This window comes from Canis lupus, chromosome 23, assembly GCF_048164855.1.
Source record: "Canis lupus baileyi chromosome 23, mCanLup2.hap1, whole genome shotgun sequence".
NCBI classification, from domain to species: Eukaryota; Metazoa; Chordata; class Mammalia; order Carnivora; family Canidae; genus Canis; species Canis lupus.
Window position 1 is genome coordinate 7,114,021 of NC_132860.1, and position 144,179 is coordinate 7,258,199.

The following is a 144,179-nucleotide window of genomic DNA, read 5'->3' on the forward strand; positions in this document are numbered from 1 at the left end:
CATTATTGAAAACAATGCAGATTCTGTTGCCAAGCAATTAAGAAGCAGCTGGTAGCTTCATGATCCTCCTACAGCATGTGAAAAATGGAAGACCAGCCAAAAGTTTAAGAGGCAAAGAGCCAAGAAGAGCCTCCTGGAGATCACACTCATCGCTGAGAGTCTGAGAGAGTACCTGCATGAATGAGGCTGCTTCCACTCAGGAACAGTCAGAATGGAAGGGGGGAAGACTGGAAAATTCCCTCAGCAACACACAGAACCATCAGCAAAGGGGGGAAGACTTTCTGGCTCAAGGAGCTAAACCCAATATCTGACCAAACACTGGCTGAACATTATGATACTCTGAACCAGGGCAATGCCTGGGAAGCCAGGCTTAAAAATAGCCACCCTCAACCCTAGTATCTGGAAGACCCAGGCTGAGTCCTCTTAGGAGTGACTGGAGAGAAAACTTTTGAGCTTTTCGTCCCTGGTTGAATATGGGGCAAAATTGTAATTTTTTTTTTTTAAATAGGTGCCATACTCAGTGTGGAGCACCCTGTGGAACTCACAACCCTGAGAGCAAGACCTGAGCTGATATGGAGAGGCAGATGCTTAACTGATTGAGCCACCCATACACCCCAAAATTGTAAATGTTCTAAATTGTGAAAGTGATCTCCAAGCTGCATCCATATCCAATGGTAATGAGCAAAAATTTAACTGGCCAATAGGGCTTCAGCATAACCTTGGCCAATATGCAGCTTATGCCGACCCAGGAGCAAACCCAGAAAGCCAGTCTAAGGAGTACAAACAAGGAAAACATTTCTGAACATGAACATCGGAGGCTTTACTGAATTAATTCAGTTGAGTCACTAAATAATAGACAAATGAACAAACCAACAAGAAGTCATAAAGGCAAAGAAGTCATAGAGGCACAGGCAAATGTCTGTATATAATGCAAAGTGCCTAGTCCATTGCCTGGCTTCTATCAACCCCTAGTTTGGTGTCAGACTGAATCCTAACATTGCTCTGTCCTTGACATGCTGTGTGATCCATGCATGTTGTTTTGCTTCTCTGTGCCTCAGTTTCCCATAATTCAATGATAATAATGTCACCTACTTCACAGGATAGTTGTGAGAATTAAATGAACTGTGGGTGTAAAGTGCTGGCACATAGTCTATACTCAATCACTATGAACTATTACCATCAGTGGGTGGGGTTGCCCATTTTCCGTTGTGCGACTTCTATTACGTGCTAGTTGCTGAGATTCCTGGAATAGCTTGCCATCCTTTTTGGATCACGTATTGGTGCTTTTCAAATGTCAAAAGTCCTGGAAAGGTTTGGTGATGAAGTTATGAGCACCTTGTAATGAATATGCTTATCACTTTATCATTGCCATAGACCAAAAGGTCCAAGAAAGCGCAAGTTTGGCTAAAAAAGGGCTACATCAAGGTGGAAAGACCATAGACCAAAAGGTCCAAGAAAGCATAAGTTTGGCCAAAAAAGGGCTACATCAACGTGGAAAGATGGGAACCAAGAATATTAGTGCATACTCAAGACAAATTGCCCTGACTGCAATTTCAGTTAGGGCCTTGCTCATCCTAGAGGGTTGTAACAGGACTGCAGAGATGACTGGCATTCAAGTGCACAGGTGGTCTTTCCAATTTCTTTGACACTCACCACCCTATTGCTTGTTGTTAGGGAAGCTAATCCTGTGATTTATTTTTGATGGTGAATAGACAGACACACTACACAGCCAGACTTCTCTAGAATGCCATGGGATTTTTGGCTCAGCCTTTCGTGCAAGCCAAATGCAAGATCAGCTTCACCGTCCATGATTCCATTTGCTAACATTAAATGCCCAAATCTCCAAAGAGCTTTCTTGAACGCAGACCAGGCCTTGCTAACAAATAAACTTAAATGCTTTATTACAAAAGGAAAAATGCAAGGAAAAGAAAAGCTACCAATCTCTCGTATGTTAGGCTCAGGAAATGCAAATTTTTTTTCCCCCACTGGAGTTTGGTTTCCTTGGTTTTAGCCACAAACATGATAATAAATATAAATTGCCTCAGGGCACATTTAAAGAAAAGTCCCATTTACAAAGGTTAGCAGTTGCAATACAATTTGAGTAAGGTTCATAAAAAACGGCTTGATGTGCTATGTACCTGTTTTATTTTTGAAAACAAATTAGCCACCGTTTTATGTTCCTAATTGGATCTTTATGTTTCCAGATAAGTTTTACCTCTCTTCTTATTCTCATATTTTATTAAACAAATGAGCACTTCTTCCTTTGGGTGAGTTCCTTTGATTTTGTAAGAATTATTCAAAAATTTTTTTCAGATATTCACAAAATAGAGCTAACAGTATGAGAAGCCCACCAATGTATTTCCCAAACCCACCAATTCATCAAGGTTTTGTCACATTTGATCCATCTGTCTCTTTCCATTCTCTTTTCTTCTTGGAGAGTTTTAAAATGGATCCCAGACATTAAGTAATTTCAACCTACAGACTTCAATATGTATCTCTAAAACCCATGGGTATTTTCTTTCTTTTTTTTTTTATTGGTGTTCAATTTGCCAACATATAGAATAACACCCAGTGCTCATCCCATCAAGTGCCCCCCTCAGTGCCCATCACCCAGTCACCCCCACCCCCCGTCCACTTACCTTTCTACCATCCCTTGTTCGTTTCCCAGAGTTAGGAACATGAGAGACTCCTAACTATAGGTATTTTCTTACACAAGCATAGTGCTATTATCACACTAACAAAGTTAATGTTTCTCCTTGGTACCCTTTAGAACTTAATCAAACTTTCTTTCTTGTTTCCTTACTGATGGGTTGTTTAAAATACAGTCCAACTCCAGTCCACCAGGACATATGACTGATAGGAGTCTGAGCTTCTTTAATGCTGGAATAGTAGGTCTCCTTTTTATTTTATTTGTTTTTTTCATGCCATTGATTTGTTTAAAAACAAACAAGCAAGAAAACAAAATCCAGGTCAGTTGATCTGAAGAATGTCCCACACTTGGCTGTGTCTCATTGCTTCTTCTCTCATTACTCCTTGTAAGCGGAAAGTAAGCTCTAGAGAATGACCCTCAATTGGAATCAGGCTCAACCATTTCGGTAAGATTATTTCATACGTAGCGTCATATGTCTTATATTCATCACATCAAGAGACCCAAGATATTGGACCATCTCCCTTCCAGTGATGCTGATTTACCCATGTGTTTGGGTTGTGATAGCCTCATCCTTCTGTTCTTTTCTCCAACACCATTTCATGTCATGGCTCCTGCGAGAACCAATGATTGCATTAGAGGTTGCATTTTTTTTTTAAACAAAGAAAAGCATTCTTTCATATATAATGAAGTGATTTGGGTAGCCTAAAGTGCAATTCTTAGGAAAAGCATAATTGTTAACTTTTTAGGGAAGGCATGTGAGGCCTGTTACTTCTATTATAACCAATTAACTGGGAGAAGTGTGAGCCTCTTTCTCTCTTTCTCTCATATTTCATCTGAACTTGTGGATTTTTATATGCACAGTGATTTTGAGTCCAATTATCTTTTCTGATGCTTAAATCGTGTCTCTTTGCATCTTTAGTCCCTTCTTGTTGGACACTGTATCCTTTGATAGAACCCTTAAGTTTTTGATCATTTCCTTGCTTGCTGGCACAACAAATATCCCAGACTTAACAAGTATCTATATGCTTCACCAAATCTGAAATCCACCATTATCCCTGGAGTACAAGGTTTCACAATGTGGACATGAGATGATTTCATTGTCCTGAACTTTAGTTTTAAACCTTTCCTGTTGTGAGAGCTAGAAATATGGATTTTGGTGAAAATAATAATTAAAATGTATTCTAATAGTCTAATTCAAATTTGCTGCTTAGCACATAAGTAATTATTTTACCTTTATTTTTGGTCATAACCTTTAGATTATAAAGCATCATTGTTGGGTTAAGTTCTGATACTATTATTATCTCATATTAAAATTATAACTTTTTTTCTTTTCATTTGCATCTGCTTGGTGTCTTTTTGCATATCCCTTTAACTTTCATGGATCACTTTGCATTGGGTGTGTCTCTTATATTCAGTAACAGTTGAATATGGATTTCTTAGCCAGTCTAAACATCTTTTTTTCCCTCATAATAAAGTACATATATTTAATGGTACACTGGAAATTCTAAATTCTGTCATATGGCTTTATGATATATTTATTAATATACATGCACACACTAAACATTTCACTACATTGTCATTTTCAAAAAGGTTTTTGTTGGTATTATTTTGTTTTTCAGGACAGTTTATCCTTTTGTTCTAGTGATTTCTATTAGATCAATACCTTTCATTATATACTATCTTTAGTACCATCTCTTTTAGAAAATATCTGTCAGGTACCTACAACAAATAATAAGGAAGATTTTCTGCTCTCTTCCCCTTCCTCTCTTCCATTACTCAATTTTAGGAACAACATATTATGTTAAAGTCATCCTTGTACTCTTACATATGCTTAACTGTGTGCTATTTCGTTTGTCTTCAAGTTAATACCAATGAGACAGTCAGCAAACATACTACTTTGCACTTTCATCTTCTTACATTGTTATTAATGACGTCTTATTGTCAGAATACATGACATTTACAAACTATTTTACCACTCTTATCACCTCTGCTTACTCTTATTTGAAAGCTCACTCCTGGACCTTACACAGTTGATCCAATTGTTCTTGGTTGTCTGAAGCGCGTTCTCTAGTTTGTTTCTTTTAAGAGAGTTCATGGGACAAATATTTCCTAAGTTGTCAGGAGGAGTCACTGTGGAGATTGAGAAACTATATTGTTCTAGGAAGTCCTAGAATCAGTGTATATTATTAAGTGCCAATCATGTGTCAGACTGACATGCCAAGCAACTGAGAGATTTCTAAACTGAGGCTCTTGCCTTCATGACGTTGACAACCTTTAGAATGCAATAGTGCTACCTGGCATCAAAATCTAAGTTCTGCTATGGCATTACCTTGTTCAGATAAATTTTTACCTTTATTTCTGAACACCAGATTTTAGATCCTTCACAATCACTCTGTTCTTTTGCACATAAGCTACTCTATAGGCCACCATATAAGTAAGAGTTCCATTAACATACATGGAATTGATGATGGGCTGGAGAAAATTCATTGTCTTTATAAGAAATTACTAAACCATACTAAACCATTTGAAAAAAATTCCAAATTCGTTACGGGTTTCTCTCCCCTCTTCTAACCAAGCAGCTTCCTTTGGGAAGCTGCCTAGTGCCATGAGGGTACCCGCTCTTTTCCTAGAGTACACTCCGTATTCTCAATCTTCCTTAGTGTATGAATCTCCCTCCATCATCAAAGTTAACTTTAACTTTGTTTCATTTATTAAGGGCACTACTCTGATCTAACCAACCCACTGTACAAATTAATGGATAAATAATAAAATTTCTTATGCTAACTCTGATACTGACTGCCTAAAAAAACCTATGTTACAAAAAGCTTGTGAGGCCACATCCAGTCTCAGTAAGACAGCTGTGATTAACTAAGGACATTTGCCAAAAGATAAGAGTAAGGCAAGTGGAAACCCTAATATTTGTGATTGCTACACTAACGCATAATGATGCTATGCTGTTTTATATAACCTTACTCACATTGCAAGTGCTTTTAAGATTGGAGGGTTCCATTAAGTATCTGAATTTTTAATCAGATAGCAATGAGAAAATCAAGGAGGATTTCAACATAGACATTTCCATTTGTGGAAGATGTTTAGGGAGGAAACATTTTTGGTTGATTAAGAAACATGGCCGTCATCAGGATACCATAGATACCATTTATTCATTTAATACCACTAATTAAATGTCATGAGCTAGGTTCTGGTTATTCAGAGATAAAAAGCGCATTTACTTTATAGCTTAATGTTAATGATTCAAACAAGTTAATAAACAAATTCAATTTAACATGAAAATTATTTATTAGCGGTTTGTACAGTTTGCTTCGGAGGCACTGAGAAACTCTAGTTCAGAAAGGAGGATAATCTTAAAGGATAATTAGGAGGTAGCATAACACAGGATGTTGATGAGGGGAAGTTTTTACAAGTATGGAGAACACATGTGGTGAAGGCACCAAGGCAGGAAACAGTGTGCTGTACTTGTAGAACTATCTGTTCACTGCGGTGTAGGTGTCAGATGCAAGCAGGTGTCAGACAACTGAGACTAGAGAAGCAGCTGAGGCCAGCCATGATGTGGCCTTGTGCCAATTTCAAGGTTTCTTTTTCTTTTTTTTTTTTTTTTTTACATTTTTTTAACTTACTTATTTGAGAGAGAGAGAGAGCATGGGAGCAAGGGGAGGGGCAGAGGGAGAGAAAGAATCTCCAAGCAGACTCCCTCTTAAACATGGAGCCCAACACAGGGCTCGATTCCAGGACCCCAAGATTTTGACCTGAGCCAAAATCAAGAGTTGGATGCTCAACTGACTGAGCCACCCAGGCGCCCCCTCTTTTTTTTATTAAGAGATTGTTGGCACCTTCAAAGTATTTTATTTATTTATTTATTTTTACCTTCAAAGTATTTTAAATAGGGAACGTGATGACCTTAAAGATTTTTGGAATAGAGTATGCTAAATCTGAACATAACATTCATCAATTCACTCATCTGTTTAACAAATAATTTTTTAAGGATCTTATTTATTTATTAATGAGAGACACACATACACAGAGGCAGAGACATAGGCAGAGGGAGAAGCACACTCCCTGCAAGGACCCTGATGTGGTACTTGATCCCAGGACCTCAGGATCATGCCCTGAGCCAAAGGCAGATGCTCAATCACTGAGCCACCCAGGTGTTCCATTAACAAATAATTATTAAGCACCCACTATGTTTTGGGGACTATTCTAGTCACTAAGAATTCAATAGTTAGCAATGATAGAGATGATCCTGCCTGCCCTCATGGATTTAAGGCCAACTTGACCTTACGTGTCTCCCTCTCCCCCTAAAATATTCTTTTTTAAAAAGATTTTAATTTGTTCATTCACGAGAGACATACACACACACAGAGAGAGGCAGAGACACAGGCAGAGGGAGAAGCAGGCTCCGTGCAGGGAGCCGGATGTGGGACTCCAACCCGGGACTCCAGGATCACGCCCTGAGCCAAAGGCCAACACTCAACCACTGAGCCACCCAGGTGTCCCCTCTTTATCATATTCTAAGCTGCCTTCACTGCATCATTGGATGGATTATTCCAATTGGCCTAGAGGCAACATTTTAAAAAATATCCCCCATCTTAAAAAATACAAAAATCATCCCCCAAAAAAACAAACAAACAAAAAAGACAATTCTCCCTTTATAATCTATATCTCTCTTTCTACTGTGGAATTTCCTTGCCCTTCTTCACAAAAGACCTATCCCTTCCTCCAGACAAACACCCCCCTCCACCCCAGTTCTCCACTCCAAGAAGGTTTTTGGTCCCATGGCTTCACTAGAATAGCTTTTACTGAGGTTCTGAACTCCATCTTGCCAAACCTAGGATGAATGATCTTTTTCCTTCTATTTAACCTCCTAGCAACATTTGATAGCCTTTCTTCCCTAACCCCATGATTCAGCTTCCTTCTGGTTTCCTTCCTATACCTGATGGTATCCTCAGGTTTCTCTGTTAGCTTCCTTCGCTCTGCTTGGACTCTACAAGACCACGCTCTGCTACATGGTCTAAAATCTGCTGCCCCTCTCAATGTGTACTCTTTCCTTAATTGATTTCATCTAGACTGATAGCCTAAATACCACCTGTATATTAAGAACTCCCTGATTTATATTTCTGGCCTCATTTTACTCTCCAGATTCATATGTTCAAATATATTTTCAACATCCCCATTTGGATGTCTAATAGACACACCACACTTAACATGCACATCAAAGCAGAATTTTGGTCCTTTCTTCAGACCGGCTTTGTTCCCAGTCTTTATTGTTTCAGTAAATGGCACCACAATTCACCCAGTTGGCCCAGCCAGCAATTCAGAAGTTACCCTTAATGCATCTCTTTCTCATTTACTACTCTCCACATCTTGTTGGCTTCTCTTCAAAAAGATATTCAAAATATGACCACTTTTACCATCTCCTCTGCATCTGTTCTACTTACCATCATCCTGTCATTGAATGATTGTAATAGCATCCTAACCAGTTACCCTGCTTCCAAACTGTTCCCCACGGTCCATTCTCCAGAGAGCAACTAGTGTTGTTTTCAAGTGCAAATCTGGGCAGATTATCAGACTTCCCTCCACCCCACTCACCAACATCTTTCCATTGCAATTACAACAAAATCTAGAATAGGATGGAGGAAGCTGAAAAGAAGGGCTCATCCCCACCCTTTTAAGAACTTCCAATAGTCACACAGGGCGCATCTTAGCTCTCAGTGGCTGCAACTTGGTCATATAGTGACACCTAGCTGTAGGAGACTATAGGAGATGTGTTACTTTTCCTTGGTGGCCACATACCCACTAAAAACTGGAACAAAGAGGAGAGAATGGATATTGAGCTAAGTATTCTCTGTCTCATTACTCAAGTGACTTCCCCTCAGAAGGGCTTTTATTGATCACTGTGTATAAGATATACTTGTCACTATCTTATTACTTTATTTTACTGTCTTTATAACATCACCATCTGAACTTTTCATATTGGTCAATCTCTATTCTTCTATTACTTAATCTAACCATATATATTATCTATTTGAAATATGTTCATATATTTGTTCTCTGTCTTTTGCTTTAGTTCCTAAGACTAAGAAACCAGGGATATTATATGTCTATTGAATCACTATATTCCCAGTACCTAGAACAATGCCTGGTGTTTAATAGGTAAGCACCCTCCACTTACAGTGAAAAAAATTACTCTGGATCATGAAAAGGCAGTTATCTGCATGGTTGGATGGTTTCAGTGGGGATAGCAGAGTTTTGGGAGAATTGGTAATGTTTAAAATGTTTGGGGAGAAATGTTGAGTTTGGGATGTGGTATTAAGACCCAACTGAGAGTGATGATTATGCATTTTATGACTGAAATCTATTTTGTTACATGGACTTCGCCAGCTGTGTTTGGTTACTGGGATTCAGGCATGAGAGATAAGCAGTGGAGTAGTTTATCTAGTGTTCAGAGTCTGGGATATTGGCAGTGTTATTGGAAATGATGGGCAATTTTAACTTTTTTTGGTCATTATACAGAAGAGAAGGAAATGATTATGATAAGTGTTTTTGCATGAAAATGACATGAACTAAGTGGTTGGAAGAGCATACAAACAATACTGAGCATTTCCAGTGTCCTTTTTGGTATATAATGGTAGTTTTTATTGTTTTTTTTTTATTTATGTAATCTCATTTAATTTTCATGAATGTATAAATAAAAAATAACCTTTGAGGCTTGCAAAGCATATATTACTATCCTTATCTTCATTTTGAAGATATTACAACTTAAAAAGTTTAATGACTTTCCCAAACACATAAAGAAAACTGGAGGAAAAAAGAACAGGAATCCAAATCTCCCGACTCTTCATCTAATGCTGTCAAAGAGAAAGAAGACATCTTGATGTCCTCTACCCTAGTAATTAGCATGGTTTGAGCTACTTTAATAATATTGGAGAATATTAGATTTCATCATATTTGTATTAACTCAAAAGAAGACATGCGTAGATATCTAGTTTTTGTGGAAAAATAAGTAACACTGCTTTAAACTTATGCCACTTATACTAATAAAACCATAACTTTAGGTGGCGTGATGTCAAGTATTTTCACATGAATGATGGATGCAAAAATAGATTCATTAAGGAATAACATTTCATTTTGGAAAATGATGGGTGCATCTTAGTATAACATGAGTACCAACTTCAGGCAGCAAGGTGGGGTAGTAAAAGCATGGGATTTGCAATACACAAATTAGAATCCTGTCCTAGCCTTCTCTGAAAATTAGTTTTGTCATTCACAGTATAGGAATGATAATGACTTCTTCATTGCATGGTTGGGAGCACTCTGGATAGACTCACACCAGGAATTAAATGCTTCTGCCTGAAAATGACACACTTCTGACCACATTTCACAAATATTAGCAGTCATATGGCCATGCCTAAATTAAAAGGGAAGGGGAAGTAAAATCCCCACGTGGATCTGACTTGAGAATAGGTATTGGTGAGCAGCCTTCATGTATACCATAGTGATTTAAAAATTAGACAGATAAAACGTAAATAATAATAGATATAACAACACTTTCTAAAGCATATTTTCTAGAAATCTAGATCTAGAAGGATATTAGTGTGTATTCTTCAAAATAAAGAGATTTCTTAGTTGAATGATTTTGGAAAATACGGGGTATTTAAAGTTCAAGGTTTTTCTATTGTAGAATTTCAATTAATTCCAGTAGGCAAAAATGCATTAAGGATTTCCAAAGTGGGAGGTGGGAACTATAATATGTAACTTTGTTTACAGTTTTTTTAATTTAAATTAAATTTGCAACATAGTATAACACCCAATGCTCAGATACTATAACACCAAGTGCCCTCCTCAGTGCTCGTCACCCAGTTATCTCATCCCCCCACCCACCTCCCCTTCTGCAACCCTTTCTTCATTTCCCAGAGTTGGGAGTAGCTCATGGTTTGTCTCCCTCTCTAATTTTCCCCACTCGGTTTTCCTCTCCTTTCCCTTATAATCCTTTTCACTATTTCTTATATTTTATGTATGAGTGAAACCATATAATGTTTGTCCTTCTCCAATTGACTTATTTCACTCAGCATAAGACCCTCCAGTTCCATCCATGTTGAAGCAAATGGTGGGTATTCCTCATTTCTAATGGCTGAGGAATATTCCATTGTATACATAGACCACATCTTCCTTATCCATTCATCTTTTGATGAACACCGGAGGCTCCTTCCACAGTCTGGCTATCGTGGCCATTGCTGCTATAAACATTGAGGGCAGGTGTCCCGGCATTTTACTGCATCTGTATCTTTGGGGTAAATCCCCAGCAGGGCAATTGCTGGGTCATAGGGCAGGTCTATTTTTAACTCTTTGAGGAACCTCCACACAGTTTTCCAGAGTGGCTGCACCAGTTCACATTCCCACCAACAGTGCAAGAGGGTTCCCCTTTCTCCACATCCTCTCCAACATTTGTTGTTTCCTGCCTTGTTAATTTTCCCCATTCTCACTGGTGTGAGGTGGGATCTCATTGTGGTTTTGATCTGTATTTCCCTGATGGCAAGTGATGCAGAGCATTTTCTCATATGCATGTTGGCCATGTCTATGTCTTCGTCTGTGAGATTTCTGTTCATGTCTTTTGCCCATTTCATGATTGGATTGCTCGTTTCTTGGGTGTTGAGTTTAATAAGTTATTTATGGATCCTGGATACTAGCCCTTTATCTGATATGCCATTTGCCAATATCTTCTCCCATCTGTAGGTTGTCTTTTAGTTTTATTGACTGTTTCTTTTGCTGTGCAGAAGCTTTTTATCTTGATGAAGTCCCAGTAGTTCATTTTTGCTTTTGTTTCCCTTGCCTTCATGGATGTATCTTGCAAGGAGTTGCTGTGGCCAAGTTCAAAAAGGGTGTTGCCTGTGTTCTCCTCTAGGATTTTGATGGATTCTTGTCTCACGTTTAGATCTTTCATCCATTTGAGTTTATCTTTGTGTCTGGTGTAAGAGGATGGTCCAGCTTCATTCTTCTGCATGTGGATGTCCAATTTTCCCAGCACCATTTATTGAAGAGACTGTCCTTTTTCCAGTGGATAGTCTTTCCTGCTTTGTCGAATATTAATTGACCATAGAGTTGAGGGTCCATTTCTGGGTTCTCTATTCTGTTCCATTGATCTATGTGTCTGTCTTTGTGCCAGTACCACACTGTCTTGATCACAGCTTTGTAGTATAGCTTGAAATCCAGCATTGTGATGCCCCTGGCTCTGGTTTTCTTTTTCAATATTCCCCTGGCTATTTGGGGTCTTTTCTGATTCCATATAAATTTTAAGATTATTTGTTCCAGCCATGTGAAGAAAGTCCTAGATATTTTGATAGGGATTGCATTGAACATGTATATTGCCCTGGGTAGCATAGACATTTTCACAATATTTATTCTTCCAATCCATGAGCATGGAATGTTTTTCCATCTTTGTGACTTCCTCAATTTCTTTCATAAGTGTTCTGTAGTTTTTAGGGTATAGGTCCTTTACCTCTTTGGTTAGGTTTATTCCTAGGTATCTTATGCTTTTGGGTGCAATTGTAAATGGGATTTGTTCCTTAATTTCTCTTTCTTGTTTGTCATTGTTAGTGTACAGAAATGCCACTCATTTCTGGGCATTGATTTTGTACCCTGCCACATTGCTGAATTGCTGTATGAGTCCTAGCAATCTTGGGGTAGAGTCTTTTGGGTTTTCTATGTACAGTTTCATGTCATTTACAAATAGGGATCATGTTTTAATCTTATGGAATTCTAGAACCCTTTTTGTTTGTTTGTTTGCTTGCTTTCTAAAGACCATTGTTTGAGATTATGCTGTGCACCTCCCCTCATGCTTTGAGAAATGATGGTTAGAATTATCTGGAGGCTGATAAGAAGGGAGTTTCTGGAGCCTGAATGGAAATACAAAAACTTCTAAGTTCTCAGGACAATTGCTTCTATAGGCAGCCCTCAGGTGCCCCATCCTCGAGAACAGAGTGCTTGTGATTACAAGGTTTAGAAATAAAATCACTTATTTGATAGATGCTCATAGTGATATTTTCTAAGAAGAAACTGAGGGCATTGAATGCAGATTGATGTATGCAGTGTAAGAAGGTTGAGTGGGCTAGACATCATGGTTTTATCCTAGAGACTAAGGTCTAAGTCATACCATAGCTGAGGGCAGAGCAAACGGTTGATCATTCTCTTTGTGCAATGATTATTCTCCTTTATTTATTAATATTGCATTGTTAGTGGCATTGATAAATATTTCGCTCTGAATGCTGGGTCACAGGACTGATCTTATAAATGTGTGAATGGAGATGCAAAAGTAGCGACTCAAATCTGGTGTCTTTATGGACCTGTACATGGTAGGAAGGTGACAAAGGGGTCTGTGTGGTGACCCTCAACAAGTTGGTTGCTTGATTGCCATCAAAAGGGATGCAAATGTCATCTACTCAGAATTTCTAGGAAAAGAAAAATAATTGAAGAGTTATACCTGACTCTGTCTACATCAGTGGATGAACAACAAAACACAAAGACTCAGCCCATTGTGTGGAGCATGTCTGAATCTGAAAATAAGATCAAATTTTACTTGTCCTTGCATGATATCAATGGTTTGGGGTTTACACTTTCAGAAAGTGTGTATCTTAAAAATATGTTACAAGTAAAATTCAAATTATGGCAAGCTTCAGTATTAACTAGTTGTGGATTTTAACAAGCTATTCCCAAATTACTTGGATTCACTGCTCAACAAGTCTATGCTTTTAAATTAAGTTCCATGTTTATCTAATTTGTACAAATAATGCCTGGTTAATATGATTTTATGAGTGCATTATGACCGATGCTTTCCCCAATATTGATTAATATTTATTTTGGTCATAAATATATTAATTTTAGCTTGGTATTATTCAGAGCAACATGGTCTATTTCTTAAGATTTACTTATTTAAAAAAAGTTTACTTATTTATTATATATAGAGAGTGGAAAGAGAGGCAGAGGGAGAGGGAAAGAGAATCCTCAAGAAGACTCTCTGCTGAGTGCAGAGCCTGAGGTGATGAGCTTGATCCCAGGACCATGAGATCATGACCTGAGTGGAAATCAAGAATCAGACACTTAACTGACTGAGCCACCCAGATGCCCCAGGCATGCTCAGTATCTCTGTACTACATCTTCTCATTTGGAAATCTGAGGGAAAAAAAAATTCTCTTTTATTAGATTTCTCATAGATATGTGTTTGAGGCACACATTTTATTTGAGATCATAGATATAAAAATATGTAAAACCAAAAGGAATTCATAACTTTATAAAGCATGGATGTTTAAAATTATTGGAAATTTTCAAACTCCAAAATTTAAATTTTAAGAAATGGTCACCATGATTATTTGTGTTTCAATTTTATGGTTCCAATAAAAATACAAAGTCTACAATACTGGCCAGTGTATATAAGCTGCATTTATAATCTGGCTGTGATTTTCAACAGTCAGTTTCATTTTACTGATGTGTCTCTTTTCACAATTGCTTTCAGGATTTCTATTAATAACCAGATGGGACACTTCTAATTCTTAACTAGTGCAAGTCTAATCTTTTCTTCATTTTCTCATGTCCTCAGAGTTTAATGGCTTTAGATAAGTCCACTCTCTGGCTTCTAATTTTGTTTACCCAGCCTACCCATTTTGCTTATAAAAACACCTATTTCCATTGTGCAATCTAAAATTATCTCTCATGCTATATCTTGGACATTCTGGTATTTTAAGAGAATCTGTTGAATGTACCAATTTCTCTAGACTAAATCATGACAAAAGCTATGTCTCCATAACAAATCCATTGTAAGAATTGATATAACTATTTAGAGTATTTGGCACCAATCCCTCCTGAAATAATATTTAAGCATGAAGTAACTCTATTGAAAATTGCTTTATAGGTGTTTTTTTTCATAATTAGCATAATAAATTTATTAATACTATTTTCACATCATATATGTGACCACAAACATAAAACGTCTGACAAACTCTTATAATTCAACTAAAAGCATATAATTAATTGAAATTGCATAGCTTTGAGCTAAGATGACAAATGGACATCCTAGCAAAACTGGTTGAGCTTCCTTTATCTTCTCTCCCCAGGTCAGCCCATCATCATCTGTTGACTTTATTTCCCAAATATCTCAAATCTTTCCATTTCTCTCAATCAGCTTTGCCACCCCTGCTGAATATTATACACTAGAAATACTACAGAACACTATTATCTCTTATTTGGACTAGAGTCTTTTAGCTGGTCTCCCTAATTTCACTCTTTACCTCACTCCTACTGACCTAGTCTTCTCTTAGCACCCAGATCAGTCAGTGTATTGACGCACCAGTGACTTCCCATTGTGTTTAGGACCCAATTTAAAGTATTGTATAATCTGGCCCTGTCTTCCTCTTTCCCTGTTCTCTTCTTTCCAGCCTGTCCTGTTTTGTTCCAGTGGTCTGAACAGTCTACATTCTTATGTAGCACAAGGACTGTGCAAAGATTATTTTCTCTTCTTGGAATTTCCCTTTCTCCTCTTTGAAAATCTAGCATGTTTTCTATGTTTGATAAGTCTTAGCTTAAATGCCACATAGAAATACTTTACTCTCCTTTCTAAGGCAGGTAACACTAATTTCTTCCTTTTTTCTTTCCTTTATAACGCTTATCATAACTATACTGCTATAGGTTTCATTAAGATTAAATTTTCTTCTGTATTTCTCACTAGAATCTGAATGATAATGAGCACAATGAGGCACCATGACCAAGTATGATGCTTGTCTCATATTTTACTTAACCCCAGCACCTAGGTGGAAAGAAAGGTTTATATCAGAGGGATGAATATAAGAAAGGAAATAGGGAGGAAGGAAGGGAGGAAGGAAGGAAGGAAGGAAGGAAGGAAGGAAGGAAGGAAGGAAGGAAGGGAGGGAGGGAGGGAGGAAGGAAGGAAGGAAGGAAGGAAGGAAGGAAGGAAGGAAGGAAAGCAAATTTATCAGAATAAAGCTGCCACCTGGGGAGGTTTGTGGACTGCATACCAAGAGGCTGGTGACATATCTCCCTCTTTGTTCACCTAACAGTTCCTCCTTTAAAAATTCTGCCCTCCTTCCCATACTCACTTCACATTATTCTACTAATGGGTTGTTCAGCATAGTCCTACAAAACTACTTCAAGTACTCCATTCTTCTTTGTATTCTGCTCCTGCTGTATTCTCCTGTATTCTCTATACTTTTTTTGTTGTTCATGATGAGCCAAATAAGTTTTTCAATAAATGTTCTGTTCAAAATGCCATGTTTCCTATGAAACCTAATCAGTCTTGATTCTAAACTACCGTACTATTTTATTTTAACCTTTCTTATAAAAAATCACTTTCTGGTGAATAGTTTATAGCCTTTCAGGTTTATATCTTACATTTTCTATACTCTGGGCTCCCAGAGCAAGAAGAATCTATCGTTAATTTTTTTTCTTAATCCCTTATAGTATCTGATGCACTACCTTACCATAGTATGTCATCCATAACTTCTGTTTTAACTGAATTCTTCATCCGTGTACTAATGAGTCAATAAATGTCACATAGCTATAGTTTTCACTAATTTCTGTTAGACCTTGGCTTTGAACATGGCTCTTTATTTTTTTCAGATGGGAAATTAATTGCATCATGATTTTATAAGTGCTACTTTGTGCTGATAACATAAAATATTACAGCAGGCGATTCCAATCCACTTATTTGCAGAGCATCAAATATACAGGTATTTAGCATCTACTCCACACATAAACATTAGGAAAATAAATTGCTTTTTTACTTCTTACTTTTTTCTCCAAGTACCAGTACTGTAACAATTCTGTCAAAACAAGATGCTTAATTATGGCAGCTATGCTTTGGAGATTATTAATGTAGACAAAACTGTTGACATATTATAGCTAAGATACAGCAGAGTGGAAAGTTTAATCAGCTGTAAAAACACCACTGAATTAGATCCCAAATATAATGGGCCATCATAGAAAAATGATTATTGATATAATTCAGAAAATAAGGTCTTGGGTGGGGAATCTTGCTGAATAAGGAAACGAAGGCTTATAGCATTCTGTCCTAAAGGAGAAAGATTGACTATAAAAAGAAGAGATTGATGTTCATCTTTCTAATAGAAATCGTTTGGTATCACGCCATGAATGGTGAGCTTGCAAAATGCATAGTTTGAACTAACATCTTCCCTTGCCTATGAGTAGGTTCATAGCCAGAATTCAAAGCTTGAGGAAAAAAAATACCTAAACCTTATATATCCATGAAGTGTAATCATTGTCATCTTTGACTTTTTCCTTATCATTATACCAATGATGCTGACCTCAACATTTTTCCTGCCTCCAGGTTTTGTTCCCTCCTTCTGAGCCACTATTTCCTTATGTTCTTGCATGTATATATCCATCTCATCATTCAGGTTCAAAGTCACCTTCCCAGAAAGGGCTTCCATGATCACCATATTGTGTTTACCCTATCCTCTCTAGTCACACAAGGTCACATTGCCTTGTTTCTCTTCCTTATTATTGTTGTCAATATCAGAAATTCTTCTCCTCCTCATTATTTAGTAATTGGTTTTTTTGCCTACTAAAACACTAACTTAATACCTATGGGATGTTTGTTTGTCTCATTCACTGCTATGTTTCCAGTTGGAATGATGTCTGGTATTACTTCCTCCATCAGCATTATAGAACAAATGGATGGACCTCATTTGGCATGCCATTTTTCCCCAGCATTGTAGAATTAGTCCTTCAGCTTATTAAGAAAGGTCAATAATGCTATTTTCCTGCTGAGAAAATGATGTGGAAATATTGAGTGTAAGTCACTCACAAATTAACTGTGAAAACCTGCTGGAGTTCTCAAATTTTAGAAGGAAAGGGAACATTTTTTAGGAAGAAAGCAGAAGAAGATGGGGAATTGCCATTCAGGGAGGATCTATCATGTGTCAAGTAGTATGTTAGGTGGTTTTCTCATATTACACAGTTATTAACCATAATAATAATAACAAAAGTATTGAAGACCTACTATGTGCCCAACACAACTCTGAAATCTTTCATTTTATTCTATTTTCTCATTAAATCCTCACCATTAAATTTATGAGGAAGGTACTATTATATCATCATTGCACAGTGATGGAAATCTTCTTGGGAGGTATTATTTTCTCATTTAAGACAGGAAAACCAAAGTTAATAGTAATTTTTTCAAGCCTACAAATCTAGTAAATGACAGAATGTAGATTTGAACATAGACATTCTATAACCTATGCTTTGCTCTTCTTGTGGCAAATTTCTGTAGGTATATAGTACATTTGTATTCATGTGAGGTCTATCTCTGGTCAAAGATAGTTATTGATCCTTCACAGGGGAGTGATGGAAGATTCTCCAATCCCAGTGAAAAATCAATCATTTTCTGAGAGCCTACCCATGTGCTGAAATGAAATTTTTCTTAGAGTACACAAACAGCATAAAGGACAGGATAATCCGCAGCAGATTTGCTATGGAAGGATATAGTATAGGACATAGTAAGAATGATAAAAGAACAGGATTGGCTTGATTATTCTGTTGATTGTTGGATATGAATGGAAATTCAGGACAAAGTTTTAGGGAGGGAGTACAAGATGCAGGCTATAGTCATTGGAAGAGGCTCCACATCATGGTAAAGCTTGGGAAGGTTCTTGAAGGATGGGTAGGAATGAAGAGAATAGAGAACATCAGAGAGAGAGAGAGAGAGAGAGAGAGGAGAGAGAATAGTGTTACCAAGTGTGCAGAGCAAGAAGCTAAGCATAATTGTGAAGGTATAAAGGAGTAAGAAGAGGTTAACTAGATTGGAACTGAGAGTGAGGGTGAGAGGTAGTAAGTGGCAGGTCCCACATAAGAATATGCTATTAAATGTGTATCTCCTTTTCCTGCTCTCCTTCTCTGCTGGCATCTTCCTGGCATGGGTGCTGGAGGCAGTGCAGGAAAAAGGGGAAGGGGAAGCTGTCTCCTGTTGTAAGTACAGTGATTGACCACAGGAGTCTTTAGGAAACATGCTGTAAGAGTAGTTTGACAAAAATGAGCCCCTCTTCATGATGCCCATTACAGCCAGGAATGAAATGAGTTACTGCAGTGTAGAAAGGCATTCTGACAATACAGTTCATTGTGCTTCTGATCAGTTTTCTATTTTTATGGTTAATTGCTTAACTACGGGCTCCTGCTTTTCTTATGAGCCTAGACGTCTTTATGAGGACGCCATATTTTCATGGACTAAAGAGACTTAAAAAAATGTCTCACCTCTTAAAATTAATTCTGGCAGGAAAAGTCAGTGTATAACATTAGCTGTTTGGGAGGCATTCTATCAACGAGAAAATCTGCTCTTGCTATTGCTTTAGCAGTACAAAGATAGATTGATGTTTACAAGAAAATTATCTTGCAACACAGAAATTCAAAAGTCAGAGTTTTTGCCAAGCATGCTTTATTTTGTTCTGAATTTTAAAAGGTTAATTAGTCTATACTTTATTCAACCAATATTCAATAATTAAATCTTTGAGGAACTACCATGTGTCCTGTGCTTTCACGTATATTATTTCATTTAATCTTAACACCCTTGTAAATTTATTAAAAGACTGAGGGTTAACTTTTTGCCCAAGGTCAGACAGTGAGTGGGAAAATTGGAATTTAAGCCCATGTGCTCTGACTCTATGTCTTAAGCTCTTCTTCCTTCCCCATAATGTTTTTATATTCTAGCACTATGCAGTTCCCTTACCTTGCTGGGTAATTATGATCCCCCCCTCCCTCTCTCCTCTCTTTCCACAGACAATTCATGATATCTAAGTTCCAGGAGTTATTCTAGGAATTGTAGATTTAAAAAAGGCCATTCCCTCACACGAGGAAGGAGTTACTCATCTACCAGGGGGACTAGGTATATAAATAATAAATGCAGTGGAGTACCAACTATGCCATGATTACGCCACAGTTGCCCCATTTTGCAAAGACAGTCATAAAAGGCTTCACAGTAACAGTGACAATTGAGCTGAGTCATAAAAGATAAGTAAGCATTTTCAAGACAATCTAGAGCCCAGGGCAAGTGACACCCCCCCACCCCCAGGGAATAGCATGTATGAAGGCACAGAGACTTAAGAAATACTGCAAGCAAAAGTCTCACATTTGCAAAAACACATGAAGAACAACAATCTATGCAGTCTTTCATAAATTCTCTCTGGGGTAATTAGCTTTGTGGAATATTACCAAGCCGCAGTAAATTTTCCTTTCTCAGCATTCTTGGGAATATCTGAAATACAGGACAAATATTCTTGCCACCAAACAGTGCTAACGTACTTAATTTCCATGGAACTTATGTAACGACACCTGTATTAAATGTTAAGTGGGTTGACTGCTTCCACACAGTTTCTGGGCAACTTTGTTCTGTAAGCCTTGTTAACCTCACCCTCAGAACTGATGTTATTCCCTTTACTGAGAGGGTACTCTGGCCTAGGAGTGCAATACCTGTGTTTACCTTGAAGCATGAACAGAACCACAAGTTCCTTCAATTCAAATATTCTTTCTCATGCATCATAACACCACCTCTTACGAATGCATTGTGCCCTTATCTCTTCCACTCTTGTGCCTCAAGGAGAGCCAGACTTTCTAATTTTTATGTTCATTGCTTTGTCAACTCTCTCCTAGGAAAAAGTCTAGAGTTATAAACACAACAGTCATAATGACCCAACATCATTGGGGGAGGAAGACCCTTGCCTTCAATATGTTGGTCGCCATTTTTTTTCTCCATTGACATTTTCTCCCTTGGTTAGAATGTCACTGGCTCATCCAGGGGTCACTCTGTTCCTCCCTGCATTACAGCCTTTGTACAGACACATCACACACAAATTCTGCTGAGCCGGTACAGGTGTGTTCAGCAGGTGCCTCAGCTGTGTCACACCTGCTGTCAAAAACAGCCTTTTATAGGACGTCAGTGTGGGCTTTACCACAGTGGGAGGCATGAAGGGAAAATTCTGCACTGGATTAGTCACCTCTAACTGCCTCATTAGGTTTGATGCCCATAATGAACAAATTGGTCTCAATTTAGACAAGACTAAGGTTTTTAAACCATATTTATTGAGCTGCTATATTTGGTACCCTCTTTGAGAGTGCAAAGTGGGTAAGAAAACTAAACCGTGGGTTTAGCTCCTCTCTTCTCAAAACATTTTCACTGACTGGGATGGTTGGGACAGGCTTCTAACCATGTCTTCCGAAGTTGCAGGGAAGTGCAGGCGATGTCTGCTGAACTGGGCTTGTGAGCTCCTCTGACTCTCTGTGAGTGGCTTGTACGCCTGCTAAATCTCCTCGCAAACACTCTTCACCAATTCCATTCTAACAAAATACCAATGTGCAGAGAGATAAGAATTTGAAAGAGCAGAGTCTTGGGCTATGGAGGTTGATAGATCTAGATTCGAGTTCTTGTTCCAGTCATTTACTAATTGTGTGACTTTGGACAAATTACAGTTGGAAACATAAGCAATGGAAGGATTGGTGTCTGGCTTCTTCAGGTTGTTTTCTTTATTTTATCCTAGAGAAAGAAGTTAACTATTGAAGGGCTGGTGATAATTATCACTCGATAGTTCATTTTGTGATAGTCAAGTATTTTATTAGTAATCCTTAACGTGTAGCACTTTACTACTTACTTGGCATATACTAGCTCATTTAATTGTCATAATGTATACAATAGGATATTCCTCAGCCATTAGAAACGACAAATACCCACCATTTGCTTCCACGTGGATGGAACTGGAGGGTATTATGCTGAGTGAAATGAGTCAATCGGAGAAGGACAAACATTATATGGTCTCATTCATTTGGAGAATATAAAAAATAGTGAAAGGGAATAAAGGGGAAAGGAGAAAAAATGAGTGGGAAATATCAGGGAGGGAGACAGAACATGAGAGACTCCTAACTCTGGAAAACGAACTAGGGGTGGTGGAAGGGGAGGTGAGCGGGGGGTGGGGGTGACTGGGTGACGGGCACTGAGGGGGGCACTTGACGGGATGAGCATCGGGTGTTATTCTGTATGTTGGCAAATTGAACACCAATAAAAAATAAATTTATAAAAAAATTGTCATAATGCACCTAAGTGGAAGACACTATCATTATCCCCATTTTATAATTAAAGAAGACTCAAAGCTCATGAAGGTCAGAAAATGAATTTTCTTTGCTGCCATGAAAGACATATTCTGTTTCCTTCCTTACCTGGATCCAGTAGAGCACTGTGCTCTCATCCTGCTCCTCCGCCACTCCAAGTCTGGACTGACCATGTGAAATGTGAAATCATCAACTCCCTGCGCCTCCCTGCTCTTTGGAGTTGTTCTCAGAGCAGCTGTGTTTGTGGTCCTGTGGACTCCCTGAATGTGGAAGAGGCACCTCCATGGATACCGATCAGGCCCCACAGCCTTCCCCAAATTTCAGAGCCAGCCAGGGCAGAGCCAGGCAGGGCTCAATAAGGGTTGTACGCCACATGTAATAAAAAATGCTTAAAATGGGATGTGCTTTTCAAGTCAGGAAATGAGAGAATTCCATTTTAAATCTCCGCATAGTACAAGGAGGAACATGTTATGTTCCCGTATTAAAGTTCACAAAGATTCACTATGAAAGATCTCATGTGAAGGGAGAGTGTGTATTCTCTGTAATTTTTATAAGTGGATTTTTTTTTCTGAGTAAATGTTCTACTCTTGCTGATTGTGTTCTTGAAAGCACATATGACTTCTCTGATCCCTTATGATTCATTCAGGGCACATTTTAACTTTAGACACAGCATAAACATATGCGCTCACTGGTTTGTTGTGTTTTTACAAATGTGTACAAACTTTACTAAAAAATGATCAGTGAGTCCTGTCCAACTATGAAATCATATTTAGGACTACTCAAAATATTTTTGCTGATTCCAGATTATCAAGATTACAAACAAACAAACAAAAAGAATAAAACAACAAAAAGACACTAGGGCTTTCACAAATCCATTCTGATTTTTTTCTTTTCCAAACCATAAATTAAATTCTCTAAGCCCAAATATCTCAAACTTAGCTTTTGGGAGATTCACTGTTTTTTTTTGGCGGGGGGAGGGGGGGTTCCCTCTTTTAACTTATAAGTCATGCATCACATATGTGTTGACAATACATTACATTTGTGGTGACAATAGACTCACTTGAAAGCATGCTAATGATTCAAGGTCACTTTGGAATGGCTTGGAGCTCAAATTGAATTAAATTCTCTTCTTGCTAACATCCTGGCATCTCCCTTTACACTGCCCAAGGCTCACCTCAATTATATTGTGTTCCTTCCCAGTCACCGTGGTGAAAGGTTATAGCTCTATTTGCCTGATCTTTGTCACTATTTCCAACTTCTTAGACTGGTGACATAACATTTCATTTCAGCCTTAACTTGGTCAATCAAAGTAAATGCCTAAATTACAAAATTTCAGAGCTTCTATAAAGCTGCCAGCCAACCCAAAGACCCTATCCAAATAGGATAATGCCAAGTTACACCTGAAAAACTTTGGCAAAGATATAAATGCATGATGCATCAGAGCTGTCCTTTTCTATTGCTTTTCTCTTAGATACTAAGGGGGAGGTGGGTTTTTATTTTCTTTCATCTGTTGGATATCAGAGGAATAATACTCTTTCAGTTCATACAATTAAGTGTTAATTATAATTGCTTTGTGTCATAATCCTGTGTGCCTATCAGAGAGTGGGAGGGCAAGTAGAAATGGGAGTAGAGATTGTTTTACATCTTACTGCTACCCTAGTCTTTGGGATTCCTTTCTAGCTATTACATTAAGATTCCATCATTCCATATTTTCATTTTGGGGTCCGGGCCATGAATTAATTCTGACAAAAGAGGGGCTGATAGTTATTAAATTTAAGTGAAGTCAAGCTCAGCATAGTCAGACAAGGCAAAACAAAAAAACAAAAAAACAAAACAACAACAACAAAAAAAAACACATCAAATACCATAGGTTGAAAAAGAAGGAGAAGAAGAACCCAGGCTATAAAAAAAGGAACAGGTAAGACTAAAGTTCTGGCCCATAAACATTCAGAAACTAAACAGGGGTATTTCATGCACAGGCTATTAGCAGCCAAACTTCTTCCTGTTATCTGCTATTGTCTTCATTGCCACGAGAACTCACCACGAGAACTCCTGAATCACTTCTCCAGAGATTTGATTCTGTTTTCTAAGGTGACAGCCAATTGGACAAATTATGTTCATATGATCCCAAGAACAATGGCTCTAGGCCCTGGCTGCACAGTATCATCATGTTATCATCACCTGTAAGCTCTGTAAACATAAGAAAAGCCCAGGTCTACCATATACCAGTAAAATCTGAATTACCAGACCCTTGCTACTCAACATGTGGTCCCTGGGTAAGTAGCATCAGCATCATCTAGTAGCTTGTTAAGAATGCAGACCCCTAGGACACCTGGGTAGGTCATTCATAAGAGACACACAGAGAGAGACAGAGACACAGGCAGGGGGAGAAGCAGGCTCCTCGCGGTGGAACCCGATGCAAGACTCCATCCCAGCACCCCGTATCACACTCTGAACTAAAGGCAGATACTCAACCACTGAGCCACCCAGGCGTCCCAGGAATGTTTTTTAATGAACTTCCTAGGTGCCAAATCAAGGCTGATAAGCAACATATTAGAAACTTTGTGTCTTCATTTCAAGTGTTGAAAAATGTAGGCAAAATCTAGATTATAATTCTAGAAAACAAAGAGAAAGTCCCCACGTTTCAGAACATTCAGAAGCATCTGTAAATCCAATCAAGCCCCGCTTAGACCCTGACACACTGCCTAAACTTAGCCCATTGGGGGGTTGGAGGAGGAGGAGAGCAGATTCCACCCCCTTGTCATCTACTTATTGGATATTGACTGGCTATGGGCACATTGTTTGGATCCACACAGTTACCATCTGCTTCCTGAAGCCTTAGCATGTGCCTTGCTCATGGTGTGTGCTCTCACCATGGCTCACCATCTGGACTATGGGGCACTGAAGTGGTTTATTTTGTCTAGATCAAAAACCACAGAATCTCATCTTCTATTCCTTTTCCGATAGCCAGTAAGCCTGACTTTTGTAAACAAACACTGCCAGGCAGTGCCCTCATTTCTATGGGTCCAACAGCTAGCCTGGTCTACTGAAACTTTGCAGTACTGAGTACTGCTCCAGCACCTTCCAATGTTCTGACCAAAGTAAGTTGCAGCAGCTAATCATTCTGCACCTGGATCTGAAGTAGCATTCTTACTTTCCCTTCATTATCCAATAGTTTTCCAGACTCTCTCCCACTCTCCTGAGGATAAGCTTTATTCTCACTTCCTCCCTGAGGCTCTTTCATACGGCAAGAGCCTACAAACCATGGGCCTTCCAGCCCCCACTTACTGTTCCATGATGCCAAGTTGTTGGCCAGGAAATTTATAGAGCAGTTGGTTAAAAACTCTTAAATCAATCTGGCTGTTTAAAACTGGAGACTGCCTTTGGCAGAAACATCCTTAAGCATCTTGCTTGGCTGGTATTTTTAATTAACACAGCTAAATGCCTTGTAGTATTAGTCCAGGCCAGCAGGACAAAATTAGCAGAGAGACAAAGGCAGAGATGTTGACAGGGCTCAGAACTGACTTGGGAGAGCTTGGTTTTCATCTCATTGTAAGGCTAAGTGAAATCTCCCTAAATCCTTTGACACATTGCTCCTCTCAGACCTTAAGAAGGAGGTCACTAGCCTTTGGCAGCAGAGTTCATTAGACTGGTTCAGGCTCTGAGGACTTGAAAAGTGAGGGACTAGATTTAATTTATGCCTGATGCCTCACAGTCGAAAATAGCTATTCAACATGCAGTACCTATTCATGAATAGTGAATAGCAGGATTTTAGGCTGAGTAAGTATGATTAATCCACGAGCTTATCTCATTCTCCAACCAACCGCAGAGGTAAATATTATTATCCCAGTTTTTGGATAGGGAAACTGAGATGCAAAAGCTTTAACTGACTCTTCGAGGAAGAAAGATGTAGTAAGTAAACAGTGGGTTCAAAACTTAAGTCAGTCCTTTCTAATTTCAAGTAATGACACTGTGGTCACACTATAACTGATTTAATGAAGATTCTGACCAGTGAGCAAACTGCCAGTTGATACTTTGGGAAGTGCGTCCTGCTCCAGGAGAGACGTGCTCAGCATAGCACACCTGATCAACCCATCCAAGACGGAAAGTGCTGGAGACAGTCATCTGCAGTGGCCTAACTGAAGCTTGTGCTAACATGGGGAGCGCAGCTCATTGTGTTCCCTCTTGGTGAGAATTAGCTTGGCTTATGATCCAACTGCCTTGAGAAGGCATATTGGTATTTTTTTTAAGTAACAAAATAGGGAAGGAAGAGGAGGAAAAAAGAGACAAAGCTCCAGATTGAGGATGGAGAAGCTCCCTATTTTAACCAGTGTTTGAGTTACAAATGCAGTGAAGATTCAGGCTGGTTAACCTGTTCCTCCCTAGCGTGTCTCTCTGCCTTAGAGTCCATGTTTATAAAAGTTTCTAATATGAAGGTTTAATTAGCAAGTAAAATCTTAGTTAGCTAGAGCTTAATTAACTAGATGATTTGCTTAGCAGATTTTTTTTTCTTTTTGAACTGTTCTCATCAAGAGAAAGATATATTTCAAGATAACAAGCTGACAGTTTAGATAAAGACAAAATAAAGATGTCTCCATATCCAAAGTGTGTCCTGAGTTTGGCACATATAGACCCACCATTCTGCACCTAAATTAACTGTGTGATCATGGACACAGCCACTTAGTCTGTGAAGTCTTCATTCCCATTGTGGCTAGTTGAAGGTGGTAGCTTGAGGGGGAGACGGGGGAGAGGGGCTCCCACCTCCTGAATACTGTCACACTCTGTTTCCCTTTGCTCATCTATAAAATGAAGATATAATCATCAATTTTTGAAAAGTTATTTTAAAGGTTAATTATGATAATTTTTTTCAAAACTTTTATGACCTGTATAGTACTGTGCATTTAATAATGAGTGACATGATTGGAGTCCTTGCTATCTACGGAGCACTATGCTAAGAATATATGTGTATTTGCACACATACACATATGTTAATTGTTGGATAGCAATTCACTTCATCTTCACCACATGTAAGAGAATTTATCCATTTTAATTATGGTAAGAGAATATTATCCATTTTAATTATGAGGAAACTAAAGCACAAAGAGTTTATTTGCATATAAGAAATATTATCATTCATTCAAAAGTATTTGTTAAGCACATTCTTCGGGCCAAGTACTTCTCTCCTTTTATCTTTTCTTCTCTTAACTCCTCCTCCCCTCTCCCCTTTCTCCTTTGCTTCCTCTTTTTCCCTCTCCCCCTTCATCCTCTTCAGATACTAGAGGTAGAATGCTGGACTCAGAGGCAAAAGATCAGTGCCAAATCCTGGTGCTGTGTGATCTTGAGCAAATCACTGTGTTTCCCTGTGTTTATTTTCTGCCAATCACACAGACTGGTCGAAACAATGAGAACATACTTCCTAATTTCAGAGGCTTATGCCAAGATAATGTAGTGAAAGTCTTAACCATTGGTATTACAACTATTCTATTACTAGAAACCTCTAAGATCCTCTCGCTCCCGATCTCCTATGAGTCATGATTCCCAATCTCTGATACAGTGCAGAACCCATGCGATAGGATGAGGACTCAGGAAGCCATCCAGTGTCAAAGGTGGGCCAGCAGATTGGAGTGCAACCTTTAGTTACAGAAAAGGAAAGCAGCTAATCCATGCTTTGAACAGTCTGGTTCATAGATGTATTTAGTCTGCATGGAATAAGGGCTGATCTGCCCGGGAACCTGATAGAGTATGAGACAAGACGAACTACTGAATATGAAAAGATATATAAGTTATGGTAGCAATTTGTCACATTCTAGTAACTGAATTAAGTTATGTACTCTTATGAGGAAAAGAAATGGAGACTGTCTGCTCTCAAAGGGCAGGGAATAAGTCACTTAAACTTGCCCTGTGAAGCACTCATGTGGTTGCTGAACAAATGCTTATTGATGATGAACATGAGCAATTAGGAATTGGGAGAACAGTGATAAGCCTTGAAAACACTGGTCAGAAAGTCTTTGGCCACTATTCTAGACAACTGAATGAATCTGTGAAGAGTCTGGTGATTTTCACTTAATTTAGCCTCAGTCAGTAAGCGTTGACCTCATGAAGGGTGCTGAGCTTGATACAGCAATGACTGCTTCTCTCAAGAAGGTTTGCACGTGTCGTATTAGTTGGCCTGGTTGTGATGATAGGTGGGGGAGAGAAAATGCCTCAGCTGCAGTGGAGTTTGGAAATTAATTGGATACAATGAGCTTTGCTGGGGTAGAATAAGAAGAGAAATCCAACAAAGCCAAAGGAGTCCAGCAAAGTCTCCAGACTGGTGTTCAGAGGAAGAATGCACAGCAAAAGGGTTCTTAGGGGGCCATAGTTCTCCAACTTTGGAGCATCTCAGTTTGGTCAGTAGGAAAGCTATGGGCAACAGCCTTACTTCTATTGGATCATGAAAATTCCCCATGTGGGTTTATGTGTATAAGGGAGCAGGAGGATTAAGATCTTGTTTCCAAACTAATATTCATTAAATGCTGGTATGCAAAATGTTGATTAGCGATTTGAAAAGAAAGGGTTCAATGCACAAATAATTTTGAGAAACGTTGTGTCCATGGATTACAGTGCTTCATGGAGACTATACCATGCCAATGCAGCTCATAAATCTCTAAGAAAGGCCACATCCTGTGACTGTGCATGGGGCCAGGACCCACATTAGCATTCAAACCAGTGACCGACTGACCAGTTCCCACTGGGAATGTACAGGCGGCAGGAATTGTGCAAATATTTTAGTGAGGTTTTTGCATATGTCCTTCCCCATCTGGAGGAGTGCAACAGGACTGCCAAGGCTGCTTTAAGCCCTTCAAATTCCCTGGCCAGTGCTTTCTATCAGAATTTCCCTTCTTATATCCTGAATCACACGTGGACACCCTACACTTATAAAATTCCATTTAGTTGCCATGATATATTTGGTGGCCATCAGCAAGTGACTATTATGGGTTTAGGGTGTGCATGCATGCACCCGTGTGTGTGTGTGTTCTCTTTTCAGAAGACAGAGCAGCAGCAAGTTCCCCGCTATTGTGTGAATGCCAAATACCACAGTGCAAGTCATTTATTTTACCCTGAATTGTTAGTGGCATTAATAACTGTGGAACTATGGCAGTATTTGTTGTGTCAGGCAGACATATTCCCACTATTAACTTTTGGATAAGAGCAGCAGCTTGCCTAATGAAAAATAATGACCTTAAAGCAAAGAATTCCAAAAAATTTGATTCCACAGGGAAGCCAATAACAGAAAAAGCAGGGCCTCCTCTTCAAGTTCCCATAATTCCTGCAGCACTCGTTCTGAATGACTTTATTAACTGTGTCTTCGTAGCAGTGTGGGAGACGTAAAAATTAGTATGAACGTTTTTCCCCTTCGCTCCTTAGGTCTCTGGGGATCTGAGCAATGCCACTGAAGTGGTTGATTGTAATATTCTATTGGTTAAATTAACCTCCTAGTGTGTGGTGCTTCAAATCAGAAACAGATCGCAATATATGCAGATCTAATAAGCTAAAGAGCCTGGGTTTTGTTTTGTTTTGTTTTTTTTTCTTTCTTTCTTTTTTTTTTTTTTGGTAGAGGAGGTAGGATTTATCCATTCCTCTTAGTAAGTTGCAAGGTTATAAAACATAGGAAACAATCAAATTCTCAGCCCAATAAAAGATTTTTTTTTTTTGCATATTGCTGTGCCAATTCTAAATGTGCAATTGCAAAATGGCATCTTGGCCTATAAGGCACACTAGTTTGATTGTGTGGATTATAAAGTCATTTATTTATGCACCCATTTGTATACAGTCTTCATCGCTACAGCATCTGGGAGTCTGACATTACTTAAAAAACACAATTAAATTTGAATACCTCATACTGGAACCTTATTATAAACTTGTTATTTCCCTCTCCTTAATTTCATCCCATTACTCCTAATTATAGTTTTCTATCATAAACAGTTCTTCAATTATTTCTCCCCTGGGGAATTTACAACCCAACACGCAACCTTCTTTCTTCCTCCCACCCCTATTTTAGTCTCCTGAACAGTGGCAACGGGGTCCACGCAGCCCACACTTTCTATTTCTAGAACATTTCTGTGAGAGGCTCCTTAAAGAACAAAGGTCTTGCTCAGGTGAGTGCAATTTATCTGTAACTAAATTACCTGTAACTAAACGCAGCGTCAAAAACAGATGAAGCCGACAGTCAGCTTGGCCTTTAATTTTTGCTAGAATCCAGTTAAAGGTGCTCATTTTCTTGAAGACCGTATTTCTTTATTTGTAAAATATGCATAAAAATTTGTCCTCCCTATTTCATGGGGTGTTTTGGGCTTGTAAGTCCAGGAGAGTGTCTTCAAACCATGGAGTCTTATTCAAATGTTAGGAAAGAGTGCAGCATAGCTAATGCTAATGGAGCTCTTTTTGTGCTCCAGGTACTGTGCTAAGGAATGTATGGATGTTCTTTTATTTATCCCCTCAACAACTCTTGAGGTATTATTTTGTTCCCATTTACAGATGAGCAAAATGAGGCACAGGGGGATAAAATAGCCCAAGGTGAAGCAAACAAACAGATAAATAAATACTGAGAAGGAGAAGGCCTGGAATTCAAATACATCTCTTTCTGATCCTCTAATCTGACTCAAAGTAGCAGAATTGGAACACGGATCGTAAGTATTGCCATCTCCATTTTGGAGGCCGAACCTCTTGGGAGCCTGAAAGGTGGTCAGGGTAGGAATATTATCGATACTTGAATAATGAGAAATGTAATACTAAGTTGCACTTTTTTTTTAAGAGTTTATTTGAGAAAGAGAGAGACAGAGATAGTGAGAGAGCATGAGTGGGGAGGAGAAGGAAAAGCAGGCTCCTCTCTGAGAAGAATCTGAGGCAGGGCTCCAGCCCAGGACCCCGGGATCATGACCTGAGCTGAAGGCAGACACTTAACTGACTGAGCACCCGGGTGCCCCTAAATTGAACTTTCAAGAGTGGATTGGGTTTGAACTATGGAACCGGGGTTGTGATGGTTAATTTACGTGCCAATCTGAGTAGCTAGAGGTTCTCAAATTAAACATCGTGGGTGGGTCTGTCTGTGAGGGTGTTTCTGGATGAGATTAGCATTTGAATTGGTGGACACCCCCAAAGTAGATTGCCCTCCCCAACACAAGAGGCCCATCCTATCCATTGAGGGTCTCAATAAAACAAAAAGTGGAGGAAAAGGGATTTACCCTCCTCTCTTTTTTTCCTACCTCACTAATTGAGGCAGGAAATCACATCTTCTCAAATGGAATGTATGTCACAGGCTCCTCTGGTTCTCCAGCCTTCAACTCTGAATTACACCACCAACTTTCAGAGGTCTCCAGCTTGCAGACGGCAGATCGTGGGACTTCTCAGCCTCCATAATGGCATGAGCCCATTTATCTATCTATCATCTATCTATCATCTATCATCATCTATCTAATCACCTCTGTGATGTGTGTGTGTATGTGTGTATTCTCTCTCAATCTCTTTCTCTCTCTCCCTCCTACTGGTTCTGTTTCTCTAGAGATGCTGACTTATGTAGGTATAAATAGACCAAGCAAGGCCTCCACTGCAGGGAGAGGTCAGGGATCTGTAAATGGTGCCATTTTGCTAAAACACATGCTACACAAAGGGGTTAACTGGGAAGTAAGGCAGGCTAGGCCTTCTTACAGAGAACTCTGAAGATCAGAGATTCTGGGTTTTCTTTAGTAAAATAAATTGTTCAGTTTTGGAATGATTTTGTCAAAACTTAATACAACAAGAAGAGGAAGTATACAAGAGGAGTAGAAGGAAGGCGGTAAAGAAGAAAGGAAGGATAGGAGGAGGAAGAGATGCAAGGGAAAGAGGAGGTGAGGAAGAGAATGAAAGCGGTGACAGCAAGAACAAAAAGACCCTGTATTTCTGGGGTCTGCTCAGAGACAGAAGAGAGTTTTATATCCTCCACACTCCCACTCTCTACCCACGTTCCCCACACTCAACACACAGGCCAGGTAAACTTGTGCCCATGAACCTAATCCTAAAGCATGTCCTGAATACTCAACCTCCATGCTGCTGGTTGCTTTGTGCGGAGGCTCAAGCCTCCTTTAGATGGCCCTTCAGTTTGAGAAAAGTCATTGCCTGAGCATGCGTTTGATGTAATGGCTGCTCTTGCACATGCAGTTTTGGTTAGAGGAGTCAAATGGCTCTCTACAATGAACTACTAGGATTTTTAAGTTTCTCTTTCATGAACAAAGAAAATAGAAGCAATGTTTCTGGACTTTCACAGAAGAAGGCATTCAAGGATGGGTTTTCCGAGAGGGTGAAGTGAGGCCTCGGCAACATGGTGAGAAGCCATAGCCCACAGAGGTTGGTCACTGCCAACTTCCACCTCACAGATGGCTGATGTTCAGTTTTAAGGTGTTTTCTGATTGAGTCTGTGATTGTGCTTTGCCTTCCCTCCGTCTTCCATTAACTTGGCTTAGACATCTTATGTAACTAATATGGAGAAAGTATGGTGTGGGAGAGGGGCAATATGCTTAAGTTTTGAAGCAAAGCAGATCAAATTGAGAGTTGGAACAGCTCCAGATCTTGGCAGGGTATCAGGGTCCATCTGAGAGAGGTCAAAACTGAGCCGGGAGCTGGACCAATCCTTGGGGCAGTAGACAACCTGCCTCCTCTCCCAATTCCAGGAATTCTCAGGCACCCGGTAGGGCATTTAACTTCTCACATTTGGGGAGACTGGAGTATGGGGCTCTTTTATTTAGATATTAAAGTGAGGTAGATTCAAAATGTTGGGGGATCTGCTGATGCCTGGACAATGCAAATAACAACTGTGAGTGTCTACAGTCTTCCCTGTTTGTTGCTGTATTTATTTACTCTTCTAAAAATAAGGGGTTTAAATGGTTTCCTGTAGCATCAAAGGTGTCCTAACTGTTGACACTTGACTATTGATGATAGCACTTTGCTTCAAATTACTGCCAATATCGCACTCCGTACCAAAGTGTAGGTTAGGCCCTCAGTTCCTGGCTAAAGGCAGGAAGCATTCTATTCTCACTTATCATTGGAAAACATTTAACCTAAAACTATTCTAAGTGTTTTTTTTTTTTTTAATGTTTTGCTGTTTTTCACATGCTACTTGGACGATTCTTATCAGAGATTTTTCTCCTCAATAAGGTAGTTCTGTTGAACTAATAATTCGTGAGGGGAAAACCTATTTATGGTTTGTATACCTGGCTGTGCCATCCTGGTTGACTAGCAGTACATGGGGGGAAAAGCTGTTTGCTTTCCCTGGCTTGTTTTAGGGCAAAGGGCCCTGTCCAAAAGATGCCACAAAGGAGATGCTTACTATGGATAGAAGCAATGTAATTGGATACAAAATATAATATTTTCATGTTAATCTATATCTTTTGAATGTCCTATAGCTACACTTCACCTCCTTGTAAAAAAATCTAATTATTTGGCAAGCACAGTGTTTTAGACAGTTACTGAGATTCATAGCAATTAGGACTAATTTGCTTTTCAGGAGTCCTCTTTGGTTTTTGTAGTTTTCTGAAGATAAATCATTTGACCTCAGGCTCACAGAAAAGATAGGCCCAAGGGAAATGTGACTGGGAAATAGCACAGCCTCAGCAAATGCTGAGCCACGAGGGCTTGAGTTCACCAGTGGGGACCCTAAACCATATACACACCAGTGGGGACCCTAAACCATATACACTAGGGGCTTGCTCAAAGTGGTAACGAGGGGCTGACACAGCCGGAGAAGAAAGAAACTTTTTCTCTGAACTACCAGCCTGGGTATGTTTCCACTACATTCTACCTCTATAATAAACCATTAAAGTTGGCCAGCATGCTTGAGCAATGTGTGCCTTTTTCCTATACTAATGTGAAGATCAACCTCTATCCTTGAAATTTTCCCTTAAATGGATAGTTTTCCTGTCTTTTGTCTTTGCCATATTAATTTACCACAGGAGTCTTTTTGTGTTTTTGAGTTCCCTGTTCAAGATCTTCTGGTGGTCATGTGATCAATGTCTTAGAAATAAAGCTTCCTAATCTCACTCTGGTATTCAGTTTTTTTTAAATAATCTAATGTAGTAGCAATTCACCTTTGTCTTCTATTCATAAAAAAGAAATAGCACTTTCCATTATGGAGCACTATTCAGTACTAGACACTATATCTACAATCTCATTTAACCCAATGAAATAGGCAATACTGTTATTTTTATGTTTACAGATAACATCGTAATGCTAGAGAAGTTAAATAACTGGACCAAGGGTACGATTCAAATGCAAGCTATCAAGCCTGTCCAAGGCTTAACTCTTGAGCTGTGTCCCTTCTGGTCAGGAGCCTATCCCACCTCTTCAAACTGGTCAGGATCATACTTCCCATGGTAGGCTTGGTTCATTCTCACATATTAGCCTGCTTATCATCTACTACTCACTCAAATTGTCCCTCTTTTATTGTCTATCCAAGCACTTCTTTAAAGGCCTGTATTAATTTCCGATTGCTGTTAAATTTAATGGCTTACCAGGGTTTGAGATATAGACAGCTGTGTGGGCTTTTAATTCTGCTACCACAATGACCCATTCCAAGCTCATCTCCACTCTCAGGGTTTCCTGAAAGCCTCCATCAGCAGCCTATCCCATTCTACAGCTTATTGCTTGTATCTTCTAAGCTTGCAAAAATTTGCTTTCCACTCAGTTGTGTGATTTTGAAAATTGGGTTCCATTTGTTACGGGTTTGGATTGTCTCAGCTACAACCTTAGAGATTATCCAGTCAAGGGATAACAAATAGGTTTTGTCTTAAATGTCACATCCATGCAGCTGGTAGAAGTAGCTCAAGGTTTTGCGTTGGGAGGATTTTGAGGCTCCTTCTGTTCTCAAAACAAAGAAGGCTGTGATCAAATAGAATGTTTGCCGTGAAGGCAAGAAGTGAAAATGGCAGCTTGGGTGCCACATGCTGGCCACTTCTGCTCTTCTCCCCTATCTCTCCATCTTCAAAATGAGGAAAAACAGTTGGAAAAGGGCAACTGGCTTTTACACAGGGCCTACTATGCATCTGACGCTGTTCTGGTATATTACCTAACTTAGCTTTTTTGACCTTCATAGTGACCTGCTCAATAGAAGCAGAAATTAGGGTTGAAAAGTTTATAACTTTACATTTTGTCCCAAATGTCCACTGAAAGAATTTGGGACAAAAAACAGAGAGCTATCATGCTCACTTCTGCAGCACAGATGCTAAATTCTGAAATTGGAAACACTATAGAGAAGATTAGCATGGCTCCTGCACAAGGATGACATGCAAACTCATGAAGCATTCCATATTTTTGACAAACAAACAAAAAACCAGTCTCTTAACTATAGAGAATAAACTGGTTGTTACCACAGGGGAAGTGGGTGGGGGGAAGGGTGAAATAGTGAAGGGGATTAAGAATACACTTATGGTGAGGAGCACTGACGCACAGAATGGTTGAATCACTACATTTACGCCTGAAACTAATAAAATGCTGTATGTTAATTACACTAGGATTTAAAAAAATACAGACCTATGTAATTGCAAATCCAATTCTGTCCACTATAATAAACTCGAGACTTAAAGGATTTACACAAGGCCAGATGAAACTAGAAACAAAGTTGGGATTAGAATTATGGTAAATACATTTCCAAAAAACAAAACAACACAAAAAAACCCCACAGGATATAGAGATGGGCACATGGCCACGAAGCTGAATACTTACAACGGGGACTTTTATAAGAAATCCAAAGCTTTACAGTTAACTACAGCCAATTATCGACACATATAACAGAGGTTTTCTGTTTGACTATATTCAATGATCATAGGACATTATTCGTTTTCCCTGAGTGAAAACCTGGCTGATTTTTTGGCATTGAGAGCTTGCTTTCTTTTACTTACCCTGGGTATTTGTCTTCAGTTCTCTTTAATATTGTCCTGTAAAACAGACTTACTGCTTCCTCTTTCCCTGTCTTTATTAATTTGAATGGATTAACATGCTCTAGAAACTGAATTTCTTCTTCTTTTTTTTTTTTAAAGAAAGATTTATTTGAGAGAGAGAGCAGAGGGAGAGGCAGAGGAAGGGAAAGAGAAAATCCTCAAGCAGAGTCCCTGCTGAGCATGGACTCCAGGGACTCAGGGTTCAATCCCAGGCGTGGGAGATCATGACCTCAGCCGAAATCAAGGGTCAGCTGCTTCACCACCTGGGCTGCGCAGGTGCTCCAAGGAACTGGAGTTCTCACAGAGATGTCAGGGACCAGCTATTCCAGCTCTCTGCCTCTGCCCGAGGGGCCTTGTGCTAAAGAAACCTTTGCCTCAAGCTGAGAACTGAAGCTAAGGTGCTGCTCATTGAAGAAACTCCCTGCAATCAGGTCAAAATCACTCTCCAAACAGTGGATCATGCCACTGTCTTGCTTAAAATGCTCCAGGGCTCCCCATCTCTTTCTGGAGAAAAGTCACATTCTTATTCTTGGCCACAGGTCTTTCCTTGTCTTACAGGCTGTTGGACCACTAACCTCATCTCCTACTCCTCTCCCTCTCCCCCTCTGTCAGCCCACTTAGCACCCTCCTGCCAGCTGCTTTGCTGCTCTCAATCCTCTTATCTGGCTCCCAGGTTTTTGTCTTGCCCTGAATTCTATCCCCTAGGTTGGACTGCTGCTCTCCTGCTGTGCCCAACACAGCTGCGTGAGTCATTCTTTAAAATGCAATTCTGATCATGTCATTATCTGGCTCAAATCCCTCTAGTGGCTTCCTTTCATCCAGGTCAGTGGTTCTGAAACCTAACTGATATCAGGGTTGTATAGATGTAGCTCTGAGTCTCATCGCCCACTCCATCCCTTAGCCAAGATTCCCATTCAGAAGGTCTGGGATTGAGGCCAGCGATAACTTCCAAAAAATTCCAGTGATGAACTAGGTCTACAGAGGATACCGACATCCCTGATGAGCACATAAATGAATCCTCTTGTTTGATCCCATTCAAATTCACACTTCCTCACAATCTACATTAAACCTCTTCCCCATTCAGACCTCACCTCCAATCCCTGCAACTGTTAGGTTTCCGCTACTCTAACTTGTTCCCTGCACATAACATGCTCCTGGCTATCTCCATGCTTTGTTTTTTTTTAATAATAAATTTATTTTTATTGGTGTTCAATTTGCCAACATACAGAATAATACCCAGTGTTCATCCCGTCAAGTGCCCCCCTCAGTGCCTGTCACCCATTCACCCCCACCCCCCGCCCTCCTCCCCTTCCACCACCCCTAGTTCATTTCCCAGAACTATTTTATGTTCTGTTTCCCTTTCTGATATTTCCTACCCATTTCTTCTCCCTTCCCTTCTATTCCCTTTCACTATTATTTATATTCCCCAAATGAATGAGAACATATAATGTTTCTCCATGCTTTTATACAGGGCATCCTATTCTCTAGATGAGGAAACGTTAACGCTATGAAAGGAGACTTCCAAATCCAGCTCAGGCATTGTTCTTGAATTCTCTACCATCTGCTCAGACTGAGTCTATCCCTCCCTCTACATCACTTCTGATTACTCTATTTTGCTTATTTCATATGCACTGCTCTATTTTATAAAATAGACAACGCATTTGTTTTATGTGTTAAATGTTTCTTATATTTCAGCCAAACCTGCCATTGCGCTTGAGTTACAACTCCTTTTTCATGTATATAACTTACAAAATATTTTTATTCCCACAATATTGTATATGATCCTTACAACAGTTTCCTCTTGAGATGAGAGAAATGACATTCACAGAAGCTGTCTTGCCCCATATCACACACAAAAAATGATGAGAACTCAGATCTCTTACTCTAGTGATGTACCACATGTGATCTATGATATACCATATAACATCTCATGATGTGCATCTTATGGCGTGCCATTTAACTTTTCAAATTGATAGAAGACTCACATAGTAAGTACAATATATAGGTCATTAAATTTTGGTTAAGCAATGTAATAAACTATCCTGGAAAAAGGCTAAATTCTATTTTTTATCAATCATTTTTTTCTATTAAAAAGAAAATGAAATGATCTGTTAGAAACTAGAATTGAAAACATATAAACCTCCCAATCTCCAACCACTGCCACTTTTTCATTTTGATCCTGAGGGTGATTAAAATGCCCTCATTTCTATTTTGGTAAGGAGGTTTTCAGCAGGGTTCCCCTGAGGTCTAGCAAGCTCAGACAGATATAAGGGAAGCTGCATCCAGAAAGTGTTAGACACCAAGGAATTGATCTAAATTCTCTTTTTCACAGCCACTCTTCAGTTTATTCAACAACTCTTGGAGACCTAATCTATTAATAAAATGTCATGACTTCCTTTTTTTTTTTTTAATACTGACTGGTATTTTCAAAACCAGAAACAAGTGAAACTAGGTATAATTCTTTAGTGTATATGATAAAGGTTCTGTTTGATAGCACTTCTTTATTTAAAATCTAAAGATTTACACTTGTACTTTCAGAAGAATATAACTATTACCATCACAGGAAGAAGCTACATGAGGCCCAGGAACATAAGGAATTTATTTTAGAGACTAAACACTTCATAAATGGGGAGAAAGAAAACCTACTCTTCCTACTGATGCTTTTTCTATTAAGATATCTACTAGAAGCCATAGACTTCATCATGAAATGACCCTTCATCATGGGCACAGTCATTAACTGAAACACTATCATATGTCAGTTAGAATATTTTTGTCACCATCAAGAATAATCCTCTTTTGAGCACCTGGGTGGTTCAGTGGATGAGCATCTGCCTTTGGCTCAGATCGTGATCCCGGGATCCTGGGATCGAGTCCCACATCAGGCTCCCCGAGAGGAGCCTGCTTCTCCCTCTGCCTGTGTCTCTGCCTCTCTCTCTCTCTCTCTCTCTCTCTCTCTCTTTCTTTGTGTGTGTGTGTTTCTCATGAATAAATAAATAAAATCTTTAAGAAAAAGAATCATCCTTTTTTAAAATGCAATAAAACAATAAAGAAATGTATCACCTTATAATTGGAATACCAGAAATCGTGTGGGTTTCTAGAATGATATTATCAGTGGATCAACAGGATCGTTAAAGATCCATATTCTTGGGTGGTACGGTTGGTTAAGTATCTGACTCTTGGTTTCTGCTCAGGTTGCGATCTCAGAGTGATGAGATCAAGCCCCACATTGGGCTCCATGCTCAGTGTGGAGTCTGCTTAAGACTCTCCTTCTCTATCTGCCCCTCCTCCCCACATGAATGCTCTTTCTCTCTCTTTATAAAATAATAGATAAATCTTTCAAAAAAAAGTCCATATTCTTTCTACATTTTTAGTCTTCCTTCTGTGGGAGGTCTTCTCCTGAGCCTGTACATAAGATAACCTCAGCACTTACTGAAATACATTCAGAGACAACATCATCTAGATGAAAGAGTGAAATAGTCTCTGCCTATGGCCTTCTCTTAGGATTGGGGAGACTTTCCTCACACTAACTCCCACCTCATGCTTCATTAGTCATAAATGTGTCACATGGACAACCTTCTCCATAGGCCAATTCTAGCAAAGAGTATAATGGATGTTGGGAGGCAATCACAATATTCATTAGATGCTATAGTTTACAGTTTTTCTCTGAACAAGAGATGCACAATTCTGTACTCATAGCAAGATGGAACAGATTAAAGGACCAAGCCTAGCCTAAAACAGGGTAGATAAATAGGGTCTCTAAGTGTATGGCCATCAAAAATCATTTTAGACCCAAAATAATGTTGTGGTATCTCACAATGGTAGAGTCAAAGTGAGCTAAATGCATAAATCTACCTGGTCCATGAGCACTCGTTTCCTGAAGAATGTCCCTCTGTTAGCAGCAGCATATAAAGCCATTTTAATGTATTAGAATGTGAGAAGCTCTTAGTCTTTTACTTTCTTTAGGGTGAGAGATTCACCTCTTTCAAACCATTAAATCTATGGGGAGTGAGAAGTGGTATTAAAAGTTCCTTTTCTTTGATCTTAACTCTGTGCTTTTCGTATAAAGTCCTACTCATTTAGGCAAAACAAAGTATCCTTAATTCAACCATAGAACAAGAAGGTCTTTAGTCAGGCTAATACAGACATAAGCTCCTTTTGATACCAATAGGCAAAGCAATTTAATAATTAGTCTGCCAACCCCATCCACCACAAATACACAATGAGGAAAAAGAACTAAAGCTACCCCTACTCTTCATTCAAATATAAATTAAATTGGAAACCATGAGATTGAGAATGATGGTGATTAGTGGGTACAGGTGTGGAGGAGATAATCAGGAAAAATAATGTCTGAGTTAGGAGGGCTGACACTTCAGTTAACTAGCTCTATGCTCCATAATGCTGGCCACATAAATAAAGAAAATATTTCCACGAGCCATCTGGATGCCCATATCCCATCACTAAATCATGTAAAACCAATTCATCTTATGACAACTATCTTTAACTCCTTAACAGTTTTAGATCTAGCCTGGAATTATCATATCTAGTCTGAATTCTGCTTCATGTTCTTTAAGTTGCACTATTTTGAATGAACGTTTCTTTTTTCTCAGTTTAAATGCACTGAATGATATACAGTAGTCATTGCTATTTTAGGATATTTTCATTCCTAACAAACATTTAAGAGAAACTATTGTATGAAGATTTAATGAGAATATTCTGAAGAATTTAAGGTGAGATCATCTATTCTAGAATGATAGAATGTGATGGCTGGTGTAGATGTGATGGAAATGCACAATGTAGAATGTAATAATTAGGGGCACCGGGGTGGCTCAGTTGGTTAAGTGTCCGACTCTTGATTTTGACTCAGGTCATGATCTCATGGTTCTGGGATTGAGCCCTGCAATGGGCTTTGCACTCAGGGAGGAATCTGCTTGAATTCTCTCTTTCTTCTTCCTCTCCGTCTGCCCCTCCCTCCTCAGATAAATAAATAAATCTTTTAAAAAGAATGTAATAATTATTACTGCTATTATTAATATTTGACTATCAAATCTGTCACAGCACTGGGCAATAACAAATTCTCCTTACGGTTTTCCAGAATCTTCTCAGATCCTTCAATTACTAAGCTCTTATTTCCAACTTATTAAGTATCTAATAAAATAGAAAAAGGTAGTAAAGAAGAAATCCACCCATGAATTGCTCAGTTTTGTCAAGGTGAATACAATTTTTACAGTTTCAGAGCTACTTAGGAATAAAAGCCAAGTAACACTGTGAAACCTCATTCACAGAGGAGATGCTGATTATTTCTATCTTTGTTTCTGGCATTCCAATGGATTTCCTTAAGGAAATCAAGTTTTCCCTCTTATAGCAAAGCCTCACTTCAGACCCTGGGGCTTTGGTGGAAATGGTTGTATAGTTTTATTATCTGAAAAGAATAATGCTGACTATATAATTCCTTCAAAGAGCCAAAGAGCTTTTTTTTTTTTTTTTTTTTTTTTCCAAGGAGGCAATATGAACAAAATGGGACTTGTCTTACAGAGTGAAAGTACCAAGGACTGCATAATGAATAGCAAAAAGGAATACGGTGGAGGATTACAGTGTGTCCTGCTTCAGGAGACCAAATCCCAGTGTCAACTTCTAAGAATAAAGATAGATAGTAGAAAGAAGAGGTAATCAGAAACAGCTTAGTGTATGAGGAGAGTTTTCGCTGCTACAACATAACATTAATTTGAAGAAGCTATCCTTTGATTGTAAGAGGCTACCCGAATTTCCACCTGTATGTCTGATAGTCATTTCAAATTAAGCATGTCCAAAATGAAACTCTTGATTTACTCTGTCACAAATGTACCTTCTTCCCTAAACTTCATTCGAATAAATGTCACTGTTGCTAGAGCTTAAAACCCAGGAGTTGCTTTGCATCATCTATTTGCCTCATTCCTAACTTCTAAACCATTAGAAATTCTGTAAAATATCTTCTGAATCTGACCACTACTTAGCACTTCCACTGCTAACACTCTAATCAAATCCATTGTCTCTTTCATTTGGATTATTATAATTTTTTAATCTCTTGCCTATTCCTACTCTTGCCTCCTAGAATTAATTCCTTAAACAGCACTTAAGGTGATCTTTTAAAAATGTGTGTATAATCCAATCATTCCTCTGATCAGAACCATAATATGGCAAGATGATCAGAAAACTATTCAACGTTCTGGAGGGTCTGAATCACCAATCTCCTTCTCACTTATGTAAAATTATCCATTACTACTTTCCCTTCATTGACTGTTTCAGCAACACCAGCTTTCTTGATATTCCCTTACACGCAGAAACTTATTTGTAGCCCAGTCTTCCCTCTTTCTGGAAGATTTTTTTTCTTTCTTTATTCAAGTCTCTACTTTCTCTTAATAAGAATCTTGGCAGTCATTTAATGTAACAATGATCAACAGGGTAAAAAAAATTCCATTTCTGGCCAACGTGGAGTAATAGGGACTAGCTTTACCCTCTTCCTGGAAACAATTTAAAAACTGAAAATAATATATGAAAAGTTGGCTCTCCAGTTACTGGACATCAGGCAACAAAGGACAGTGATCCCTGAGATATAGGAAACAAATGAGGAAACTGTAATTTTATAGCTCAATGCCTGGAGATAGTTTATAGGTTGCAGTGCAGGGAGGTGGACCTTAAGCAGAGTCCATAGTGCTTGGTGAGCTAAGAAGATGGAATAAGAGTATATGGAAGCCAAGGTGGCAAGAAGTCACAGGACATAGTGCCACAGAGAAGAGAATTCCAGAGAACTCTACAGGTCTTCCTCAGCTATTCAATTAAGCACTGATTACACAAACCTAAAATTAATACTTCTAGAAGAAAGATAGAAGAACATTTTGTGATATTGGGTGAGGCAAAATTGTCTTTCTTTTGACGTCAAAAGCAATATATATAATATATATTAAATAGCAAATTGAAACTTTGACTTCAAAAATTAATAACTTCTGATTTCAAAATCAGTCTTAAGAAAATTAAAATGTAAGCCACATTTTAGGAGAAAATATTTACAAATCATATATATGATAAAAAAAAAACCTTGTATCCAGAATATACAAAGAATTCTCAAAACTCAATAATAAAAAGACCCATTAAAAATGGGCAAGATTAAGTGTCAACAGATACTTCATCAAAGAAGATATGTAGGTGGACACATAAAATAAAAATCATTACTCAATAGGGAAATACAAGTTAAAACCACAATGAGATATAGCTGTATATTTGTAAAATGGTTAAAATTAAAGACTGGTCATACCAAGCACAGGCTAGGATATAGAGCATGTAGGGTTATTCTGAGGTTGCCTACTGTATCTTTAATTTCACATTCCAATATTTCAATTGCTAAGATAGGGAAATATATTTGATTTTTGTATATTGATTTTTGTATTCTACAGCTTTGCTAAATTTGCTTATTATTTCTAGGAATTTTTTTTGTAGATTCCATAAGATTACTTATATCCACTTGCTATTTTGGAAAGGATTTGGGGGCTTTATCTAGGCTTATCTGTAAAGAGTGGTATACTTAACTAGTGATATCTATCAGGGAAACAGAAGGGATAGTGGTAGCAACCATGCATCTATTTTTGGTACCAATTTACCCTCATTCCCCCTCCATATAAATAAGAAAAATAACATCAGAAAAGTTATATACCCACATGTGGTAGGATTAAACCAAAGCTCATGCATTGCACTCCATTTAAGCACAGTATTTACTATGCTTCCCACTATCTTCTCATCAAAGCCCAGCTGAATTCTAATTTCCTTCAGAAATCACTCAGTTCTAATCTTCCCAAATAGAATTACTTTATTTTTCCTAATGGATAAATGGACCTTAGATCATGTCTATACTATGACATATATTTTAGTATCCTTTTCCAATTACTACAAGGCAATCCTTTTAGATGGATTTGAAAGTGAATTTACAAACTACATTGTCAATGACTCCTAACTCTGAAATGATATCATAGAGATATCTAAGTGGTTTTTAAAAAAGAAGATTAAAAAGGTATTAATCACACGCTACCTTATAATACATTCATTTTCATGTCTTATCTCCATGTTCATTATAATCTCCGCTCCTTTACATGAACTGAAATACTTTAATATATTAAGAGCTCCCTGAATACAAAAGTATTCTTAAATCTTCAGAGTGTAAATTCTTAATGAACTAAAGGACCAAACCTCTAGAAAACCTTTGGGTTTTCTAGACATTAAAAATGTCTAGACATTAAAAATGAGGTTGTGAAGGTGGACATCTGTCCCTCTACTCACAAGTCTTCCTGCATTGCATCTTCTTTGCAACTGTGTACTGTGGGCTAGAATTTTCACTACTTAGTGGAAATTATGTAATAATGATAATTAGTATGACTATGTAAATGATAAATAATTTTAAATAAAAGTATTAGATAAAACAAATGATAATTGTTATATTAATAAAACAACAACAATAATTTATTTAATATTTATTTATTTGAAGTTGAATTTAAAGTAAGGGAATCATACATATCATATGTAGGAATAGTAAAACGGTTTATATCATTGTCCTACATGATCAGTTGATCATTATTTTATGAAAGTATAGCTTGACATAAACCAAATCAGACATTTGAAACCAACACCAACATTGAAAATACAAAGGACTGAACAAAAAGAGATCTTGGTTTATTGTGTGAATAAAAAGAAATTCTGAAAGTGACTAAGGACCAGTTTGTTCTGCAAGACCACACAAGTATGAGTAAATAGAATACTCATTCAGACAAATGGCAAAAATATACTCCCAGGGCATTCCTGAATACATGTGGTGGTGAACTAATCTTTGTTGCTGGCTATCTATGCATTTATTCTCACCAAAGCCAGGCATTGGCTTTTGTCATTGTCCTAACAACATCCTCAGAGAAATTTAGCTGACAAGTACCAGTGAAAGGAGTTAGAAGGTGTGTAGGCCATGACTTTATTGGGATTAGCCACTCTTCCCTGTCTGCCAAACTCTGCTTGTGCAGTCCTCCCACATAAAACATATGACAATCAATTTCTTCACAGATAAGTCCGGTAGAAGAAGGATGAGCTTTGCTAATAATGAACCTAGGGTCAATTCTTGGTGCCCTGATACTTAAAATCTATGACATAGGCAAATTACTTAACCTCTCCGCTTTCCTTATTTGCAAAGGATGGATGAAAATATCTGGTTTTGCATGTATTGTGAGATTTATAAATAATGCAGGGAGAAATCCTGTAAAATTGGTGATTATACATAATAATAGTAGCATGTTTTTGCATATATAGGAACTAATGGAATGTTTTTAAAATTTACATGGAGAATCAGTCTTTCATTGTGATCGCTATTTTGCTTTCCTTCCTGAGCTCTCAAATACTATAGCATTTGCTTTTATTGGCCTTTGAATGGATGTACGATATATGGTATTGACCTATTTCAATGTTTGTGAGCTTTCAGTTATAGAGTAAATTTACTCCTTTATAATGCAGGTGCCAATGTACAAGGTCAATGACCACATTACAGACTTGCCATGTGAGAGCTATTGAACTATAATATCCATCACTAAGTACAGTGGGAAATGATTTGACCTTTCCTTGAATAGTAGTTACTGGATCAGATTATTTTTCATCTTGAAAATAATTGCAGATCTGAGATGCCCATTTAAGCTACTGCCTTCTGAATTCACATCAATGCTTCATGTTCCCACTGCTGTTACTGGTAATCTCAAGGAGCAGTACACGAAATGTGCATGAGCAGCATGCCAGAATGGGATGACAGGTTTTGGATTTACATTATCTGAATTTAAATCCTGGCTCCTCTTCTGTCTTACAGATAGTAACTGTCAAATTACTTCTCTATACACTGTATGTTAACTATACTGGAATTAAAATAAAGTAAAATTAGTTCCCTATGTCCTAGTCTTGATGTGAAGTTTAAATGAAATAATACATTTTAAAAAATACTATTGTCCAGCTTTAGCTTCAATATGTAAAGAGCTTATGGGATGCCTGGGTGGCTCAGTGGTTGAGCAACTGCCTTTGGCTCAGGGAGTGATCCTGGAGTCCAGGGATGGAGTCCCACATCGAGCTCCCTGCATGGAGCCTGCTTCTCCCTCTGCCTCTCTCTCTCTCTCTCTCTTATGATAAATAAATAAAATCTTTAAAAAAAAAAAAGCATGTAAAGTGCTTGAAAGTCATAACCCCAAATCTTTAAACAAGAAAAAGTTGTATAAACTGAAAATCAGTGACTTTTCTTGTACTGTTAGAGAACTGAGGTTGCTAGACAAAAGTTTCATTACAAAATCTGGAGAGATAGGCAGATCCAGAGAGATACAGCTGAGATCTTACACAAAGCAGAAATGTGAATTTTGATGAATTGTAGACTAGTCTGTGAGTGAGAATTTCCTGGTGACTCCAGCCTTAGGGAAGCCCCTACACCTTCACAGCCTTTAAGTCCATAAATCCCATTAGGTTCCCATGCTGATGATCTGAGAAAGCAAGAGAGGTCCCCAAGTAGCTCTGTTAGAGGGAAAAGAAGAGTAATCATTGTGAAATACATCCAGAGCTTTTTCCACAGTAAAGCCCTACTTTCTAGCACAAAGACTTTACCAGAGCCTTATCTTAGCCAGGGGGGAAGGGAATTCCTCTCACTGTAGTCCCTTCCAGCCTTCCTGTTTCATCTGAGAGAGGGAAAACTATATTTTCAACAAGGGTAAGGCTGCATAGAAATAAGCAGCAATACTGCAGCCAGGGAAGAGAGTAGCAAGCAGAAGAAAAAAGATGTGTTGCTGAAAGGACATTTGTGAAGGTCACAATACCAAAATATAGGCCCACTAAAAGACCGGGACTTTAACTGCAAGATTGTAGAAAGTCCTTTCTATTCCATACTTTAGCACCATGTGAAGAAATCTCTAGTAAAGAAGAGTGGATTTTAGCTGAAAAGATGCAGGGCATGGAATGCCTTCAAGAAGGAATACTTAGCAAAAAAAAAAAAAAGGGAAGGAATACTTAGCGAAACTGGAAGTCAGAAGGAAAGACAATAAATGAACGAATGAATGAATGATACTAGAGGACTTTGAAGCCTTTGGCACCTATAGCTGCAGAACACATTAAACACAGCCTCACATCTAGCCAGATTAAATAAATCCTCACACTGAAAGTCTGCTTGCCTTAGTTGGTTCTATTACCCAGGACAAAATGTCTGGCTTTTCACAAAAAATTATAAGGCATGTCAAATAGGGAAGGAAAAGAAGCAGCAGTAGGGGGAGCAGAAAGGGGAAGGGAAGGAAGAGGAAGAGGAAGAGAAAGAAGAAGAGGAAGGAGAGAAAAAGGAAAGGGGAGAGGAAGAATAAGGAGGAGGAGAGGGAGGGAGTAGGGGGAGGAGAAAGAAGAAGAAGAAACAGTTTGAAGAGACAAAGCAATCATTATTTTGTGTCCCACCTCCAGATTCTTTTTTGTATTCATATATGACTGAGATATTGGAATCATCAGAGAGGGAATTTTAAAGAATTATGATTAATACGGTAACAGTGTTAATGATAAAAGCAAGCAAAAAGTAAGAATAGATGAGTAATGTAAGCAGAGGGTGAAAACTCAAAGAATCAGTAGGTAATACAAAAATAAAAATATAACAGAAATGAAGCATGCCTTTGATGGGCTCTTCAGTGGACTGGACACAGCCAAGAAAGAATCATTCAGCTTGAAGAAAGGACAAAAGAAACTTCCCAGATTGGAATGTAAACAGAAAAAAATAAACATGAAAATAGAGCAGAGCATCTAAGAAATGTGGACAATATCAAAAGGTAGAGCATCTGCGTAATTGGGATACCAGAAGGAGAGGACAGAAAAAGTGAGAAGAAATATTTGAAGTAATAATAGATGAGAACTTTAGAAAATTGATTACAGAACCAATTTACAAATTCAGGAAGTTTGGAGAACGTCAAACAAGGGGAACGCAAGGGAGTTTTAGGACAATGAAAGTATTCTGTGTGATTCTGTAATGATGAGCGCATGACATTAGACCCTTATCGAAGCCCAGAGAACTGTACAACAGACAAACTCTAATGCAAACCCTGGACCCTACTGATAGGAATTGATTAACTGTGACCAATGACCCATACTAATATAAGATGTTACATAAGATGTTAATAATAGCAGAAACTGGACGGGGGGGTATATGGTAACTCTGTGTAGTATATTCACAACCTTTCTGTAAATCTAAAACTATTCTACATTATAATATGTATTTTTTAAAACACTGGGTTTCCAAATATAGTAGGTTTTCAAGACACATTAGTTCCTCTTTACCATATAGACTGTGTATAGACTATAGACTTGACCATAAAAACAGCCCAAATTTAATCCACTGTACTTGCTATTGTATGGGATGATCATGGAAAGAAATTTCCTAGTACATTAAATATAAAATGCAATTAAGTATAATTATACAGTGTAAAGAGATAACAGATTAAAAGTTTAAAAGTTAGGTGCATCTCTACTGAACATAATTTAATTTTAATTTTTTTGATGATTCAGATGATACTTGGGAATCTTTTGAAAGCCCCAAGTCATCATTGTGAACATCAATTATTTCTGTGACAAGCAGAATTTCACTAATAAAGACCTCTTATTATGGCAATGCCAATCTTAATTTGTTTAGGAATATGGATTCATCAAGAGCATTCCAGCTTTTTGAAATTATACACATAAAAATCAATCAGCATACAAATAAAGGTCACCACTAGGCCACTCTAGTTTGGGAAGAGAACTGCGTTGGCATTTCCCTGTGTTAATAGCCTGAACTGTGAGAGCTGAGCAAGGGGTTTGAGAACTAGAGACAGAAATAAACAGAAAAACCGTTCTTGTCATCTTGGATAAACAAGGACACATGGCTTGCAGATTTTTCCCCAGAGTCTAGGCTGAAACATGCTAAGTCATGAGGATGTTCTTTCCATTGCAAATAACAGAGCAGGATTCCTCTGAATAGCTCAGTGGGTCGGGTGAGAAATCTCTTGGGTCTCAGGTCTCCTTAGGAATGTCTTGCTACTGTGTGTGATAACCTAACAAGTGTTTATCCCTGCGTAATATAGGAATGCAGATCTTTTTCCAAAGAAGATTTTATTTTATTTTTTTTCCTTTCTGAATGCGGCAAGAGTCAAAAAAGAATCTGGAGGTGGGACACAAAATAAACTGGATAAGCAAGAGTCATTAGGCCCATGTGAGAACTAAGGGGAGTACATCTGCTGCCATCTTTGAGACTTCCCAAATCCACAGAGGTTTTCTTTGTTGATTTGGAAGTAAGATTTCAGTCGAGAGCAAAACTGTTAGAGAATTCTGCAAGTCTGGGGGCGGGTAGACACTAACTCAAGAGAGGAATCTAGTAATATTGTGATGTGCTGACTTAACAGGACATTTGTCAATTATAAAGAACCATAATCCAGGTGACCAAACTCAGTGCATTTGATCGAATACATGATCCTACAGCCTTTATGAAATGATGCTAGGCTTCTCTGGCCTGGTCCAAAGAAATCAGAGATTTAATTTAATGGAAACAGGTTATTTCATCTCTCCAACACAAATATCTTTAGTCCTTTAAGATGCCCATGTAAGTGTGAGAGAATCACAGTAGGTAGCCAGGGATAGAGTCTTTTCTAAAATGTCCAGCTATGGAAGGACGGCTACGTTTCTTTCAATAACAAACAAATAAACAAAACTAAAGATCATCTTCTCCTTCAGCTAAGCAGAAAATCCGTAATGGTTAATGTTCCTTTTTCGCTCTAGACCATGCTCATCCTTATCCTTGGCCATCAGGAGCAAGAAAATAACTTGCAGACATTTTGATGGGAGATCATTTCACCATAAAATGTATTTGGACACACAATTAAAAATATGTGGTCTTTTGAGCTCAAAGGCAGATAAACTACTAACCATAAAACCAATGCTCTATGAACTCACAGACACAAAAAATAATTATACTCTAGTCACTAAGCCAATATTTAAAACTATTAATAGATCTTTCTTAGACTCCCGTGTGCTTTAGATAACGTCTGTATCTTCAACCAACTTAATGTTGAAAGCTAGGTAAATCAACAAATTACCAAGACCCTTTTCTTACTGCTCTAGTTAATGTTTTGACACTGTTTCTATTTTAAACCTATTTGAATTAATGAAAAAAAATAATCTTACCATACTGACAAAATCAATTTTTGCTTATCTCTTTCCAATTTTTTTTTTGATTAGAGCTTAAAAAGCCCTTGAAATTCAGTATCAGTGGATATATTTGGCAACCACTTTTTCCCTGAACACTATATAATTGTTCACTTTATTTTATTTTAATTTGTTTCAGGGCTTTTTGACTGTGAGATATCTACTGTGAGAAAATATGGTTTAATGAGATCAAAGAATTTGGAGTATTAAATATTAAATTCTAGCACTGTCACATCATAGCTATAAGACTTTGGGGAAGGATCTAACTAGAGTTTCCTCATCTATAAAATGGTGATAATATCCATACTTTCTTCATAAGGTGACTATGAGGATACCCTGAGTTCACCTCTGTATCGTATTAGCACAATGCCTGCTATAGCATATGTACTCAGCATATGACAGTCATTAATCCACCATTGGCTGGAACAACATTCAAAATATTTAAAATTGGGATCCCTAGGTGGCTCAGTGGTTTAGCGCCTGCCTTCAGTCCAGGGTGTGATCCTGGAGACCCGGGATCGAGTCCCACATCAGGATCCCTGCATAGAGCCTGCTTCTCCCTCTGCCTATGTCTCTACCCCCCTCTCTCTCTCTCTGTGAATGTCTCATGAATAAATAAATAAAATATTTAAAAAATATATTTAAAATCAGTATGACACAGGCACCTGCAGTCAGTCTGAGTGCCAACTTTAAACAACTGAGACAGTTGGTTAGGTTGCAGTAGCTAAATGTCAGCCCCAAGCAGTAGTAAGTGGAAGGGTTAGAATTAGAAGAAGCAATTGTGGGAAATTTGATGGAGGCCTCATTTTATGTCTCAGGGAACACTTCAGAGTGCCTCTGGACCCTTTAGCACAAGCCAAGGTGAAGAAATTCTCATCCCAGCGAGCAGCTTCTCTGCCGATGTTGCTCAGGTTGACAACTTGACTTCCTTCCTTCCTTCCTTCCTTCCTTCCTTCCTTCCTTCCTTCCTTCCTTCCTTCCTTCCTTCCTTCCTTCTTCCCTTCCTTCCTCCTTCTCTCCCTCCCTCTCTTCCCTTCTTTCTCACTTAACTTTAAAACTATGTCTATCTGACTCTAGAACCCTTGCTCTCTCGGCCACACTGTAGGTATTGACTTTATTTCTTTTCGAGTTCCCAATTCTGAAATGGTACCTTTGCCTTCCTGGTCCAGTGGGTTTCCAAACTGTATTTCTTGATGTGGAAATGATCCAAGTTCTCCTGGAAAAGGTATAGTGGAAGCTGAAAGGGCAGAGCTGATGTGTCTCTTGGAACATGGCCCTCACTTCAACTAGAACACTCATTTCTCTCTCATGCTGAGATTTCATCTTAGATTAAAAAAAAAAAAAGTTTTATTGCTTTAAAAAAGGAATGTTAAAAAGTCACTGCTCTATCCCCAACTCTATTCTTCGTTCCTGCTCATATTTTGGTAGAGCCTCATCCTAGGTCCTTGTCCATACATTCGGAGTTTCCAGCTCTCTGCAGCCTGGATTTCTGGTCAGTACACAGCTGATTCTAATGCTGGAGTTTGTATTTGACCTTGAGTTCAGAAAACTCCCCTCAGCTTTACTACCCAAATTCTGAATCTCATTTGACCCTGTCTTGTCTGTGATTCTAAGAAAACTCACTCTAACTCTGGTTTTCTTCTCAGGACAAAGGGTCTATTTCCTCAACTATCACAGCCTCTGCCTTGATCATTAGTTGCTCCACTCTGGCCAAGACCCTAGCTTTGCATTTAGTTTTTTCTTGACTTATTGATATCTAAGAAAAGCACATAGTTTATAATTTCAAGTGGGATCTGGAGGCCAACAGGTCTCGTAGTTTAAAAGTGTCCTAGAGGCCAAGACATCATCTGCTAGAATTAAAGTTTTCAACATCATTGGATTTTTTTTTCTTTCCCTCCAGATTATTTTGGGCCTCATTTTGACCCCTGCCTATGACATTGTCTATTAGACTACAGTCTGATAAGAGGGGAGGGTGTGGACACTGTGTTTGTGGTGGCAGCTGGGACTGTTGAGGGGCTAATGTAGACACATGAGAAGCCATAAACATGCCAACTGTCATGGAGCAATGTCTGCTGCAGAGACCACCCAGCCTGTGGCCCACTCCCACTCCAGCTACCACATCAACAGGTTCAATTAAGTTCAGAAGAATCTATGATTAGAGAATAAATCAGTACGTGGCTATTTAACCTTAGAACCATGAACTATAGTCACAGAAATGGGTGGGAGCTACCCTGGTCATGGAGGCCAGCCATGGGCCCAGAGCAGTGAACTGGGGCCCCTCTCACTCTGTGCCACCCTATCCATTGGTCTCCCATATGTGGAGTGTATAGCATACAATATTTACATCAGTAGCTTAGCTAAAAGAGTTGGTTTTTTTAATTATCATTTTTTTACTTTCTGTGCTATAATTTGGATGATTCCTTTTGACATGTGTTCATATTTACTGATCTTTTCTTTTATAGTGTCCAATCTGCTAAAGAGCACCTTCAGTGGTTTTTTTTCATTTCATTTGTTCTATTTTTCAGTTCTGGAAATTCCATTTGTTTCTTTTCTATAGTTTTCATTTCTTAGCTAAGAAATCCCATTTCTTCCTTTGATAGGAATATATTTAAGTACTTAAATATATATAATAGATATCTTAGTGTCCTTATAGATAAATATATATAATAGATATCTTAATGTCCCTTTCCTGTTAATTCCAACAATTGTGCCATTGATACATATCTCTATTTTTTAATTTATTTTTTATTGGTATTCAATTTGCCAACATATAGAATAACACCCAGTGCTCATCCCATCAACTGCCCCCCTCAGTGCCCATCACCCAGTCACCCTCACCCCCCGCCCACCTCCCCTCCCACCACCCCTAGTTCGTTTCCCAGAGTTAGGAGTCTCTCATGTTCTGTCTCCCTTTCTGATATTTCCCACTCATTTTTTCTCCTTTCCCCTTATTCCCTTTCACTATTTTTTATATTCCCCAAATGAATGAGACCATATAATGTTTGTCCTTCTCCGATTGACTTATTTCACTCAGCATAATACCCTCCAGTTCCATCCACGTCGAAGCAAATGGTGGGTATACATATTTCTATTGATTGTTCTCCTGGTATCTATTGTTTGTTCTCCTGTTTCTTAGCATGTCTGGTAAATTTTAAATTTGTAAATGGACATAATGAGTACTACCATTTTGAAAGAGGAGATATTTTTTTCCTTGAGAGAATGCTGAGTTTTGCTCTGGCAACCTATAAATGTAATGGAGAATTAGCTTTATAAAACTGTTGAGGCCTGGTTTGAATCTTTGTTAGGATTGATACAGAAGAGCCCTTATTCCAATGCTAGAATAGCATTACTTCTAAGGTGTGGCCTTTCTAGGGTATATACAGAATGTCTGGGGTCTCAGATTAGCTCTTTCCACTCTCTCTGCTCTCGCTGATTCCAGCACTATGCCACTTCCATAGGCTGTTGTCAATCCATAGACTCCCAATGGCTGTTCTCTGCCATACTACACAGAGTTTCACTCTATCAATACACAGCTTAATATTTGGCTCAAATATTGGCTCAAAGTCACTGCCATGCAGATTTATAGACATTATTTTATTTACAAAATTATCTTTTATGTTACCACACTTGCAAATTCTGGTTGCTTGAGTATTTGCCTCCCCCCCACACCCATGATGATCTCTGTTTATACAATTAAATGAGACTGTCATGCTATTTATACTCATTTGCCCTCTTCAGCAATTTGGAAAGTAGATCTAACCTTGAGTTTTTCCTTCTCCCAAGTATCTCTGTGCTGTTGTCCAATACTTAAAACTCTTATTTCATATATTTTTCCACTTTTTAAAAATTGTTTTTGATGACAGGGTATCTACTTAGAAACTTTCCTTTTGCACTTACCTTTAGTCTAGCTAATTTTTTTAAGGGAATTCTAGATGATTTTCTATGATCTTCTAGCCTATAGTTGCTTACGGGCTGGATAGGGATCTATATCTTATTGAAAATTTTAAGTAACTCATTTTTACATTTAAAATTTTAGTAGTCCAATTTCAGATCCACAAAAGTAAGATCTTGTTTTGTGCTCCAGAAAATCAAGACACTGATAAATGTCTAAGGATGCTATTTTCCACAAATATAATAAGAATATGATTCAGGAAAGTAAACTCATTTAAACCTGTCCATCTTGCTGGACAGTGATGAAACAGAATTTCCGTGATCTATATTAAACTCCATCAAAAAGAACAAGTTTGAAAAGAGCTTGATAAAGTCTCCGTTCTTTTCTTTTGATGTCAGATGTATAAAAACAGTTTCCAAGTGTCAATGAACAGACACTGACTTGGATTTTTGTTTGGGTTGTTATTGCTGTTACCTCAGGATACTCAGGGGTTCACAACTTCTAGGTCCCATATTATTGCCCTCAACAACCTTCTTGCAATTATTTGTTTACAAGTTGCCTCTCTGGATTGTGAGATGCCCAATAAACATTACTTGAGCAGAACCAAGTGTTCATGGCCTAAAGGATTTTAATGCATTTTAAGAACCTTTATACAGCTCTAAAACCATTGCCAAGGTACTGACCAGGAAATCTAGCTTACCAAGTCTTCAACAGAAGTGTTCCAAGAATAGAGAGATGTCAACAAGATGTTATGCTTTTAAACAAGATAGTCCTCTGTCACATACTCTATAAAGTACTTATCAAGGAATAGTGTAATTGTTAAGAAAACACAGCCCTGCCTCTGAATAACACTATTTTTGTGATGCAGATTCTGCAAAAGTCAACCCTAGCTTTTGAAAGTAATGTGTGTAATTTAAGCAATCAGCAGGCCAGACACTTCCCAAAAGTGGAGAATGGAATTGCTTCTTGCAATTCTAATAGCGATTCTGCAGAACTTCACCATAGAAAATGATTATTCCAATCATTGTGAATCTTGTTCTTCTCTGTTTAAACCAGGAGTAGAGTTTGATATAACTGTGACTCACAAGATGAAATAAATACTTGATGCAGCCTTTCAAGTGTTGGTAAGATTAATTCAGAAGATTGAGGAATCAGACAGCTGGATCATGCCTGCCTTCCTTCTCTTCTTCCCTTTTTTGTCCTTCCTCCTCAATCTTTCTATAATATAGAAACTTGGGTACTCATGTAACTTTCCTATTCAGCTTACTTATTTGCCAGCTAGACAAAGGAAACAATATTGCATGGTTTTGTTTTGTTTTTTATTCTGATGACTATGGGTGCTCAAAATAATGAGTACAGTTTCAAAGCAGCTTATGAAATCATTTAGTGGGGAGGCTAACCCTATCTCAGGGGCAAGTCAGAAGGAAATAAATAAAAAATAATTTTAGTATAAGAGGTCACCCTTACTTTACATTTATTACTATTTTATTATTTTATATTAGAGTATCAATCAGAATCCCATCAGACAAAAAGACCAGCAGGAATATATATTAAAAAATATGTTGCAAGATTCTGGTTTAAGGAACTATGTAGACAGTCAAGGCAAGTGTGAAATCTATAGGGCAGGCTGTCAGGAAGGGCATGAGGATGAGCTCTAGTTGGAATTTCTAGGTGGAATTTCCTCTTGCTTAGATAAAATTTTAGTTCTGCTCTCAACGCCTGTCCACTGATTGAATCAGGAGCCCCCATATTATATAAATACTCTCCCTTACATAAAGTTAACTGAGGGATCCCTGGGTGGCGCAGCGGTTTGGCGCCTGCCTTTGGCCCAGGGCACGATCCTGGAGACCCAGGATCGAATCCCACGTCGGGCTCCCGGTGCATGGAGCCTGCTTCTCCCTCTGCCTATGTCTCTGCCTCTCTCTCTCTCTCTCTGTGACTATCATAAATAATAAATAAAAAAATAAATAAATAAAGTTAACTGATTGTAGACCGTAAGCCTGTCTACAAAGTACCACTACTACAACAGCTTAATTGCATAATCAATAACTTGATTTCTAATCAAGTTGACACAGAAAACTCACCGTCACCATTTGTGTTACAACATTCTTTATTTTTTCATACTAGTTTCATAATAATAGAGAATTATATACTTTCTTAGTAAAATAAGTATTTGAAAATTATAAATTGGTCTGAAAAATAATTTTCTCAAGTTTTTACTGGTCCATAAAAGCCAAAAGTCTAGCAGCCAATGCTGAAGCATAATATTCTTTCTCACATTCCTATTTCACAGATGGGAAGTTACTGAACCCCAAAGAGATATTTTATTAATAAATCATGGGTGATATGTATTTGTCATTTTTGTAGAGTTTAATTTCCAAGTATTTTAGCTTACCTTGTTACCTTAGGTTATATTAGATTGTATCAGTTTTCTATCCTTGCAACAATGAATGAGGACAATGAATAGTCATAATGAATTATTATTTCACAGTTTTTGTGGGTCAGGAATCTGGGTAAAGAACCTCTGCTCGGAGTCTCACTAGGCTGAAATCAAGGTGTTGTCTGGGACCATGATATTGCCTGGATTTTGGTATTCCCTTATAAATTCACTGGTCGTTGGCAGAATTGAGTTCACGGTGGTTGTAGAACTGAGATCTTTGGTTCCTGTGCTTATCTACCATTCCCTGAAATGTGGTTTTCTCCACAACATGAAATCGTTTCTTCAGGACTGGCAAGAGAGAATCTTTAATGGCTCTTATCATTTTCATTTCTATCTCTGACCTCACAACCATTCTTTAATGGACTCACCTATTAGGTCAGGCCGACTCAGTATAATCTCTCTTCATTAATTTCGTATTAATAAATGAAGGGCCTTAAATGCATCTACAAAATCACTTCGCCATTGCCACATAACAGCCTACTCAAGGGAGTGACATCCTCTCATGACTCATAGGTCCTGCCTACATTCAAAGAGAGGGGGTTATATATTGAATGGACACCAGGGGATAGATATCTTAAAAGTCTCTTTAGAATTCTGGGTACCACACAGTGTCAATTACCTTTTCAAATGCCATCTTATTCTTTATTTAACTTGGGACGAGGTGAAAGTAAGAGGAGAAAATTTAATTCATTCCATTCAGTAGATTTGGGAAGGTGCTAACCTGAATAAAATAGGTTAAAATTAGGTTTATAAAAGCAATAATCACCAAGCATTATTATGTAATAGATTTTGTTCAAATAAATCAATACATAATGGAACCTAGATAGGATTAAACTGGAAAAAGTACAGAGATTTTTACAAGCTCTAAGAAAATGGGATATAGATCATGGGCTGACATTTTTGAATCATCTCAGGCTATGAAACTGGGCAGATAGATTTGCAAAAGGATGAGGTTTCTTCTCATTTGGCTGCCATACAAATACACAATTGTTCATTACGAAAAATTTCAAATACAATGAGATTGGATGTCATGAGGGTAGAGCAACACTCAATTAGAATATGAGTGAGCTATTCTTGTCTCCAAAGTTCAGAGATCAGCAGTCCATGGCTATATCATATCTGCCTGGGCTTTCATTCTTCTCCCCAGAAGTGGAATTATTATAAAGCTAAAGAAGCCAAACATCATGGCCTCCCACATGCCCCTTTCAAGGCCTAAAGGTTTTTGTTTTGTTTTGTTTTGTTTTGTTTTTATTTTTTAATTTATTTATGATAGTCACAGAGAGAGAGAGAGAGAGAGAGAGAGAGAAAGGCAGAGACACAGGCAGAGGGAAAAGTAGGCTCCATGCACTGGGAGCCCGACGTGGGATTCGATCCCGGGTCTCCAGGATCGCGCCCTGGGCCAAAGGCAGGTGTCAAACCGCTGCGCCACCCAGGAATCCCCCTAAAGGCTTTTGTGATATGTCCAGACAGGTTATAAATTTTCATAAAATTTTAAAAAATAAGTCTTTTAGTGCAACAGGTTAAGACTGTTGTCTCTTTTTACTCTAACTTTCCCTTGCTTATGCTGGGAGGAATAGGAGGAGCTATGAGCATTTTCTGGGTACAGTAAAGTTGAAGCTGAATTGAGGATCCATTTATTTGGGACTCAGTATGATATATGGACTGGATTGCAATCATGTCTGGGCATAGTTTTTACACATCATCCCAGGATAAAAATAGCTTTCAGGCATATTCTTTACCATCCATTCTGCTAGCTCACCCAGGAGTATGACAAAGACTTTTACCACGAACTTTCTAATGAGAATCAACAACTAAAGGAATATTTAAGACCAGTTGCTTTAAGTAAAAAAAAAACAAAAACAAAAACAAAACTTGATATGCTTTGAAATATGTCAGCTCATTTATAAAAGATACTTGAAAAAAAAATACTTGACCACTAATTCTCCAATTTGACAAAGATTTGCAAATATTTATACAACACAGCCAAAAACAAATCATAAGGCTGAAGGGAACATTTTTAAACTATGATTAATTTTTTTCTGCTCAATCATGCTTAAGACCAAACTCTTTAGCAATTTTCTACTTGGTTCTATCTGTAGAAAATTATGTTATAAAATCACTGTTACATCAAAAGATGATCAGTGAGTATAGAAGGAAATACTAAATGAAAAAACTTTAGAGGTATGTGAGATAATAAATATATTGCTAAATAAAACAAAATATTGTTATTTTTCTGTTTTACGATCCTTGTGACATCTGTCATATTTTTGCAAAATTAATTTCTTCTCTTACTTAAATATTTGCTTTCATATTTAACTTTATATCTATAATTTTATATTATTTTTCTTAGACAGGGACTCTAAATCTTATTAGCCTTACCTCCCTAAATCTGAATTTATCCCAAGATGTTCGACTTTGTTATACCAAAGAACACCTTTTATGGAAGGTCATAACCATTCTCTAACATTCTGTGCTATTTTATGACAACTATATATTTTATATTGACATGGAGTGTTTGCTTTCATTTGTTCTCTCTCTTTTTAAAAGATTTTATTTATTTATTCATGAGAGATACAGAGAGAGGCAGAGAAAGGCAGAGACACAGGCAGAGGGAGAAGCAGTCTCTCTGCAGGAGCCTGATGTGGGACTTGATCCCAGGACCCTGAGATCACGACTTGAGCCAAAGGCAGATGTTCAAACACTGAGCCACCCAGGTGCCCCTCTTTTGTTTTCCTATACAGTTAAACACTAAGCAGTGTCTAAATTTTGCTATGGTTTAACTTCTTTAAGCCTCAATTCGCTTATTATAAAATTGGCCTCCGATTGCTTATATCACATAGCAGGCTACAAATAAAAGTAACTTTGCTTGCTTTTCTCGCTATCACTATTGTCATTATTATTCTTGTAAATGGTAGCATTTTAAATAGTCGAAGGAGGTTAACCAAGCAAACATTCAAAAAATAAACTAGCAAATAAAGGCAAATTTAGAATAATTTCCTGAATGAGGCAGACTTCTAAATAAAAGAAAATGTTCAAGATAACTTGATTTTAATCATGGATTACAGTTAGTCCCTCCAATAACTTTTCCTAAAGTGGCACCTCTTAAGCAGTGCTAGATGCACATTGGGTTTAAGCATGTTGACTGAATTTATCTCAACACTGTTAAATACTTCGCCTGTTTATACAAATGCAGAAATCTACTTGATACTACAGTGGAGCGGGTAAAGATGGTAACTGAAGAATGGGATAATACCCAGGAGGTTTGCTCCAAACTTTGAAAGGAAGATGGGCTTAGAAATTTGATCTATGTCTTCAGAGTGGAAATGGCTGAAAACTGCTATAAAATGCGCCTATAAAGAAATATCATTTGGAATCTAAGTCTATAGCTGAAAACATAATTATAACTAATAATTTATGTGGGAATTTGTACATTCTAAGTTGTTTTCACAAACGTGATGCCATGTCATTCATTCAGAGACATGAACTAGGGATGATACAGAGATTATGTGATGTATCTGGTGATTGTTCAACATCTCACAGATGGAAACCCATGCCTTCTATCAGTAAATGGCCATGCACAATGACTGGGCACTGTACAGTTTCATAATAAAAAATGAAAAAGCATGGGCTGCCTGAGAGGCTCAGTTGGTTAAGCATCCAACTCTTGATAGGCTCAGGTCATGATCTCAGGATCCTGGATGGAGCACCGAGTTAGCTCTCTGCTCAGCAGGGAGTCTGCTTCTCTCTCTGCCTCTGCCTCTCCCCCTGTTCATGCTCTCTCTCTCATTCTGTCTCTCTTTCAAATAAATAAATAAAATCTTAAAAAAAATGAAAAAGCAGAAAAGCAGAAAGGAGGGGATCAGAGAAGAGTAAATTCTAGTAAGGATCAAATAGAAAATTGGCATTTCAGCACATCCTACCTGCTTCAGAGTGACTCTTTATGGCCATTCTCCATGAAGCTCTTGCTCTGGGCAAGGTGGAAGTACCTTCTCTGGGAGTTACACCAGGATCAGACAGGTCATACCCCTAAACTGAAAGAATAAAAGCATTTAGAAGAGGTGATCCAATGCAGTAGGACTTGGAGAAAAGCAGAATTGCTGTGAAGAGTCAAAGTAAAGGTTATAGCTCAGAAAATGGTGAAAAATACAGAGTCAAAGGGCAAGACAAGATAGAGATGAGACATTAAATGTTCTGGTTGTATCACAAAAGTCGGTAACAGGTTGGAATGACATGTAAAGAAAGGTAAAGGAACAAGGTTCAGAAGGAAGACTTTAAGGTGAGTACGTGCTTGCCCTGGCGGTGTAGAATGGGTCCAGGAGAAGCATGTAGTAGGTGGTAAAGTGGCTTGAAGAAACATTATAGTTTAGGCAGTCACTAAATATTTTTTTAGATCAATAGTTTTCTAACTTCTGTTGGTAGTGAAGCCCTTCTTCAAATGATTCTTATGCAGAAATCGCATATATAAATGAATAAAAGGAGAATCAGTCTTACTTAGGTAGAAGCAAAATTCAGGGTTGTGCCACCTGGCCATCCAGCTGGATCCACAGCACTTTGGGACCCTGAGTACCTTCCCTGAGTATTAGGGCTTGCCTGACTTGAAAGCTACACTTTGAGATTTTCCAGGACTTATCTTTAGATAGGGTCAGATAAACAGAAAGCTGTATATTTGGGCTTTATTAAATTGATTTCTGGCATATCACCGAACAGTAATTTAATATGCCTTGAGTTTTAATTAAGGATCAGCGTAAGAAGCAACTATGACAAGCATTTATCTTCAGTGGAACTGCAGTTGAGAACATTATCCACCTTCTTACTTAATTTCTCAGAAAGATTTCATGGGATATTTCTTTTTTTTTTTAATTTATTTATTTATGATAGTCACAGAGAGAGAAAGAGAGAGGCAGAGACACAGGCAGAGGGAGAAGCAGGCTCCATGCACCGGGAGCCCGATGTGGGATTCGATCCTGGGTCTCCAGGATCACGCCCTGGGCCAAAGGCAGGCGCCAAACCGCTGCGCCACCCAGGGATCTCATGGGATATTTCTCTTAGAATATAAGACTCAGGGTCTGGCTAGACCTGATTTTTCCCCTTTGTGATGAATGGTCTGATTTGATAGATTGCAAGCCCCCCATTGTTTCTTAAGTTATGTTATTCTAAACAATTTAGCGGATTACAATTTAATTTTCAATACAATATTTATTCAGGAAATTACTTTTGATTAATTCTTCTGTTCATCAGGCTCAGCATAGAGTCTACAAAAGCAACGTGAATTTGGTTCATGCTACTATTTTCCTTGTGCCTTGTTCTGCCCCTGTCTCTTTGGCCTCCTGTTCTCAAACCTGCCAACTTTTCTTCTGTATCAAACCATCTCCCCATCTCTTTCGTCTCACAGGGCCTCCCTGGCTGGGTTCTTCTCATTCCTCAGATCTTGTTTCAAGGATCATCGTCTCAGAGATATCTTCCCTGCTCTAATATTGCTTCTTCCCATCTACATCACTCTATCAATTCATGGCATGCCACACCATAGACAATCTGCAAATATTTCTTGAATAAACAAAAACACAAAAAAACCCTGAAGAATGAAGACTCAGTTCCTAACACTAGCATCTCACTATATTAGGTGGAGACAAATGTATAAACAACAATGAAATAAAATGATAGGTCCTCTAATGAAAAAGTGGGAACAAGTGCTGTAGATACACCAAAGTAAGGACTACGCTGGAGAATTCGAGGCAAAGGTAAAGACATTTGAGTTGCGGTTTGATGGTTGAATACAAGGTCACCAAACAGGGAGATAAGAGAATGCTATTCTAGGTAAGGAGAAAATGTGACCCAAAATACAGAGCTGAGAAAGGTAAGAGGACAAGTTTCAGGGATGTAAGGAAATTATGAAGTTTCTGATTTTGGAAACAATGCTAAAAAACATGGACTTTCGTCTATAACTGCTGAGGAATTTTGAAGGATTTTAACTGAGCAAGCAGCATGATTGCATCTTTAGATGAAGACCATTTTGGGCTTGTGCAACAGCTGAGAGAATAAGAGAATGGGTCTCTCTCAGCCCCTTAGGGGAGGGAACAGAATTTCAATCAAAAGGGAAAACATCCAGGCCACCTGAGTGGCTCAGTGGGTTGAATGTCCTGACTCATGATTTCAGCTTAGGTCATGATCTCAGGATTGTAAGACTGAGCTTCACATCAGGCTCCACACTCAGCGTAGAGTCATCTTGAGGTTCTCTCTTTCCCTGTGTCTCTGCATCCGACCCCCCAAAGAGAAATAAAAATATTTTTAGAAAGGTGAAAATATCCCTTTGAAGCAGAGTTGAGAGCCATTTGTACAAATTTTTTAAGTAATTGTATATACAATGAACTTAAAAACATGAGCCACATAAAAAGTCTAGATGACATAATTATTATCAGTACAAAAAAAAAAGATAAGGAAAATGATGTATCTAATCACAAAGGCTTTTCTACCTTAATGGCAAGTGGGAGCTGTTTTTATTTTTTAAAGTTTACCCAAAACAGCTCAGTGTTCATGTCTAGTTAGTCAAACCTTTTCTTCCACATTCATTGCATGCCAAGTTCTAGCCTGAAGTCTGCGGCTTCGGATGGATAAGGCCTCATCTATACACTAACAAATTCTTACTCCATTTCCATATCCTATGGCCATTTTACTATTTATCCTGGAGAGAATGATCCTTTTCCCTTCCTGCCACTACTCAAGAGACTCTCTCAACTTCCAATTATTCTCGATATTTGCTCAATGGATAATCATCGTTACATTAACTTTCTGTCATGTCATGTGTAATTAAAATGTAAGTCAATAAAATGCAATCGTGGCTCGCCACATTAACACTTAAAAACAGTTTAATAGCAATTGAAGGAAAAGAGTCAGTTTTCGTGTTTACATTTAACACAATTGTGAGTGAGGGTTCTCAGAAAATTTATAATAATTTACAATTGATTTGAGGTATCTGATGACAGACTTGTGCAATTATTGACACGTGAACATTACAGAGGTTGGGATCACTGACTCCTCTACAGTTGAAAATTCACACACAACTTTGGGCTCCCCTGAAGCTTCACTACTAAGAGCCTATGAGCAGAAGCCTTACCAACAACATACACAGCACTTATTGGTATATGTATCACATACGGTATTCTTGCAAAAAAGTAAGCTGGAGAAAAGAAAACACGTAGAACATCACAAGGAAGAGAAAATAAATTCACAGTACTGTGCTCTATTTATGGAGAAAACCATCAGTGTGTAAATGGAGCCGCACAGTTCAAACCCATGTTGTTCAAGGGTTAACTGTACTTTTATATAAAAGAAACGTTTTCTAAAATAGCCCATAATACTGAACTAACTTCCCTAGGATTTGTGGTGGTTTTTCTTTGCAACGTGGGACCTGAAAATAGGTTAGGACTTTTCTGAAGGCTATTTCTGGAGAAATCACCTATTTCTTCTTCCCTGAAATGTGGAAGAGTCGCCTGTTTCTTCTGGAAACAGGAATGTTGAGTCCCTCGTGGTTTAGGTCAAGACTTCAGAGATTTACTGAAGTAGCTACTTCTGGTCTCCCTGCGTCTCTCTGCTCCTGCCTCTCCTGTGCTCTACTTGCTGTATGAACCCAGAGTGGTATCTTTGAAGCGTAAATCAGATCATATGTCTGCCTTGCTTAAATATTCTGCATTGGTTTCCCATGGTACTTGGAATAACCTCTGACATCCTTAAAATAACCAATTCTAATATCCTGGTTTTTTTTTTTAAATATGAATGGGGTGGGGTTTCTCAAAAGGTTTTTCAACATCTGTCAATGGAATCATATCAGTTTTCTGCTTAGATCTATTACTATCATATATCATATTAATAGGTTTCCAAATAGTGAACAAATACGACATTCTTCTAATAAATCTTACTTGATCATGGGATATTTTTTTCTTCTTGACATGCTGAGTGCTGTTAAAAAAATGTTTTGTTTTTATTTAAGTGATGTCAGTAAATAATTTTCTTTCTGCAATTTTTATCAGGTTTAGGTATTGCTTAAAAATTTGAATTTGGAAGTGTCCTTCATTTTCCAGGTTCTGGTGCAATTTATGTAACATCGGAACCATCCACTATTTGATAATTGGTACAATCCATCTGTGACAACATCTAGGCCTGAGTTTATTTTTGTTCTTTAAAACACACTATTTCTTCACTGGGAATTGATGTGGTAAAGCTTTTCCACCTCTACTGTGGTCTCAATGATCCATACGGTCTCATGATTTTATACATTCCTTTTGTTTCAATCTTTCTTTTCCCCTTGTCTCCTCTTATTTTGTATATTTGGGCTTTCTTTTTCCTTGGATTGACTAGTAGTTTGTCTACTTTGTTAATCAAAACACAGGATTTTGATTTATTAAATTACATCTATTGTTTTTTCTATGTTCTGCCTTAAGAGTTCATGCTTTTAATTTAATCATGTCCTTATTTCTCCTTTTGTTGAACTGCATTGTTCTCTTTTTTTCCCCTAGCATTTTAGTTGGGGGCTAATTCACTGTTTTCACTTACTTCCTGGTTATTGAGTTTATTTATCTTAAATTTTCTTTGGCCATTCTTTAAACTATGTCCCATTGATTCCAATAGGTGGCATATTCTCATCGTTCACTTTTAGAAATTCTGTAATTTTAGAAATTCTGTAATTCTCATTGTTCACTTATAGAAATTCTGTAATTTTGTTTTTTTTTCTGCTTTTAGCCATGAGTTATTACATGCCTTTTAAATTTTTTGAGGTTGCAAGGTTTTGTGTTTATATAGCTATGAATTTCTAGTTTTAATTACATTGTCACTAATGTGTATTATTTCTGCTTTACAGAACTTACTAATTCATTCTGTGCCCTACAAATGACTAATTTTTGTTCTAAGTGTTCTCCAGATGAAGTGTGTTCTCTATTATCAGGATGCCCCGTTCAACATACAGCCATAAGACTGCCCTAATTGACCATATTATTTAGGTCCTTTGTATTCTTATCTACTTTCTGGCCACTTGACTTGTTTTGTACAGAGAGTGGCATCTAAAACTATTTTATTATTGGGGCATCCGGATGGCTCAGTTGGTTAAGTCTCTGACTCTTGATTTTTGGCTCAGGTCCTAATCTCCGCGTTGGGCTCCATGCTCAGTGGGGAGTCTGCTTAAAGATTCTCTCTCTCCTTTTCCCTCTCCCCTCCCCCTGCTCATGCACTCTCTAAATAAATAAAATCTTTAAAAAATAAAAATTTTATTATTAGTATATTTTTATCTATGTATCCTTGTATCTTCTACAGATTTTACCTTTACAGAGAGTTGCTGTCATCTTTTTGTATAGCTAATCATAAGTGCTGTTTTATTGTTTCCATTTGCCTAGTATACCTTTGTCTGCCCTTTTGCTTTTTAGCCTTTCAGAAAATAATTATGCAGATTATAGTTGGGTCTTTGTTTCCTATCCAAGTTGAAAACTTTTAAATAGCTTAAGCTATTCACTTTTATTGATATAATTGATTTATTAAGTCATATTATTTTTAAAATCTCCGGATTAGGCCAGACCTCAATGATCATATGGCTGAAATATTTGCTGGAAGATTTAATCTGTTAAATCCATCCAGAGACTGAATCAGACTTTCTTCTAGACTCTCCAAGTCCTTAATAATCACGGTAGAGTACCTTACATGGTGGCAAATAAGTAGTTTGTAGTTTGTATACGTATGATACTTTCATGTGCATCTTTTGAGCTATTCTTCACTTCCGTTTCCCCCAAAATATGAGATACTTGAGAACAAGCATCTTTGTGTACATTCTCCTCCCTTCAATTCCTCATTCTGTTACCATGCTTATACAAACCTCTAGAGTGCCAGGCACGTGGTAGGTGATCAGTAAATATTTGTTAAATAATTAATACATGAATAACTCACAGGAAGGAGCCTCTTGAAAGTTAATTATATTTATTAAATTATGTGAATTCATTGTTCCATTTGCCTGTGGAATAAAATTATAGCTATATACAAGTCATTCATCTTTCTGATTTAGGCAGAAAATGGTCTAATTGTTCTAATGCATCCTGTTTTCATGTAAATGGTTTCTGTCTATAACAGTTTCTAAGGTCATACAACTCTTAAGCATACAGATGTGAACCCACATTTGTTAAACTGTTGCTGCCTGTGCTTTTAACCTTACTACAAAATCACATCTCATTTGAAAAAAATTATACTGCTGCCCTGGATTCTCAATACATATATTCCCATCACATTTGGCATATGATTCAGATCTAAGCCTCAACCTTATTATTTTGACTAACATAATTGCTCTTTTCAATGAACCCTGGGAATTTGAAATTATGTTGATTTATTGGCTCCTTAGGAAAGCACTGGTACCTCTGACTTGATAGTGAGAACTTCCTGGCATGCTTCTCCTCAGTTCTTTGTGAGCTGATTTTGTTTCCAGAAAGGACTATAGAGGTTTTAACTTTCATTTTGGATCATTAATTTCACTAAGTCATTTGGGCAGCAGGATACTTAAAGCTTCCTCAGCAATTTGAATAAAAGAAGACTTTGAAAGTGCCTCAGTTGGATGCTTCTTATCCTAAGCTGAAGTCTTTCATTAGAAATAGACTACACTGTCCATGGAAGATTTATGAGAATGTGATTGAACCAGGAAATGACAGATATGGTAATAGGTGAGGCTTTCACAAATGCATAGGGGAAAAGACAATCTTTTCCAAAATGCCATGAAATGATATTGGAAATTGAATTAACAGAAACAAGCTATTGGAGGAATGTCTGTAGTATCCAAGGGATATTCCTCTGAGCAGGTGGAATAATGAAAAATTATAAAAATACAAAGCAATGATTAAATATTGCTTTAGCAATCAAAAAAGCCACTAAAAATAATTAAGATAATTTTCTATTTAAAATGCGATTTCATTGTATAAAATATTTATAAAATGCTGATTGGTAGAAGGGGGAAAAACAATGCCTCAGCTAATAAGAGTTTGGTATAACCTTCTGAACTTTTTAATGAATATATATGTGTGTGTGCATGTGTATGTATGTTTTTGATTTGAGATCTTATGTTTTACTCAATATAGCCTAGTATAGCTATGCATTTCCTTCTAAGCATGGTTGCTTTCATTGTACCTCATGCGTTTTGATATGCTATGTCTTAATTGCATTCATCTTGAAGTATTTTTTTGACTTGTGATTTCGTATTTGATCCATTGTATTTGTGTACTTCTTGGACTTATTTCCATCATTTCTAATTTCATTCCATTGTGGTTAGAGAAAATCCTTTGTATGATTTCAACCTTTCTTTTTAATTCTACTGAAGTTTGTCCTGTGGCCTGGGAAATGACATAATCTAGAGAATGTTTCATATGTTCTTGAGAAGAATGTGTATTCCGTTGTTCTTGACTGGAATGTTCCACATATGTATGTTAGGTCTAGTAGGTTTATAATGTTGAAACCACCTATTTCCTTGTTAGTCTTCTGCATACTTTTATAACCATTATTAAAATTAATAAAGTCTGGTTTTCTCATCTTACCTTTTCCTGCATGAAACCCCAGCCCTACAAGTGAGATAGAGTATGTTGAATTGGTGAATCAGTATTCTCAGTCTATGAATGAGGTTTATGAGGAAAGGAAGTTCCTGATTTCTCAGCTGCATAAACCTGGAATTTGGCCTTTGTGACATGGAGTTTGGGGAAATGGGAAAAGATGGCAACTTATCTTTCTGAAGGAGGTACCAAGGTCCTTGAATGGAAACTCTGGGGAGTGGGAGGCCCCTTTCTTGGCCTCACCTATCTCGAGTGGACTTCTATCATGCTGAATTGGGGTGAGAAAGTGAATCATAGCTCAGGACTCATAGACTCTGTGGACTCTTACTATTTTGTAAGACTGTATAGATTTTCTTGAATAAATGTTTTATTCATTTGTTGTGTAATCACAGGAAATTTTTAAAATATTAACTAGCTGTTAATATTATGGTTGTTTTATTATTTTAACCAATTATAGATTTTGGTTTTTTATTTTGTTTTCTTCTGTTTTCCAGCACAGTGATTTCATATTATTTATACTGTCATTCTGGAGACTGTCATCTAGCTCATTTCATTTAATAATTGCCTATTCTGCCTTCATGAGCTAGAGTTGGTTTCTACTGATTACAGCTAAGAAATTTAAATCACACACACACACGCACACACAGAAACATGGAAAACTGCCAAACTGACAACTTAGCATTACTTTATGTATAAAATATTTTTTAAAGCTATTTTTTAAATATTTTATTTATTTATTTATGACCAACAGAGAGAGAGAGAGAGGCAGAGACACAGGCCGAGGGAGAAGCAGGCTCCATGCAGGGAGCCCGATGTGGGACTCGATCTCAGGTCTTCAGGATCAGGCCCTGGGCTGAAGGTGGCGCTAAACCACTGAGCCACACGGGCTGCCCTATGTATAAAATACTTCTGTTAAAAAAAAAAAAAAATAAATAAATAAATAAATAAATAAATAAATAATTAAAATAAAATAAAATAAAATATTTCTGTTGAAATATATGCTTTTAGTCAAATGTAATAAAGGGTTTTTTGGGGTTTAATTCAAAGGTAGTTGGACTTTTATTTTTATTTGTTTAAACAAACTAATAAAAATGGAAAATTGAACTTTTGAGGAAATGAGTCAAATATTAAGATGTGATTTCTGTCCCTTAATGGTGGGCTAAAAGCCTATGCTGTTGAATAGGTTTGCTTTAGGAATTCTAAAAATATAATATTCATGTATAGACATATATACTTAAAAAGGAATCATACTACCTATATGTTATATATTCTGTTTTCTTAAAGTTAAAGCATTGTGAATATTTTATAATACGTTCATGTTGAATTTTTAACTTAGTAACCCCACATGCACTGTGGGGCATCTATGAACTTTCTGAACCCTGAGTATAAATTTAGGTCAGTTTATACATTTTAGAATGGAAGAGGGCCTGTGGTATTCATCTGATTCCAAAAATGGTCTGTGACCCTCAAATGTCTAATAATTATAATGTACAGTGATCATTAAAATAATGGAATAGTATTTCCTTTTATCAACATACAGTAACTAATATAGCATTTTTTTATATGGAAACTAGGTTGGTTCTAATTTCTATTCTTATAACTAATCTTGTCATGAATAACCATTCCCTAGACCAATCTTTAAACACAACTTCCTTAAAATTAATATCTAGGGTTAAAATTGCCTGGAGAAAGCATATGGACATTTTAAGGCTTTTGGTATGTATTGCCAAATTATCTATTAAAATGGTTGCATCACCTTTGTTGCCTGAAAAATCCTACAACCTAGCTAATTTTATAGATTAAAAATGGTTCCTGGTGTTTTTAGTCATAGTCTAGTGAAAGCCAGCCATCCCAATTAGACTTATTGATTTCTGTCCCTCTCCTGCTATGGATATGATACATAAACTCCTTCAATTGCACTTCTTCAACTGCAATAATATTTAAAAGCTCAGCTTCAAATGCAAAGTATCTCTTAGGGATGGCAGCCAGCCACATTCATTCTAGTGCTGACGTGCTGTGGATCCATGCAGAGTGGAGTCTGGCTTCATCGTCCTTAGAATTTCCTATGACATACTCCTTGAGGCAGCTATCTCTCAGCTACGCCACAGCATACATGCGTTTACAACTTTGGCAGACAACCCCTGGCTTTTGGCTGCTGATGGGATACAAACACCACTGTACCATCTGAGATCCTCTGCGGTGACAAAAATGTTGTCAAATAATTGTAGGGCCAGATAGAGATATGCTACCTGCCTGTGTGATATGTTGACATCAATGGAAATCATTTATAGGCCTCCAAAACTATTTTTGTCCAAGATACAAAATCCTTTCCCTCATAATACTCATTTTGAAGAATCATAAAGAACCAAGTTCAAGATCTACAGTTATCCATAGTTTTAAGTGATTTATAGGTTTTCTTTCTACATGTAACTATGCACACAATAAAGTTTTTGATGACATTCTTAGTAGTATCTGGGCTTGAATTTAGTTCATAGACTTTCCATTTCAACATCTGAGCATCTCAGTATAATTGATGAGAGAGTTTTGAACAGAGACCCACTTTCTGTCTCTCATTTACTTATTTTACATCTTTTTTCCTACCTCACACAGCCAACAATTCTCTGGCATTCTTGTGCATTCCATTCCATGTAAACTCAGAATATCAGAAGTGACTTTTTTTTTTTACTCTACGTGATAGATCTATTTTATAATACTTCAATGGACTAAGCCTGCCTGCAGGAAATACAGATAAAGATTATCTGTCCTATAGTACAAAGAAAACATTCGAACATCTGATGTCTGACTCTAATATTGTAAAGTAGTGTTTACATTTCTATTGTTCATGATTTAATGTAAAATAAAAATGTCCTTGAACTTTCCAGAAATTTTCAATTATCTTTTTTCCCATTTCATTCCCATTCTGTTCCATAAAATGTTGGATGAAGCAAGTTTATTTTAAAAGTTGAAGTGAAGTAAATTTCTCTGTGTTTATTTTAGAGAACTTTATGGAATTTAATCAGCTGAAGAAGAGTAAAGACTTTGAAAGACAGCTGAGTGTCAGTAGCACTGTCTTTGAGTGCACAGCTTCTAGAATGGTGCAGAGCCCGACTTGAACCTCACTTCTGCCAAAAGCTACCTAGGATCTATCTTCATTAAGTTACTTTCTCTTCAATAATAATTTGAAGATGTTAAGAGCATTATATAATCTCTGGCATATAGACATAAAGGACAACTAACATCTTGGCACACAGGTGCTCAGTAAAGACTTGCTTAATGATAGGATACAATATCTTTCCTGAGAAACCAAGGTTAAGAGTAAATTTTCAAGTTTGCCTTTTCATATTGTAAAGAATATGTGAAAAAAAAATATCAAGAGGACTTCTTTCTTGCTCAGTGCTTCCCATTGCTGCAGTCTTCCACACTGAGCACTTAGAAACTTCCAGGATGATTTTTTAGTGCCACCGTAACTAGTCTCCAGTTCATTTCATACCACCCATGGTAGACAGGACTCTGCAGTAACCAACCCTGAGATCGCCTACCAGCCTGACTGCTGCTGCCTCATATTTTAATGGCTTTTATTTGGCATCTCTTCGAGTATCTAGAGGGAAGTCATATGAAGGATTATCGAAGTTCATATTTGCATGACGTTTTAGAATTTTATTTTATTTTTTATTTATTTTTTTATTTTTTTATGTTTTAGAATTTTAAAAGTACTTCATTCAGTCTTGTCTCATGTAATCCTCAAGTGAATTTGCAAAGTCTCCCGTTAACAGATGAAGAGATTTCAAGAAGTTGTGACAAGTAGTTGAATGTCTAGAGAAGTAGGAGAGCCTCTATCTTCTTATTTCTAATTCACTGTCTGTCCCCCCCCACCCCTTTTAGCTCCCAAACTCATCACACTTACCCATGATTCAAGGGTTATAACCATGGAGTGAATTTCTAGAGGGCTTCCTCTGCTCAATGCAGTCATTCCCTTTTAGGTAAAAGCTTTGATAAAGAGGCAGGTCTCCCTGGGAGAAGAAATCCTAAATACTGAACTTCCCTTGGGATGCTTATATGAAGAGTCTGAGAGCAGGTTTACAGTTGAAACAAATACATGAGTATGGGAAGCCAGAGCTTAGGAGGCTTGGAAGTCAGCCATTACCTCCATTACAAATTGGCCTGGACCTTTATTTCCTCTCTCCTTATGCATATTTTCATAGAAGCCTACTCAAGGAAAAAGGCGAAAACAAAACCAATCTTTAATGCTTTCCAACTTCGTGCCAAACTCTGTTGGTTTCTCTATTTTTTACCCTCATTCGATTTTCACATCACATCCATGAGGTAGTTTTATCTTTTCCTACAATTTGCATAAGGTAACTGGGGGATAAGGATACTAACTTGCCCAAAGTCATCTTTCTATTAAGTGTCTGAGTCAGGATAAGAATCCAAACTGCTCCAAATGTGAAGCTCATTATTAGTCTAAGAACATTTGCTGCTATTGTACTCTTGCTGGTTTTTCTCAGAATCTGAAAAAAAAAGGGGGTATTGGTGACTAGAATAGCTTTTGCCATAAATTGTAAGCAGTGTTATTTGACAAATGTTAAGAATGTTCGAATATCCCTTCCTCAGCTACCTAATGAATAAATAATGACCTTTCTCTGGCCCCACAATATGCAGAGATGGAAGCCAAGGTGCGCACAGTCTCACTCCCCTGCTGTCATTGTTCACAGATAATAATTTAGCTCTCATTTTCCAATCAACCTTCAAAGCATAGGCCTGAGTATTGAAATATGAGAAAGATTTCAATATTCAACAGAAGTTTGAAATTACAAATTCCTCAGTTGATGGTACATTATATTGTTGACCACTTAAAATGCAAGATTTCCTAGCAAAACAAAACAAAAATCCAAACAAACATTTTTCAGTAGTAAGGAGTTTTATAACTTTCGAGGCTCCTCATTTCTAAGAGGACAAAATTCTGGTTCCTGCTTCTATACATCTCACCTAAATACACTTTCATAGCTAGTTTCCTATTTACTTAGCTCTAGCATTATTAATATTTTGTCCATTCTTTATTACCTTTATGTTATTTTTTTCTCACTTGCCTAGAATTCTTCCAATGTCACTGACCTTTTCCCCAGAGACAATTCCTCCTCTTTATAAGAACTCATACCACCTGTATCACATCACTTAAATATCAGGATTGAGAACTGGGAACACCTATGTCAATAAGACTTAACTATTTATTCCAGGAAGATTTTAAACTGATAAATAACTTCAGTGTTTGCTTCAGGATATTCCCGCATATCAATTTATCTGAACAAACAGTTTGCTCATCTGGGCAAATAGTTTTCATAGGACAATGGATTGCTCAACTGGGCAAATAGCTTGATTGTCAAACAAGCAGTTTACTCATCAAGGCTTGCTTCAAGATGCTCACTATGCTGTGTCACCAATCTTAAGCAATTGTGTCATGTTTTGTCCCAATCACAAACAGTTACTTACCTTGAAAGACCTTATTTAAATGACCGGAGCTTAGATCCTGAACCTTATAAACATCTTTGATCTTTCTCTGTGAGAAACTACTAAAGTTCTGTCAAGATGCTATTGATTGGTTTCATAAATTAGCTTTGTTTACTTATATCTATTATTGTGGGTTTTTTCCTTAAGTCCACAGTCAATAATACATTATGCAGAATTCTTTCAGAGAAAAAAACAAAACAAAACAAAACAAAAAACCAAACAAACCTAACTCAAATTTATTTGAAACCAAAAAGGAAATATTTTGGTCCACATAACTAAAGGTCCATAGAAAGAATCAGAACTTAGTAGGGAAATTTAAATATTGTCACCAGAACTCAACTCTGCTATCTCAGATTTTACCCCCAGATAGGTTCTTCCCAGGTCAGCTTTTTTATTATAGAATATGTTGTTTGCAGTGAGCTCCAGGCTTACATTGTCTCTAAGTTGGGTTCTCTTCAGACCTTGAGAAAAAGTTTTAAGACCAAATAATTTATCTGAGAGGTATAAGTTATGTCAGTAAGAACTGGGGGAAGCAGGACAGGGAAGGCAAAGGAACAAATAAGGAATGCATTATAAATCAACTGCGGCCATGGGCAACCCTGAAAGGGAGACTCTGGGCAACAATGCAAAAGACACAGGTCAAATGTATACTCCCTAAAGGACCAGGAAGTTTGGACACTGGTATACCAATTGGTATTGGCTATTGTTTATGTGAAGCATGTCCAGGCTGATGCACATGAAGTTGGAACAGATTAAAATGGCTTTAAAGACTGCTTTTAGGCAATGACCGAATGCAAATATCCATAACTGGAAGCTGGCAGGCACGCGGTGAAGTCAGATGGCCCTGGGAATATAGGCAGTGCACCTCAAGTCACTACCACACTGAGACCTCAGACCTTCAGCATGTGCAAAAATAAAGCCATTTTTCTTAGGACCAGATCGAGTTATGTGCCCAGACGGGATCAGTCAGTGCAAAAACTAGGGGGGTTAGTGGTATCAGCCATATATAGCAGAGTAAGGATTTCCAAATATCCTGTCTTTCAAAAAAGGAGTGAGAATACTGGCAGAAATCATCCCAATCAATGTTTTCAGAACTCTGAATATTAACTAAAAGTTCTCAGCCACCTGGGGAGCATTTATTCAAGAAAAAGTTCTCACTAGTGGTAAGAACAGTGAGATTTATGGTACTTTAACCTCTCCTATTCCCATCCTTCTCATCTAGGCTCCACACCAACCTTGAAAACTAACACTTCACAATCATGTGAAAAACTAACAGTCTGGAGCCATTGGAAGGAAAAGAATAAGATCATAGCTCCTCAAGATCTGTCCAGAAAATTGGTATTATTTTCCCTATTACACGTAAACATAGCATCGTTGTATGAATCAGTGAGTCCACTCAAAGCATCTAGCCAACATAATTCATATCTTCCCATAAACACTTGTCCAGGAATGTCCATAGTGATGTGGGAAACAAAAGCAGAAGGAAATGTAGATAAAATTAAATCTCTTTATAACCCGCAGCCCATTGACAAATACTTGAGATAGGCAGATTATAACATTCCTCCAGGATCCCGAGTCTTAAACATATGAAAATCCTTTGGAGCTTCCCTTATCTTTACTTCTCCCAACCCCAAGGTATATAATCACCTGCTCCTCATGATCCCCGGGCAGCAGAGAGCAGCAAGCCACCGTAGCAGCCATTTCTGCCCACCGATGCTGTTCCTGTGCTTTAAAAAAAAACACCATTTTGCACTGAAGACACCTCAAGAATTCTTTCCTGGCTGTCAGCTCTGAACCCCACCAAATCTCACCAAAAAACATTCCAAAAACTACAGCAATAGCAGCATCAGCCATAATACCTAAAGAATGGAATGCCCATTAACTGATAAATGGATGTACAAAATATGTAGTGTAACCATAGAGTGGAATATTATTCATCTGTAAAAAGGAATGAGATACTGATAGTACCACATGGATAAATCTTGAAAACATCATGGTAAGCAAAAGAAGGCAGACATAAAAAATTACATAGGATATGAGTCCATTTGTGTAAGATGTCCACAGGAAAATCCATGGAGACAGAAAGTAGATTCATAGTTGCCAAGGACTGACAGTGGATGGGAATGAGGAACAGCTGCTAATAGGACAAAATTTTGGGGAGCGGGGGGGTGATAACATTGTTTTGAAATTCGTTATTGCTGATGGTTATACAACTATGTAAATATACTGAAGATCAATGACCTGTAGACCTTAACAGGATGAATTTTGTGGAATGCATATTATGTCTCATTTAAAAAAAAATTGTAAAAAAAAAAAAAAAAAAAAATTACAGTGCTCAGTGCTTTGTCAGGCCTGGGTTAAATCCCTCCTCCTGCAGGATAAAGGGAAGAAGTGCCAAAGGAGCTGACAGTGCAGTGGTTGCAAAGGAAATTCAAGGTGCTGTTATCAGAAGGAGGAATGGTGCTGAGCTAGCAAAAGAAATATTTCTCTACTCTGGCCGTCTCATCGAAGGATCACCCCCCAAACCCCTTGATCAGAGCCTTTTGTCGGTGCTGCCAATTGGTGCTTTTACTACAAGGACTGCTTTCTTTGCTACAACGATGCCACACGTTCTAATGTTTCTTCTCATTTGTACTGGTTTCTTATTGTGGAAGCCGAGAAAATTAAGGCCATTCCACCTTAAGTTCAGTGTTAGCACAAGTACAGCCATCCCAGGCCCCTGTGATTAAGAGCTGAACTTTACCTTACTTCAGTTGGGGGGTGGGGACAGCTTAACACCCTAGAAAGCCCCATATCAGAATGAGAACAGAGCTCAATGCCCATGGTAGAAAGTCCCATATCAGAATGAGAACAGAGCTTAATGCCTTTGAAAGCCCCATATCAGAATGTAAACAGAACTTGAGAAATTTCTCCACCCCTTCTGGAGGTCCCCTAAACCAGCCCATAAAATTCAGCTGGAACCCACCATGGGGGCCAAGTCCCTGCTCCACTGTGTCAGGTCTACTTGGGCGCAAGCTCGAGCTTGTTAATAAACCTTCCTGTACTTGCATAGGTGTGGGCTCCTCGGTGGTTTCTCGGATTCGCAATCTTGGGCACATTCTCTCTTCAGATATCTCATGCACCAAATCATCTCTTTCTTCCTCTACAGCCGAAATAATAGCAACAATCGTGAAGAGTCCAGCATTCTCATTATGAAAAACCCTTCCAAGCAAGACAACTTCCTCCCAAAATCCTTATGTAATCAATTAGTAAAAATATACTCTGGGTGGTGGAGGGGAGGGACAGTGGACCCCTAAGCTAGTGTCTTCCTAAATGTTCAACTGAGTTCACTCTTGCTGCATTAGCAGAGACGGGAAAAATAGTCAGGCCTCCTGACTTATCAGGTATCCTTTAGTAGAAAATCCAATTACTGAACATGTGACCATGGATGTTGAAAAAGGAAAAAAAAATTACCGAAAAAAGTATCAAATGTAAGCATAAAATGGCTGGTAAATTGTTCTGTGTTAGTGAATTTTGTGTATCCTTACATATTCTTTCAAATACAAAGTACTATACTAAAATAACCAATTATCTTTAAATGTTCAATTTGTAGGTGTTTGGTACAGTTAAAAAGGAACACAAGCATGACTGGTAGTAGGAGCTTGGAAATTAAGTAATTAAGTAATTAAAACTATCATCCGTTGAGTAGAATTTTCTAACTTTTCTCTGCTAATTGATCTTGTCCTTGTCCAGAGTGTGGAGTTTTTATCTTAAAAGAATTTTTAAAAAGGAAGAAAACTATTGTCTCCAAATCTAAACTTCTGTGTTCCTGCTTAAGAAAACAAAAAAGCAACTTCACATTCTAAATGTCTCTGAAGTGAAAATTTTCTCTTTTTTAAGCAAATGTGGCTCAAAATGCAAGAATTTAGCAAAGAATGGGCCAAATTCCCTTCTGGAAACCAATTTTTACTGTCAAAAACCTGTGATAGTAAGATTTTTATCTTTTCGGTAGATATTGGGAAATCAGTCAATGCATGGAATAAGATGAAGGCAAGGGTACTGGTGTCAGAGCATAAATAAAGCTTGTGCTTGAACAATCTATTTTTTCTTTGGTTTGCACTTACTTGCAATATCTTGAAAGCACAAAAGGTGCTTAAGTCCCAATCACAAACAGCCAAAGATTGATTATGGAAACAGGCCTTGACACAGAACTAAAAATTGATGGATGGTGGAGAAGGAGACTGATACTGAGTCACTGACATAATGTTTCTGAGTATGAATGCTTGTTTATTTTTTTTTGAGTCTGGAACAATGAATTAGAAAGTGCATTTCTGAGAGGATTATGGAAGAGACTGAGACTCTGCATATTTCTCTGATGGCTTTTTCTCTTACAAGGGTGCTGCCTACAAGTCAAATAGTAATCAAATAGGTTTTGATTTCTGATTCAAAATCAAATCAGACACATTGTAGGAAAAGTACTACCTTAAGACTTTCCTGATCTTTGAACTCAATGTGCCTGCGAATATGATTCCATTTAAAAAGAAAAAAAAAATGACTATCGAAACTCAATGTTTGCATATTTTGAAAATAAATGTATTCTACTCTAAAAAACAGAATCAGGCCAAGGTGCTGTAAACACACACAAATCGCCATAATCTTATCATGGAAACTGTGGATTTGAATTTATAGGCCCTTCAGGATGTAGAAGGATTAAGTTCATTAAATTTAGAGGAGCTGAGTATAAACATCTCATGCACTTTACCTTCTAATGTAAACTCATTTTTTCAGTCGATTTCATCCTTCATGATGCCCTGCTCTTAAATCTTGCCTCTTTGCCCTGTTCAAAAATTCAGCCTCTTGTTACTATCCCTGTGATGATTTTAACTTACCCAAGTACTACTCACTATTCAAAATAAAACTAAAGAGCTATCTTCCCCATAAAAACTTTTCTGACCTCATATTTATTTATCCTCTCATGAATTTCCACAGCTTTCAATCTCTGTACCATTCATCATACATATGTATTTTTACTCCTTGCAATGAAATTCTCTAGGTGGAACGGTGACCACCCAATACTCAGCTCAGAGATTTTATTTTATTTTATTTTTATTATTATTATTTTTTTAAGTAGGCTTCATGGAACTTAATGCAAGCCTTGAACTCACAACCCTGAGATCAAGACCTAAGCTGAGATCAAGAGTTGGATGCTTCACTGACTGGAGTTGTGTGGATTAGAGAAAGTGGGAGAAGATAAGGCCAAAAAGTCAGCACAGAACCAGGTTGCATAGGATTCTACGGGTTGATGGAAAAAGAAAAGCCAATGAAGCAATTTAAGAAGTGGGAAAAACTGACTTATGTTTGGAAGTCTCCAAGACTTTATTTGGCCAGAACAATTTGAAGGATTCATTGCCACTTACAAAGTTAAGAAAGATTGTGGAGAAATAAGTTTAGATAGACAGGAATAGTGAATTAGGAGTTTGGTCTTAAGGTTTGAAAGGCTTACTAGATAACTAAATGGAGATACTATGTAGGCCATAACTGGGCAGAGTTCAGTGGAGAGGCCCAAGTGGAGATGTAAATTTTGGAGTAGATATAAATTTTGATGGCTTTAAAAATGCTGAGCTAACGGATGCCTGGATGGCTCAGTGGTTAAGCATCTGCCTTCAGCTCAGGTCATGATCCCGGGGTCCTGGGATGGTGTCCTGCATCGGGCTCCTCACAGAGAGTCTGCTTCTCCCTCTGCCTCTGTCTCTGCCTCTCTCTCTGTGTCTCTCATGAATAAATAAAATATTTTTTTAAAATGATGAGCTGAACAAGATTCTGTAAGGAGAGAGCATAGAGAGAGAGAAGACATCCAAGAAATGGGTCCTGAAACATTGCCATGATTGGTGGTTAGGGAGATGAGAAGGAATCAGCAAGAAGACTAAGAAAGGCCTTTAGGAAGGCAAGAGAAAATCTAGGAAAGAACAGTGATGTAGAAGCTAAATGAAGAAAGTTTTTTAGAATGAGGCTGTGATCACATGTGTCAAATCAGCTTAGTTGAATAAGTGAAAACAAAGAAATGTCCAAGGATTTAGCAACATGGAAGCCATATTGAGATCTTCACAAGAGCTATTTTATAGAGAATGGTGGGAGAAAAGCCAGAAAACAATGCACTCAAGAGACAATGGAAGCAGAGGCACTTGAGAAAGGGTAGCTAGGCAGGTATGCCAAAAGTTTTTTTGTCAAAGGGAAGAAAAAAATGGTGCTATAGCTGTAGAGGGAAGTGGAACTAAAGGGAAAAATTTATGTTGCAATCTTCTGAAGCAAATTAGAACATTACTAGAAATGATGCAATAAAGAAGTAAAAAATGATGGAAAAGCTGAAGCAATATTCTTGAGGAGGCAAAAGAATAGTAGGAACAAGAGGAAGGATCTTCTTCAGAGTCAAGGTAGGGTACAGGGGTTGGGTATAGTATACAGGTACAGATAAAGGTAGGGTAGTAGCAAACGGTAGCAATGTATGAAAATTCTCTACTGATTGCTTCTACTTTTCAAGGAATTCTATTTATGTCAATTATGAACAAAGAGAGGAAAGTAGGTACTGAAGGTTTGAGGAGAGAAGAACACAGTGGGAAATTCCTTATCTAGCTGAATGAAGAAATAAATGAATGATGAGAGAAGCAGTTTTACAATTGTCACTGGGGCTCCTACAGGCCCCCAAGAACTTTTTAAAAGATCTTATTCATTTATTTATGAGAGACACAGGCAGAGGGAAAAGCAGGCTCCATGCAGGGAGCCCGACGCGGGACTCAATCCCGGGTCTCCAGGATCACACCCCAGGCTGAAGGCAGGCGCTAAACCGCTGAGCCACCGAGGCTGCCACCACCCCCGCCAAGAACTTTTAAGTGGGCCTGGGAGGTCAAAACTATTTTCAGTAGAATACCATTTGTTTGCTTTTTCACTTTCATTCTGTCATCAATATGCACTGGAATCTTTCAAAGACAGCATGACATATGGTATTGCAAGAGATTCAGCGCAGATGCAGTCATGGGAATCTAGCTGTCTCTATTAGGCCAGACACTGCAGAGATTTGCAAAATACAAAATGATATTCTTTTCATCAGCTTTTTTGTTCTTGCAAGGTAGAGATGTTATTCATAAAATATTTGTTAATGTGTAATGGATTTACTTTGTTTATATATATATAAATAAATGTTTTAAATTTTCTCTGCTTTATATATTGATAGATATACTCCACATAAAGAGAAGTTCCAAAAAAAAAAAAAAAGAGAAGTTCCTGGTTATATACATTGTAGGACAGGAGGGTCTAGAAACATAAAAATTTGAAAACTATTGAATTAGGGAAATTTAGTTTCATTCCTGTGTAGCATCAAAGGTACTCTTAAAAGGAATGATTATGCATTTAAAATAAATCCAGAGGGGACGCCTGGGTAGGTCAGCAGTTGAGCATCTGCCTTCAGCTCAGACATTGTCAATGCTCAATGGGGGCAGGCATGTTTCCAAGGCTCCTTGTGACTGCAGGATAAAAACTGAACTTCACCGGGTGCCAGGGTGGCTCAGTGGTTGAACATCTATCTTTAGCTCAGGTCATGATCCTGAGGTCCCAGGATCGAGTCCCACATCGGGCTCCCTGCATGGAGCCTGCTTCTCCCTCTGCCTGTGTCTCTGTCTCTCTCTCTGTGTCTCTCATGAATAAATACATAAAATCTTAAAAATAAAATAAATAAACAAAATATAAAATAAAATAAAATAATAAAATAAAATAAAATAAAATAAAATAAAGCCAGAATAAAACAATTCTCAAATTTGCATGGAGCCATAGATGTGAAAAGCCCCCAAAAAAAAAAAAAAAAATCTTGAGAAAGAAGAACAAAATTCAGAGCATCACTTCCTGATTTCAAACTATATTACAAAGCTATAATTAAAACAATATAGTATGGGGTAAAAACAGATATATTGATTAATGGAACCAAATAGCCCAGAAGTAAACCCATGCATATATGGTCAATTAATTTATAACAAATGAGCTGAGGATATGCAATTGGGAAAGGATAGTCTCTTCAATAAATGATGTTGGGAAAACTGGAGTGACACATGCAAAAGAATGATGAAAATGAAATCCTATCTTACACCACACACACAAAAAAAGACTTGAACATAAGACTTGAAACCATAAAACTCCTAGAGGAAAACATAGGTGGTAAACTCCTTAATATTGCTCTTAGCAATGATTTTTTGGATTTAACATCAAAAGCTAAGACATCAAAAGTATAATTAACTAGTATGACTACACAAAACTAATAAGCTTTTGCACCACAAAGGAAACCAACAACAAAATGAAAAGACAACCATGGAATGAGAAAAATACTTGCAAATCATATACCTGACAGGGGGTTAATATCCAAAGTATATAAAGGACTCATACAACTCAACAGCAAAAAAAATAAAGTAAAATAAAATAAATTAAAAAATAACAGGTAATCCAATTTAAAAATGGGCAGAGTATCTGAATACACATTTTTCCAAAAAAAAAAAAAAGATACACAAATGGGCAACAGGTACATGAAAAGATGATCAATATCACTGATCACCAGGGAAGCACAACTCAAAACCATAATTAGATGTCACCTCACATCTGCTAGAATTGTTATCGCTAAAAATACAAACGACAACAAATGCTATTATGAATGTGGAAAAAAGGGAACCTTTACACACTATTGGTGGGAATATAAATGGGGCACCCACCATGGAAAACAGTATAGAGGTTCCTCAAAAAGTTAAAAATAGAGGCACTTGAGTGGCTCAGTGGTTGAGCGTCTGCCTTTGGCACTGGTTGTGATCCCAGGGTCCTGGGATCAAGTCCCACATCAGGGCTCCCTCTGGGAGCCTGCTTCTCCCTCTGCCTGTGTCTCTGCCTCTCTCTGTGTGTCTCTCATGAATAAGTAAATAAAATCTTTTAAAAAATTAAAGACAGAGCTACCATATGATCCAGCAATTCCACTTCTGGGCATGTATTCTAAGGAAATGAGATCACTGTCTTAAAGAGATATCTGACAGACAGACAACCTAAGTCCCCATTGACAAATGATTGGATAAATGGACAAAATGGATAAAGAAAGGTGTGGTTGTGTGTGTGTGTGTGTGTGTGTGTGTGTGTATATATATATATATATTACATGATGGAGGCATATATATATATATATATGCCTCCATCATGTAATCATGAGAAAGTATCTCAACCTCTAATTTTTCTTTTTTTTTCTTTTTACTACAAATTGGGTCGATTAGCTATGGAGTGGTTATAAAAATAAATTTGAGACAACGTGTATCAAGAACTTACTATAATGCTTGACACCTAGTAAGCACTCCAAATGCATTAGCCATCATCATTATGATTATCTCCCAGCAAAATTATACTCTCTTTGAGGAAAAGCATCCTATTTCAATCACGTTGATGCCTCCCAATGCAACTATGATAGCTCTAGGTATTATAAATGTTTGTTAAATTAAATTCACATGACTCACTTGTTTTCTACTTCAATCAGCAGTTTTTAAAGAAAATGGCAGTAAATGAGACATTTGAAGATATACCTTAGCTCCTAGGACACTCATCAGTACCCAGCAGTAGGCCAAAAAAAAAAAAAGCTTAGTTATTTGCCTGACAACACTAATCTCCACCTATGCTTTGGAGTCTCTGTAAAACGAGGATAATGATACAGTACATGTTTGTAAATGGTTTCTGAATCTGTAGACGAAGGCAGCTCTAGCATTAAATTGTCACCAGATTTAAACTAGATCTACTTTAATGCAAGATGCCTCATAAACTGTTGTTTTTCTATTTAAATCCAAAGCAAACCTGTAGTTTTAACCTTGGAATGAATGTGTTAGCCAAGGAATCTTTCATTGGGGTTCAGAATTGTGTCTTCTTCCATAATATTTTTAATTTGTCTGTGATTCACCATAATATGCAATTTAAGGGTGCAAATGTGCCTTGAAAATGAAAAGCACAGGTTACTTTCAAATCAGTCAAATGCCTTCCTGTATTTTACCCATTTTCCTGCAATCCCTGGTCTTCTTTTTGAAATATGAAGATTAATTGTGGCCAATGTCTCAGTCTTCTGTTGCAAAGATCAAACATCTCTAAATGATGAGAAATGGAAGAGTACAGAGAAGAAAGGAAGTTAGTAATAACCATACTCATTGCAGCATGTATTTATTGAGTGCTTGCTGTATGCTATTTACAGAATTTATTTCCTAACATATTTAATTCTCGCAGTAGCCCTACCAGTGGGAGGTGCCATTATTGGTTTCCTTACACAGGTCAGAAAACTAAAGCTGAATCACACAGCTTGTAAGTGGGCAGTCAAGATTCAAACCAAGCAGTTAACTAGTGTGGTCACGTTTTCAACAAAGATCTGAATGCTGTGACACTCTTCATTTGTTTCCAGTGGTAGTACCCCCACCTCTTGGTATTTAACATCTCTTGTGTCTTTAATTTTAAAAGGCCTTGGACTTAATAAAATTTATGTTTATGATTTTTGTGCACTCTCAAGCAGTCTCTTGCTCCCTCTCAAATAAATAAATAAAATATTTTTTTAAAAAGGAATTAATCAGAGATTATATTCTGATGGTGATTTTCAGCTTTCAGAGGGGTGGTCAAATATTCCCTTCTAGTGAGGTTGCTGGATGATGAAAGCTTAGAGCTTTCTGGGGTAATTCTTTAAGTGTGGTGGTAATAGAATTTCACTGAGTACGGACAGCATTTTGTCTTATTGAGATATATTTATTATTGCAATTTAAGTAATCTGAAGGGAGAAATCCACACACCTAAGGTGAATGATTCTTTCAAGGTGACCCACAGTTTGAGATCATCTAATTTTAGGCTTAAATGCTTCCTTATTTCATTAATTTATTTGCATTTCAAAAATGTTTAAGGGAAAATGGAAATCTCTACCATAGTGACAAAGAAAAATGTGGTCCTGGATTCTGTAGAATGAACACTGAATCAGAAGCCCTCAAACATTCCTTCAAATTTGTGCTTTGCCTTTAAGTAACTGATACTCTTGGGGAAAGAAAAATTCGTATTGCCTTTTACAAAATTAAAGTGTTGGGTTAGACGCTCCACTGTCCTTTCCAACATCTATTCTAGTATATTTCCTTACCACTGACAGTCAATGTACAATAAATTTATCTGTTGCTCTTTTTCTTTCTCTTTATTTTTTTTTTCCTTTTCTTTCAAATCTCATATGTCTGTAGACCTTTCAGGAGTAAATGAGAATCTCAGTTTCCAGGTGGTTTCCTCTAATGGTTTTTGAGGAACATACATCTGAAAATTAGGACTTGAAATTGGGAAACAAGTGAACCATACAGTAGTGTAACCACTATATGGAGACCATCATTTGTCATAACCATTCAATACATCATCCATGAGCTGCCTTACATTTTATATTCCTGAGTTTATTGAATTAAAAATTAAATAATTGGCCTATGTCTAAATACACACCTTTTTAGAAATAGAATTGTGATCTTTTTGAAATAAACCCTGTTTGGGGAACATATTTTATCATGGTGTCATAAATCCGTAATCCATTAGCAAATATATTTAAATAAGAAAGTCTTTAAGAATTCAAAACACATTGTCAAAGTTTATGCCCCTGAGCATTATTCTTCCAAATTCTTTTCCCTAACTTCTCATGATTGCCTAGTTTAGCATAATAGGAGAATTCCAGCTAAATGCACAAGGTTTACAGTTTTCCCGACAAATTTTTTTCCAAGGTTTTCTGAAATGACCCAACTTCCCCACCCACAATTTATTCCTTGGAAAGTGTCAGTGAACCTAAAATAGATGTGAGGCTTATTTCTGAGTACTATGGCTGGCTGAACAACGTAAGTGGACAGTTATTGATTACCTGTCTAAACTGATTGACACTAATTTTAATAAGCTGAGACCTTTCTCCCTTATTTCACAGAGTTGTTCATGAGTTCAAGATTTTATTCCTCCATTAAGACTAATAGAATGACTTGCTGACTTTTTCTAAAGGCTTTCTATGGTCAGAGGAGCAAATTATTATGAAAGCCCAGAAGCTGAATTGTGATTTTATAAAGATGCTGTTGGTCTTTTAATGTTTGATTTGCTGTTTGACTGCTTCCCAGATAATTAAAATGTTCTACTTCCAAGCCCCACACATGAACTATAGGACCTCTGAATATTTCACCTTAAGTAAAGTGGATTGTTGTTAGTTATGAGATTGTATTTACTGGTGCTGTATAACAATAGCTGGCAAGTGAGCAAATTAAAAGCTGAAGAATGCTGCTTGCATTTGTGACACCGACTTGATAAGAAATTATATATACATAACAAATGCATGTATTTTAAAGCCATCCCCCTTTTCTCTACACAGTAATTTTTGAAAATGTCTTTGACAGTTAAAAATAAGATGATAAATGGGAAGTCAAAATACAGATAGAAGTTAAATCAACCAGTTTAATGACTCTCCCTCTTTCCACTACCACCTCTGCTCCGTATTTTAATTACTCGATCATGGACCAAAAGCTGGAATGAGGGCTCCTATTACAAATGGTAGCATCAAAAATTAATATCAATTAGCTTGATTGTGAGAGGGTAAATCTCTATAATAAAGGGATAAATCATTAGAAATGTACTGAGTTGGTTTCATCTTTCTCCCTTCTGGGAACCTAGCATTTAAATGAGATGATTACATTCCAATTTGTTCTCCTACAAAGGCAACTAATTTGATTGTATTCTTTGCTTACTTCTAAAAGGAGGCCATGAGAGCTGATGTATTTCCCCCATATATGATTAGTAATGAAGATGTCCATTTTCATCTCATCCTTGCAAAGAAACAGCCTTGCCAAATGCTCACACCTGCAAGGGTGTTTTCTAACTCCTCATTTTCTTCTCTAATTACTCCTTGATTGTGGGGTAAATTCTCTAAGCTGTAGTGCAAAGGAAATCATTGTCTTTTTATCACCTCCCCAGGGGATTCATTCTACTTGTTTACTGAAGTGTATGGCTGACTGAATAAAGTGATTCCTAATTAGAATATATGAAATAATCATTGGTCTATCTGGAGTCATAATTAATGCATTAGGAAAATTTTACTGAGTGGTAAGACAGGTATTAGCATAAATGAGCTTATTTTATCTGCTTTGAAACACAGAGGATACCTTTTAGATACAGTGTTGACTAAAACAGAGCGATAGTTTTATGGCAATTTAATCATTAGTGCATGTCATTGGAAATATAGATTATTGTCTCTAGACTCTTTTCTACAATGTTACCACAGTGAAAAGAAAAGAAAAAAAAAAGCTGGTTTGATACCTTAGTAAAATGTAACTGAAGCCTTAAAGAAAAAAACAAAAAACAAAACACTTGTTTTTCTGTAGTGCTTCTTTGATAATTGATATGATCTTTAGTTAGCATTTTCCTGGGCTTGAGGAAAAAAAGAACCCTACTAAGGAAATTTTATCTTTGCTTGAGAAGGTGAAAAACATCTTTGATTGCGTTAATTATGCTTCTGGGTAGGAGACAGTAAAGGTTTGAAGCTAAGGACACAGACATATCAAGGACCTCAAGGAGACAGCTTACTGGCCGTCAAGGGGTTCACAAGATGTCCTTGATTTGGAGAATTCACCATGGTCCACAGGCTGGCCTTCAGCCTCGCCAGCTCACAGACACAATTTTGTTAGCATATTGAGAACATATCTGTCTTTTTGGAATGAATTCCCACAAATCAAGCTCCAGATGAATGATGTAAAAAGCAAAGGCTATCATAGTGATCTACAATGAGAAATTTAACTGTCATAAACCTGAGCACATTTGCCTCAATATGACCAGTTCATTCTCCCACTAAGAAAATCTTCATGGGAAGCAAAATTACTCACTAAGTCTGCTTGCTGAGTATGGAAAATGGCCAGGTCAGAGAATAAATTGTACGATTTTGAGTTCAGGTATCACCAGACACGCTCTATGATGTCTTCATGAAACTACCTCCACACTAGAGATCATTTTGCCACAGGGACTAGAATATCAGGAGCTGTATCCGGACGCTGTTTCACATTAGATGGCGGAAGATAGGTCCAACCAACACTCACCACTCCAATTATTCCTTTCTGTACTTCCTAGCAGACCAGCTGCTTCCTAATTAATTCATTCCTCTATGGAGGAGTTAATCCCTTGGATCAAGTTCTTTGAGTTTTTTCCACCTCTTTATGATGCTTTTGTAGATCCTGGATCTTTAAAATTATACATCATCTCTACATTTTTAACTCCTTAAGGTCACACTTCTTTATAATTTCTTGTAGGAGAATTTACTGACCCATGTTAAATGTTTTCCTAAGAAAATATTTTTTTAGGGGCGCCTGGGTGGCTCAGCGGTTGAGCATCTGCCTTTGGCCCAGGGTGTGATCCCAGGATCCTGGGATCAAGTCCTACATCAGGCTCCCTGCGAGGAGCCTGCTTCTCCTTCTGCCTGGATCTCTGCCTCTCTATGTGTCTCTCATGAATAAATAAATAAAATCTTAAAAAAATATATTTTTTAAAGAAACGGAAATTGTCATAAGAATCTCAGTTATATGACTATTTGAACTGAAAAGACTAAGATAACTTTACCAAGGAGTCATTGTCACAGCACATACAAGCATGCTGTATTAATGACAATAAATATAATTCAAAAAATATAATTCAATACTCTTCCCCGCTCTGCCATTTGTATACTCCTCCTTGTGGCTTTTCAGTTGCTCTCCTGTGTTCCTTTTCTTCATCCTAGCTCTTATACACCTATAGACCACATCACAGACCTCAGGAGGAAAGGGCTGTCCTGAGGTCAGGGTGGTCTTGTGGAAAGCTCCCTGCACTAGCCTCCAGAAGGCGGCAATTCAAGTTGTAACTCTGGCACTAACCAGCATTGCATCCTTGGTCCAGGGACTTGACCTTTCCCAACGTTCAGTCCCCTTATCTTGAAATGAGGGATTGGGCCTGGTAAACTTTTAATATGTCATTGAAACTTTAGTGTGACTTAATTTAGCGAATAGTGGACAATTAAAGAAGAATCAGAATGAGGAATGAGGGGCAGCCCGGGTGGCTCAGCAGTTTAGCGCCGCCTTCAGCCCAGGGTGTGATCCTGGGGTCCTGGGGTTGAGTCCCATGTCGGGCTCCCTGCATGGAGCCTGCTTCTCCCTCTGCCTCTCTCTCTCTCTCTCTCTCTCTCTCTCTCTCTGTGTGGGTCTCTCATGAATAAATAAATAAAATCTTAAAAAAAAAAAAAAGAATGAGGAATGACATGCTGATGGAATTTATGCCCTGATGTGAAGGTTATGTTTCTCTCTAGAGAGAGCCTTCTTTCAGTGCTTATGGGTATAACCTTCACAAAGTGGATTGTATCTACTGTGTCCATTGCTTTCGTTTGCCAAGAATTCCTTGTTTCTTTCTCCAGGAACATCCTTCCCGTGGAGAACCTAGTATAGGAAGACTTTCCTACCTGGCTTATTTCTCTTACTGATCTAACACTATTCATTCAACCATTCTTTGGCTCCTCATTACTTGCTTTTTAGAATCAGCCCACTTCTCAGTTTCATTTCCTACTCCTTTTCCACCATCTCCCAGGGTTCACCCCCCTGATTTTCTTGCTGTTCTCAGCACAATGCCCTGTGCCCTTCATGACTAAATGAATGACTTTGCAGATGCTGTTCCCTCTTTTTTCCTACTCCACCTTCATAATTCTTATTCAGTTTCAGTAGTGAGCTGTTGGCATAGCACTCCTCTTCACACCTATACCTCTCTATAGACTGTCTAATATGGTACATTGAATCCTGCACTGAAATTACAACTACACTGTTCATGTAATAAGCAAAGTGCCTATACCACCGAGCAAAATTTCATCTGGCTTCTTCCATCTTCAGTGGGTCACAGCTTGCCTCAATACGATTCTAAAACAAATCCATTTGAAAGCATGAGCTTTTTGGCTACCTAATTCTGCTATATTTCACACATCTGACAACCTTAGTCTCCTGAAGTTATACCTACATTCATAATTTAATTGAGCACTTACTATGTTGAAGGCATTAGATTAAAAATGTGTCTTCATCATCTCATTCCATTTTTTTCCCCATTTGATAGATAAGGAAGCAGGCTTAGAGAGTTTAGCAATTTGACCAGGGACACACAGCTAGTGACTCAGTGGAATTAGGATGCAAACCAAGGGGATTAACTGAAGAATCTATACTTAAAATGCATCACTACCTTCTATTCATTATTTATATTCCTATTATTCCTATAAACTCTCTTCACAATGCCTTTAGGTACTTCCTCCCTTTGACTAACCTCCCCCCACTCCTTCTCTTTTCCCCATCCATTTCTACTATGTCTTCTGGAACCCTCTACAGTACAAATACCTTTATTTTAATCTTTTGATATAAGATACTTGTTTCCTTTTACTGTAACCAAATCTGACTCCCTCTCTTCAAGTCTTATTTCCCTTTGACCCCATTTTGGGAGAAATACTTATCCTCCCTCAGTCCACATGTCTTCTGCTTCAAGCATGGCTTCCAGAACAATGTTCCTTCTGTCTTTTTATAAAATTCCCTCTTCCTTCAAGGCGTATGCTGCTATATTCTACTACTCTTTACCCTCCTTATTGCTGTCTTCTGTTGATACACTTTGCTGCCTTATTTTTTTCCTCAAGTATTTCTATCTTCTTTAGACCCTTTAAAATTCTAGGTGAATAACCTATTTAACACCCAACTCAGTGTTTCTTCTCTAACTCACTCTACTGACCATTGACTCCATCCCATTCAACCAGACACATCCTAAAATATTTCATCCTTGGGCCACCTTCCACCTACAAAATCTTACAATTTTATATGTCTGACTTTAACTACAACATCCTATTCTTGTAGGAAGAGATAGTCCGTCTCTTCAACGGACTTATTCTTCCACTATATGCAGTCCTCCATTTCCTTCTCCTCTAATGGTTAATCATTCCATCTTTTCTCAGCTTACAAACTCCCACCTGGTCAGGTTTTCATCCCTACCTGCTTAGACTTCATACTTGAATATCTGAACCACTTTCTCTCCAAAGCTATCAATTTCCAGACTTTTTTATGTTTATGCCTCAGCCTTCCAATAAATGGAAACACTAAATCATTGCTACATCTGTAGTCTCTGCATCAGGGAGCTTCTGGAGAATATTATACTGTAATTATTACAAACACTCATACCGGGGCAAGGTAGTGTTTTGTTTTGTCTTTAATACTGAAATGCTATACATATACTATAAGCACCTGTACGGGATATGCTGCCTATCTCAGTTAAGATTATCTGTCCTTATCCCCTGCCTATCCACATGTAATTTATTGTCAGAAGGATCACTGGGAAAAAACTCTTTTTTGCCTTTAATTTTTATGTGGCTTTAAGAAAAATCTCTGCCTTTTTCTATGCCTCATTCTAAAAATTGAGGTTACTAAGTGACTTTAAAATGCATGGTTCATATGACTTTCCTTTCCACAAGTCCATAGGAACAATTTCCCATGAAATATTAGATTTGCAGAAGATTTTCCATTAATCTGATAATTGCCTCAATAATCCACTCAGGTATGTACCTGTGAAATGTGTGCGTATGTGTTTATTAGAAAAGTGTTTTCTGTTGGTGTATATATATATATATATATATATATATACACACAAATAGAGATTTTTTTTTCTTTTTTGCTTTTTTACAAATAGAGAATTGTACATAGACCAATATTTCCAAAATTTTATCTAATTAGAAAACCTTTGAAAAATAATGTTTACCCTAATGGGAAGCTAAATCCTTTGCAGTTCTGGATTGTGTAGTCTGGTCACTTTGGCAACCCCTTGGGCAGTGAGATCCCATACCTTGTGGTGTAGCCCCTCATCTGAATTTTTCTGAAATAGGGAGAGAATGTCTGAGTTTTATTCATACTGTAGGACCTGAAAGTTTTAGGATGTTTGTAATTATTAAAATAAATACCATAATTCTAGAAAAGAAAGGTGAATAGAGATTTAGTGGGTAGGAAATGGAGAGGGAGGAAAGAAAGGAGCATAAGAACGGAAAAGAATTATCTGTGCCTCGCAACCTCATGTTCTTATGTGGGCATTGCAACAGAGGGGGAATCTGATACACTCCCTGGTTGAGACCAGATACTAGAGATCTTCAGCACAAGCAATAGGACACAGAAGGAAGCCACATGTGAAGATCGCTAATTATAAGGTAGGATTTTGTTTGGTGAACTCCAGACATAGAAACATCATATTTCTTTATTCAATAAAGATAATTTTAGGGTTCTCATTACCTTTGTGTTTTCATAAGAATCCTGGAGCTTACTATTCTGGAAAAACAGAAGAGGAGGCAGTTCTTAGTCCTTAGCCGTTACTACCATTACTATTGTTTTCTCTGCTACACAATGCTCCTAGGAGTGCTTGTTGTCCATTGTTTGTTGGACACTTCTGTGAATAAGCTACATAAATAAATTCTTCCCCTTGGTCCTCTTCTGACTGCAAGCTCAGCCATGGTACAACCCCGTGTTGCTGCTAAGGTAGTAGCCATTAATGTCCAACCTTCCACTCCCTCAGAATAACAAAGAGATGGGCCCTAGATCTCCATTTGTTTTCTAGAATCAAAGTGGTAAGTGGTGGAGATATTATTTGAACCCATGAAACTCTGAGACTCATACTGTTATCCACAAGTAGATAGGATAAATCTGAGGGGTTGAGGCATTATACCTCTTTTCTACGGGTCCAAAGAAACTATAAGAGATATGTTTAAAGTGAAGACTTTTAAGATCTACTCTCTTAGCAAGTTTCAAATATGCAATACAACATTATTAACTATAGTCATCACACTGTATGTTATATCTCCATTACTTATTTATTTTATAAATTGAAAGTTGGTAGCTCTTGACTCCCTTCATTCATTTGCCTACCCTTTGCTCCCTGCCTCTGGTGACGCCAATCTATTTTCTGTTTCTATGAGTTTGTTTTTTGTTTTGTTTTGTTTTATTTTTTTTAATACTTTATTTATTCATGAGAGACACAAAGAGAGAGGGGCAGAGACATAGACTGAAGGAGAAGCAGGTAACCTGTGGGGAGCTCAATGTGGGACTTGATCCCAGAACTCTGGGATCATGCCCTGAGTCAAAGGCAGATGCTCAACTGCTAAGCCATCCAGGTGTGCCTTGTTTTGTTGTTAATTCCACATATAAGTCAGATTATAGGGTATTTGTCTTTCTCGGACTATTTCACTTAGCATAATGCCCTCAAGGTCCATCCATGTTGTCACAAATGGCAGATCTCATTCTTTTTATGGGTGGGTAATATTCCATTTATATATGTACCACATTTTCTTTATCCATTCATCTATTAATGGTTTCCGTACTTTGGCTATTGTAAATAGTGCTGCAACAAACATGGGTGCATATATATTTTTGAATTAGTGTTTTCATTTCAACTTTTAAAATGGATTTACAAAGTGATCTTAATAAAAATATTTTTCATTGTTTCTCTCAGGAGCTCAATGAAACTTCTCATACCACTATTCTGGAAGTCAGTTCTAGGAGCAATTAATATTTGTTGAGGAATTATGCTTTCAAGCACTGAGATAAGATCTTTTCATATTTTATAACTTTTCTTACTTAATATAATCCTCAGAAATAGGTAGTAATATTATCCCTATTGTATAGAGGCAGGGGCTGAGCCCACATTTTTTTGCTTAATAAAAGTTTATTACATTAAAAAATACATCACTGGGCCTTAGGCCCTCAGGGCTCAGAGCCATGTGGCTACTACCTCTGAACTCAGGAACCACCCAGAATACATGCAAGCAGCAGCAGCTGAGGCCAGGTTTTGGCCACCCTGACCTCACTGGCAAACTCCTTTGCACCCTTAAATGTTTAAATGTTTCTATCTCAGGCAGCAGTGGCTGCTGCCCTCTGTGGCCACACAGCACTCTTCTTCAGGGGCAATGGCACCTAAAGGGAGCTCCACCAGTGCCTGGCAGAGGGCCAGGCTCACAGTGATACATGGGGACATCTGTTGACATCTACCCTTGACCCTTGCCTGGACCATGTGAGGAGGTCTCTGGGTCCTATGTTTTTAGCCTCTGACTTAATTTGTGGAAAAATAATAATAAAGGAAATAAAGGCAAAACAACAACAACAACAACATCATCATTCAGAATAGAAGGAGAGACAAAGAGCTTCCAGGATAGACAGAAACTGAAAGAATATGTAACCATCAAACCAGCTCTACAAGAAATATTAAGGAGGACACTGTAAGTGAAGAGGGAACCCAAAGAAACAATCTGCTGAAACAGGGACTGGAGAGGTAATATTATGAGTCTAAATTCATATCCTTCAATAGTTACTCTGAACATGAATGGGGCAAATGATCCAGTCAAAAGACACCAGGTATCAGATTGGACAAAAAGCAAGACCCATCTGTATTCTGGCTACAAGAGACTCATTTGAGACTAAGAACACCTTCAGACTGAAAATGAGGGGATGGAGAACCATTTACCATGCAAATATCCTCAAAAGAAAGCTGAAGTAGCAATCCTCATATCATATAAGTTAGATTTTAAACCAAAGACTGTAGTAAGAGATGAAGAGGGACACTATATCATACTTAAAGTGTCTACCCAACAAGAAGACCTAACAATTATGAATATTAATGCCCCTAATGTGGAAATGGCCAATTATATCAACCAATTAATAACCAAAGTAAAAAGATACATAGGTAATAATACATTAATAGTAGGAGACTTCGACATGGCATTCTCAGCAAAGGACAGATATTCTAAGCAGAAGACCACCAAAGAAACAAAGGCCTTGAATGGCACACTGTACCAAATGGATTTCACAGATATATACAGAACATTTCATCCTAATGCAAGTGAATGCACATTCTCCTCCAGGGCACATGGAACTTTCTTTCTCCAGAATAGACCACATATTGGGTCACAAATCAGGTCTCAACTGGTACCAAAAGATTGGGGTTATTCCCTACATATTTTCAGACCATAATGCTTTGAAACTAGAACTCAATTACAAGAAGAAATTTGGAAGGAATTCAAACACATGGAGGTTAAAGAGCATCCTACTAAAAGATGAATGGGCCAACCAGAAAATTAGAGAATAATTAAAAAGATTCATGGAAACTAATGAAAATGAAAGCACAACTGTTCAGTCTTTGGGATACAGCAAAGGCAGTCCTAAGAGGGAAATACATCTCAATACAAGCCTCCCTCAGAAAATTGGAAAAATCTCAAATACACAAGGCAAACTTACACCTAAAGGAACTGTAAAAAGAACAGCAAATAAAGTCTAAACCAAGCAGAAGAAGAGAAATAATAAAAATTAGAACAGAACTTAATGAAATAGAAATCAGAGAACAGTAGAACAGGTCATTGGAACCAGGAGCTGTTTCTTTGAAAAAATTAATAAGATAGACAAGGAATACTTCCAAACTCATTCTATGAGGCTAGCATTACTCTGATCCAAAAACCAGACAAAGACCTCACCAAAAAGGAGAGTTATAGACAAATATCTCTGATGAACACGGATGCAAAAATTCTGACCAAGATACTAGCCAATAGGATCCAACAGTACATTAAGAGGATTATTCACCATAACCAAGTGGAACTTATCCCTGGGATGCAAAAGGTGGTTCAACATTCATAAAACAATCAACATGAGAGATCACGTCAATAAAAAAAAAAAGACAAGAACCATATGATACTCTCAATAAATGCAGAGAAAGCATTTGACAAAATATAGCATTCATTCCTGATTAAAACTTTCCAAAATGTGGGGATAGAGGGAACATTTCTCAATATCATAAGAACCATCTATGAAAAGTCACACAGACATTTGTCCACAGCAAATATCACTCTCAATGGGGAAAAACGGAGAGCTTTTCCCCTAAGGTCAGGAACATGACAGGGATGCCTACTCGCACCACTGCTGTTCAACATAGTACTAGAAGTCCTGGCCTCAGCAATCAGGCGACAGAAAGAATTAAAAGGCATTCAAATTGGCAAAGAAGTCACACTCTCCCTCTTCACAGATGACATGATACTATACATAGAAAATCCAAAAGATTCCACCTCAAGATTGCTAGAACTCATACAGCAATTCAGCAATGTGGCAGGAGACAAAAATCAATGCATAGAAATCAGTGGCATTTCTATACACTAACAATTAAGACTGAAGAAAGAGAAATTAAGGAGTCAATCCCATTTACAATTGTACCCAAAAGCATAAGATACTTAGGAATAAACCTAACCAAAGAGGTAAAGGACCTATACCCTAAAAACTACAGAACACTTATGAAAGAAATAGAAGAAGACACAAAGAGATGGAAAAACATTCCATGCTCATGGATTGGAAGAATAAATATTGTGAAAATGCCTATGTTACCCAGGGTAATGTACATGTTCAATGCAATCCCTATCAAAATACCACGAACCTTCTTCACATGGTTGGAACAAATAATCCTAAGATTCGTATGGAATCAGAAAAGACCCCGAATAGCCAGGGGAATATTGAAAAAGAAAACCAGAGCTGGGGGAATCACAATGCCAGATTTCAGGTTGTGCTACAAAACTGCGGTCAAGACAGTGTGGTACTGGCACAAAGACAGACACATAGATCAATAGAACAGAATAGAGAACCCAGAAATGGACCCTCAACTCTATAGTCAACTAATATTCAACAAAGCAGGAAAGACTATCCACTGGAAAAAGGACAGTCTCTTCAATCAATGGTGCTGGGAAAATTGGACAGCCACGTGCAGAAGAATGAAACTAGGCCATTCTCTTACACCAGACACAAAAATAAACTCAAAATGGATGAAAGATCTAAATGTGAGACAAGAATCCATCAAAATCCTAAAGGAGAACACAAGCAACACCCTTTCTGAACTTGGCCACAGCAACTTCTTGCAAGATACATCTCTAAAGGCAAGGGAAACAAAAGCAAAAATGAACTATTGGGACTTAATCAAGATTAAAAAGCTTCTGCGCAGCAAAAGAAATAGTCAACAAAACTAAAAGACAACCTACAGATGGGAGAAGATATTTGCAAATGACACATCAGATAAAGGGCTAGTATCCAAGAAAGACTAGAAAAAGCCACGATGTCCTTCAACAGATGAATGAAGATGTCATCTATACATACAATGGAATATTACTCAGCCATCAGAAAGGATGAATACCTACCATTTACATTAATGTGGAAGGAACTGGAGGGTCTTAGGCTGAGTGAAATAAGTTAGTCAGAGAAAGACAATCATCATATAGTTTCACTCATATGGGGAATATAAGGAATAGCGAAAGGGACTATATGGAATAGGAGGGGAACTGAGAGGGGAAAAATTAGAAAGGAAGACAAATCATGAGAAACTCCTAACTCTGGAAGACAGACAAAGGGTTGCAGAAGGGGAGGAGGGTCGAGGGATGGGGTAATTGAGTGACAGGCATTAGGGAGGTCACATGATGAGATGAGCACTGGTTGTTGGCAAATTGAATTCAAAGTTTAAAAAATTTAAAAAAAGAAAAGGAGAAATTTCAAATACTGCATAACACACTTTTCTCCAAGTAAAAAAATAAAAATTGTAGTAGAAAAAGAAATCAGGTGTGTCACAGTGTCCTGGTCTGCTGGTCACTGCTCACGCCTTGCACCTAAGGTGTGTCCCAGCTGGGGCCTTGATCTACTGAATAACTTGAACCTGCAAGAAATTTCAAGGGAGGAGAGACTCTACCCATTTCTCAGTACCTCCTAACCTCTCATTGTACGCCCAGGCTGGTCTAGTCCTCTTCTGACTTAGTTAGAGACAGGCATCCTGTTTAAGAACCTCATTATTTATTTTTTATTTTTAGATATAAATTAAAGAGTGTCTCACCGTGTTTCTCCTACAGTGAGTAGATTTTAAAAGTTACTGCTGTAACCTTTGCAGCCTTAAGGGGAGAGGGGGTAGGGGTAGGGGTAGGGGTAGGAAACCGGCACGTTGTGGATGAAGCAGTGCTGATTGGCTGAGCCAACGTCTCTGCACCAAATGGAAAAAGTCCTAAATGTTTCCTTTGTGCATGGACCTGGAGAATGATGGGAGTTTTTCCTGTGAAGAATGAAATGCAGAGGAGACTGTCGCTAGCCTCATGGGGAGGGCAGTTCGCTCAGGTGTCTGAATAAAGTGGATGATGATTGGAAAAAAAATGATCATACTCACTCGGGCACCCCCTTACACACACAGCAGGGAGAGGCTTAGGGGCAGCTGAATGGAGGGTGGTGCCAAGGTCTCATCACACTTCAATCTTATTCTTGGCCAAATTGCTCTTGGTGGCAGTGTCTGCATGGGCTTGGCACCCAATGATGATCTTTGTGGAGAGGCCCAGGCACTCCTTGCAGACCCACCCAATGTGCAGCATGACCACCTGGTTCTCTGCCTCCCTCATCCACATGACAATCCCATCCCCCTTGGTCTCGATGTTGATGACAGCCCCCCACATCTCCCGGCTGTGCTCCTCAAAGCTCCTTTAGGTGCCAGACCCCTGACTGGCACCCAGAATGATAGATGCAAATGCCCTTTTGGTCACATCACCACTGTTCCTTCTTATGCTCTGCTACTCTGTGTTAAGAGTTAATTCTAAGAATGGGGAAAAAAGTTATAACTAATGGACATATTCAGTGCCAGGGTTTTTTCATGAATGGGTTGTTCTGTGGAACTTGCCTGTGCAGCAAGAACTTAACTGAGTGGCTTCTGGGGAAGCCAAGCCAGCTGCTGGGAAATTGTGCCCTTGTTTAGAGAATCAGGTCCCTTTTTTTTATTTCTGCCAGCAGTCTTTGGGATTTCTATATTCTGATTTGATTCTGCATTCAGTGTATAATTGCAATACAAGATTGAAAATGCTGTTTACAATGTAATTCTAAAGTAGTTTATACTCTTGCATAATTGAAATGGCTTGCTTGAAACAGCTCACTGCACCCAAATATGCCTACTTAGCTAAGCAGGAGGACTTCCAAGTCAATTCCTTACAAAACATTAGAGCAACTAGGTGAAGTATGTCCTGTTGCTGGCTGAGTTTTCCTAGTGTACTTATGTCAAAGTTTTCCAGTTTGGGGTGATCATTCCTTCCTGTTCTTCCTGTTCTTTCCATTAGCATAGTATTGTAGAAAGGTGCATTTATGATTTTATTAATGAAAGCCATTCCTTGATTGAAGACAATTGTCAAAGTACATCAACAATTTTAGTTTTCTGGATGCAAGTTTTTCAGCATTTCTCCTCTAAGACAACAGCCAGAGTTGGTATTGCCAACATACTGTTATAAACTTTGCTGGGATGCATTCTCCAACTTTTTTCAAAACATACTTTATGGAAATAAGTGATATGAATATTCTGTAGTTTTCTCTGAGTTGTTTTTTTTTTTTTTCTCTTCAAGATGAATTTCTATGAAGTTTCAGCCTCTAAGCTTTTGAACAGGTATTTCTTGGTTACCAAAGATTTAGAGAACACCATGCTAAGCCCTGGTAAAAATACTAAAGAAGGGTAATGGTCCTGGTCCAGATCACAAATGTATGTTAATTTTATGAAGATGGCAAAAAATATTTGAAAGAAGTAGGAAGTTCGAATTCCAGCTTTAATATTTGCTAATGACAGGACTTTCAGCAAGTTCTTTAACCTTTCTGAGTCTTAGTTTCCTCATCAATAAAATGAGCCACACTAATATTTATTTTGAAAATCTTTATGACACTTAAATGACTTAAGTAATCTATGGAAAATCTATGTAAAAACTAGCACCATATCAAACAGAGAGTAGAGCTTACCTTCTGGTGACCATGATGACAATAATGATGTAATAATCATCTTTATTACTTCATATATATATAAATGAATATTACATATTTTCAATGACAATGCTAAATTCAAAGTTAACTTTAGGTTCTGAGTTTTTAAATATATCCATGCGTAAAAATATAAATGATAAGCTTAAATACTTTTAACTTGCCAAATAACTAATAATTGATGCATCAAATACTGGTTAAGAGCATTTAAGTTTATCATTATATTTTATGCATAAATATGTTTAAATCAAAGCAGCCAACTTTAATTTATCAAGTTATCCAGAAGTTAATCTGATTGCATATCTGGGAGTCTGAGGAATGATATAGGATAGAATAGGTTTCTTGATAGTTAGTAAAATGGAAAAATCCTAAGAAGAGATTAAAAATATCATTAGAGCAGAAGTTTGGTTTCTGAGGCCCTCAGATTTCAATTCAGACTCTAATTATTTCTGGCTGTGGGACTTAAGCAAATGATGAAAACCCTTCAGTTTCCTTATTTTGAGAAAAGGTATAATATATATAAAATGCTCAGCAAAGGATCTGAAAAAGAGTAATGACTCAAAAAATGGAAATTATCATTCACTTAGCTATTTTTTCAATTATTAATTGGGTTGAAATTTGGTTTGTGTTTCTGACCAAGAAGCAACGAGCAGAATAAATTCCTAGGTTTAATATGTTCAGGAGCTCAGGTTAGTGCAAGAGGGGTATTGAAAACTGGATTCATTGCTAAAGAGGATGTCCTCATGAAATACCCAGTAAAAAGTGACACTGTGCCAGATTCTTGAGCCACAGAAACTGTGAGATAATAATTTTGTGTTGTTTTAAGCCACTAAGCTAGTGGTAATTTGCCAGGCAGCAAAAGAAAATTAATACAGAGCTCAAGACAAAGAAGTGCAGATTTGTTATGTTGAACTTCATGTTTAAAGACCTGAATAGGTATAAATGTACCATAACTAAGCATTTGTCGCACATTGTACATTTTTAATTAGAACATGATGAATTTCTTACACGACTAATAAACCAAAGCCTCAAAAATGTGCATACATGTGAAATAGGCTTGCCCTCTGCCCTCCAAGGAGCTAACAAATTAGTGGGCAGGATAGACATGTTCCTAAATTTAAAAAGACTCGGAGCAAACAATGAAGATAGGACAAAAAAGGTGCTGAATATGCACCAAGGATGGAAGTAGTCATTTTCCTAGCTCCTGGGTAAGACAGTGGCTCCACGGTACAGACAAAAGACGTTAAAATCAGACTCCAGAGACACTGTGACTATTAGAGGCTTCTCCTCTGGGCTTTACCTTGATTTCTGCAGAAACCACTTACACTCCATTTCAATTTGTGAAGAACAAAGCACATCTTTGTTCCAAGTTTTTGGATTTTATTCAGTAAATATATTATTGGCCTGAAATGTTAAGAACGATAGATTGCTTCACCATCCCTTTTGGCTTATGTAGGAGCCCAAATGCAACAAAATCTGATGTCATAGTAAAAAATTATGTAGATAATACCAAAAAAGCAGTGTCCATAGGAAAATAATATAAACAGTCGTATGTAGAGGATGCTATTCCAGTTTCTGAAAGTCCTTTTTTTTAATCTCCTCATTTTCAGTGGGATCTAATTATGATGCCCCTGAATGATAGGCATTCTAGGAAAAGGGTAGAAAATGGCAATAAAAAGCCTCTGTGGCACTAATGGATGTAATTCGTGTTTAACCCCTCCCCCCCATTAATTTCCAAATCCCGGAGTTGCAGTAATTTATGGTTATTACTCTACAATTCAGTGCTGCTTCTTCATGCCTTAACATACTGCTTGCTCCTCCTAACCTCACTCAACAGAATGAACAAATGAGAAGGCTAACAATCCTAGACGAGTGTGCGCATTTAGCAAGAATAAGTTGTCAATCCTATTGGGGTTTTCACTTTACATGAAGAGCTGAGATTTTCATGCTAAGGGAAAAAAAAGTAACAACTCATTTGGAACCTCTCATTTCTAAGTAAGTTATGATTTGGAAGAGGCAAAAATCTATCCTTTTTTTTTTTTTTTTTTTTTTTTTTTTTTTTAGAGGAGAAGGGTGCAGAGGAAGGGAGAGAGAGAATCTTAAACTGGCTTCATGCCCAGCATGGGGCTCAATCTCACAATCCTGAGGATCATGACCTCAGCCAAAATCAAGTCAGACATTTAACTGACTAAGCCAGCCAGATGCTCCAAAATCCGTCATTAAAAAAAAAAAAAAAAAAAAAGCTATTTGTAAAGAAAAGGCTAAGAAGTCAGTTCATGCATGCCTGTATCCATTCAATGTCGAATCAGAATGACAACATCTGCTGAGGACCAACGCTGCTGACTGTTGAGAATATAAATACAGCTAAGATATGTTTTCTGTCATAAAGAACTCTCCACTAAGAGGAGAGGATTATGCACCCAAATCACTTAAGACCAAAATGACAGGAACTCTAAGGGATTTGAGGGCACAAGAGACATGTATCTGATTCTGAGTGGGGATAGAAGGGAGAGCTGTTTTGTGTAGAAAGTGCTCCATGAGAGCTTTTCTGCAAGCCTACCAGGACGACATAGGATCATTAGAATGGATTTCAGAGGAATTGAGGATAATTATTCCACAGCCATGGAGGTTCAATATGCCTTCTGTGTGGAACTGCCTCGAAAGGATTAGGCAGATGGTTGGCTCCCATGACTGAAGTGGAACAAGCAAGGGTTAGGTGCCCAACCAACATTTAGAATGGGGAGGAGACTCAGCCTAGCTTTGCCTTGAACAGTGATCATCCCCTCCAGAGGGTGTTACCGGATTCAACCCTGGGGAAATAGGAGATAAGTTACTAGAATGGGATGCAGCAGGAGTTGGATCATTTGGATAAAATAAAAAAGAATAGAGAATAGGGACTCCCTGGGTGTCTCAGCAATTAAGCACCTGTCTTTGACTCAGGGTGTGATCCTGGGGTCTGGGATCAAGTCCCACATTAGGCTCCTGCAGAGAGCCTGCTTCTCCCTCTGCCTGTGTCTCTGCCTCTCTTTCTCTCTCTCTCTGTCTCTCATGAATAAATAAATTAAATCTTTTTTTAAAAAAAGAATAGAAAAAAAATTTTAAAAAAATAAATAAAGAATAGAGAATATTTGAGTTTTAATACAAAGAGGATTAAGTCTATTACACACCACCAGATGCATAGGGAAAGGAGGGCTTGTTCATGGAAAATAGGAGGCACTCAAGTCACTTCAAGTAAACACATAATCTAAGCCAAAAAACACTGTTCTATCTACACAAATACAGTTTTACATGTGACTTCCCCCTCTTAACCATAAGCCCTCCATGTATTTAAAACAATAAAGAACAACTTCTTACTACTCCGTATATTGTCTCTTAAACACAGAATAACTTAGGGTAGTGGTTAAGAGCCCCAAGGTTCCTTCAGTGGGGCCAGAGATTGCAATGTTTAAAGCAACTCAACCCCAGATCTTCACTACCTAGGTATACCAATGTTGCCTGACTGATAAGTTAGAGGAAAAAAGGAATTACAAAATGAACTTAGGGATCCCTGGGTGGCGCAGCGGTTTAGCGCCTGCCTTTGGCCCAGGGCGCGATCCTGGAGACCCGGGATCAAATCCCACATCAGGCTCCCGGTGCATGGAGCCTGCTTCTCCCTCTGCCTGTGTCTCTGCCTCTCTCTCTCTCTCTCTGTGACTATCATAAAAAAAAAAAAAAAAAAAATTAAAAAAAAAAAATGAACTTAATGATAGCCATTAGGGATACCTCATTCAAGAAAAAGAGACATTAAAACATAAATTCTAAGACAATTATGGTGGCCAGACTAGATTCAATGAAATCAGACTGCCTGCAGGCTAATTCAAACAAGATATATCTCTTCAGTCAGCACTCCCAGAACAGCACCTGAGATGGACATTCTACCTCAAATGATTCTCTTGTGCCACAACGTGTTTTTCAGGGCAAACTTCAAGGAAGTCAAGGTGAGAGAAGATGAGCAAAATGGGCGTTGCACGTTACCTTCAAGTGGCCCAAAGGTAAATGTTTAATAAAACTCATCTTAATCTGTATTTCTGATACAAGAATTCTGACCTCATCACTACCTAATTCTTTTTAATAGCACCAATCAGTATCTATATTTTATTGTTAAATGCTTCAAATCGTCTCCTGGAAGCAGGATATAAATACTAAAAAAATTATATATATATTTTCCTAAATACATATGTATATATATATTTTTTTCCTAAATACATATGTATTTATATTTATATATTAAATATTTATGTATTTACAGTTTTTATATATTATTAAAATATTTTAATATGCTTTTGAATATGTAAAGCTTTGTTTTTGTATTTATATATTATGTTGCGTATTTAGGGTTGTGTGTACAAAACAAATATATATTTGCATACATTATATATAGTCATATATGTACTTTATAGGTTTATTTAAAACTATACAAATATATACACATACTGTAAAATAAAATTTAGCTCAATGTACAAGAGTGTTTAGTCTCAGCATAAGACTATATTTGCAAAACTTGTTTTCATCAAATAAGTTTTCACTTAATACCTCAAAAATATTAATATATTCATGTTTTTATTAATATGCAAAGTAAAGCCAAATAATGCATGATTTTCCACCTACTATAGCCATCTGATGGGTACATAGATGGAGTAATTGGTTGATTACTTATTTTATTCCTTTAGTAATGAAGAAATACTGACTGCCCATTGCTAGAATCAGAGAAATTAAAAATGAGTCTCTGCCTTGCCTTTGAGGAGCTAAATATAGTGGGAAAGGTAAATATAGAAAATGATCAAGTATAATTATTTGTGTTAAATGTAAAAGAGACTGCACAACGGGAGCACAGAGGAGAGAATATTATTAGTTACCAATTAATTCTCCATTAGATGCAGTAATACTGGTTATGAATTGATGCACTTTTACTATAAATCAGGGTTAAATGCTTTACTTGTGTTAATCTCAGAAAATCTATACAGTAATCTTATGGAATTAGCTACCAAAAGTGAGTAAATTTAGCCAGGTTAAGTGATTTGCTTAAAGTCAAAATGCTTGTATTTGTTGGAAAGAGAACTGTCTCCTGCAATTATGGAAGTCTCTCTGGTGAACAAATATTTGATTGAGGTTTTTAGATATAAATGATAACTTTCCTAAATATAAAATTGGATTCAAATGAGGTCTGGATAAAAATATATTGTGGACTTTCAGCGTAGATCTAGCTAACGGTTAACCAATTTGGTGATAATATTGATATATATTTTGCTTTTCACTGATCTCATCTTTTTTTCCATTATTAAAAATGCAATTGACATTCTGTTGTTTCATGTATGCAACATAGTGATTCAACATTTGTATTCGTTGCAAACTGATGACAACCATAAGTCCAGTTACCATCTATCATCATAAAATGTTAATACAATATTATTGTCTATATTCCCCATGCTGCACACTACATTCCCATGACTTTGGGTAACTGCAAGTTTGTACTTCTTGATCCTCCTGACTCGTTTTACCCCTAAGTGCTCTTCTCCTCTGAAAACCACTAGTTTGTTCTCTGTAGGAGCTTGAGTTTCGTTTTGTGTTTAGATCCACTTATAAGATAAATCATGGGGTATTTGTCTTTGACTTATTTCACTTAGCACAATACCCTAAAGGTCCATCCATGTTGTTACAGATGGCAAGATTTCATTCTTTTTTATGGCTAAGTAGAACTCCATTACATATATATCACATTTTCTTTATCCAATCATCTATTGATGGACGCTTAGGTTGTTTTTATAACTTGGCTATTGTAAATAAAGCTGCAATGAACAGAGAAGTACATATACTTTTTTCAGGCACCTGGGTGGCTCAGTCAGTTAAACATCTGACTCTTGGTTTCAGCTCAAATCATGATCTCAGGGCTGTGAGATCAAGCCCTGTGCTCAGCGTCGAGTCTTAAGATTCTCTCTCTTCCTCTGCCCTTCCTCCCACTCTCTCTAAAATAAATAAATCTTTTTTAAAAAGTATATGTATATATGCTTTTGAATTATGGTTTTCATTTAAGTTGGATAGGTACCAGAAGTGGAATTGCTAGATCACATGGTAGTTCTATTTTTAATTTTTTGAGAAGCCTCCACAGTGTTTTCCATAGTGGCCACACCAACTTACATTCCCACCAACACTGTACAAGGGGTTCCTTTTCTCCATATCCTAACACTTGTTATTTCTCTTTTTTTTAAGATTTTATTTTTTTATTCATGAGAGAAACACAGAGAGAAGCAGAGACACAGGCAGAGGGAGAAGCAGGCTCCCTGCAGGGAGCCCTATGTGGGACTCGACACTGGGACCCCGGGATCATGCCCTGAGCCAAAAGCAGACACTCAACCACTGAGCCACCAAGGCACCCAACACTTGTTATTTCTTGACTTTTTGATAATAGCCCATTCTGACAAATGTGAGGTGATATTCCATTTTGGTTTGATACGCATTTCTCTGATGATTAGTGATGTTGAGCATCTCTTCATGTGCCAGTTAGCCATCTGGATGTTTTCTTTGGAAAAAACATCTATTCAGATCCTTTACCCGTTTTCAATTGTTTGGGTCTTTTGTTATCATTGCTATTGAATTATACAAGTTCTTCACATATTTTGGATTTAATCTCTTACTGGATATGTGATTTGCAAATAACTTCTTCCATTCAGTAACCCACTTTTTCATTTTGTTGATGATTTCCTTGGCTGTGCAGAAACTTTCTAGTCTGATGCAGCCCCATGTATTTGTTTTTGCTTTTTTTGCCCTTGCCTTTGGAGTCTAATCCAAAAACAAATACACAAAAATGTTGCTAAGACTGATGTCAAGGAGGTTACAGCCTACGTTTTCTTCTACATTTTTTTGGCTTTGCTCTGTGTGTTCTTACTTCTGAAGTGAGCCTCTTCTGGGCAGCATATAGAGGAGTCATGTTTTTTGTTTGTGTTTAAGTAGGCTCCATCCCAGCACCAAGCCCAGTGTGGGGTTTGAACACACCATCCTGAGTTTAAGATGTCAACTGAGATCAAGAGTTCCCCGCTTAACAGACAGAGCCATCTAGGCATCCCAGGCATCATGTTTTTTAATCCATTCAATCACTGTATATCTTTTTGATTAGAGAATTTCATGCATTTACACTGAAAGTAATTATTGATAGGTATGTACTATTGCCATTTTGTTATTTGTTTGTTGGCTATTTTTGTAATTCTTTTCTGTTCCATTTTCCTTCTTTTCTTTAGTTTTGATACTATTCTTTGGTATTATGTTTAGATTCTTTTCTCATTTTCTTTAAGTATTTGATATAATTTTTTCTTTGTGGTTACTGTGAGGTTCACATATATACTGTTGTATGTATATAACAGTCTATGTTAAGTCGATAACAATGTAAATTTGAACACATTCTAAAACTACATTTTTACTCTCCTTCTTAAGTTTTTGATGCACATTTCATATCTTTTTTATTTTGTATATCTCTTAGCCAATTATTGTAGTTTTAATAAATTTTACTACTTTTGTCTTTTGACCTTCATAGTAGGTGGATGTTGAAAAAACTTCCAACTAAGGATACTGTACCCAGCTAGGTTTTTCTCCTTTCAGTGCTTTGAATACGTCATGCCACTCCTTCTGGCCTGTAAAGTTTTTGCTGAAAAATCAGCTTATGGCATTTCTTTTCTACCTAACAGTTTGTTTTTTACTTTTCCTTCTCTAAAATTATCTCTTTTTCTTTAACTTTGGACGTTTTAATTATATTGTCTTGATGTGGCTTTCCTTAGGTTCATCTTATTTGGAATTCTCTGGACTTCCTTGGCCTCTATGTCTATTCTCTTCCCCAGATTAGAGAAGTTTTCAGCCACCATTTCTCCAAATAAGTTCTATGACCCTTTCTCTTTGCAAATGGTATTCAACTTGCTATTATCCCATAGATCCCTGAAGGGGATTGTCTACTTTTTTTAAAGTTATTTTTTTCTTTTTGATGTTCTATGTGGGTTAGTGAGTTCCATTGCTGTCTTCCATCTTGCTATTTCACTCTCCTGCTTCATCCAGTCTGCTACTGAGCTTGTCCAAGATATTTTTCAGGTCAGTTAATATTTTCATAATCTCTATAACTTCTGTTTGGTACTTTTATATATTTGTATCTCTGCCTTGAAGTTCTCAGTGCACTCATCCATCTTTTTTCAACTTCAGTGAGCATCTTTATGACTATTATTCTGAACTCTTTATCAGGTAAATTACCTATCTCCGTTTTATTAAGGTCTTTTTCTGAGGTTTTGTCTTATTCTCTCATTTAGAACCCATCATATGCCTCATTTTGATTATCTATGTTAATTTCTAAGTATTAGGGCAAAGGAGCTCTCTCTCCCAGTCTTGAAGGAGTGAACTTGTGTAGAAGGAGATCCACAAGTGCAATCCCCCCTGGCCACCAGAACCAAGCCTTTTAAAAGAGGGATCTCTGTTCCCTCCAGTTCTCTGGTTCTCCTGGACATACTCCCAATGGTTTTCAAAGCCAAAGTTTCCAGGGGCTCATCTCTCCATTACAGAATCTAAGGGTGGGGTACTTGATGGTGGGGACTAATCCTTTGCTCCTTGGAGAAGTTCCTATTTTTGAGATCTCTCCTGATTATGTGTTGCCATATTTCTAGAGTAGAGTTTTTGGTGAGAGTGTGTCTCTGCCTCTCCTATCCCTCTTGATGTGGCCCTTCTATCCTTTATTGTGGAAGTTCTGCTCATATACTTTTTGAGGCATTTTCAGAGGAAATTATTCCATATGTAGCTGTAAATTTGTTGTTTCCTTTGGAGGAGGTAAGTTCAGGATTTTCCTACCCTCTAAGCTTGAACTACTTCCCTGTTTTCGCTCATCTTAAGTAAGTTTTGGTAATTTCTATTTTTCTGAGAAATAGTCACTATATCACAATGTTAATTTTTTAAAGATTTATTCATGAGACACACACGCACACACACACACACACACACACACACACACACACACACACAGGCAGAGACATAGGCAGAGGGAGAAGCAGGCTCCTACAAGGAGCCCAATGCAGGACTCAATCCCTGGACCTGGGATCATGACCTGAGCTAAAGGCAGACAGACGCTCAACTGCTAAGCCACCCAGGTGTCCCCACAATGTTGATTTTTTGCATTAAGTTGTATACAAATATTTTGAAAGATTAAAAAAAAACTCAACTGCATATAAAATTATAGCCTTTCGTTCCTAATATTGTTGATTTATATCTTCACTAATTATATTTTGGTCAATTTTTGGCAATTTCAGTACTAGTTTTCTAAAGAAGGAATATAATATTTGATTGTATCATTTCCTACAAGATTTGTTTTCATGAATTTTACTTTTGCATTTATTATTTCCTTCCTTTTACTTCTTGGATTTCAAGGTGTTGTTTTTCTTAATTTACAGCTTAGCAATTTTGTTTTCTAATACATAAATTTATCAATATTGCTTTTGTTGCATCCCAAAATTCTTGTACACAATGCATTCACTGTTTTTATTTAAATTTTTAATAATTTCCATTATGTTTTGCAGATTATGAAGTATTTAGCAGGGTGACTTCTTTCTTTTTTATTTTCAAACCTGACAATAGGTTTCTCTCTTTTCAAATTAATTTTACTTGAACAGCATTTTTGTCATAGCACCTGCTTAATATGATGTTGATTTTTTGGTATTTCTTGAGACTTCTTTCTCTTTTTTTAAAAAAAAAATTATTTATTTATTCATGAAAGACACAGAGAGAGAGGCAGAGACACAGGCAGAGGGAGAAGCAGGCTCCATGCAGGGAGCCCGACGCAGTACTCGATCCCAGGACTCCAGGATCAGGCCCTGGGCTGAAAGCAGCGCTAAACCGCTGAGCCACCCAGGGAGTCCCATTGAGACTTCTTTCTAAACTAATCATTAGGCTCTAATGCGTGGTAAATTTTGCAAATTTTTTATGTGTACTTGAAATTAGTTGTACAGATGATAATGTCCATGAAGGCAAGGATTTTTGTTCATTTTGTTTTCAGCAAAAATAACAGTGCCTCACATATGGATGGCCCTTAAAATATATGTAAGTCTAATAAATTTGCTTGATATATATGATATATATATATACTTGATATATATATATATATATATATATATATATATATATATATATATATGTGTGTGTGTGTGTGTGTTCACCGTGTTCTATCTAAAGAATGGGAAGTTCATCAATTCTTTTTCCTTCCCACCTAGGAAAAAATATAAGCACCCAAGGCTATACTTCCAATCTTCTATCTTTCATTTTATGATTGTCTGGTATTTTAGTTCAATTTTGGTTTTCCTTATATTTTTATTTATATGTATATTTAATTTTCACTCATAGATTGAAGCCTAAGGCTCCAATTTTTATTTTATGCCTATTTGGTTCTCATCACCAAATTGTACACAAATGCATACCAATATAAGACTGCAGGGTAAGATTTATTTTGTTTTCACTATATAGTTAGTAGATTTATTTCATGAATATATATTAATAAATCAAGTTTATAAGATGAATTGTATAGACTTTTATTTTTATACATTTTAAATCAACTTTTATTATTCTTAAAGTAAAACATGCAGATGGTTTAAGAACTTAAATAATACACAAAAGCTTATAACAAATAAAGCTGTTCCCATCACTTGCCAACTCCTGCCTTCAGAAATGGCTTTTCCAAACTCCTGCCTTTTCTTATTTACATTCTAAATTGTGAATGTGTACACACATACACATCCCTTCATCTCTTGAATTATCTAACATACTGATAGGCACAGTATTGATATAAGGTAAAATATACCTTTCATTCCCTCCCTCACCCATTCAATATAACTGTATTGTAACTGTTAAGTCAATATTAAGTGGTTTAATTATTAAAACTAACTATTTTTTACTCATGAACCAATTTTCCTTTCTTGAATATCTTTTATCTCCTGAAGTCAGTAATTTTTAATTTTCAGGTGCTTCTTGCCAAATATCTTCACTCTTTCCAATAATCCTGTAAGAAACTTTCAATGTAATATTTCAAGGGTCAAATCTGTCAGATGAGATAGTCACTCAAAAATAAATTCCTTAACTACCCTATTCTCCCACTACAAAGATGGCTTTAAAAAAAAAAAAAAGGATGACTTTTCCTACCCTCACACTTGATGGATATTTTGGCTGAGCTTCAGATTCTATATTGAAAAACAATTTTCTGTCCAAATTTTTAATATGTGGCTTTATTGTCTTTAGTTGTCTGACTTTAAGAAATCAAAAACTGTTCTTATTCCTTTGGGGTCCTATGAGTCTATATAATGCTCTGCTGATAGCACAAATCTCTATCTTTTTTCCTCCTCCATCATCTAAGGTGAGGTGTGGAGCTGAGAAATAGGCTGTAGAAAACTTTGGGTTAGTCAAGCAAAGAGCAAATTCCAAAAGACTTTAGAATTGACTAAAATGGAAATAAAATCTGAAGTGAACAACAGATTTAGGAAAATACCATTACCTTTATTACCAATAACACTGAAATAGGAGATTGTGGCTTAGGAGTGTGTGTGGCAACAGTTGGTTTCCTAATACTAGACCTAGTGAGTAAACATATTAAGGTGCCCCTTCATAGCTATGCTGGAAAAATAATTCTCCTGTAACTTGGAACATGGATCAACAGACCAGAAGATGGGTTTTCTGATAGAAACAAGCTCCCAAAGAAAAGGAGAAGAGGAAAATGCGATGCCGTGCACATCCAGGTATTACTCTTATATATACATCCAGACTTCAGTCTCTTCTGCAAAATTGAATACATGAGCAGAGAAAAACCCTGGAAGAAAACTTGTCTCCCTTAGTAAACAGGTAGGAGAACACCTTACTGAGAGAGACCCATCTCTTTTTGAATTGTTTGGATGTACCTGCTTCTGTGTAGAAGCTGGGCCTCTAGGGTCTGAATATGGACCTGTTGGTACCTAGACTTTAAAGAAGTCAGAGCCTCTCTGTCTGAGACTGATTTCTTTCACATTTAAGAGGAAGAATAAGTGGGAAGGAAGAGCTTAGATCTGCAATGAGAGGAGAAAAGATGCCATGGCGGTGGTGGTAGAGTAGAGTGCTTTAGCAAGACCCTGAGGGAGAAAGAAATGTCCAAGGGGATTTTGAAGTTCCTAACTGTGATGCATGTTATAAGGTTGTCCTACCTCATCTCCTGAAAGGAATTTCAGTAAAGTCTACATTGGCATTAATGGAGCAGAGGACAGAAGATTCTTCCGCAGAAAACAAGGAAGTGATAAGCTATGGTTCCAGACTGGCACAAATAAGAGACTATTCACTTAGAAGCAGGAGTCAGTCAGAGGACAGGATGACATTGGTTCTAGACACTCATGGCAACAAAGTTTAAACTAAAATAACTGGAATATAAGATCTTGGAAATAATCCTTGTAAAAGGACAAAGTAGAAATTTCATCTTTGAATTGCCAATCAATCAAACGTATGTCTAACAAAAGCAACATGAAGATTTTCTGTCACAATTTTGGGCAGCATAAAAGGAATTTGTTATTAATCTTAAAATTTTGTACCAAGATAATAGTAACTGACTAAACCAGCTTAGAGTCCATAGCTTAACTCTCTGGTAAGATCCTTCTCGGTTACTTATAAGCTCTCGTATCTCCACCATTTCCTGCCCTCCTCCATGAACCCAACTATACACTTTTTCTGTGTCTAAAGCATCTCAGTGATACTGGAGAAAGTTGCTTAATACTGCACTTTATTACTGCTACATTTTCTTTTTTTAATTTAAATTCAATGTAGGGAACATATACTATTAGTTTCAGGGGGTAGGATTTAGTGATTCATCATTGCATATAACACCCAGTGCTCATTACATCAAGCGGCTTCCTTCATGCCCATCACCCAGTTGTCCTATCCCTCCACCCGCTCCCCTCAAGCAACCCTCTGTTTCCTACAGTTAAGAGTCTCTTATTGTTTGTCTCCCTCTCTGTTTTCATCTTATTTTATTTTTCCTTCCCTTCCACTATGTTCATCTGTTTTGCTTCTTAAATTCCACATGAGTGAAATCATATGGTTTTTGTCGTTCTCTAACTTATTTCATCTATCATTACACCCTCTAGTTCCATCCACGTGGATGCAAATAGCAAGATTTCATCCTTTCTGATGGCTGAGTAACATTCCAAACTCACACACACACACACATATACATATATACATACCACATCTTTATTATCCGTTTATCTGTTGATGGACATCTGGGCTCTTTCCATAGTTTGGTTCTTGCGGACACTGCTGCTATAAAAATTGGGGTGCATATGTCCCTTTGAATCACAGTCTACATCCTTTGGATAAATACTTAGTAGTCCAATTGCTGTGTCGGAGGGTAGTTCCATTTTTAACTTTTTTTAGAAACCTCCATACTATCTTCCAGAGTGTCTGCATCAGTTTGCATTCTCACCAACAGTGTGAGGCAGTTCCATTTTATCTTCATCTTCACCAACATCTGTTGTTTCCTGAGTTGTTAATTTTAGCCATTCTGACAGGTGTGAAGTGGTGTCTCATTGTGGTTTTGATTTGTCTTTTTCTGATGTTGAGTGATATTGAGCATTTTAGTAGGTGTCTGTTGGCCATGTGTATGTCTTCTTTGGAGAAATGTCTGTTCATGTCTTCTGCCCATTTCTTGACTGGGTTATTTGTTTTCTGGGTGTTGAGTTTGATAGGTTCTTTACAGATTTTAGATACCAGCTTTTCATCTAAGTCATTTGCAAATATCTTTTCCCATTCCATAGGTTTCCTTTGTGTTGTTGACTGTTTCCTTTGCTGCACAGAGGCTTTTTATCCTGACGCAGTCCCAGTAGTTCATTTCTGCTTTTGCTTCCCTTGCCTTTGGAGACGTGTCTAGCAAGAAGTTGCTGCAGACAAGGTCAAAGAGGTTGCTGCCTGCATTCTCCTCTAGGATTTTGATGGATTCCTGTCTCACATTTAGATCTTTCATCCATTTTGAGTTTATTTTTGTGTATGATAGAAGAAACTGCTACATTTTCTTGATCATCATCAGCGGATACAACTTCAACACTCTGTTGTAATACCACTATATTTTGCTGATCAGCCTACTTTTTTCTTACTACAATGACTTTTTCAAATTCTGTCTTCTCAAACCTTTACCCTTCTCACTTGACACTCATCCTCAGTGGATGTCTTTACCTACTCTATGGGAAAAATCACAGTCATTAGATAAGACTTCCCTCAATTTCTTGCTATCACAATCTTAAATTTAAATACTTCTCAACCTATTACTTTCTTAGATTTTCCTATTGAAATAAATCATTCTACTTCTTCCTCCTTCCTACTCTTCTTAGGAGGCTATTTTCTTCCACATTTTCTAAATACTTGCAGCATCATTTTTTTCTCATTTTAGTTTATCCCTCTTGCTGTGTTTTTCCTATTGGTATTTTTAAATGTTCAGGTCAATTCTATCAAAACTAAACAAAATAAAACCTAACCCCCTTTCCTCTTTCTTCCACTCTCTCTCTTCCTTTTGAGAGCTGAATGTTTAAAAAAATATGTTCTTTGTATATCCAAAATTTCCACCAAGATCATATATCTCAACCCATTTTAAATGGTATCTGATTCAACTATCAATTCTTAGGGAAGCCGTCCACCAAATTCCTGCCTAATCTGTGCTCTCACTGCCTCATGTAATTTTCATTTATTGTTCATATCCTAGTTTCACATTATGCATGTATTTGATTTTTTTCTATTAAGGACTGTCTTCCCACACTAAATCTAAGGTTGGTTTGTGTGGATAAGAACTATAGTTGTTTTTGCTTGCTCTTGTCTCTTCAACACTTAGAACAGTGCCTATCATACAGAAAGATGCTAAAAATTGTTCTTGAAAAATTATGACTAGTCTTAGGAACAACATAAACTTCACTTCATGCTGCAATTAAGAGTCATGATTTAGTTTATCCTTTGTCTATTGACAACACTGTTTGAGTGTCCAGTATACACTGAAAAGAAGTGGCCTACAGGGATCTCTGGGTGGCGCAGCGGTTTGGCGTCTGCCTTTGGCCCAGGGCGCGATCCTGGAGACCCGGGATCGAATCCCACGTCCGGCTCCCGGTGCATGGAGCCTGCTTCTCCCTCTGCCTCTCTCTCTCTCTCTCTCTCTCTCTCTCTCTCCCTCTCTCTCTGTGACTATCATAAATAATAAATTAAAAAAAAAAAAAAGAAGTGGCCTACAAAGTATGAAAGATAGGTTTCAATGGAAACTTTCCTGGGAAGGATTACAATTGTGCCCTCATCCCATTCAAATATTTCAATTTTATCACAATCTTGCTTTTATTCAGAACAATTCATTCATTCATCTCAATATCGTTATTTTGTACCTAATAACAACAACAACAAAAAAAACATTTTGCCAACCACTGAATTAAATTTGCTTGTTCTTTCCAGAAAAAGTCTCTCTGACTTTTTGCTTTTACAAAGAGATTCCACCATCACTCTTGTTACCCTTTCCATAGGGCCTGTCTTAAAACAGTACATTAAATGTTCACTCCTGCTTGCCTCACAGCGGCCCAGATAAATGTTTGGATGGCAATGGTGTAATTATATTTGATTAGTGACTGAGCATACTAACCCCTTTTCTTTTATTTGAAATGACAACAACAAAAAAGAGAGGAAGTAGATGTTGATTATGAGGCACTAATGTAGGACATTTATGCATTGCTATAATTCCACTCATGAATATGCATAGTTTATGCATCAGTTGTTCTCAACAGTATAGAAGGTACCTCAACCAGTGTTATACTCATTTAGGATAGAAAACAGACGGGGATATTGGAAAGCAATTCTGGGGAAAATATTGGGCAGAAGCCAAACACTCTTGCTTGTGCTCCATATGGAAGTGGTCCCTAGGCCTTTCATCATATAAAATGTGGCTGCTGATTTAAGATCCCAACAAAGGAGTTATAGCACTCTTTAGTGGCAGCCTGGAATAATGCTGATGTTGGGGTGTAAAGCAACAATAATCAGAAGCAACACAGTACAGTGGAAAGGCTCTGGCTTTTGGCAGCCCTGACTCCAAATTTTGTTTGTGCTGCTTTCTAGATGGGTTATCTTAGGTAGATAATTATCTTCTTTCAGCTTCAATATTCCCAATTGCAAGACTGTAATGGTGATGTCACCTCTCAGGATGTATATCCAAATTTAAAAGAAAAAATACATTTAAGGTTGTAGTACAGGGGCACTCAGGTCATGTTTATGGGATGAAATCTAAATCAAGCATATTGATGACATTTCATTTCAGTACACCTCATAAATTATTAAAAATATATATCATCTAAAAAAACTTGCCTAGCTGAAACTATTTTTTTGTCTCTTAGTCAACAGCCAAATATTTTACCTACTATCTGAAATCTGCCCCCTCCATAAAAGCAACGTTCTCTCATTTACTCTATCCTAGATGCAATAGATTATTTCCCGTACATATTGAGTCCACTTCACCCTTCCTAAGGATTTCCTATCACACCATTAACTAGCAGAAGTGCAAGCCCATCCTTTGCTCCATTCGCCTTGTTCCCATGCCCACAACAGCTGATTGAACCAATAGAGAATACCTGACATAGGGTTGCCAGGTAAAAGTACAGGACACTCAATTAAACTTGAATTTCAGGTAACATAATTGTTTTAGTATAAACATGTCCCAAATGTTGCAAGGCACACATTTATTGGCTAAATCTGGCAAGTTTAATCTCACACAAAAAAGGGCCAATCAGGTTTTTTCCCCTCAGGATTCAGAATTGAAATATAAAAGTTTAGTTAGTCCACAATGTGTCTTGGGACTAGTAGATCACATAGACCAACCTTTGGACAACGAGAAGTAAAGCAACCTGATGCACAGAGACAAAAGAAGGAATGATACAGCCTTCAGAAGTGAAGAGATGAGAGACCACATGGCCATAGAAAGATGGAGAGAGTCATTCCAGATTTAACCTACTATTTCCTTGGTTCGTGTCATTCTGACTCCACACTGTAGACTTTCATGCTATTGCATTCTATGAAGCATCCCTATATCCAATAAGTTTCCTTTTTTGCTTAAGCTAGTTGATGAATTTTTGGCTCTTACAAGCAATATTCCTGTCATGTAAGGATCAGTTTTCATTCACCATCTACACCCAACCTCCCCACCGCTCCACTTTCAGCAGCATTCAGAAGAACCTGAATCCAAACCTATTTATCACCTAGTATGAGAGATTGCCAACCCACACACTTGTGCCCTTACCTCTGTACAGCAGACTGTGACAATTAGAATTAGCAAAATCTTATGTATTTAAACTGAGAATGTTTTGAAACATTTTGGAGTGTGAGGGTAGAAAAAAACATTATTTGGGGAGAATCGGAAAGCCAATTTTTTAGCAAGCATTTCAGCATCAGGATCTGATTTTTCCTGAGTTCTGTCTTCTGATAAATGCATTTAAATGTTAGTGGGAAAATCAGCAGATTTCAGCCAAACCAAGCCTTTTAGTTTCTTGTCAAACTGGTCTTTTGGTTTTTGTTTGGTTCTTTGCTCTTTCCCACTTCAGATCTTTATAATTGTCATTCTGCCTTCTGTTGAGTCTTTCTAGAGAATAATGGTTGCATCTGAAAACTTTAAACTGTTACTAGTTTAAGGAATATTAATGTCTACCTCCCGTTTATTTTCTCTCCCTACCTCTTGTTGCATTTTGCTCTGTCTCCCAACCTAAGAAACTGAGATTACTAATGACTATATCAATATCAGAAGTATTCCTTCTCTAGAAAATTCTAATAACATTTTTTTTTTTTAAGATTTGTTTGTTTGATGAAAAGAGGAAGGAAGGGAGAACACAAGCAGGAGGAGCGGCAGGCAGAGGGAGAGGGAGCTGCATCTTAAAACCCTGGGATCGTGACCTGAGCCAAAGGCAGATGCCCAACTGACTGAGCCACGCAGGGGCCCCCTAATAACATTTTATGTATTTTTTTTTTTGCATTTTGATTACAAATTAAAACAATTAAGTATAGGTAGATTGAATGGAAATGAAAGATGATGTAGAAAAATGAACTGAACTATCAATGATGTTATCTTGTATTTTACTCATTTATCCACCCATTGCACATCTTTGATTATCCATTGTTTGCCAGTCATCTACTTTTTTTGTTTAAAATTAGAAGATCACACATAAGAAATTATTCCTGTGGTGAAATAACTGACAGTCCGATGGCAGAAAGCGGTAAGTAAGCAGATAATTTGGGGTTGGTGAAGACAAAAATGATGGAAAGAAACAATGCTTCAGCTGCCTACAGAAGTGGAAAGAGTAAAGCAGATAAAGAAGGAAAATGAAAGTTCTTTCCAGCCGAAAAAAATAGTACATTCAAAGTCTTAGAGACCTAAGAGAATGCAGAAGAATTTGGAGACTAAAAAAACATGTGATGTATCTGAACCAGAATGTTCACTGCTTTACTTATTCAACAACGTATCCCGGGACAGAGTGAGGAAGTCTGGAATGGAAGCCAAAGGCCAGGTCAAAAGGGACTTTGTGTACCTGATAGGAAGTTCAGAATCTGTTCTGACAGGGGCAGACTTTAAGCAGAAGAGAGATATAATCAGATTTGCAGAGAATGGTAAAGCTTTTAAGGCAGAGAAGAGACTTGTTCCAGGAAATCTGATTATTCCGTAGAACAGGCAAGCGTGGTGACTGCTTAGGTCAGGACAGTGTTGAGCCCGTTGTCGTGTGTGTGCTCGAGGGTGGACTGGATGTTTAGGGCTTAGAACAGATAGATCTTGGTGACTTATTAGGAGGGGGAAGGAGAGAGGAAAGAAGGTAGAAAGCAAATGGTAAATTCATTGTTAGATGAGCCAATTTAAGGTACTTTGGGGCATACAGGGAGAAGTGTTCACCAAACGCACTTGAAAATAAGTGGCTGAAGCCAAGGACAGAGAAATACACAGAGATAAAGGTTGGTCGTCACTAGCACATCCTGGCTGCCCTCCATGGAGCATTATTTTTATAGTAGAAACTATATGTAAAGTTGAGTTATAGCAGGAATGTTCCAAATTCTCCTTAGAAGGGAGGTATGACTATGGAGTTATAATACAAATAGAAGTACGCTTCAGAAAATGCGGAGTCAGCTTATCAACAAAAAAATTGTAATCAAAATTTTTAAAAATACATAAAATGTTATCAGAGAGGTGCCTGCGTGGCTCAGTCCGTTGGGCATCTGCCTTTGGCATCTGAAAACTTCAGCTGTTACTCGTTTAAGGAACATTAATGTCCACCTTCTGCTTCTCTTCCCTCCCTACTTCTTGCTGTATTTTGCTCTGTCTCCCAACCCAAGAAGCTGAGATTACTAATGGACTCTATCAATATCAGAAATATTCCTAGTCTAGGGATCCCTGTGTGGCGCAGCGGTTTAGCGCCTGCCTTTGGCCCAGGGCGCGATCCTGGAGACCCAGGATCGAATCCCATATCGGGCTCCTGGTGCATGGAGCCTGCTTCTCCCTCTGCCTACGTCTCCGCCTCTCTCTCTCTCTCTCTGTGTGACTATCATAAATAAATAAAAATTTTTATAAAAAAAAAAAAGAAATATTCCTAGTCTAGAAAATTCTAATAACATTTTTTTAAAGATTTTTTTGTTTGACAGAGAAAGAGAGGGAGAGAGAGGGAGAGAGAACACAAGCAGGAGGAGTGCCAGGCAGAGGGAGAGGGAGCTGCATCTTAAAACCCTGGGATCATGACCTGAGCCAATATATCTGCTTCTTTCTCTGCCTCTCTCTGTGTGTCTCTCATGAGTAAATAAATATTTTTTTTTTTTAGAGTGTAAAGGACTGATTATATACCTTCCTCTTTCTTTCCTCCCTGTATGTTTTCTAGTTCAGCATAGAGATGCATCCAGATTCTGGACTTAGTGAAAATGAGTCTTCTATTTTACCAATCTCTCTCAGGAGAGACCTAACCCTCCTAATTTAAACCTTTTAGTTAAGATCATAATAGCAGCTAAAGAAATCACTGTGCTTGTCCGACGTGATATAACCTTTTTAAGATAAATATACAAAATATCTAAAAGGTGCTAATTCTGGATAAATAGATCATAGAAACCTTAACTCAGTTTTCCTTCTTTCTATCTGTCCAAGGCCCTAAGCTATGGTAGAAAGACCAGATCACATTCAAAGTCTCTTTCAACTATTCGAAGAGTACCCCTGGAGTATCTGCTCTTCTCAAAATGTTCATTCAGGCTGTCTCTGGGGCGTTGTGAAATCAAAGAAAACTTTTAGTTTGTGAGTGTGCAAACAGGATTTTGAAATCCGTATACTCCTTTCCAGTAGGTTGATCTGTGGCAATTTGTGGTTTTCCTGCCCTTAGAATAGTCCTAACCCTGAAAAGCTTCTTTATCTTTGTGGAAAAAAAAAATAAGAAAAGGGTAGTGAAAAGGATTGACATTTCATGAACCCTTTTCTAGGCCAGGCACTTTGATTCTTTTATTTTTACATACATCATCTCATGAAATCTGTATGCTCACACTGCCAGGCAGGTTGTTCTTGCTCTGGTTTAAAATGGAGGAGGCTGAGTATAATAAGCTTTCAAAAGTCCTGAAAACTTAGGTCTGCTCTTATGAGTTAGCATGAGATTGCTCTAGCACCCCATCCTGATGCTTTCATTCTACTTTTGGCTTCTCTGGGCTCTCCTCCTTCCGGTGTTCCTATCAGCAATACCTACCATTCACTTGTCTGCCTGCTTTGTCTCCCAAGAAAATTGACTTGTATCATACCTACTGGTTCACTGCATGGAGTAATAGTTAGGTTTAGAAAATAGATTAACTATCCCAGAAACATTTCCAGATGCATCAGAATAGTAATTTCTTTTTTTTAAAAAATGTTTATTTATTTATTCCTGAGAGACACAGAGAGAGGCAGAGACATAGGCAGAGGGAGAAGCAGGCTCCACGCAGGGAGTCCGGTGTGGGATTCAGTCCTGGAACTCTGGGATCACACCTTGAGCCGAAGGCAGGTGCTCAACCACTGAGCCACCCAGGCATCCCTAAGAATAAGAATTTCTTAATTGAAATGAATGGTCGACTAATGGTAGAAATTTCAGGGACCGGGATCCCTGGCTGGCTCAGCGGTTTAGCGCCTGCCTTTGGCCCAGGGCATGATCCTGGGGACCCGGAATCAAGTCCTGCATCGGGCTCCCTGCATCGGGAGCCTGCTTCTCTCTCCTCCTGTGTCTCTGCCTCTCTCTCTCTCTCTCTCTCTGTCTATCATAAATAAATTAATAAATAAATCTTAAAAAAAAAAAAAAAAGAAATTTCAGGGACCATAGCATAATAGTAGATAAATAGCTTAGGCTGGTGGAATTTCTCAGTAACCTGAAAATTACAAGGACCACCTAGTCATCAACGAATCAAATAGTCCCTGAATCCAGATACCCAATGCCATTGTCATGTGATATTCAAGTCATCCACTTTGTATTTTAACATGAAACCAAGTTTGGATTTATATGAAACCAAACCATATGGTTCTTTTCTTTCTCAAATTTCTTGAGTGAAGTGGTCTTTCAATAGGTGAATGATTGTTTTGATCGAACAGATATACAGATGTCATCAAGGATGTAAATAAATAAAAGGCCTCGAATGGTATAATCTTAGATCTAAAGGCGATGCCGTCAAGTTACTGAGGTGGGGTGAGGTGAAAACTTTTCTTGAATGGGACCGTGCTTTAATCATCCCAGACATGTGAAGGTATCTTTCTTCAAAGTTGTCCAAAGGAAGATATTTAATAGCTGCTCTCGTTCAAAGTCAAGGAGGAAACTTTTTCAACAATAGGAATTTCTTCTGTCATACTTTAGTCTCTTCTGCTGTACGTTATAGTTCATATTCTTCTCTGACAGAATTGAGAAACCTGGACGTTCCTCTCTGAGATCATAAAGCAAAGTCATCTCTTGAAGATTGTTAATTAAGCTGCTTGCTACTCTTCCCTTTCCTTGTTTGAACAAAATCAATCCCTTTAATGTTTCCACAGCAATCTTATTTGCATGTTTCCCTCTGTGCAAACATTTCAATCTCTATGTAACTAATTACATGGTAGGGATTTACCACCACCATAACCACACACCTACCCCTATTCATTTATTGTGCTAAGTGCTGTAGCATTTCATTTCTGGGATTCCATGAATGCCAGCAACCCACTGCCACCAAGAAAACTGAACTATTCCCTGAACTGATTTATAACTATGTCTCTCTACTCTGCTGCCTTTAAGACCTAAGAGGAAACCTGAACCCCTGGTGTTAGGATGCATCTGTCAGGAAACCAATGATAAAAAAGGTGATTGGCGATAAAATCCACAGATTCTCTTAAAAAAATGGGAATAAGTGGTAATATCACCTGTGAAATGTTCTAATCCTACTGTTATTAATGATAATGATGCTGTTTAATAAAGAAACCACTGAGGGTTGCCTGGGTGGATCAGTTGGTTGAGCATCCAACTCAGGTCATGAACTCAGAGTCATGGGATCGAGCTCCATATTGGGCTTGCACTGGATATGGAACCCACTTAGGATTCTTTCTCTCCCTCAGCCCTACCTCTGCTCTCTATCTCAAAAACAAAACAAAACAAAACAAAAAAAGAAACCAAAAGGAAACAAAAGAAACAAAAGTAGTGAACTGAGCTTAATCACTTAATATCATATTAAATAAAATGAATCCTGTATTAGAGGTCAGGAGATTTGGTTTAATTTTGGCTCTGTCTTCATTGAGGACTTGAAAAATTTAATGCCATTAACATTACTAAGCACCTACATTATGTATAGCAATATGTATGGTACTAAGGATAAAAAGGAAATATCTTCTACCTTCAAAGTACCTGTGCTATAGTGGGTCAAATCAATTAATTTCATTTCCCAGATTTGTAAAATTACAGTTGACAGTAGATTAAATGATTTCCAGGGTCACTTTGAATTTCGTGTTACCACTCTTTGAGTTGCATAATCTTGAACATTGCTTATTGTTTACTTTCCTTCTTTTCTTGTCTACAAAGAAACTTAGAGGGCAGTCCGGGTGGCTCAGTGGTTTAGCGAGGACTTCGGCCCAGGGCGTGATCCTGGAGACCCGGGAAACAATCCCACATCAGGCTTCCTACAGGGAGCCTGCTTCTCCCTCTGCCCATGTCTCTGCCTCTCTCACTCTCTCTCTCTCTGTGTCTCTTATGAATAAATAAATGAAATCTTAAAAAAAAAAAAAAAAAACTTCAAAACGCACAAGTTACTTTCACCAACAATCTTGAAACTGATAAGCTAATGTGACCTTAAAAACTTTTCAAACATATCCAAGCTGCAGGTCCCTCACTAGCAGAGTCAGAATATTAATATCTACTTCTCAAAGTTGAAAGAGCCAGAGGAAATAATTTAGTCAAGCCCTAGCACATAGGAAATACTCAATAAATTATAGCTATTATTAAATTAGTTAATAGATTTTTTAGAAGAATGAAATAAGATAATTTATATAAATTACCTAGCAGTGTTGAGTACATAGAAAGCTCCCAAATATGGGAGCTAATCTTGTGGCTTATTATTATTATTATTTTAAACCATAATCATTACCTCATTTACATTCATTAAATTCATTACAAACTCATAAGGTGAATTTTTAGTACATATTAAGAATTAGACTCCTAGAGGATAAGCCTCTATGAGTTCAAGATCATATAGCTTCCCCCATTAAAAAAAAACTAAAACAGAAGAAGTAATAAGCAAAATGTTGAGTTTAGAAAAATCATGATAGACCAACAATTATTAAAATGCACAGTCAGGGCAGCCCGGGTGGCTCAGCGGTTTAGCACCGCCTTCAGCCCAGGGCCTGATCCTGGGGACCCGGGATCAAGTCCCACACCAAGCTCCCTGCATGGAGTCTGCTTCTCCCTCTGCCTCTCTCTCTCTCTCTCTCTCTCTCTCTCATGAATAAATAAATAAAATCTTCAAAAAAATAAAATAAAATGCACAATCAGGTTCTCTAATCAGTCTTAGTCTCTGAAGGACCAGAGTTCTGCATGTAATCACAGGATGTGAAGGCATGTGAGTGTTACTTCCTTTGCTCCTTCAACACATTCCTGACCATTACATACCAGGCACTGTGCTGCTGATGGTGAGGACATTATAAGAACAAACGAGTCTCACTTTCCATGGAGCTGAAAGTCTAGTAAAGGAGAAATTTTGTAGCCAAATTATTAGCCCCAAATTGTAACTTGGACCCAAGAGAAGGTATTTGGACAAAAAGCGAGTGAATTTTTACATGAGGAAGTGATAACAGAGCCACCAAATTCTGGGTGACAAATAGGTATTGTTTGGGTGAAGGGAGGTGCCGAGTTAGGCACTGCAATCTGAGAGAAGCACACGTAGGAGAGAACATTGTGTATCCCAGCAATAGAAAACCATGACTAGAGCAACAAGGTCAAAGTCAGAATAATATGAAAAGAAACTGAGAAAGTAAGGGTCTGGAGGAAGCCAGGATATAACAACTTATATCCCGTGTTATGTACTCACTCTTCATAATAAAAGCAACAAGAAACCACCAAAGGCTGAACTTGCTGGGAATATGATCAGATTTATATTTTGGAATATACAAAATGGCTGTGTTGGGAAGAGCTGATTGGCATGTGTCATTTTGTTGTTCAAGGGGATAGCTCCAACTACTCCTATATCTGATCTGGTAAGGGAAAGGGCTATAACATATAGAGGAAGGTATTACCATCTCAACATTTTCCCCCTTCCTTAAGGCTTCTTATTACTCTTAATATAAAGAAAATAAAGATCATTATAGTTCACCAATTCTTTAATTAATCTGATATCCGGCAGCAGGATATCCTCAAGTTTGTTTCTCCTCAAGAAGATCCCAGCGTCACAATATCTTTTCCAATAGCTACACTGCCATCACATCATTTATTCCTTCGTTCATTTATTTATTCAGCAAATATATTGAGAACCTATCATATCTGCCATGTTCTAGTTCATTAAAATTCATCAATATATAAGAGACAAAAAAACTCTTTTTTTTCCCCCCAGGTAGTTTATCTCTTATGAGAGTAAGGAAACAATAAACAAAAAAATGAGGTAGATCTCAGATTACAAATCTGTCAGATTATGATGAATGTTCTGAAAAAAAACAGAGGAGCGCCAGAGGCAATATTCCATAAGAGAAAACATCACTGAAAAGATGATATCTAAGCAAAGAACTGGAGGGGAATATCTCGGGGAGGGGGAGTGTATTTAATGAGTATATGCAGCATGTGTAAAGGCTCTTGGTTGGGAAGATGTTGTGGGAACTTCAGAGATGCCAGTGTCTAGAGCAGAGTGAATGAGACATAATATATAAGATAAAGTTAGAAAAATAATGGGAGTGGGGGCCAGATTGTGCAGGATCTTAGAAACCATTCTTAGAGCTTTAGATTTTATTTTATTTTATTTATTTTTTTTTTTTTTGGAGCTTTAGATTTTATGACTTACACACAAAGCCCTGGGAGATTTGCGGAGGGGTAATGTCAAGATCAGAATTTAATATTAAAACAATCACTCTGGCTTCTGGAGAGAGGAGAGATGGAAATAAGCAAAGAATGGAAGAAGGACAATTAGTTAGAAGGTGATTGATGTATTCCAGGAAAGAGAAGATGTTTACTTGAATCAGAAGGAGAACAACAGCAGGAACAAGAACTGTCAGATTTTGGATATACTCTGGAGGCAGAACCAAAGAGAGTTGGCCATGTGTCAGATATGGGAAGTAAGATAGAGAAAAATGACTTTAAGATCTTTGACCTGAGCAACTAGACAATTGGAGTTTCCATACAGGAAGGGAGAAGACGATGGAAGAACAGATTTTACAGGAAAGAGCTGGAGTTTGATTTGGGACTTACTAAGTCTGTTTTGTCTATTAGATATCAAAGCGGTGATTTTGAATTGGCAATTGGATTTATGAATCTGGTATGTTCAGAGGACAAGCCTGTCTTGGAGATTAGAACCTGGGGATCATCAGCATTGCCACTGATTGAGATCACCGAGGAGATGAGTGTAAACAAAGAAAAGGCCCTAAGTCTGAGCACTAAGTCATTGGGTGTCTTACGCTTAAGGGGGTGAGGAAGGATAAGCAAAGAAGAAAAAGAACTGGTTGCCAGTTTTATAGGAGAATAATTAGGGACTGTTCTACCTTGAATTCAAGTGAAGAACTTGCATCAAGAAGGAAGAAGTGGGGCAGCCTGGGTGGCTCAGCGGTTTAGTGCTGCCTTCAGCCCAGGGTGTGATCCTGGAGACCAAGGATAGAGTCCCAGGTCGGGCTCCCTGCATCCTGCATGGAGCCTGCTTCTCCCTCTGCCTGGGTCTCTGCCTCTCTCTGTGTCTCTCATGAATAAATAAATAGAATCTTAAAAAAAAAAAAAAAAAGGAAGGAGTGAACAACCAAGTTAAAAATAATAGATCAAAGAAGGTGAGGACAGAGAACTGACCAACCACATCCTGCAGTACATAGCAGGTGGAAAGGCTTCGGAAATTTGTTGCTCAGAGCATCTGTTTCTGGAGTTTTGTGACTCCAATCATTTCAGAATTACCACAAGAATCACTAGAATGATTATGCCCTCCGGTGCATGCTTCCAGTCTAACAAACAAACATCGAAAGTTCCAGTGGAGGGACAGATGCATTATTTGCCTTTCTCTTATCTACACGACTAATCAAAATGGGTTATAACTCTCCTTACAGAAGAATGTCTACAGACCCAATTCTTGAGACAAAGATTCTTCTTTCTCTCTCTCTTTTTTTTAATTAGAGTGCCAAATATACTCATTATGATAAAAAAAATTGTGCTTTAGGGGAAAAAATGACAGATTCATAGTTCTAATACCATAAAAAAACAGAGGCAATGATATAAATCCTATACTGTTCAAGCTCAAGATCCAGCCAAGTTTATTCTAATTGTGTTTGAATATTCTCCTAAGTAAGTCAAACAAAAGAGTGAACTTTAACAAAATGGCATGAAGGAGGGCACATCACTGGGTATTATACGCAATTGATAACTGAACTCTACATCTCAAACTAATCATACACTATATGTTAATTGATTGAATTTAAATAAGATTTAAAAAAAAAAACAGAGAGTGGGTTAAAACAAGAGATGCCTGCTTCTTTGCTTTCAAATAAAATGTTTTATTTATGTAAATGGAAGATGCTGGAAATCTTCCACATGTGGACAAGCATAAGGTAAACTGTATTTGCAGTGGAGCTCACTCTTACTCTCCATTGAGATTTGGTTGTTTTTTTGTTTTTTGTTTTTTTTCTGGAATTAGGTTGCTTGATCCGTATCTCTGATTAGCCCACATTCTGATTCAAACTTTGAGTATTATTTCTTACCAAACATGGACCTTAATTTCCTCATTAGGGAAAAAGGATAACATATTATCTACCTCAACGGGATTTTACAAGGATAAAATATACACAAAGCATATTGAGTAATGCTTGGCCTAAGAAGTGGCTTGTTGGAAGAGGACCCCAGGAATATGCTGGGGGGTTAATAAAGCGGTGCTTGGAAAAGTGATGGTAGACAGGAAGAACAAAAATTGCTGATCTAAAGTTATCCCTAGGGACGCCTGGGTGCTCCGTGGTTGGGCATCTGCCTTCAGCTCAGGTCGTGATTCCAGGGTCCTGGGATTGAGTCCCACATGGGGCTCCCTACATGGAGCCTGCTTCTCCCTCTACCTATGTCTCTGCCTCTCTCTGTGTGTCTCATGAATAAATAAAATCTTTTTAAAAGGTGTGGGGGGTGATATTCAGCTACTGTTACAGAAGAAGGGGAAATTTTAAGACAGGGATACCTCAAAGACTAGGATTTGCTAATGTAATATGTAGGAATGGGAATTTAAAATACCAAATTGTAAATGACTTCAAAGGCGACCTTCATTCTCCGTATTCACCCTTCAGGATCCTGAGAGGTTCCATGGAGGTCCTGCCCTCTCAATCTATTATTTCTCCATTCTCTAAAACAGATCCCCCCCCCCCAAATTTGCTAGAAAGAGCTCAGCGGAGGAGGGCTTGATACATAAATGTTTCCAATCTTGTTAGGGATCAAACAAAATCAGACACCACGGAGCTGGCTGGATAGAGCAGAAAGGCCTTTGAGGAAATGAGTCTCAGAGCCAGAGGAACTTGCATCTGTAATTCCTTAAATTTCCAGAGCTCTGTGGCCTTAGGCAAGTTACTGAACTTTTAACATTGTTTTCCCATCTGTGAAAGTGAGATAATTTTATCTACATCTTAAGATTGCTCTATGACTTGAATTGAATCATACTTTTAAATGTTCAGTATACAGCTTAGCACAAAGTAAGTGCTCAATAAATGCTTTATTCATATATGCTTTGCACAACTTGCATTTGAATGACTTGTGCTTATAACTATCCTACTCACTTAATTGAAAGCACTTAGAAAGTAAAGACCATCTCTTACTTATCTCTGCATCTCAATTAGTTCACAGTTCAACGTTTGCTCAAAATAAGTCATAGGGGATCCCTGGGGGGCTCAACGGTTTGGCGCCTGCCTTCAGCCCAGGCCGTGATCCTGGAGTCCCAGGAGTCCCTGCATGGAGCCTGCTTCTCCCTCTGCCCGTGTCTCTGCCTCTCTCTGTGTGTCTCTCATGAATAAATAAATAAAATCTTTAAAATAATAAGTCATATGTGCTTTTTAAATAAAATGAAACATTTGCTGTCGGTGATTGATGTACATGGACATATAACTAAAATAATTTTACTTTATTCTTAGATTAGAGTTGGCTGCAGATTAATTTTAACAAATTAGTACTGTCACTTTCCAAAAATAAAAAAAAAAAAAGTCATCCTTGGCTGAATGCGAGGTTGCATTAGGCCTGGCTTACTACTCACCAGACAGGCTGGGAATTTTACTCAGTAAAATACTGATACCAATTAGGAGGACTTATTGGCGAATTATCGTGTCCAAAGGGTATAGCAATCTTAACTTGTCTAATAGTCAAAGGTAAGGAATCTGAGAGGACATTGGGGTTTAAAAAGTGGGGCGAGAACAGTATACCTAATCTGGTGTAGGAGTTACTTGAAAGCTCAAAGGGGTGGTTTGTTCTAATGTGCCCTAAGACCTCATCTACAGAATTCTGATTTAGGGGGATGACTGCAGCCTCAGAATAGTGGTAGGAAGAACAAGTCAGGGCTCTTAAATTTGGAGGGAACCAAGACCTTTCTCTTATTTTCTCACAGGTATGGGTACAAAGCAGTTAGCTTAAAGGACTCATCTTCCTTTTCGGAGTTACCTTGGCCCTGTCAGCGTCCTGGGGTAACTTAAAAAAAAAAAAGAAGAAGAAGATGAAGAAGAAGAAGAAGAAGAAGAAGAAGAAGAAGAAGAAGAAGAATCATCTCAGGTGATTCTTATGAATCACATAATGTTAAATAAAATATGAAATCCAAATAAGACTGTGGAAGAGAACCTAGGAGGAGGGTATGAGGACAAATAAAACACAACATCTGAATTAGGGCACTCTTCATGAGTTTGAGAAAAGAATAATTTAGAAATTCAAGCAGTACAGTGGCATACCTTGTCTAGAGTGATCTAACCCAAACAGGAAAGTGAATCCACAGAACAGACCGTGCTACAACCAGCTGAGGCTAACTCAACCACAATGGGTTTATGGTTAAGAAAAACATGGCTTCAGCTAAAAGGTCAGGGCTGCACAGGGTGAGTGCAATCCAATAGGGCTTGGGGTGAGTTCAACATATTATTAATCTTTTGTCTCAGAGTGAGATCTTTCCTCAAAGCAATTCAACAACCTTGTAATTAGAGTAAATATTCTTAATTTTCAGACATTTCTATCTACATATAAACCTATATATCCTTTGCTAACCTGTTAAACTGTATCGTTAGTTCCCTCAGCAAATTATTAGGTAGATATAATGAGATTAGACTAGTTAACAGTTTTCTATCCATCTGTTCTTTTGGTTAGGTCAAATATAATAAATAAATTAGCTCCTTAAATCTGTAACATACCTTTATATAAAGAAGCCAAGCTTTTTATCACCTTTCTACACCCAGAGTCACAGAGAGGTCGAATCGTCATCCAAGGTCATGTAATAGGACAAATCTAGCTCTGTTGCATCTTTCAACAAAGGGTACAATCAATAATCTGACTATAATTTAATAGGATTTCTTTTTTTTTCCAAAGTGACAACTCTTTGTTAGAGTGATTTCTTTCTTTAGATCTATTATTCCAATAGTTATGGTGTTATTACTTCACAGATACTCTCTAAAAGTCCTAATAAGTGTGTGTGTGTGCATGTGTGTGTGTGTGTGTGTGTGGTGAAAGGGAGAAAACTGTGTTAGAAAACTAAAACATAAAATTATTATATCTTTAATATACATCTGTGCTCTCTACATGAGGGTCTCATAAGTCTCTTTCAATAATGAGAAAATAAGAACATTAACCCAGCAAGATACTGCATCAGAAAAGATAAGAGAGCCAGCTTATTTGTAGCAATTGTAGTAGCTGTTGGATAAGCTTTTTGTCAAGGTTGAAAATATTGTTCATTTTTTTTTAATTTTACATTCTCAAAATATAAGGGAATAAATAATTTCCAAATGAGGTTATAGATAAGAGATTTAATATCTGAAAAGACAGCAGGTCCAGCAAGATTGAGAGCACCTAATTAAATGTAATTTTCAATATCTAATTGTGCCATTAAAATCTGGAAAGGTTAAATTCAGAATAGTTCAGGAAAAGAGTGTAAAGTTCTTAGGTCAGAGATTCATCAAGCAACACAAAAACTCTTTAGGGCTATTTCAGGCATTATCTGAATTGGTTATTAACCACAGCTCCTTTCTTTCCTTGCTATAAATTCTTTGGTAGCTGAGGTCTTTCTTCTATTTTCCTCATAATTCTGGATACCAAGAATTTAACTTAAAGAGTGACTCACCCTCCTTTACTGGGATCCCATGGTTCTCTCAGCATCTTTAGGTAACTTCAAAAAAATACAGAAGAATGTCAGATTTTTGGAGCCATGCAGTGTTCAGTATAAAATAATCTCATAGTACACTCATCCAAGATTTTCTCAAAGGTTTATGAGCCATCATGTTTCATTAATTTCTCAAACCCTTGGCCAATTCTGACCTGTCAATAGAAACATGATGGGATTTCAGAATCTATTTATTCAGTGCCTTTATACCATGACCATCTCGTTGCCATCACAAACTCTATCTTCAGAACAATCATCAAAAATATAATTTATCAATGTATTATCTTGTGCCTGAAGTCACAGTGATCATTTTTACATCAACTATGTAATCGAATCCTCCGCAATAACTTAAATGCATGTACTATTGTTTCCATTCAACAGCTAAGCAAACTGAGGCTTTGAGCAATTATGTAACAGGTCCAATTTTACACATTAACAGAAGCCAAAGCTTGGATATGACTCCAGGCAGTCAACGCCCTGTTACCATTAGTATAAACGATGTTACATAGCTAAGCCATCTAAGTTTAGGACAGTTACTATGTTCCAGGCACTGCTCTAGGTCCATTATATACATTAACTTATTCAATACCTTCCCCAGATATGGTGAGATAAAGCCAGTAGTACTCTTATTTTACAGATAAGGAAATAGAGGCACAAGAGGAAACAAATTATTTTTCCAAGGTCCAGTGTTAGTAAGCTAAGGAGACAGAATTCAAGTTCAGACCACCTATTTCCAAAGCTCATGGATCAGTTCTGAATATTAACCATCACTGAATAGGTCCTAGTTATAGGTACACCGTAGGTTTTATGCCAAGACATTAGACTTGAGACAGTGAAGTAAAGGGGCCCATAGTGATGCATACCTCAGATCCCAGTCCAGATAAAGAGCATCCCTTTAGGCAGGTCTTAGCTGCCTACACAGATAAGATCCAGAAGGCCAAGGCATCAGGAACCACTGAGAAAAGAATAATTTGAGAAAAGAATAATTTAGAAATACAAGCAGTACAGTGCCCTCATATTTGCAGGACGTACAAGGAATAGAGTATAGAATTAGTTTAGAATCCATCATCATGCTCCTAATATACACCATTCTCATCAGCATACAGAAGGCATGGACGGTAAGTTGAGTCTAGTCTTGGAATACAGGCAACTTACACGTGAACTTCCATAGAATAACCAGTGGCCATGAGGAACATTATGTAGAGAAGTCTCCTGTGGCCTCACTGGGAAAGATCTCTGTGAGGCTTGCCATGGATACAGGGAGTGGGCACAGTAGGAGAAGGAACTAGAAGAGTGGCTGCTCCCACGATATACATCACTATCTCTTCTTTAAATGTCAAGACTGCCAAGATCACTAATATTCCAGATTCTTTGCACATGGTTGACACCATTTAATTCTCTACCCTCTGTCTCAAAGGAGTAGCTTCATGAACCTCTTGACTTTTTAACCAGTTCAATTCAGAGAAATTCCCTTACTAACCCAGAAATCTTTCCACTGGAATTTCCATATCCTTTATTCTGGTTTCCAGCCCAAGGAACACAGCTCAAATCCCACTAATCATAAGGACAAGATGATTGAATCATCAGATTATGAGCTCTGGTTAGATAAAGTCTTTTAGATTTACTCAAATGAGTTCCTGCCTTTCATTTTATTTCCTGATGGGCACCAGAACTGTCTTGGAAGCTGACCCAAAGAAGAAATATAACAGTCAGCTGTGCTACTAGAAATATTGGTCTATCAATATAAAGTCTTTCCTGCATTGGAAGTGTGTGTGTGTGTGCACACGCGTGCAAGTGCACACACGCACATAATAGCCACATTGCATCATCAAGACAGATAGATGATGATAAATACGTAAATAGAGGATGGGTGGATGGATGGATGGATAGAAACAAATAGAACTAATAAAGAATTATAGGGCTAGGTTAGACACCACATTGAAGCAGAGAAGGATATGAAAGAGAACGAATATTGAATGCCTCTCATGTATAACATATGTGCTAGATTCTTTATATATTGTGCTCAATGGTCACAGCAGTACAGTGAAATCAAAGGTCAAGAGCATGGTCACTGGAGTCAAATTGCTTAGGTTTGAATCCTACCTCCAATACTTGTTAGCACTGTGACTTTGAACACATTAACCTCATCGTGTCTCAGTTTCCTCCTCTGGAAACTGTGGATAACTATGTTATTATCTCGTGGGTTATTAAGTTATTAGAACAATGTCTGGCCCATAACAGGCATTATATGGATATTAGTTATTGATTTTATTACACTGAACTTAGCCAGTGATATTATACAGAAAGTGGTAATGAATCCTGATCTAATTCCAGAGAACTAAATCTATAATGATCCAAGAACATTCCTCAAAATGTAATTGCGTTTAAATTATTTTATTTTATGTTATCCACTGACTGTTAAGTAACACATATCCGTGAGCACTGACTATGTGCGAGGCACTTGGAGTATACCAGTGAACGGAAAGAGATGGAGGTCCCTACCCTCTTGGAGGTAATATTCTAGCTGAGGTTTAAGGACTGCAGACGGTTAAGAATAACCATACTAAGTAAGTGTAAAATACCTCTTACATTGGAAAAGAGATAATTGTCATAGAAAAAAAAAAAAAAAAAAAACCAGTAGAGCAAAGCCATGGAATCCAGGAGAGCAGATAAGGTCCAGATAGAGATTTTAAACAGTGTAATCAAGATAAATATGAAAATGAGGACAGTTTTTTACTTTAAACTTCTTCGTGGCAGATAGTAAATGCCCCAAGTGGTAACTGTTAAGCTTAGCTAACCATTGAAGAAATTAGGAGGTCTGTCTGTCTCTCACAGTTGTTTGGATTAAACAAATCTGAATTTGAATATTGTTGCCAAAATGTAACTAGTATATGGTCTTGGGCAAGTCCTTGAACCTCAATTCCTTAGAATTTTTATTTCTTTGTTTTTATTTTTAAAGATTTATATATTTGTTCGTTAGAGACACAGAGAAAGAGAGAGAGGCAGAGACATAGGCGGAGGGAGAACCAGGCTCCCTGTGGGGAGCCTGATGTGGGACTCTTGGTCCTGGATCCTGGGATCACGTCCTGAGCTGAAGGTAGATGCTCAACCGCTGAGCCACCCAGGTGTCCTTGAACCTCAATTCCTTTACCTATAAAGGGGGATAATAACATCCACAAGGCAGAGTTACTAAGATTAAAAAGATAATTTAAGTGAGGTGAGCTTCTCACTGCTTATTAAATGCTCTCTCACCGGCTACAGTTAATGAGAGCTGTGGCCCTATGGAGCATGCTTGAAATGGAGGCTAGGGATTAAGGGCTCACCATATTTAAAGCCCCAGTGTCTTGTGAATGAGGATGTTGTTTTACTTTACCTGTGGATTAAAAAGCATGATGTAGTTTCAGCTCCTAGGCAAGGATCAGAGATTGGAAGCCAGTTTAGTGCTCCTGCAGAAAGAGCATATTGTGGCCACCACCACAGACCCAAAAGCCTGGCACTTCAGAACATGAACCCAAGACTAGAAGCCATGAACAGAGCCCTTCTTATAAGCCATTCACTAGCTTATCCTTTGCACACATATCTGCATTCCTGAATTTGGGCTTTGTTCTAAAGTAAAGCCTACTCTACTGGGGACTTGTTCTATCAGGGACACCATCTTCTACTAACCCGAAAGAAATGAATGTGTCCTAAATTTCCTTTGGAAAAAAGTACAGCCTAATTCCTATAGAGGAAAACAGAGTAAATGAATTTCGTTCATACAAAATCTGAAATATGTGTCCCATGTGCTCGCTCCGTGGGGAAATTGGGCACTAATGGTTTTCTATTACAAATCCTCTAATGAAAATATAAAGTCCCTCTTTTACCTGGAGATATAAAAGGAATGTATTTGTATTCATAAGCCACCCAGGCACCCCTCTGCCTTAGTCTTGAGTGCATTGCAGTTAAGTTCATGTCTTTCACAAAGAAAAAGTGTGCTCCATTGCGGTTTCAGTATTTTAATTGAAAAATACACACATAAATCAAATAGTATCAGGTTTATCCCAGTGTGGTGCAAGGAGGAGAGTTTGGGGGCGGGGAGCGGGTGGCTAGTCAAATTCATTTAAAACCCAGGAAAGGGACATCTGGGTGGCTCAGCAGTTGCCTTCAGCTCAGGGCATGGTCCAGGGATCCCAGGATCAAGTCCCGCATCAGGCGCCCTGCAGGGATGCTGCGTCTCCCTCTGCCTATGTCTCTGCCTCTGTGTGTCTCTCATGAATAAATAAAATCTTAAAAAAAAAAAAAAGGATAACCTATTCCCAGCTCTGTGAAATCATAACCTCTCTGATCTAACATTTAATCTTACAAATATGACATTTGGCTAATATTTCTTATTTCACAAGAATGAATGAATTACATCAATAAAGTGCCCAGGCTAATGCCTGGAACATATAGTGGCTGATTAACAAATATGATGTTTTGCTTGTCACCCACACTCCTGAAATACATAGCCTTTAAGTACAGATGACAATATGAAGAAATTAGACCAAGGCAGAGTACATAATGTGTGTGTGCACAATTATACCAGCCTGCCATGCGTGCAATGCTAAGTCATACCATTTCCTTTGTTTTAAATTCTAATTATATGTCAAAACTCTAACATAATATATATTTTAAAATCACTTTTTCCTTCTTTTTTTATTGTGACAAAATACACAGCCCATAAAATTAATTTTAACCACTCAAGGTATGCAATTCAGTGGCATCAACTACTCACGCAATATTGTTGTGCAACCATGGCCACCATCCAGTTCTAGAATTTTTTCACTGCTCCCAAAGGGAACCCTTGTGCCCATTACCCAGTCACTCCCTTGCTCCTTCTCTCAGCTCCTAAAAACCACTCATCTGTTGTCTCTATGGATTTCTGTATTCTGGGTATTTCATGAATCATACAATATGTCTTCCTTGTGACTGGCTTCTTTGGCTTAGTGTAATCTTTTCAAGGTTCATGTTTATTGGAGCACAGACCAGGATTTCATCCCTTTTTATTCGTGAATAATATTCCATCATAGGACTATACCATTTATGTTCACCCATTCATCAGTTGGTAGACATCTAAGAAGGGGGAAAGAAACTATACACTAAGTGTGTAAATCAACTGCAAGAGGCATCCACATTTTCAAAATGCTAAAATACAGCAAAACATGAATCTTACAATTAAAGAATTGGGATCATTTACTGAGAAACAGTCTATTTGAGTTGTGTCCCTTTGTGTGTCATTTCACAGGATTGAATCAGAGACTGGATTTAGTGGCTGTTCTCATATATTTTTGTTTATTGGTTAGACAGCAATGTCTTTGTTTTTGTGTAAAAAAAATCATTAGAGAAAAAGAACTAGCAAATAAACGAGCCAAATTTCTGCTTACCTGACACCTGTTATGTGGTTTCATAAATTCCAGGAAAGCCGTATATGTCCATTCCAGATGCCAAAAAAGTGCTGATTTAGTTTGAGTCCCTGCTGTGAGATATAAAAAATATAGGAAATTAAAATGTGCATCCCATTGATGAATGCTCAAAGCAACATTATTTATGACAGTCCTAAACTGGAAACAACTCATATAGCCATTCACAGGTGAATGGATAAACAAGCTGTGGAATAGTTATGCCATTACTACTCAGCAATAAAAGGGATCAAGCTATTGAGACATACAACAGGATGAATGGATCCTAAAATAACGATGTTGAATGAAAGAAGTCAGATGGGGGAAAAAAAAGTATATGCTGTATGATTTCATTTACATAAAACTCTAGAAAATGCAAACTAATCTATAGCGACAAAAAGCAGATCAGTGATTATTGGGTAAGATGAGTGGAGAGGATAAACAGGGAGGAGTTAGAAAAGAAAATAAGAAAACCCTCAGGAATGAGGGTCTTCCCTTGATTGTGGTGATGGTTTCACAAGAGCAAACACATGTTGAAATATATAAGATTGTACACTTTAAAGATGTGCAGATTATATCTCAGATCTTAATAAAGCTATTTTTAAAAATACATGAGTAACTAAAAAATAAATGCATACATAAATAAAGACAGGTCCCAAATTTGAGGCTGCGAATGACTTTTCTTCCAGATAAAATGTGAAACAAATTATTACTATTAGCATTTTTTTTTACTTTATTTCGTTACTGAAGTATGGTTGATGCACAATAATAGCAAATAGTATTTTTAATATGAGGCACCAAGACCCGTCCTATTGGCTATGCCTCGGGAAAGAATTTCGGGTATAGACAATCTGATTTGTTATTTGGTAATGCATAGGAGCCTATAGTTAGGCTTCCAATTTTTAACCTTCTCACAAAATTTCTCCCTGAGAATTAAGAAAAAAATTACAGGACACATGGGTCTATCTTACTATCGTAAGCAGGTTAAAGCTAACAAGCATACACACCCACACTGAAAACAATTCTACTGTTTCGCTACTGTTGGGCGACCAGACCTACCAAAACCTGGTTGCCTCAGGAGTGAGCACTGACAAGTCAGTTGATGCCACTTCTTTGGGGAGACAATGAATGACTAGGCGGGAAATGCTTAATCCATTCACGTGCCTACAACTTTCTGGTTTTATCCAATCTCAGTCAAGTATACAGATTTTATAAATAACCAAAGAGCTTCCTTAGCATAGGATTTTGAGAAGAGAAAACCATTTACTGAGGATGAAGACCCCATGCTGAGAATCATGTTGATGGTGCAGAGACCTAGACAACCAGCTCTAAACCATGTTCCATGAGTTTCTGCCCTAATCTCCAGTTGTCCTTCACCTAGGAAAGTAGATTCATAACACAGAGAGCTAAGGATATAGATAGGATTCATTTAAAAAAACATTCTGTGTCCCACTGGTGTGGATACCCTGGAACCTAATTACTCTTACTCTTGCTTTAGGACCTCAGTCATTTCCTGTTAATTTCCAGAATGCCCATGTGCTGCTAGAATACTGTTCAATTTGAGTGTTTTCGTTTTAATTCATGCTGTCTTTGCCACGTTATCTTTTAGGATCAGCATTAATTTCCCATCCCTGACCTATGTTCTCATTTTTCTTCAATACTCCCTTGCATTCACGCACGCGTACACACACACACACACACACACACACATCAGTTCAGTGGGGGATATCCACTTTTTGCTTCAAGTCTTGCTGAAAACCCATTGCCTGTCGGTCAGAAACATGGAAACATTGACGCCACAATACCTACGGTTACAACTCCATTTCCTGTTGCTCTGGCAATATTAGCTCAGGAAGTTACTACTCATTCCCTTCATGCCTAGCATTATGTGAGTTTTGCAAGCCGGGCAGGAATCTGCAGTACTTACTGGAGGTCAGGGTACTGTGCCCATGTGTATCTCACACAAAGTAATTTTCTCCCAGCACTGGATCCCAATATTCTAATTGTGTCTCAGCAATAGAAAGCGTGCTTCATCCTACTACATATCTCAAATGAAAATTTTAAAACCCACATCAGGCAAAAGACATAAATGAACAGAAAATATTATCTAGGTTTTCCTATGTCTCTCTGCCTTTTGATTTCCACCTTCCATGTAATTGGAAGGTGGAACAGATGGTGACAATCTCATCGAATATGGTGTGCCCATTACGATAGCCTGTGCTGCCAAGCAATTCTTCACAAGCAAAGGATGCATTAAAAGGGACTGTGGCTTTCAAAAACCGATGATGAGCTCTGTGGGATGGGCAATTAGGCAGGGGGTAGACTGGGTGGTTTATGGCCCTTAGATGCAGCTGCTTTGTGAAACTGGTGACACCTGTTGCAATCCACAGAGGTGGAAATGGAGGCATAAGAGTGGGTGGCTGGTTAGACTGATTATTAGCACCACAACTCCAGCTTAAAAAAGCTTCCAGATCTTTTTTCCCAGGGGAGTCCCCTAATTCCAGCCTTACCTGAGGATGAATAAAAGCAAGTCTTAACTATATGGATGCCTCATATTTTGAAAAAGGAGCCAGTTCCACCTCTGGCAGCCCTGTACAAGACACAAATGGAAGTGGCTTTGTTCTGTGACTAATTGGTTTACTTTCAGGACCAGGCAACAGGTAGTTCTTGACATAACCCAGCTCTCCACATCTACTGTCTCACTGCAAAACTCCTCTCCAATTATGATAGCAAATGCAATAACTTAAAATGAAACTCATTTCATAATTCATAAAATGCCACAGGTGAATGGAAATCAAGGTGCTTGTAAATACTGTGCCTCTGTACATTTTCCAGTTTGCTAGGAGTCTTAGAGAGACTTAATTAAGCATTCTTGGGTTCTACTTGATAAGGTGGCTTTTGTTATCAATTTATAGGTTTGAATTTGCGAGACAAGCAATCAAGAGGCTAGTTATTTCCTTCTGGGTGTTTTGCACATAATTGGAATAAGCACAAACAGAGGAGCCGTAGCTGTAGGTGCAGCTGGTGTGTGTATAAGAAACACTGTCCTTTTCCCTGCCAGAGGAAACAGTATTCTTCTCTTAAAACAAAAACCTTCTCTGCCCTCTGTGGAACATTTGCTTGAAACTTATTTGTATTGCTTACATGTTCCTCCTGTTAGATATAATCTGTGATTCTCAGCAGTTTTTTCAGCCTGTCCTTTCTTAATGGAATCACATCTTCTTTTCCCATTTTCTCTCCAAGCTAACAGGAAGTCTCCTTTTTAAATAGAACCAGGCAGAGATTATTTGGTATTTATTTTTTGATTGCAAAAATTGTGCATGCTTATTAAATAAAATGGGACCATCAGGAAAAAGAAAACACACAAAAAAGCAAGAATTTGTAGAAGTCTGTCCATGTCAACGTTTCGATGTATTTTTCCAGTTTTGTTTCTTATGCATGGGTTTTCCAAAACATTTAAAAATCATTATAGAGATATAATTCTGTATGCTTTATTTTGTAATTAATTGGTACCATACACTTTGTGAATGAATATTTAAGTTGTTGAACAATATTCTATTGGTTAGATATTTTCCATTAAAAAAAAAAAACATTCATTGTATTTTTGAACATTCAAGAGGTTTTTAAATGTTCACTATTACAAATAATACCCTGGTGGAGAGTTTTGTGTATCAGAACTTTCTATATTACAATTATTTATTTAGAAAAAAATGTCAAATTTAGAGTTTATGTTTTCAAAAATGGTCCAATTTTACAGCTCATTAGCAGCTTATGAAAGTTCTTATGGCTATTACAAGGTTTTTAAAAATGTTTACTGATTTGATAAGCAAAAATAGTATCTCGCTTTCATTTGCATTGCTTTGATTACTAGTGAGGTTTAATATTTTTCCACTTGTCTTTAATTGAATTTCCTCTGCTATGAATTGTTCATGTCTTTTGCATATTTATCTATTAGGGGCCTTCTATTCTCTCCCTTGCAGGAGTGCTCTCTGCTATAGAAATGTGCTGTCATATTTGATGCATATGTTCCCTAACTTGTTGCCTTCCTTTTAATTTTGGTTTTTAAATTAAAATTTGGTTAGTTAAATGTTAGTCTCTTCTTTTGCACTTATTCTGTGGCTTTTAAGCTTAGGAAGTCCCCACTGACATCAATATTCAGAAGCTCCACAGTTGAGGAAAAGATTATGTGAATTCTTTTTATGTATTTAACCCTCAATCCATCCCAAGTTTATATTCTTGATAAACCATGGAAACCAACAGCGGATTAACTTGTCCCCAAGTGTTGTTAATCAGCAGTCCCAACACCAATTTCTGAATAATCTTTCTCTTTGTTACTGACAGTGCTTACACACACACACACACACACACACACACTCACACACCCCATGAGGATAATTCATTGTCATTCCTTTCACACAGTGAAGTTTCCCCAGCATGAAGGATCACTGCCTTAAATTCAGGTGTTACTAGGGCTGAGACTCTTGTCAGAGTGTTCTCTGTGCTGAGTCAGGCCCGCTCAATGCCACCTGAATGAGTGATATCGGAGTTCACCATGACCCTTTGGACCCTGCATATTAGAAGTGTTCACTACCCAACTCGCTTGGATCAGTTTTCTAATCTCAGCAGTGTCATTTCTGATTCCACCTCCCCCCCAGCCTCAATTTTCAACAAAGTTTGTCTCTGAAATGGCAACACACTATCCAAATGAGCTTCATTCCAAACCAAAGGAATGGCTCAATGACTTAAAAACACCCAATGCAGACTGCCTTCCAACTCCAGTCAGGAAGAAATCCAAGACTAATTATTTTCCCTTTCTCCCATCAAAATCTGTATCTATTTGCTATTCCCATAGGGAGGATCACACTCTGTACTTAGCCAAGTAGCAACTAATCTATCAAACCCAACTCCTTCAAGTCTGACACTAAATATGCCATCAGAGGCCACTACGCCCAACCTATTAGTTTCCCAAGGCTGCCATAACAAATTTCCCCAACCACAAACTTTGGTGATCAGAACAAAACAAATTTATTCTCTTATAGTTCTAGAAGTTAGAAATCTGAACTAAATTTCAATGGGCTAAATTCAGGCATCAAAAAAGGCTGTTTCCCTTCTAGGTCTAGGGAAGAAATCATTTCTTCTCCCAGCTTCCAGAAGCCACCAGCATTCTTTGGTTTATGGTCCCTTACTCCATTTTCTTTTTTTCTTTTTTTTTTTTTTTCCCTTACTCCATTTTCAAAGCCACCTGCCTACAATCTTCAATTAACTCTCCGACTCTTCTTCCTCTCAGTTTTTTTTAGAAGGATCCTTGTGATTTCATTGGGCCTACCTCAATAATCCAGGAAAATCTCAAAATCCTTAATCTCATCTGCAATGTCCCCTTAGCCATAGAAAGCGATATATTCACAGGTTCCAGAGATTAAGAAAGGGCTTCAATATTTGGAGATCATTATCCTGCCTACCACTCTAGAGTTGGGCTTAGGAAACAACACTGCATAGACATGAGCTTTTGGGTCAGAATCAGGTTCAGCATGCTAATTATCAAGTATATATATATACATATATGTAGGGTGGGGGTGCCCATTTTATTCTTTCATTAATTTTTCTTTTACTCTTCTAGGAGAGACAAGCTAGAAGAGTGTTTAATTGACTAATCACTAATAACAGAATGTTCTGTTTATTCCTTGATTCTAGATCTTACTACCTAGCAACTTAATACCCCATGCCTTAATTTCTCATGTATAAATTGGTAAAGATAACAGCATCTTTGTCATAGATGAGCAGTGTCCATAAAAATCATTCATTCATGTGAAGAGTTTTAAAAATGCCTAATCGATAGAAAATATTCAAAAAGTTAGCTTCTATCATCTTCATCTTCAGCATTATCATCATTCATTTAATAAATAGTTTTCTAAGCCCCAGGTACTAGGGTATGTACTAGGGTTTATATGCATTTTTTCCAAAACTCTCAACATCTAAGAAAAGTGACAGGCACTTAACTGAGTGACAAGCCATACTTTACTAAAGCTAAACCATTTATAGACACACAGAAAATCAAGCAACTAGTCCTGAGGCTCTTGCACGGTGTGGTATGTGTTTGGTGGGGAGCAGAGGGAAGATGTGCCATTTAAGTTACATATTAAATAAGAGTTTGATGAGTGAAGAATTTAATGTGTGCTTAAATTTCTCTCCTAGCATAATTGGTTCGATCCTACATTGGCTTGCAAAACAGATAATTTTTGGCCTCATCCTGATTCTATATGCAGTGGAAAAGAGAAATCATATAAAACAGAAATGAATTGCTGTCACCAAGGAGACAAGGCTTACATGCTCAAAACCACGAAGACACATGTGCCTACCTACTTACTTTGGAAATAATCAAAGGAAAGACTGAAGGAGCAAGAATTAATTTCCCAGAATACTGAAAGAACCATTCCATAGTATACAAAGGAAGCCTTTTATTCTATGGGTAAAGCTTAAATCTAGATTCATCAGAACTTCTCGCTCTTCGATGGAAGACCTGAAATCAAATCCTGGTCACAAAATGCTCAATCATGAGCTTGTGGGGCAAAAGCAAAGTGCCTCAGCTTTGAGCTATAATCTTTATCAAGCTTTCTCCAGTTCTGCCCAATTTCTACCAGCATAATGTATATCTCTGACACAGCTTTGCTGCTTTGGTTAAGGATAAATTACATTTCCGATGTCCTAAGGAAGCATCTTTACATTCAATACTGATTTTTTTTTTTTTTTTTTTAGAATTGGCATACTGACCATAAATAATAAATCATTGTAAGAAGTGCAGGGCCTTTGCCTCTTGCTTCAAGATGCGTGTGCATGTTCCAAGAATGAAGCATTCATTCAGGCTCACCCGAGATTCTGTGGCTGTTGTTAATCAGCACAGAGACATAAAATGATTCAATAACTCACACGAGCTTACATTACTACCAAGTGGAGAAGCCAGAATTTGAACCTATTTCTGCCCATTTGAAGAATTTGTGACCTTACAACCTTACTGTGCTTATTTGTGAGTTTGTTTCCTAATTTAACAGGCTCTAGAGGTGAGTTGGGCACCGAAGAGGAGAAAAAACACAGACTAACCTTTGTTGTTCTCTGGAAAAATGGCTATTTCTTCTTGGCAAGGTCCAAGATAGATACACTCCTCATCTAAGATCCCATGTAGGTGAAGTGAGAGACCAAGGAAAACAATGATTAATATACTCTTCATTGATGGGTGCAGTCAGTGCCCTCATTTCAATCTGCTCTCTAGAAGATTATGGTTGGAAGCACAGGTTTCTGACTGTCCAGTGAAAGTGTGCAGGGAATAAGGGTCATCTCATCAACATCATCTCCAATAGCTCACTCCTCAAATGCACTCACCTTTGAGAACAAAGTGAAGTTTTTTGTTTTTTTTTTTTTTTTTAAAGTCCCTAGGTATCTTGATAATTTATGAGATACCCTTCTTCTCAGAGATACTATATGGGATTTAAAGTTCACTGCTCTTGAATACTTCACTAATATTTTCCCAGAAAGGGCATCCACAACAGTAATGTTCCACGTTATTTCATTTTATTTCTGTCTGCAGTGAATTCTGCTTTTTCCAAGCCCTTCTTTCTAATATTTTCTCCATTTGTTCTAGAAATTGCTTAAGAATGCTGGTGAACTCTAGATCGAGCAGAACTTTTCTTCTTAAAGAAGATATAACACTATCGTGTCGATACAGGTTAGAATATTTATTATTACAGTTGAGGAATGACCAAGGCAGCTGTGGTATGCCTCCCAGTATTTGAAAGTCTGTCCCATGAGGAGGGCAGATCTGCTATTCCTAGGACTAGCAGTGAAATAGGCAGAAGGACAGAGCCTTTGAGGAAATTGGGCAGGCAGGACATTTTATGAGGAAGCAGATTTGAGGTCAAGACAAGGAAATATCTTTCCTAAGTGGTGCTATTCTACAACAAAATTTGCTTCCTCGTGAGTTAATGAGCCTTTCATCATGAGAAGCAAGCAAGCAGAGGAGGAAAGACTAGCTGCTGGGAATGATATAGAGAATATAACCACGTAGGTAAGAAATTAGAACAAGTGGTATCTACGGCCCTTTCCAAATCTGAGATTATGAGTCTGTGTTGTAAAATATATATAGAAAAAAAAAATACCTAAACTCTGGCTAGCATATCCAAAATCTTTTATATAAACACTTCATTGTCTATAGATGCCAAGAGAAAAAACAACTTGCTTAATTAAGGATTTGCTATTTAATAAATAAATGAACAATTGACAATTCTCTAAATGGTAGCTATCTGTAGAAAGAAAGAATGGTGTTGAAAAAGAAGCCTTTCTTTTTCCCTGTTTCCTAACAATACTGCAAGGCAATTTATCAACAAACTTTTTTTTTTTTTTTTAATCTCTTTGTTCACTCCAGGAAGCCCCGGGAGACAGCAAACGCTGAAAAGGAAGGAGGCAAGTCCAGAGTAGTGTCTACATTTACCAGTCCAAATTCAGCAATTTTGGCAACCGCAAGTT

At 37.7% G+C, this 144,179-nt stretch overlaps 1 long non-coding RNA gene and 1 other non-coding gene across 2 annotated transcripts; both read left to right on the forward strand.

The window, feature by feature from the left end:
* The first annotated feature begins 25,794 nt into the window (after positions 1 to 25,794).
* Positions 25,795 to 104,015, forward strand: LOC140615383 (uncharacterized). Its single transcript, XR_012016054.1, has 4 exons — positions 25,795 to 25,966; positions 29,820 to 29,916; positions 103,166 to 103,241; positions 103,920 to 104,015. It is a non-coding gene; the product is annotated as an uncharacterized lncRNA (long non-coding RNA).
* LOC140615672 (U6 spliceosomal RNA) lies at positions 34,997 to 35,100 on the forward strand. The gene has a single exon (XR_012016155.1). It is a non-coding gene; the product is annotated as a U6 spliceosomal RNA (small nuclear RNA).
* Positions 104,016 to 144,179: the final 40,164 nt, after the last annotated feature.